General features: G+C 42.7%; 2 protein-coding genes and 1 non-coding gene across 6 annotated transcripts in view; 1 reads left to right on the top strand and 2 right to left on the bottom strand.

The window, feature by feature from the left end:
- Positions 1-761, bottom strand: part of PFN4 (profilin family member 4) — a 5018-nt gene extending 4257 nt beyond the window's left edge. For 2 of the 3 annotated variants that reach the window (XM_037165396.2, XM_053667096.1), the window contains exon 1: positions 472-761. The gene's annotated coding sequence lies outside the window, so the exon portion shown is untranslated. The remainder of the gene's footprint in view (positions 1-471) is intronic. The other variant, XM_053667097.1, reaches the window with a different exon arrangement.
- An 18825-nt stretch (positions 762-19586) lies between these two features.
- LOC119063863 (small nucleolar RNA SNORA74) lies at positions 19587-19790 on the bottom strand. Its single transcript, XR_005085258.2, has one exon. It is a non-coding gene; the product is annotated as a small nucleolar RNA SNORA74 (small nucleolar RNA).
- Positions 19791-56074: 36284 nt separating this feature from the next.
- On the top strand, positions 56075-110666 carry RMDN2 (regulator of microtubule dynamics 2). Of its 2 annotated transcripts, none has more exons than XM_037165415.2 (11): positions 56075-56154; positions 63034-63500; positions 82797-82971; positions 84309-84411; positions 88325-88385; positions 94706-94781; positions 95705-95782; positions 99181-99279; positions 103285-103338; positions 103427-103507; positions 110311-110666. In XM_037165415.2, exons 2-11 carry the CDS (start codon positions 63049-63051, stop codon positions 110362-110364), a joined length of 1233 nt encoding a protein of 410 aa, XP_037021310.2. In that variant the 5' UTR covers positions 56075-56154; positions 63034-63048; the 3' UTR covers positions 110365-110666. The 2 variants fall into 2 exon arrangements, with proteins under 2 accessions (XP_037021310.2, XP_037021309.2); XM_037165414.2 differs by lacking the exon at positions 56075-56154 and adding an exon at positions 56214-56390.
- The last annotated feature ends 20608 nt before the right edge of the window (positions 110667-131274 follow it).

Consider the following 131274-nt stretch of genomic DNA (forward strand, 5'->3'; position numbering starts at 1 on the left):
GGGAGGCACGGATCGAAGAAAAGGAGGCTGAGCGATGTGCTGGTCCTGAGTCCTCGCCTTCACTTCCCACTGACTAACATCAGGACACCGGCCCAGGGGACTAAAAACACTTCTAAGCTGCTTAAACGACCTTTTCTGCACAGTCACCGTCTTCCTGGACGGTCCTCATCAGGCCAACAACCTGCAAACACTCGTCCTTCCAAGAGATACTGAGGACAGGCCACAGGTCGGGGCAGGGGTGGGGTGGGGGGGGCGGCAGGGTTCCCCAGAACGGGATTGAGAGCGATGGTGGGGGGTTCATAGCAGTGCAGTTGGCTGGGGAGACGCACGGGGGGCACCAGGCACTGGGGGAAGCGCGGCGGGCCAGGCGGCAGCGGGGGCTCAGCTCGGGGCTGTTGGCGGAGCAACAGCCGGTCCACGGACAAGGGGAAGGCGAGGTGGCAGCTATTGGCTGCGACAGCTGCCGTTCACCGAGAAGCACTGCACTCGGTTCGCAAACCCGGACCTGCAAACCCGCACTTCGGGCCGAGGGGCCGCGGGACCCCGGCTGCACGGTGCTCAGGGAGGCAACCACGGCTGGGTCTCCCGAGCCGGCGGCCCCTGCGGAGCCCAGGGCCCTCCGTCCGCTTCCGCACCGCGTGGGCTTGTTGCCGTTGCTCCCACGTCCCGGGACACTGGACGCGAAACGTTCTTTACTCTGAGGCCGTGGGGTCGGGCAGGCGCACCCTCCCCCGCGGCCGACGCCTCCAGGCCGTGGCCGCCTGGCCAGGCCCGCGCGCGCTGCAGAGGCGCCCAAAGCGCTGCGGGTCACGGGAGGGCGGCCGGGGTGCGGGTGCGGCCAGCACCCTGCCCGCCAGGCCCGGGCGGAGGCCCCGCCTCGTGCCGACCCACTGGGAGGGAAGGGTCGCAGCCCTGGTGCCGTAAATTTACGACGCGGGAGCCCTGCTGATAGCTGTTCCCTTAGATACGGTCCTGGGCCGGGGCGGGGGTCCCCGGGGACAAGCAAAAGTGTGAAAGTCCCTCCAAGCAGCTCTGTCGGCCTGGACCTCAGCAGCCAGAAAGTTGCAACCTGCGGCCACCGGACAGAAAACTGCTGCAATGAGACTCCTACCAGCCGGGCTGGTCATTGCCACGCTGTCTCCAAAGGGCTCTGCTGCGGGAGGGCGTGGGAAGCCTGGAATTCAGGGGGGGCGCGGGTCAGCGCAGAGAGAACCCCCCAGCTCTAAGGAGGCTGGCTCCGAAGACCTTTTCGGAAGCTGCGGTGAAGGCCCCTTGTTGGGGGAAGTGCGGGCGGCCAATGTCCAGAATCCGTTCCACCTCCATTGGGGGGGCAAGTTCTGATTATGCATTAAACAGAAGAAAAGAAGGTGATGGTGAATCCTCATTACCAAAGGAGCTGATTTTTCAATTTTTCTAAAGGCTCTGTTATTTGGGACCACAGTGAAAATTTGGGACGTCGATGAACCTCAAGCTCAGGAGTCTACAGAACGGTTGGGGCCGCTGCCCCTCTCACGGAGGTTCAGTGGTGTGGCCTTTTGAAGTCTGCACTTGGGCAGTTGCACTGAGAGCTGGCTTGTGTGGAATAAAATATTTTTTCCTGGTTTCTGTTTCATTCTGTTCTTTATTAGTCCCTTCATTCCACTAACTTTGTGTTACTCTGCTCTTCATTTTCCACCTTCTTAAGTTGGAATCATGGGTCATTCATGATATGCCTTTTCTAATATAAGTTACAAAGTTTCTCCTGAAGCACATCACCCAAATTTATGCATGTTTTTTTTTTAAGATTGTAATTTCTTTCTTTTTTAAACATCTTTATTAAGGTATACCTGATAGACATACAGTAAACTACCCATATTTAAAGTGTACAGTTTGATACGTGTTGACTAGTAATCACACATGAAACCATCACCACAAGATAGTGAACATGGTCAACACCTGCCATGCTTCTTCACTGTGTCCCCAGTAACCCCTCCCTCCCTGCCAGCCAGCTAGGCTATCTCCAACGTGCTTTCTGTCACCGTAGTTTATTTTTCATTTAAAATGTCTATATAAATGTAATTTTACATTATGTGTTCTTTTTCTGGCATCTTTCACCTAGCATAATAATTTTACAATTCATCCATGCTGTTGCATGTACAATACTTAATTCCTTTTTTGTTATTGTTGAATGCTATAGACTGCCATTTGTCCATCTGATTGATGGTCATTTGGGTTGTTTGCAGATTTTGCAAATGAAGCTGCTAGCAACATTCATGTGCATCTCTTTGTATGGACATAGGCTTTCATTTCTCTCGGGTAAATAAATATCCAGTTGTGGAATGGCTGAGTTATCTGGTAGATGAATTTAGCTTTTTTCTGAAATTGACAAACTTTACCAAAGTGATTGTATTAATTTGCATTTGCACTAAGAGTGTATGAGAGGTCCAATTGTTTTGCATTCTAGCCAAAATTCTATACAGTCTTTCTAATTTGAGACATTCTAAAAGATGGATAATGGTATCTTATTGTGGCTTTAATTTTCATTTTCCTAATGACTATGGTGTTGAGCATATTTTCATATTTCACTTGCCATTTATATATTAGTGAAGTGTTTGTTCAAATATTTTGTTGATTTTAAATTATATTTTTTGATATCTTATTGTTGAGCTTTTATTATTGAGATATAATTCACATCCCATAAAATCCACTAGTTTAAGGGTGTGATTAAGTAGTTTTCAGTACATTCACGAGGCTGTGCAACCATCACCACTTCTAATTCCAGGACGTTTTTATCACCCCCAAAAGACACCTCGTACCCTGTAACAGTCACCGTCCATTCCCTTGTCCCCCTGGCCTCGGGGACACCACCGATTTACTTTCTCTCAGATTTGTCTATTCTGGACATTTTAGACAGGTGGAATCATTGCAGTACTGGGTGGTCCTTTGTAACTGGCCTCTTTCACTTAGCACACTGTCTCCGGGTTCGTCCATGTCCTAGCACGTGTCAGCAGTTTGTTCCCTGTTGTGGCTAAATAACATTCCACTATATGGATAGGCTGCATTTTGTATATCCATTCATCAGTGGGTGGGCATTTGGATTGTTTCTAGTTTGGGGCTATTATGGTAATACTGGTATGAACATTTGTATACAAGTTTTTGTGTGAATATATGTTTTCGATTCTCTTGGGGATATAACCTAAGAATGGAATTGCTAAGTCATACGATAACTCTGTTTACTTTCTGAGAAACTGCCCAGCTACTTCCCACAGTAGCTTTACCTTCTCATGGTCTTCTCAGTGATGTATGAGTGTTCCAGTTTCTCCACTGCTTGGATTTCACTGAACCTCTTACATCTGTGGGTTTGTAGTTGCCCCTCAAAATTGAAAAAAATTTCAATCATTATTTCTTCAAATATTTTTTCTATTTCCTCCCCCTTTGTGTGTAATAATTAGGTGTGTAATAGCCCACTTGAAATCATCCCATTGCCCACTTATACCCTTATTTTTTCCCCCTGCATTTTGTTTTGGGCAGCTTCTATTTTTTGTGATTTTAAGTTTACTATTTCTGTCACATTGGCTCTGCCGCTAAGCCTGTCTTGTGTATTTTTCACTTGAGACATTGTAATTTTCATCACTGGAAATTTTATTTGAGTCTTTTCTTGTATCGTCCTTGTCTCAAAATGTCTACTGTTTCTTTCAGCTTCCTGAACTTATGAACTACAGTTATAATACTTATTTTAATGTCCTGGTCTAATAAGTATATCATCTGTGTTATTTCTGGAGCAGTTTTGATTAATTTTCCTCTTCATTATTGGTCAAACTTTTCTGCTTCTTTGTATGCCTGGTGATTTCTTATTGAATGCTGGACATTGTGAATTTTACCTTATGAAATGCTGGATAGGTTTGATTTCCCATAACGATTCTTGAGCTTGGTTCTGAGATGCAGTTTAGTTACCTGGATATAACCTGATTCCTTCAGGCCTTGCCTCCAAGCTCTCCTAGGCAGGACCGTAGTGGCATCTAGTGTATGACCAGTTTTTCTCTAGTACTTACTTGTACAAAACTCCTCCAAGTACTCAACTCCATGATTTACAAACTAGGAGATTTTTCACTCTGGGTGATGTTAAGAGGAATAATGTCTGGGGTTGTGTGACCTCTAAAGACTGTTCCCCTAAATCCTATCAGGTACTTCTTTACCCAATGTTTCTTTGGGTAGTTTCCCCACGTGCATGTAGCGTTCAACATTCAGCTGAAGAGTCAAATAGGACCCTTTACAAATCTAACCCCCTGCAGAACCACAAAACTCTCTTTTCTGTGTAACTTTGCTCCTTCTGGTTCTCAGCCCTGTAAACCGTAGCTGCTCTGGCCTCCCCAGACTCCAGGGGTTCCACCCGATACCCACCTCTCTGTGCCGTTCAGGAGAGTCTTTCCAGGTGCTAAACTGAGCTAGTATAGGGCTTGCTTTGTTTTCTGTTTCTCAGGGACCACTGTCCTTCATTAACCGACACCCAATGTCTTGAAAACTGTTGTTTGGGTTATTTTTTTTTTAAAGGTGAATGTGTTCCTTGTTACTCTATCTGGTCTGAAAGTGGAAGTTCTCATCCCAGCCATTATTTTTCAAATCAATTTTTAGGCTCCACTCTTTTGTTTATCACTTCTAGGACCCTAGCTTCCCACTTGTGGAACCTTGCACTCTTGTCTCATAAGTCACTACGACTGTGTTCACTATTTTCCAGTCTTTTTTCTCTCCATTTTTCAGATTGGATAATTTCTAATGATCTGTGTAAAAGTTCACTGACTCTTGTTTATTTACTTATCTAGTTATTTATATTGAATTTATTGGAGTAACACTGGTAAATAAAATTTTAATCTATTATATATCACACTGACTTTTTTATTTATATCATCTCCAATCTACTATTGAGCCCATTGAAGTCTTTTTTTTAATTTAAGAATTGTATTTTCTACTTTTTTTAATAGTCTATATTTCTCTGCTTTCTATTCCTTCATTACAAGCATATTTCCTTTAACTTCTTAACCAAAGCTATAATAGTTAACCAAAATCCTTGTCTGCTAATTTCAACATATGGCCCATCTCATAGTTGGTCTTCATTGATTGCCTTCCTTTCTTAAGTATGGGCCACATTTTTCTGTTGTGTGTGTGCGTGTCTAATAATTCTACACTGTATTTTGGACATATATATATAAGGAGATATTCTGAAAACTCCAGAATTTATTCATAAAAATTTATGTATAAATTTATTAAAATTATTAATAAATGTTTATTTATAAATTTATAAAAAATTATTTATAAAAATTTATTCTTACATGTTTTAACTCGTCACCTTTAAAGCACTCTCCATTTGATGCAATACACTTATCAAGAAATTTTTTCCACTGCTTAAAACTGTTTTTGAACTAATCAATTTTTATGCCTTTTAGTGCTTCTGCTATTTTATTGTTTCACCTCTTCTACATGGGCAAAATATTTGCCTTTGCGGACTTTTTTCATGCAGGAAAATAAAAAAATGTCACTCATGGTGAGACCAGGTGAACAAAAAGGGTGGGGCACAAGGGTCATGCCATTTTTTGTTCAAAAATTGCTGAACACTCAGCGCAGAGTGGAAAGGTATGCTCATAAAATCACCCAACATGAAATGGGCAAATGCATTGAAAGAGTCTTAAAAAAAAACTTCACTGAAGCTGAACACAGCCTCTCCCAACATCACCAGCTGGTACACTGATACAGATGGGTTCCTAGAACACTCACCTAGTAAGGGAAGCCTGCACTACAAGGGGCCTGCCCTCCAGAAGATAATTCTGAGTGGGTTTTTTGGTTCCTCCTCATACATGATACATTGCAGAGCACAGGTGGCAAATACAAAGCCCGAGGTCCGAATCCCACCCTCCACCTTGTTTTTTCCTGACTGACGCCTTGTTTCTACCTGGCAGCAGTGCTGAGCTGCTTGCCCCTAGTTAAGGAGTAGTTACATTTATACAGTCCTAAAGTACATTCGGCCCGTTGAAGGCAACCGCAAGGCGGATGTCACCCGTGGTAAAAATGAGTTTGATACCGCTGTTGTAAGGGGTCTGGATTCTGTTATATTCCTCTGAAGAATATTGAGCTTTTGTTTCAGCAGGCAGTTAATTTGGTTGACCTCAAACTCCAAACTTTGTCTTTTCTGCACTTGACAGGAGATAAAAATCACTGTTTAGTCTTTTTTAGCTTTAGATGGGTTGCATGGAGTCTGCCTGGTATGTACGTAGTTCAAGGATCTGCCAGAGATTTGGTCAGTTTTTATTTTCACAATTTGTGGCATCCCCTCTACGGCTTTTTCTTTCAGGCATTTCTCCTCTCACTTTCCAGCTCACATGGTTGCCCTGAACTATCTTCTAATTCATGAATCTACAAAACTCAATGTGTCTATCTGAATTTGAGTCAACACTTTCAGCCCTGACTGAGGCCTGCTCCTAGACAAAAGTCCATAAAAACCAAAAAAATCTGTCCAGAGCTCAGTTTTGCTCCCCCCCCAAGTGATGACTACCCCTTAGTTTCTCCCTGCTTTGGGTCACTTAATTTTCTTGAGTGTCAATGGGAAAGGTTTTAGTTCTTGGATTGTGAGATTATATTCATTCATTCTAAAAGCAGGAGTAATGGAACTGAAGTCTACTGCCAATGATAGTGACTTTAAAAATATTTTTGTGTGTGTAATTATGAGAGGACTTCAAGGACCCATTCCAAATGTCTCCCTTTTGGAAATCTTTTTTTAAAGTCATTTTTCCATTGTGATGAAATACATATAGCATAACATTTGCTATTTTTAACCATTTTTAAATGTACAATTCAGTAATATTACATTCTCATGTAAGCTAGAAATCAACCTTTTGTATTTTCTGTTAGATACTTAATTGTGGAAGATTTGTTATGAAAGCAGAAAATATTAATGTTATGAACTATGTCCCGAAGATTATATTACTTTAAAAAATCTGAAAATGTGACTTGTACATAAAAATATTTATTATTAATATTTGACACCTATAACAACTAAATGAGTTCAAAAAGAATTCACTAACAACTAACTGAATTTAAATAGAGGCCTGACTATATCTATTTAACTCATAAAGGTAAAAGTACCCTATAGGATGTGAGAAAAGATGGGTTATACTTACCATGTGACTCTGGGCAAGTCATTTGGCCTGACCGTAACTCAAAATGTCTATTCTGAAGGGTTTTTGTCTCTGTTTTGTTTTGCTCTAGAATGAGCTTGGTTGAAAGCAGAAAGATTCAAATACTCTTTAAATAGTACTTTGTGATATGATATTAAATATAAAAACTGGATTTACAGAGAACTTTCCAGAGATAGGTCTGTTACATGAAATATAAACCCAGATAGTATTAATAATTTTATTTTTAAGATTTGACTTTCATAATTTCATTCTTTCGATTTTGATATTAGTTAAAGAAGATATTAATGTAGCTATTATATCAATATTATGCAGAGGAAATTATGTAATTATGGTAAGAATTGACTATAGAATGAGTTTCAATTAATTTTTTTTATTTCACATGTAGTTAATCATTATTATAAGAGTTTCAGGAAACATAGAAAATAGAATTAAAAACATTCATTGGCCAACAGCTCTGGGGATGTGGAGGATGGAGGGATTGAACCAAAAAAAAGAAAGAACTCATGGATGCTGACAACAGTGTGGCTTGATTGTGGGGGTAGGAGGGTTGGTAGAGGTGGAAGAAGGGGTGGGGGGATATATGATCATGAAAAAAATGTTAAAAAATAATAAATAAAACATAGGACTTCAAAGGGGTCAAAAAAAAAAACCCAACTATTCAGCCTCTAGGATTAACCTTAAGAGATCTCTGAGATTGTTTTAATTGACTTCCTCTTTTTCTGTACTTTGTGAGGATTCTTTCATAGACACCATATAGAAGTTTTTCCCTTGTCATTGTTCCTTCATCTTAGTGTGGCTTTGATGGAATCACTATGTATTCTTAAGAGCTTTAAGAGCTGTTGTTGGACTACACTGACCAATTACCACTCAGCTATACCTAGGTAAGAACAGGGTTTTAACTATAGCGGCGTGGGTTTAATTATTAAATAAGGCAAATGTCCATGTGCAGTATACCCAATACTGGAGAGGTAACCTGTTTTTGTTTACGAGAATTTTCTTTAGAGTTGTTTTAAAAGGAAAGGAACTATGCATTGAGAATGGTTGAAGTATGCTACGACCTGAAGGATAATCCTCACAAAGGAGGAAGGTCTTAAGGTTCTTTTAAAAAAAAAAAAGTTGATGCTAAAATTACATGATTTCATTGCTAGATGAAAGGTTGACTAGAGGAATGTTCCCCATTCCCCTTCTGGTTGATTCCTCTCATTTTGGGTGAGAATGATTTAGTTTATAGCCTAAATCAGGCATTTTCTTTGCAGGCTGCTTGGATGACATCATGCTGTACTTGTGTGTCTCTGCTTTTGCCTCTTTTTTTTTCTCATAGAATAGTCTTCCTCTACATTGTTTGTCACCTCTTCTCTTCCTAGATAACTCTTTGTTCTTTAAGGCCGACCTGAAATGTCTCCCATTTTGGGAAAAAATTGTTCAATTTAATCTTTTTTCCATTGTGATAAAATATTATATAACATAAAATTTGATATTTTAGCCATGTTAAGTGGACAATTCAGTGACATTAATTACACTTACATGTTGTACAATCATCACCATTATCTATTTCCAAAACTTTTTCATCACCTTAGCCTAAACTTTGTGTTCACTAAGTAATAACTCCCCATTCTTCCCTTCCCAAGTCTCTGGTAAGCTTTAATTTACTTTTTGTCTCTATCAATTTGTCTCTCCTTTTGAGGCTTACTTCACTTAGTATATTGTTTTCAAGGTTCATCCGTGTTGCAGTGTGTGTCAGAACGTCATTCTTGTTTTATAGCTGTGTATTATTCCCTTGCATGTTTAGGCCACATTTTGTTTACACAGTCCTCTGTTCACATTCCACCTTTTCACTATTGTGAATGATGCCGCAGTAAACATTGGTACACAAGTGTCTGTCTGAGTCCTTGTTTATATATATATGTCTGTGTTGTCCCTCCAATTGTTTTGTGAATTTGTTTTGCAGTCTGTCTCCCCAGGGAGAGCAGGCATATTGTCTACTTTATCCACATATTCCTTTTTATTCCAGTATAGTGTGTGCCACACACTAGAAGTCAAGTAAATGACTGAATGAACGAGTGTGTGTCTTATCATTATACACATAAGCTGCACCTTGCATTTCTCCCTTGAAAATATTTCCTGATGAAACACATTAGTCCACATTAGTTTATAGAGAACTTCCTCATTTTTTACAGTTGCCTAGTATTTCCTTTCTGGGACACACTATAATTGATGCAACCAGTTCCCTACTGATAAAACACTTGTGGCTTCCATTTTTCGCTATTACCACAGGTGCAGAATAGGAATTTCTATGCTGAACCCTGCAGTCTTGAAGTCTTTCTGCACGTAGTAGACTGTCAATAAACAACGGAGGAAAGAATGAATTAACCAACACTAACAGGTGAAGGAGGGCATAGTAGAAAGGAGCCCAGGGGTGTAGTAGAAAGGCGCTCCGGACGGCGCACTGACAGCGGTCCTGCGCGGGAGGCCCTCCAGGTGGCGCTGCGGCCGGTGGACTCACGGGGCCGGGCACTGCTGCTCTGGCGGAGCGTGGCAATCCCACCCAGTGTCGCCCCCCGGCGTCCTAGAGAGTCCGCTGCCCGAGCAGCCGCTGGGGGATCCGGCCCGAGGCCCAGCAGTGGGGAAGCGGCCACCGCCGCCTACGTGCTGCCCGGAGTCCTGGCCGCCGTCATCCCGGACCACGGGCACGTCTTGAAGAAGGAGATGGAGCCGACGCCCGTGGGGCTGCGGGACCCGACACCACCTCCTTCGTCACGGTCATCGCGGTGGGTGCCGTCCGCTCACCTGCTCGGGCGCGGACACCAGTTCCCGCCCCCACACGCACCCCGGCCGTCCGGACCCCTCCGCGCACCCGGGTCCGAGGGAGCGGGGCGAGCGTGCCGGTCCCCTCTCGGGGGACAGGACTCGGGGTGTCCCGCGTGTCGGTGGCAGCGGTCGGCCGCTGACGGGTTCACTCCACGCGGTCGTCCTGGACTCCGCCGGGGCTCGGGAAGGGTGAACGTGGGCTTGTCACGTATTTAAAGCATTCGGGGGTGGGTGTTTCTGGGGCTTCTCTCGGGGGCAGCCGGAGGGTTAACGCCAGCCGGTCGCTTTCCCGGAGGGTGGGGCTGGGCGAGCCGTCGGTCCGGTGAGAGCGGGAGGATCGAGGGACTTCTTCCTGAATTCTGCACGCAGCTCGTCCTCGCTCGTTCCCGGGGCCCGGGATCGGCGGTTGCGCCCGGCCGGTGGAAGGTGGGGACAGCTCCAGCCAGTGGGGACCACGCGGAACGCCGCCTTCCCCACACCCGCCTGCCGGGCTGCGCCGCACGCGTCCTGGAGGACGCAGGTCACGGCCGTCGGTGAGTCCTGGCGTCTGAGGAGCCCGTTGTGAGTGCAGAGCTGTGCGGGCAGCGGGCCGCGACCTGACACCGCAGAAGGGCTGGGCGGGAGGCCAGGAGAGGGGCGCGCCCGGCGCTGCGCGCCGCGTCTCCACCGGGCGGGGGCGCTTCTCTCCGGTTGTTGACGGAGTGGCCGGGTCGACCGCGCGCAGGTTCGGCGCCCGGGTGCCGGACGCGTGAACAGGAGCGCGTTCCCGCGTGGGTCCCAGGCACTCCCCTCCCCCCCAGCAACACGCACACAAAGCTGAGCGCTCTTCCCCGTGGCTTCGGTCACAGCCGGAGGTGGGGCGAGACCTGGGAGGTGGAAGCGGTCTCGGGTCTGAGCCGCTTACGAACGTGGATGTGAATTCATTTTTTGAAGCTCATAGCACCACAGAATATGAGTGTGGAAAGTTAAAGCGAGGCGGATTTTAGTTGAATGAGAAAGAAACCTCTGGTCATGAGACTGATGCGTGGTAGAAGGTACCCGGTGATGTGCGTGCACGTGGATGGGGCTGAGTCGCCGCGTCGGTGGGTTTGGTGTGGGGAGAGGGTTCCCAGCTCTGGATGCACCAATAGCGTGAGGAATGGGGGGGGGCGCGGTTCCCCTCGTGGTTTCACTGGTGTGTTCTCCCAGCATTTGCTCTGCACTGACCGCATCTGCATTGCCCTCTCCCCATCCCATTTGTCCTGGGAGGGACCCTCGGATCGGGACGCAGGGGCGCTGGCAGGCACTTAGGAGCGCATGGGCCAGCCCCTCACTGGGGAGGGGACACAATTCTCTATAAATGCCTCATATACAGTGGAATCTGGCAGGAAGTTCTGGTCTCTTCCCCAGCAAATTCTCAGTTATTCTGAGCTCCTGGGAAAGGCAGAGACCTCCCTATTTCTGTTTTTTACTCCTGCCCACTTCCGGGCATGTGAAGTGGCCTCTAGAACATGTTATAGCCCACAGTAGGGTCACTGGGAATAAGAGCAGCAAAGGGGCTGTGCAGATGAGCAGGTGTTAGCTCCCACATCCTAGTCATGAGTGTGACTTGGTGCCAAACCATCCCATGTTTGAGAGGACTCATGGGGCAATTCCCTGTGGAGGCCTGTTACTCATCCCCATCCCTCCCCCAGTAACAGCTGGCACAGAATCTCCCTTTAGTTGTGGAAATGTTGGATAAATTAAGTGAAGCCCACATGACATAAAAGCAGGGGGCCATAGCTTGATTGTATTGCAGGAGCGTGGATTTAGTCACAGCATCTCCACATTTACCATCTGAACCGGGAGGGTCGGTGGGCCATCAGCAAGGACAGGCAGACCTGTCTGACACACCCAGTTAAAGGCACAGAACTGAGCCCGGTCTCCCTGCTGGGGCACTGAGGTCGGGCTGGGCCTGTGCACTTGTTTGAACTCGGTGTGAATTAGCACCTCCCTCCCCGAGCCACACCCAGGGCAAAAAGTTGCCTTTCACTTATGTGTACCTTTCAGACCAGAAATTTAGTCTTTAACAGGAAATGTAGGAAAAAAAACTGAGAATGCAAAGAGAAACAGATTTATCCACAAAACCGAATTTGTTCTTGGAGCTAAAATCCAGGGTAGGGTGGGTCTGCAGGCTGGGGCTCCAGAGCTCCGGCCTTCTGCTCCACCTCTGTGCCTATTCAAACCCAAGTGTTTTCTTTCTCCAAAATTTGGATGAAGCTAGTGATGTGCTTCCCTTACCAGACAGGGTTCCACAGCCTGTCTTCCCACCACTGCAGGGTGGGGGTTAAGAGACCACTGTTTAAGTCTGTGAGAACATTAAGTTCAGAACACAGTTCCATCTCAGCATCTGTAGGGGTGACCTCGGCACCAGAGTGGCAGCGAGCCCGTGCTGGCCTCCAGGGTGCACCCCCAGTGGGCCCAGCTCACGGTCAGTGTGTCTTCTCCTGAAGTCTCTCCCACCTTCCTGATCCTCTGGCTAGAAGCTCTGCTCTTTCAGAATCTCAGGTTCCTCTCCCTGCATCCACTGTGTTGCAGCTTCCATGCTGGGTGGTTTTCAGGACAAACTGGCAAGAGAAAATAAAAAAAAGTAAGCAAAATTCCCCCAAATTCTTTGGAGAACAGGGGCCCATTTCTGCAGGTCCTTGCCAGGGACAGGCTGCCCTCAGCCTTTCAGGAGCTTACATCCTAGTGTGGCTGCAGCTTCAGGGTAGGAGCAAGGCCAGGAGAGGAGAGGAGAGGGAAGGGCCCCAGGCAGTCCCCCACTCTGGCTCCCACAGGCCCCTTGTCCAGTCCTCCTTATGCCCTTCCCTCCCTGCTCGTGGAGCAGTGCTGAGACTCACCACCTTCAGGACAAAGCTGAGATCAAGGAGGGAAAACCAATCAGGTCGCCATCATGCTGGTCATTGGTCAAGTTCTGACTTCTGTCTCCAATCTGCCCACTGCTGCTGTCTTTTCAGAGTCCACAGATACCGGCTATTCTGGTCTGTCCCGAGCTCGTGGCTGTCATCAGTGGGGTTACACTTGGCTGAGGACCTGCTCCATCTTGGCTGGCTCCAGAGTCATCTGTTCTCTTTTTTAAGAAGAAGAAAGGGAAGGAAGAAAGTGAGTCTGGACAGCAATCAAACTTTCTTTAGAAATAAGAGGACAGTGTTTTCTTTACTCACAGGCTGTTGAAGTGCTATGTCAGCTAGCAGAAGGTAGTTTTATTTTATTCTTCACTCTGGATATTCTTCCTGAAGGTGGACGAAGTTGGCTACACATATGTTGGGACAGGAAACTGGGCATGCTGTCCTGGGTTCTGAGATGCATGGTGTTCTCACTGTTCTGCATTTCTGAGCCTCTCTCGCCATGTGGCTAAGGCCTGGCTGGAGGTAGGACCAGGAGTGACTGGGTCCTTCAGGCACTTTCTGACACCATCTGTGCCTCCATCCTGTACGACGTTGGTCTGTGCTCATTGCCAGTCGAATGCAGAAGGTCAACAGGGTTCCAGGACACTCAGTGGATCCGCATGTCGGAGAAGCCCTGGGTCCCTGAGTCACTGCATGGAGAGAGGCTGCCTGGCTCACATCAGACTGGGATGTGAGGAACAGGCAGGATTTCACTGGGTTCAGACACTGAAAGATCTGTTATGACAGCTCCATGTTATTACCCCAATGGATACAGTCTTTGATGGGCAGTTAGCATCTCCATGGCTTGGCCACTTGTAAATGTCAATTCTGATGTCACTTTCTGTCACTCATCTGAGTTTAACCTCCTGCCCAATGGGGTGTGTTAGTTTCATCCACCAGCATTACTTTTCCCTTCTCTCAGGTATGCTGAAAGAGAAATTGGAGCTATCTCCGGAAGAAGAGAGCATATGAAGACAAGGCACTATTACCATAATTTTGAGCACCATTCTGCCAAGTACGGAGAAAAATTATTATTACTTACTTTTGACAGAGTGTATCCTTTCTGCAGTTGCTATCAGCAGATAATTCCAAAGCACGTGCTCCCAGTGACAGTGCCCCCTTCTCTCTGATTATCCCTTTGATCATCATGAGTCCTTGAGTAGTGTCACTCATGGGCACTGTGTCTGTGACAGAGACCAGGACCCAGACAAGGTGCCAGGAAGGTCCGTTACATCCTTGGTTAAATTTATTCCCAGGTATTTTTAAACATATGTATATCTTTATTTTTATATTTTGTACCATAGTGGCTCAATCAGAAGTTTAAAATTTCTGCACAGTCATATAATATACTTCCAATATGAAAATCCTTATTATGTTTTATTAATCTTCTTTATGATTTTCCTCTGGGTGTCCAATGACACCGTTGTCCCATATAATTTTGATGCAATTGTTAATGGGATTGTTCTCTTAGTTCCCCTTTCTGATAGTTTATTATTGGTGTACAAAAATGCAACTAATTTCTGGATATTTGTTTTGTGTTCTGCTACTTAATTCATTTATCAGATCTAGCAGTTTTTTGGTGAAATCTTTAGGGTTCTCTATAAACAATCATAAATTGATGCTGTGATTTTTATCCTTCATTTTGTTTACATAGTATATCTCATTTATTGATTTGTAGATATTTTACCAATTTTTGCATCCCCGAAATAAATTTCACTTGATGATGGTGGATGATCTTTTTCAAGTTTGCTGGATCTGGTTTGCTAATATTTTGCTAAAGATTTTACCATCTCTGTTTGTCAGGGATACTGGTCTAGAATTTTCTTTCTTTGTAGTGTCTTTGATTATGGGATTAAGATAGTGCCGGCCTCATAAAATGAGCTTCGGAGTCTTCTCTTCTCTTGAAGGTTTAAGAATACTTTGAGGAGGGTAGGTGTTAGTTCTTTGAATGTTTGGTAAAATTCACCTGAGAAGCTATCTGGTCCAAGACTTTTGTTTGGAGAGTTTTGTGTTTTTTTTTTTAAATCTTTACCTCAGGATATTTTTCATTGCTTTTAGAGAGAGGGACAGACAGTGTAGGGAGAAGAGAAGGAATGGAGAAAGAGAAGGCAAGAAACATTGATGTGAGAAACATCGCTCGGTTGCCTTTCATACATGCCCCCACTGGGGACAGAACCCACACAACCCAGGCATGTTCCCTGACTGGGAATTGGACCCACGACTTTTCAGTTTGCAAGAGGATTGCCTAGTCCACTGAGTCATGCTGGCCAGGGCTATTAGGAGTTTTTAAAATTACTGCTTCAATTTCCTTAGTTGGTCTGTTCAGATTTTCTGCCTCTTCCTGACTGAGTTTGGAAGATAGTGTTTCTAGGAATTTATCCACTCCTACCACATTGTCCCATTTGTTGGCATAGAGTTGTTCATAATATTTTCTTACAATTCTTTGTATTTCTGTGGAGTCAGTTGTTACTTATCTTTCATTTCTGATTTTATTTGGGCCCTCTCTCTCTTTTTCTTGATGAGTCTGGTTAAAGGTTTGTCAATCTTGTCTTTTCAAAGAACCAGCTCTTGGTTTCATCTATCTTGTGTATTGATTTTTTTAGAGACTATTTCCTAAATTTTTGCTCTGATCTTTTAAATTTTTTCCTACTTACTTTGGGCTTTATTTGTTGTTGTTTTTTCTCATTTTCTTTAAGTGTAAAGTTACACTTTTTATTTGATACTTTTCTTGTTTGTTGAGATTGGCCTGTAATGCTAGGACTCTCCCTCTTAGGACTGTGTCCCATAGATTTTGGTTGTTGTGTTCTCATTTTCATTTGTTTCAAGGTATCTGTTGATTTTTCCCTTAATCTCATTGTTAATCCATTCATCATTTAGTAACATGTTCTTTAGCTTCCATGTCTTTGTGTGTTTTTCAGCTTTTTTCTTGTGATGGATTTCTAGTTCCATACCATTATGTTCAGAGAAGATGCTTGGTATGATTTCAGTCTTCTTAAACTTACTGAGACTTGTTTTGTGTTCTAACATGTGGTCTTTCCTAGAAAATGTTCCATGTGCACTTGTAAAGTATGTATATTCTGCTGCTTTGGGGTAAAATGCTCTGCAGATATAAATTAAATCCATTTGATCTGTAGTGTGTTGTTTAAGGCCGCTGTTTATTAGTTTTCTTTTTGGAAGATCTACTCATTGATGTCGTTGGGTGTTAAAATCACCTGCTAAGACTGTGTTACTCTCCATGTCTCCCTTTAAAATTTGCTTTATATATTTAGGTGCTCCTGTGTTGGGTGCATACATGTTTACAAGGTTATGTCCTCTTGTTGGATTGTTCGTTTAATGTCATATAGTGTCCTCCTTTTTCTCTTACGATAGGCTTTGTTTAAAGTCTATTTTGTCAGATATAAATATTGCTGCCCAGCTTTTACAAAAATTTCCACTCGAACGAAATACCTTTTTCCACCCCTTTACTTTTAATGTGAGTGTGTCTTTTATTCTGAGGTGGGTCTTGTGGAGGCAGCATATATAGGTCTTGTTTTCTTACCCATTCAGCTACCCTCTTTCTTTTGTTTAAAGTGTTTAAGCAATTTACACTTAAAGTGAGTACTGATAGGGATGTTTTCATTGTCATTTTTATTCCTTGAACTATGTCTTTTTTCCTCTCTTCTTCTTAAAGAAGTCCCTTTAACAGTTCTTATAGTACTGGTTTGGCAATAACAAACTCCGTTAGCTTTTTTTTTTGGTCTGGGAAGCTCTCTCTCTTTCCGTTGTAAATGATAGCCTTGCTGGGTAGAGTAATCTTGGTTATAGGTCCTTGCTTTTCATAATTTTGAATATTTTTTGCCCATCCCTTCTCACTTGAAATGTTTCTGTTGAGAAATCAGTTGACAAACTTATGGGAGCTCTCTTGTAGGTAACTTGCTTTTGCTGCTTTTAAGATTCTCTTTGTCTTTAACCTTTGCCATTTTAATTATGACATATCTTGTTCTGGACCTTTGGGGGTTCATCTCATTTGGGGTTTCTGTGCTTCCTGGACTTCTGTGTCTTTTTCCTCCACCAAGTTAGAGAATTTTTCAGTCATTATTTCTTCCAATAGGTTCCCGATCTCTTGTTCTCTCTTTTCCTTCTGGTACCTCTATGACGAGGATGTTGTTATGTTTCATGGAGTTCCAAACTATTTTCATTTTCTTAATTCTTTTTTTCTGCACCGATTGTTTGCTGCTATCTTGTCTTTCAAATTACTGATTGAGTCCCCTGCTTCATCCAACTGACTGTTTATTTCTCCTAGTGTATTCTTTATTTCAGATACTATATTATTTATTTCTGACTGCTCTTCTTTTATGGTTTCTATGTCCCTTTTCATGTTTACTAGCTCTCTTTTTTTTTAAGTTCTCACTGATTTCTTCCATTCTTCCCCTAAGCTCCTTGAGCATCATTATAATCACTGCTTCAAGCTCTGTGTCTGGTAGACTACTTGCTTCTACTTCATTTAGCTTTTTTGTGTGGAGATTTTTTACTGTTTTGTTTTATTCTTCCATTTGGGGTATGTTTCTTTGTCTCCCCATTTTGACTGCCTCTTTGTCTTTGTTTCTTTGTATTAGGTAGATCTTCTGTGACTCCCAGTCTTGGCGGAGTCGCCTTATGTAGTATGTTCTTTCTGTTGAATCCAGTGGCACAGTCCTTGATCACCTGGCTGGTGCTCCAACAATGTCCCTTGCATAGGTCATGTGGGCACTCCTGTTGTAATTGAGTCTTGATTGCTATTGGCCCATTCATGACTGGAGTCGACCCTCAGGCTGGCTGGCTGTGAGGATCAACCCTGACCATAGTGTATGAGCTGTTGTGCAAGAGCTGACCACCCAAGGTAGATTTTGCCTTAGCAGGTTCTGTTGCCTGTTGAGATCTCTTTTTGGACATACCTCTTGTAAGGCAAATTGGATCCTGCTGTGATGTTTCTTGAAACTGGGCCACTGGATGCATTGTTTCTGGGGCCTTTGGGAAGAGACTCTGGTGCTGACCAATGTCAAATGTTGCCTGTGACTAATCCTGGGCAACCTATTTGTAGCTGCAAAGTGCTCCATAGTTTGTGACTGCCTCTGCTGGGCCTGGGTGAACATGGAAGGTCCCAGCAGCACACCCAGACTGGCTTTTACCAGCACTAGGCCCAGGGGCTAGTCAACAAAGGTCCCAAGGCACCTGCTCAGCCTTTCTCCACCTGCCAGCCACCTGTTGCTCTCCATCACTGAAAAAGCCTCTGGGAGCACTCAAGTTGCATGAGGTAGATTCTCAGTAAGTCACCAGGAAGGGACAAGTGGTGTTCACCAGACTGATACAGATTCAAACTCAATGTCAGGCTGGGTGTGAGGCCACTCAGCGAATGTCCCTGGGTACACCAAGTCTAGCTACCATTTGATGCATGCTCATAAATCTTTGCTGTAGGGTCTCAGGGAGGCATTACAGTAAGGCAGGCACAATTTATCAGGCCCAAACAGACCAAGATTTGGCTGTGTAAGGGGAGAGCTGTGCATGGGTTGGGCGTGTAAGGGAAAAACGGCTCCTGTCCTAAAGCCAGATGACTCAGTCTGTACAAGATTCTGCTGGGAGGTCAAGCTCAGCAGGGTGGTCGGCTGGGAGTCTAGAGGGTAGAGCTAGTGCATCTCCTGTGAGGGGGAGGTGCCTGTCAGGCTGGGCTAAGGTGCAGGCAGTGGCCTCTGCCTAAGAGCCACACAACTCAGTCTGTCCCCTTTCACTTCTCTGCCCTTCCTACCAGTCTCAGTGTGGCTTCTTCTGTAAGAAATCCTTGGTAGACTTTTCTTTAGCTAGTCTTCAGTTGCTCTGAATTTTCATTGTAATTCCAGTTTGGTCCTGGGAGGTGGTGAGTATAACATCTACCTACTCCTCTTCCATTTTGTATCTCTCACAGTGTCCTTCCTTTTTAGGAGGAATTATATCCCACTTTATAGACAGACCACATGGGGCTTGCCCATTTGCACATCAGTGGAATGCTTGAGTTGCTTCTGTGTTTTCACTATTGTGAATAACACTGCTGTGAACATGGGGGTGCACCTGTCTCCTCAAAACCCTCCTTCGGTTCTTTGAGTAAACACCCAGAGTGGGATGGCTGGAGCACGTGGCAGTTGGTTGGTTTGTTTTTTCAAGGAACCTCCGCACTGTTTTCCACAGCAGCTGCACCAGCAGTGAACGAGGCACCCAGACAAGGCTTTCTTTGTAAGAGTGAAATTAAAATGTTGAAAGAGACCACATCCCAGGACTTAAGATGTCCAGGATCCATAGTCTAGTATCAGCTGGGTGAGCTCAAGGGCTCCTCAGAGGGTCCGTGGGTTCTCAGAGGCCAGGGAGCCGCTTCCTGCTGTGGGCAATCCACAGTCCCCTGGGATGTGGCAATGGAGTGAGAGCATGGTGGGGTCACGCAGCTGCGATCCCGCCACTGTCACAAAAAGTTTGGTCTTCTCCTGTGTGGTTAATCCTAGCAGATGCCTCCTCCATTTCCTTCCTAAGAGAACTGCAGTTCTGTTTGTTCATCCGGCCAAATGCATGTTTATTGGGCAGCACCCTCCCAGCCTTCACCCCCAGGGTTGGGGGAGCCAGGATGACTGTGGTGCAGGAGAGAACTGGTGGGTGAATAACGTTTTCCTGGGTGGGTTTAACATGCTATGACAACCACTAAAACTTTAAAAAAGTGTGTGTGTGTGTCTTCTCCCATTCTAGAACTAAGCAGCCAAAGCAAATGCTTAGCACACACTCAAGGAAGCGCAGTTCTGCCTTGCACCAGCACCAGATGCCACCAGGACAGTGACAGAGGCACCTGGAGGAAGAAGACAGGACAGTCCTCTCCCAGCAGTGTGACACCGTCCCAGCGGTGAGTCTCTCTGCACAGCTGACTCCTGCTGGGGCCACTAAGGCTTTGGACATGAGACGAACATGATCGGATTTATACTCTTTAAAGATCATTCTGAGTTACATTTTTATGTTTATATTTTTACTTTTTATTTATCTTATTTTACTTATTTTTATATTTTTAATTTTTCTAAACTTTTCCACTAGAGTTGACATTCAATATCAACTTCAGTTGCACAGCATAGTAGTTAGATATTTATATAACTTACAAAGTGATCCCCCAATAAGTCTAGGGTGGGGTCTCCTTTAAAAGGGTGTTAATCCCATTCAGGAGGCCTCCACCCTCATGACCTAATCACTCTCAAAGGTCTGCATCTTTTATCTAGTTTTAATTTAATTTATTTGGGTGACTTTGGTTAATAAAATTGTTCAGGTTTCAGGTACGCACTTCTACAATGCACCACCTGTATAGTGTGTGTTCAGCACCCCAAGTTAAGTCTTCTGTCCCCACTTTTTCCTCCTAGACCCTCTTCTACCTGCCCCCACCCCACTCCCTCTCCGGAGGCCACTCCGTGATTTGACATTTGAAATGATATTTGAGATGTGTCTTGAGGGTAGGTGGGATTTAGACCAGCGATTTTCAACCGGTATGCCCCAAGAATTTTTAAAACACGCAACAGCTGACTGTTTAGTCAGGGGCACTGAGCTCTTTTCAAGGCTTTTATCATTTTTTCTTCTCTTTCTTTTATTCTCATTTCTCTTTTTTCTCTTTTTTACCTCTTTCCTTAGATGTTCCTAATGAATTGACCATTACATTTCCCAAGTTTTCTGAAATGGCCAACAGACCTAGAAAGACATTTCTTTAGGCTCCTGCTTGAAACCATGCTGTTATTTTTAAAATTTGACAATCTAAGGGAAAAGGGTCAGTGCCCCGACTAAATAGCGAGATATGCATATATAAAAATATGTGTGGCACACCGGATGAAAATCGCTCATTCAGACGGATGAAGAGGGCGCGGTGCGCCTCGGGTACAGAGAGTGGGAACGCGGCCAGGAGGCAGGAGAGATGGAGACAGCAGGCGGGAGCACCGCCCTCAGAGGCCCGAGAGTGAGGGGACAAGCGGGGGAACCGGAGACCCTCTATGAAGGGGGGGGGCAGGGAAAGGGGGCTCCACAGAAGAAGCAGGGCAGGGGAAACAGAAGGCCGGGAGAGGGGCAGAGCGGGGGTGGCAGAGGGACAGGGGACCCTGCGAGAGGCAGGGCAGAAAGTACAGGGAATCCTGGAAAGAGGCAGGGAACAGGAAAGAGGCCGCCCTCCACAGAGGGGGCAGTATCCCCTTCCACCTGTCCCTCATTCCCTGGCCTTCCTGCTCTTCCCCATCCATAAAAGGTCCCCTGTCCCTCTTCTCTGCCTGCTCCATGGAGGGTCCCCTACCGCCTCTGCCCTGCACCCTCCATGGAGGGTCCCCTACACCCTCCATGGAGGGTCCCCTACCCCCTCTCCCCTGCACCCTCCATGGAGGGTCCCCTACCCCCTCTGCCCTGCACCCTCCATGGAGAGTCCCCTGCCCCCTCTGCCCTGCACCCTCCATGGAGGGTCCCCTACCCCCTCTGCCCTGCACCCTCCATGGAGGGTCCCCTACCCCCTCTGCCCTGCACCCTCCATGGAGGGTCCCCACCCCCTCTGCCCTGCACCCTCCATGGAGGGTCCCCATCACCTCTGCCCTGCACCCTCCACGGAGGGTCCCCTACCCCCTCTGCCCTGCACCCTCCACGGAGGGTCCCCTACCCCCTCTGCCCTGCACCCTCCACGGAGGGTCCCCATCACCTCTGCCCTGCACCCTCCACGGAGGGTCCCCTACCCCCTCTGCCCTGCACCCTCCATGGAGGGTCCCCTACCCCCCTCTGCCCTGCACCCTCCACGGAGGGTCCCCTACCCCCTCTGCCCTGCACCCTCCACGGAGGGTCCCCTACCCCCCTCTGCCCTGCACCCTCCACTGGAGGGTCCCCACCCCCTCTGCCCTGCACCCTCCATGGAGGGTCCCCACCCCCTCTGCCCTGCACCCTCCATGGAGGGTCCCCTACCCCCTCTGCCCTGCACCCTCCATGGAGGGTCCCCATCACCTCTGCCCTGCACCCTCCATGGAGGGTCCCCATCCCCTCTGCCCTGCACCCTCCATGGAGGGTCCCCTACCCCCCTCTGCCCTGCACCCTCCATGGAGGGTCCCCTACCCCCTCTGCCCTGCACCCTCCATGGAGGGTCCCCTACCCCCTCTGCCCTGCACCCTCCATGGAGGGTCCCCTACCCCCCCTGCCCTGCACCCTCCACGGAGGGTCCCCTACCCCCCTCTGCCCTGCACCCTCCACGGAGGGTCCCCTACCCCCTCTGCCCTGCACCCTCCATGGAGGGTCCCCTACCCCTCTGCCCTGCACCCTCCACGGAGGGTCCCCTACCCCTCTGCCCTACACCCTCCATGGAGGGTCCCCTACCCCTCTGCCCTGCACCCTCCATGGAGGGTCCCCTATCCCCCTCTGCCCTGCACCCTCCCTGGAGGGTCCCCTACCCCCCTCTGCCCTGCACCCTCCATGGAGGGTCCCCCTACCCCCCTCTGCCCTGCACCCTCCACGGAGGGTCCCCTACCCCCTCTGCCCTGCACCCTCCATGGAGGGTCTCCTATCCCCCCTGTCCTGCTCCCTCCCTGGACGATCCCCCCACCCCTGCCCCGTCCCATTCATGGAGGGTCTTCGGTCCCCCTGCCCTGTCCTGTCACTCACGGGCCTCTTACTGACGTGCGCTCCAGTCTGTGGTCTCCGTGTCTCCTGCCTCCGGGCTGCGTCCCAGGTCTCTGTACCTGAAGCACATCTCTTCCCCTCTTCATCTGTCTAAATCCCACCTGTGCTCTCCAGTCACATCTCAAATTTAATTTCTAATGTCAAATCACTGTGTGACCGTTAAAAAGTATAAATGAGATTATGTCATTCTCATGCCTAAAAGCCTGATGGTGTGATAGCATTTTCAACCCACCCAAGGGCCCTTCATCCTCCCACCCACCCTGCCCTGCACCCCAGCCGGCCTCGCTCTCCCTGCCCTGGGGGAACTTGCTGTCGCTCTGGGGGTGGCTCCCCAGTTCTCCACGTGGGCAGCTCTGTCTCACAGCCAAGTCTGGGTTTGAATATGATGAGATGTTGGCGAGCCCTTCCCTGACCCTACGGCAGTCACCGCAGAGGTCCCAGCCCAGCACTGTGGGGTGTCACAGGGCAGCAGGTCACAGAATGAAGACAGGTCACAATGGTGAGACCCGGGTCACATAGGTATCCTGGCAACCGTCCCGGGTCAGCCTGGTGGGCCAATAACCAGTTGAGGCTCGATGAAGGGACCACGGGCCAAAGTTTCCAGGGCCCCTGGAAGCTGGGGTGGCTTTGGCAGGGACATGGAAGGGAACTGCCCTGTAAGATAGGATTCAGCCAGCGCCCCATGAGCAAGGGACGGGGCCTCCCAGAGCCTGTGGGGAGGAGCGCAGCCAATGAACCCGCCTCGGGTTTCTGACCCACAGCACCTGGGGTCCCACACTTTGTGGTGAGGGCCACTCCGTCCCAGGTCCTGTGTTCGGGCCATGGTGGCAAACCAGTATCGTCCCCATCACTCCCTGGTCATATCACCGAAGTCCGTTTTCTTCACGGCTGTTAGTATCTCCTGAAATAAGGTGGGGTTCTGGTTCACCTGTCTGCCTCTCGGCCCCTCAGCACCCGCAAGGTTCACCCAGCGACCCAGGCGCAGTGAGGAGTGGATGGCACACACGTTTCTGTTTCATAAAATTTTATTTTCTACTAAAACATTAACATGATGCCTTAAACCTCTTTAGGACATCCCCCCAAAATAAATTTACAAATTTTTAAAAATCTTTTTTTGGTCAAAACCTGCATCTCAATGTTTGGACAGCGATTCAGTTGCCGCTTTGTGAGCTGCCTCGTGGAGGTGGTGGGACCGACAGCAGACAGGTCACACCAGGATTTGCCTCCTGCCCCCCACAGGCCGGCCCTTTGGTCTCCGGTGGCCAGTGTCTGACCCTGGTGCCCTGCTCCCATCCCAGGCCGTGACAGGTCCTCGAGTTTGAGTTTCCGCTCATTTCTTTCTTAGGGACCAGGACTTGCAGCCATTGGAAGTGGGGGCAGCTCGGAGGCTGTGTGCTCTGTATGCTCATGGCTACCGGCCTGTAGGGGGCGCAAGTGGTGCCAGGGTGGGGGCCCTCATAAATCCCCCCACTAGCTGGCTTGCTGCCCGGCCACCCCTTCAATGGCAGCTCCCCTCCAGTCCCGTTTAAGGTTCCCAGGGACAGTGTCGGGGATTGAGTGGTGTCAGGCCATGACAGGACAGTCTGTGCCTCTGGCCACAGGGGTTACTGAGCTGGAACCTGAGTGGAGAGGACCTTCAGGCTGTGGTCTCGGTGGTAAGGGCTGAGCAGGGAGGTCAGAGGGCCTCCGAGCAGGCAGAACTTAGGGCCCTGGAGCTGGACTGAGACTCAGAGTCTTTGGGCGTGAGGGGCGGCTCCAGCAGGAGGGTTGTGTGCCCTGGCCCCCCTGGGTGGCCGGGAGCTGGCCCGTCCAGCTCCTGACCTGCCTCCGGGGCTGTGGAGGCTCAGCTCCATGGCTTGACATGTCAGGCTGCCAGATACAGCAAATCAAAAAAATTCTGCATGAGACACATGTATTCTGAAAGATTGTTGTTTATCTGAAATTCAAATTTAATTGGGGACCCTACTGACAAGGCCAATGAATCAGAAGTACCAGGAGCCCAGCCAGTAGGGGGCAGCAGCATTGAGTACTTGAGGCTCCTCTGCTGGTTGGGGCCCTGAGCCACTCCGTGAATGCTGACAGAGCAGACTGGGACAGGAGGGCTGTGGGCACAGGAGTGTGGCCGACCCGGAGAGACCCAGGGCCTGCCACATCAGGATATCCAGGGCTTTAAGGAAGGGGCTCCAGGCAGCCTTGTCCCCAAACCAGGCTGCTCCCCCCAACTGTTCCTGGGTCCCCAGAGCCCAGCCCTGGCCCTCCTGCCTCATGTCCAGTGAATAGCTGGTGGGTCTCTGCCTGTCTTCTGGCTGCCCCGTGACTGTGCGGGATGGGTGATGCCCTCCCTTTCCAGTCACCTCCTGAAGTGCCCACAGGGCCCCTGCAGCCCTGGGCTCTGCTCACAGTCTTTCCACGCCCTGGCTGTATAGAGGTGAGCGCTCTGAGAAGCAGAGGGTGCTGTCCTCACCCATCCTCCACCCACCGAGCCGGCCCCGAAGTCACCAGTACCCGTGTTGCCTCCTCCCCAAGTCTGCAAGGCTCCATCTGAGCTCTTCCCACAGGGGTGCTGCCCTGACGGGGTGCCTGCTTCTAGCCCTGGCTCTGGCCCCACATCTAGGGGAGCCAGCACCCACTCCCAGGACTTGCTCTGAGCCAGAGGGTCAGGGCAGATCCTGGCCTATGGGAGGAGATTCACATACCCCAGAGGTTTTTGCACATCCTTCACTCCTAGCACTGGCTGCTCAGCGTGGCTGTGATTGTGTAGGCCTGCCTGACTGCAGGAACCAGGAGGCTCTGACCTCCATCAGAACTCCCAGCATTTCTGGGTCCCAGAACAGGGAAGGCTGGGTGACCATGTGCACCTGCCATTCATTTGCCACCTTAGTCCAGCTGTTGAAGACATTCTTGCCTCTCAAACTGCAGTGCCCATGAATGACCTGAGCTCCTGCTGAAGTGCAGGTTCTGCTGCCTTGGATCTGGGGTGGGGCCTGAGAGTCTGCAGTGCCAGTCAGCTCCCTGGTGATGTCGATGCTGCTGGTTCAAGGATCACGCTCAGAGTAGTGAGGCTTGAGAGCTCCTCAGCTTCCAGAGAGACAGGTTCAGTAGATGTGTTGCCCATAGCCAATGCTTTAGGCAAAACTGGATGATGCAACTCTGAAACCAGACTGCAGCTGCCCCGCGGGTCGTGTGGGAGGGTCCTGAGCAAAGTCTTCACCGAGGGGAGAGTTCAGGGACTCAGGGACACACATCAGAGGGCTGGGAATCTGGGCTGCAGCGCTGTCCTTGGAGCGCCCAAGCCTGTACCCCACTCTCAGGCTCTTGGGCTCCAGGCTCATCCCAACCACGGCTCACAGTGCCCTTGGGTGACAAGACACCTTCTCTCTGGGCTCTGCCCTCACGTGGAAGTGTCTGCTATGGGAGAGACAGGTGACACTTCAAAAGGAAGAAGGGTGGCATAAGTAGCACTCGCCATGTGCTTTTCCTGTGCCGGTGTCTTTAATGCTCATGGCAACCCTCGGGCATGGGCACTAGGCCTCTTGTTACTGTCTCACTGGTGAAGAGCCTGAGCCCCCAGACAGGACGCGCCCACATCACCCAGTGTCGGAAGGCCCCAGGCGGCCTGGCTCCAAAGCCTAAGTCCTTACCCACCTCTTCCCTCAGCCTGTCCAGGGTGAGGCTGGGCGGAGACCATGAGGAGAGGGGTCCTATCCGCCCCCTGGCGACACAGCTGCATACCTGACGTCCCTCTGCTCTGGGGCTGTGTTTGTGGACTTGGGCGGGCGCGTGTGGGAGAACACCCTTGGGCCCCCCGCACCCCTGATTTGGGGCGGCCCTGCTTTAAACCAGCCCTAATATGTTACACCTGAGCCCCCCCAGCCAGGCCCCTACCTCGTTCCATTGTCCTGGTCTGTTTCCTCCTCCGTCCCGCCCCCTAAACTGCACACTCTCAGAAACAGAGGCATTTTCCTTCGTTTCGAATCGTCAACTCAGCCCCCGGTGCACAGTAGGCATCTAACTGACGTAATGCCCACAGGTTCCATTGCAAGTGTGGGAAGGAGAGAGGGTCCCCTGACAGGTGTGGCTCAGTTGGTTGGGCGTCATCCACCAAAGTGAAAGTTCACCCATTCGATTCCCAGTCGGGGCACATGCCTACGTTGCAGGTTTGGTCCCGCTGAGGGGCGTATGAGACATCTGATCCCTGTTTCTCTTCCTCTCTTTCTCCTACCCTTACTCTCTCTCTCAAAAGTAGGTAAATAAATATACATTTTAAAAAACTGCCAGGGTAGTGGGGGACGCTGGGGAGGGGTGCCATGGAAAAGCATTTCCAGATGTTGCCACCAGAGGGCAAGCGTGCACAGCAGCTGGAGCACTGGCCCGGCCTAGGAGAAGGTAGGTGGGTCCCTGGGAGCTCAACCTCCACGCTGGGAGACAGAGGAAGGCCGGACAGAGGCGCTTGGGCGTCGGCCCACTCCCGCAGATTCCAGCCTGAGCTCCAGAGTCCTCCGTTTCTCTTCCTTCCCTTTTCCTGCCATCTCTCCTCCCTTTCCTCTCCCCCCTTCCAGGTTCCTGGGTCAATCTTGACTTTATGTGACTTTGGACCAGGCACCTTTTTTCTGGAAGCCATAGTTTCCTCATCTTACAACAGGAAAATGATGATAATACCCTGCTTTGTGCGCTTCCCCTAGCTGGGGATTTGGCGCCCTCGATGTAGAGCTACACTTCCCTTAGCATAGACCCTTCTCTGCTCTCAGGAAGGAGGTCCAGGCTGTGGCACAGGCAGAATCAGGTGCCTGCTCCTCAGGTGTCCTGCTCCATCCCTGGTGGGCGGTATCTCAAGACAGGTCTGTGGTGCTGGGTGGTGCTGGGTGGCACTGGCTGGACCGGAATGGCCACTCCTCCGCCCGATGCTGCTGCAGCCACTTGTGCTAGGATATTTGTAGGACGTCACCTGGGCCGACTCCGTTCAGGAATAGATGAGCAAGAAGTAAGAAAAGCACCTAAAAGGTGGCCTGTTGGACGCCAAGACCCAGGTCCACCCAGGACCACAGAGGAGCAGACGACACACGTGTTGAATGAATTCGAGAGTGAGGGCCTATTTTCTGATTTTATAAAATTTTAGTTTGGGAATAAAAGATTCATTAACATATAAATACACATAATTTTTAAAAAAAACTTATTTATTGTTACAGAGAGGAGAAGTGAGTGAGAAAGAGAGGGAGAGAAACATCCATGTCTGAGAGATCACATTGATTGGTTGCCACTCACACGCCCCCAACTCCAAATGAGGACCTGGCCCGCAACCCAGGCATGAGCCCTGACTGGGAATCAAACTGGCGACCTTTCGGTTTGCAGGCTGGCACTCAATCTACTGAGCCACACCAGCCAGGGCTACATATGATTTCTTAAACCTCTTTAGGACATCCCAAATAAATAAATACATGCATAGAAAACTGAGGCCTTGTTTATGTGTGATGTATAAGAAAGTGTGACTCTTCCAAGGTCACGTAACTTGGTAGTAGTGTCAGAACGAACATCGGACTTGTCGTATCTGAATGTGTTTCTCAGATGAAGGAAGTCCGTTACCATTATCTGTACTTCTGCTCTGTACACACATTGATTTCAATTATGTGAAAATACTTGACCCAGCAGCAGCTGATTTTAGAGAATGATCTCTTTTATCATGCTTCCAAGGTTCTGTTTTCTTATTATGATTTTTAACATCTATTTTGGAAGAGCCACATGACTTGCAGGTACACAGACTTTTAGCTAAAACAACATCCCTGTTCCCTTTGTCCCTTGCCCAGCAGTGTTTCGTGACTTTAGAAATGTCTCCAAGTTTCAGGACTCACAGTGGCTCTTTCCCGCAGGAGATCCGGGGTCTAGACAGCTACTTAGAGGTGAGGACTCCAGGGTGGAGGTTTTACACCTGAACTTGGGAGCCCGTGGCAGATGTCCACCTTGAGCGTCCATGGAGACGTCCTTTCAGAGCACTTGCCCTTGAACTGGTCTGTGCCACTCTGATGTCTTCAACTTCCTGGGACAAGCGCAGCCCAGGTCTGGGTGTGAAGAAGTCTTAGTGCCTTTAACGAATCAGGGACAAATACATCTTTGTTTCCCTTTTTTTTTTTTTTTTTTTTTTTTAGAGATTATAAAGGAGAGAAAGTGGTGATTAACAAAACTTACTTACTCTGCTAGATTAAAACATAAATAAACTCACAGACACAGAGAACGGACAGATGGTTGCCAGGTGAGAGGGGGCTGGAGGGCTGGGCAAAAAGGGGAAGAAATGAAGTACAAATTGGTAGTTACAGAACAGTCATGGAATATAGTCAATAATATGGCGATAACAATGTGTGGTATCGGAAGAATACTAGCCTAATTGGGGCATCAGTTCAGAAGCTATATACACGTCTAATCACTGTGCTGTGCACCTGAATCTAATACTGTATCTCAGCTGTAATTAAAAATAAATTTAAAAACAGAAGCAAAGCCATTGCTTTTCAATAAGACCAATAATAAGTTTTACAAACTTAAGGAGAAATAGTTTCTTCTAAAGGCTGAGGGAGTACTTACTGTCAGGATCCAAATGGCACTAAAACCCTGGTTCCCGTGACTGGAAATACAAGAACAATCAAACCCCATCTGCATCCCACCGGGAGGTTATGTTTGGGACTCCGGGACCGTGTGGTGCCCAAGAGGTGGGGGAGGGGTCCGTAGACGTTACTCTGTGGGGCGACTCACGTGTGGTGTCTCCCACCTTCCTGCCACAGGGCTGTGGTGGTCACGGTGAGGGTTCCCTACAGACGGACCTGTTTCTGGTCGTTATCTCCGGACTGAACTTGATTTGCCGGGGTCGTCCCAGACATTCCAGGACTTTAGAGGCTCGGGAACAGGCCCCCTATTCCCTGAGGGGGATGAAGAGCCGGGAGATGCAGAGGGGTTGAAGGATCAAGGTGCTACCCAGGCCGGGGCCTCAGGACGGAGGGTGTCCAGAGGGCCGCTGGGCAGCCAGGGCAGCAGGGGACCCTGCGGGGCACAGAGCAGAGGGACCAGGAGGGGGGGACAGCGATGGGCGCCTTACACTTTGCTTTCTCAGCACCGTGTGTCTGGTGGAGCTGTTAAGGTTACCAGAGGGCTCTTCTAAAAGACTTTGCTTTTGAATGAATTGATGTGGCAAAAATGAACAGAATTTGGTTACACTAGCAAAGTAAAGAAAAGCAGCGGTCCAGGATGGTAGAAGGGGTACTTGTTCCCTCCTTTGAAAGGCGGACTCACGAAGTAGCTTGAGAGCCCCTTCCAGGGCCCCTCCGGTGTGGGCTGCTCCCCAGCCTGCCCAGCAGAACGCGCCCGTGCTTGGCCGGCGCACCTCCGTGCACCCGAGGAGCCGGGCCCTCGGCCTCTTTTTGTTGTTGGTCGACAGGCTCAAAGCTCCTGAGCAGCTTATTTGAAAAACAGTTGAGTAACTTAGTTCCTAATGGCTTCAGTCGGTTTGGTATTTCAAACATTAAATACATTATTTTAAAAATGAAAGAAAGGGAAAAATGTGTTTTCCCAGTGGTCATTCCATTAAACAATGTCCATTTCCTGCATGAAGAAACCAAATTAAAGAACACAACCTTCAATACAGGACAATGGTGTGTCTGAAAATGATTAACTTTATCTGAAAGCAAAAAAAAAAAATCCATAAGACCAAAATGACAGAAGAACTTGTATTTTCTAAAGACAGTCAGTTGGAGTCTATCTAACACTAACATTTCCCACGTGGCGAAGAGAGAGGCAGCTGTATAAGACCAGGGATTTCAAGAAGACCAGTATCGGGATAGGCCCCCTAAAGGGCCCCTACTGGCCTCAGCCCTGCAGGGACCAGCAGGGCTCAGCAGTCCTAGCGGGGCTGGGAGACGGGGAGCAAACCACACCAGAGTTTTCTTGACCGTGATGCCTGTACTCTAGAGGGGGAAGGGGCAGGCAGGCAGGAAGGAGGCTGGGCAAGGGAGTGGAGAGTAAATGGGGGCAACCAGCTAGCCAGGACACCTACAGCCCATTGCAGCCTGGACACCGTGGCCCCGACTCCTGCTCCAGAGCAGTAACGCTATGGCCAAGGCAAGTGACCTTGCACTTGTAGAATGCACCTGCTCGCCCCCTAACTCACCTAGAGCTGCAGCAGGGCAACCAAGCCAGCTGTTCCCATCCTTCCAGAGGATGCTCGTGTCTCCCAGGTAAAGGGATTGAGGCTCAGAGAGGCCGGGCCACTGCAATTCCCGCCTCCACACAAGCCTCCTCTGGGAGACGGGGCCCCAGGCTCCAGAACGCACCTTACTCCACGCGTGGTATCGGTGGTGTGGCCACGCACATGCCCACCCCCTTCCTCGCTGAAAAGCGCCCTTTGTAACTTCTTTAAACAGGAAATGCCTCTACCAGGGGAGGAACATTATTTGCTTCTTGTTAGAACAGACTTGTATTTAGGATCAAGCTTCGTGGGGGCCCATGCTCACAGGAAGCAGTGAAGGAAAGAGGAGGAAGAGGTACCCCAGGTGCATTTGTTGGGGCTGCTGTAGAAGGAAGACTGTGGAGGGCTCAGAGAAGGAGGGGGCTGCAGGCCCACGGACTCAGCTTCTCTCAACTAGAAACCCTGCTCTCCCCTTTCCAAGTCTGTCCTCTGGAAGGGCCCAAGAAGTAACAGAAAGGCAGTCATTCTGGGTGCTTAGTGGTTGGGCTGGTTTAACCCTTAGATGCTTGTCTGTCCTTCCAGGGACAATTAAAGTGAATCAGTGAATCATTCTTTCACTGACTGGGCAGCTCTTTGCTGAGCATCTACTTTGTGCTAGGCCCTGTGCCAGCGTGTGCACACAGCAGGGGAGCAAACAGACTTGCTCCACACCCCCCCCCCCGGACTTAGAGCTAGTGGAAGAAATTAAAAACAATCGCACAGACAGCTTTATAATCATCCACGGGATAAGTAAGGTTCCTGAGCACATATGGTGGTGGCCCTGATGAAGGCCGGGCAGGGATTTTCCTGCAGAAGTGAAAGAATCTGTAAAAGCAGGAGGGAAGGGTCGGGGGCGGGAATCTGAGCCCTGTACTTTTAGAAGTCACGGTTACATCATAGTAAGGATGCTTTAGGTGCCCAAAACCAAGATCAAATAGTGGATCATGGAAATGGGTCATGGATTCTTGGCAGGAATTGGGAAGCTGAATCTGTGGCCCCCGTCACCCATTGGCTGGTGTGGAGGGTGAGTTCTTCTCTTGGAGGGGCAGCTTGAGGCCCAGCAACTGTTGCCATGAGATGCCCAGGCCCTAAAGTGGAAATGACAATACCTACCAACATCAGCAATGTTTGTGAATCTTTTGTTAAAAGAAGAGCAGAGGATCGTATGGTGTGATTCTATTTTTAAATTTTTGAGGAGCCTCCACACTGTTTTCCACAGTGGCTGCACGAATCACATCCCCCCAACAGTGCCCCACAAACCTGTGGGGTGTAAACCTGTGGGGGATTTACATCCCACCCGCCAGGGTGGGTGTAAGGTGGAATCTCCTTCTGGTTTTGATTTGCGCTGACGTCATTAAAGATGTTCAGTACCTGATAACCAGACATTATAATTTCTTCTTTCAATTAGTGTCTATTCTTTTATGTCAGACATATTTCAAAAAAGCTCTTTTTAAAAAAAGAGTAGAGGGAATGTCTGTCCTTTTTGTGAAAGCCTAGGGAGGAATTCCAAGCAGACTTCTTTAGGACTATGGCCGTCTCTGCAGCTCGTCTGCCCAGTCCATTTAGTCTACACCCAAAGGACACGCACGCCCGCCGCCTCCGCTCTGGGCATGCGCTCTGCTGCAGAGGAGCCTTGGGAGGAGCGTAGAAGCTATACCTCAACTGACTCACACGCTGCAGATGCAAGTGTTCTTTTATTCAACTCTCTGGGGGGCTGAATAATAAGCTAAATATGCCTTTTATGGTTGAAAATATCTTAGTCTCTTCACTTTCATGATCCTAGTACACCAAACGTTATTATTAAATTATTCATGGACAAATGAGGACATTGAACACTCAAGTCTTTTATTCCGAATTTCAGTTTTCGTTGTATTATGAATTGTACCCATGGGTTGAGTCTTGGAAAAAAAATAAATAAAACCTTGTTTGGATATAGGGCATTATAATTCCCAAGGTGTTTGTACTGCATTATTGTATTTGATCCATGCAACTGTCCTGGGAATTAGGCAGGAAATAGTTCAGTACTACAGATGAGGAAACTTATGACCTAAGACATTTAAGTAACTTGACCAAAAGTCATATAATTAATTTGTTTTGTTTTCATCATATTCCTCTGTATTATCTGCATAACTCTGGAAAATTAAACTCATCGTTATCTTAATATTCATCTCTTCCTCAAATTATGGTGGAGAAAATAAAGCTGTCTATAAAAGAACTGTAAATTTAGTGTTTGTCTGGATAGTTAAATTTTACCATATTTTGTTCTAATAAAAATTTGCAAATAGCCCAGGAGATTTCCCCTAAAATCCAAATTAAACACAGATGGATCATATGAGATTTTTCGGAAGAAGTCCAGCCATTGTCAACCTAACGAGAACAGTTTGTGAGACATCAATGCCATCTGCATCAAATTTTGTGTTAAGCTTGAACATTCGTCCACAGAAACTATTCCATAAGTATACAAGGTCTGTTTAGAAGGTATCGGTCATGTGATATGAAAAGTAGAGACATTGAAGAAGATACAAGATACAAGAAACATTGTACTTAGGACAATGACACTTAGTCCCTTCAAAGTAGGTACCTTGGGACCTCACACAGTTCTCCCAATCGCCACCAGCTGCTCCATCGTATTTTCCTGAATCTCATCAGAGATCTGAAATCTCTTCCCTTTCAAAGGTGACTTTGGTTTTGGGAAGAGGCAGAAGTCACAGGGCACCAAGTCTGGGCTGTAGGAGGGCTGAGTCTCCTGGGTGATTTGATGTTGTTCTAAAATACTGCACTTGACTTGACGCATGAGCTGTGTGTGGTGGTGATGAAGCTGCCAATCACCAGTTGCCCACAGCTGCGACCTTCTAAATCATCCAAATAGTTTCCGCAGAGGAATGTTCCAGCTTAAGGCAAAATTTGATGCAGATTCGTTGCTCTACTCAGTCACTCATTTTTAATGTGAGCGCCACACTATACACATGCTCACTCAGTGGTATCTACTGACCCCAGTGACTAGTACAGTGAAGTCATCATTGTTCACGCATGCACATTCCAGTCCACTCTCCTTGGCTACCAGGTTACATTGATGCCGTGAAAACCATTCTCATTATATTAACAATGGCTGGACTTTTTCCAGACAGACCTCATATACACAGGGTTTGACAAAATAGGTTTACAGTTGTGAGTACATGAAACACAGTTTATTCCTGTATTATTATTTATTTATTAATTATTGTATTATTTATTGTACCACTGTAAACCTACTTTTGCCCATCCATTATATGCAGCTCATTTGCATGGCAGGCCCATATTTTTAATTCCAATCTTCCATTGGAATAAAAATCTTTATTTTCTTTCATCAGTTTTTTATTTTGTGGCAAAGGAAAGCAGTGGGAGCTGAGTTGCACATTGGCATCTTTGTCTCATTTGACAATCACCAGTGCCATCTACTGTCAAGAAATAAAATTATGAAGGGTTGCAATAATTTGTTAGTGCAAATCGGGGCTGAAGGAGGCAAAGAAAATTTTATAATGCTAGGACTTAACTGATATAGAGTTGTCTTCCCATTTTTGTTTTAGATTATGACTTCCTCAAGCCACTTACAAAGTCAGGTGAAAATAAAACACAATTATTTATGTAACGATTAAGAGGACTAACTTTGGATGAGGATAAAAACAGGGCGAGTCCCAGCTAAACCACTCAGTAGATATGGGACTTCTCTTACCTTTGGTCTTTTTACCTGCAAAATATGAATAATTATACTTACAAGGTTATTTTGTGGATTAAATGATACATGTAAAATCTACCCAAAACTAGCAGGACAACCTAGCCATTGTTATATGTCACTTACTGAGCACACGCTCCGTGTCAGTCTGTGCGGCAACTTTCTTTACAGCCGTGGTGAGGGATGGAGAGACTCTGAAAGATCAGGTACTGTGCCCAGGACTGCACAGCCAAGTGAGAGCCAGGTTTGAATCCAATTTACACCTGGTTCCAGAGTTTTTATCGTTCCTGCCAACTTCTGAGGGCGTTCACTTTGGGGCCTTCGGTGAGAATCTGCTTTTCATTTGCCGATGCGAGCTGGTGTGAGCCGCATCCACGGTGTTCTGATGCACGTATCTCATTGTGTGGAGGTGCCAGGTTTGCCTGAGACCATGTTATACACATCTGCTTAAGAAAGTAATTTCAGGAGGACTCTTAGTTTAATATGTGACCTTGACCATAACCAAGGCTGAAAAAAGTGATAGAGCTGTACTTCCATGAGTATAAATTTCTCTGTTGCTTTCACCTCACTATGTCATCAAAGTTTTTTCCCAAAGTGTCTTTCTTCCTGGAATGGAATTTCTCAAGGGCAGAATTCATGTTTGCTAAATAAATAAATGGTGGCATACTTCTCCCACGATGAAGAGGTGGTGCCTCTGGGGGTCTTTGAGGACAGGGACTTTCGTTCTCTGCACTCCAGCACATGGTATTTATCTGAGATTTACTGACTTGAATCAGGTCGGCTAAAAATTGCCCTCAAGGTATTTTCTTGCAGGTAAACCACTTTAGAGTGCCATTCTTTCCCCTTTGTAATTAGATCTAAGAAGAAAAAATTTTAATTCAAATTTCTTCTGTAGGGAATGTGAAAGGATTTCATCGAGGTCCAAAAATATCAATAATTATAAACGAATAAAATACATATGTGACCACCAAATTGTATTCCTAAAGTTGGTTCTAAAACCAGGGATGCTTTGGGAGGTGGGGAGTGGTCCCAAAGGGGGATAAATGATGATGGCAGGAGACTTGACTTTGGGCGATGAACACACAGTGCAATATATAGATGATATATTAAACAATTGTACTCTCGAGACCTATATAATTTTATTAACCAATGTCACCCCAATAAACTTAATAAAAATTTTAAGATAAAGAATTGCAAAACAACTAAGGGTGTTTTGGCACTCATCTGTTAAAAATAAAAAGAATAAAACCCAACCACACAGGAGCATTTTACGTATTAAGTGAAGTAACACGTGTCGACTGTCTAGCCAGTGCTTACTCAATTTCATTCTTTCACTTAAAAATGTATTTCCTGAGCTTCTACTGTGTGCTGGGTAGGCGGTGTTTTAGGCACTGGTGTGAGACAGTAAACCAAAGAGATAAAATCCTGCCCTCATGAAGCTCACAGGGGATGGAGGGGCGGGCAGTGAAACTGGCAAAGACTCAGATGAGAAGTGCTGTGGAAAAACACAAGGCAGGGGCAGGAGACCGGAGGGCCGGGAGGCGCTGGTTTAGATAGAGCAGTCACTGAGGGCCTCGCCGAGTAGTGGGTGATTCCCGAGCAAAGAGCTGATGAAGTGAGGGTGTGCGTCTGCGCCATGAGGATATGGGAGCAGAAGTGGGGGTAAGAGCCTCAGACCAAGAAGGCAGAAAAGAGAAGGGCCCCCTACCATGGAAGTATGCCTGGCCCTTTAAATAAATGCCAAGGGGTGCTCTTCCCACCTGCTCCCACTCCTCAGCCCTTTGGTTTTCCTGGTGATGGTTCCCGTGATTGTATTGATTTAAGGTGCATAAGGATTGGCCGCACCTGTCTACACAGATGTAGGGACATCATTGACAAAGACCTGGGCCTTGCAATGTGCCTTGAAGGATATAAAGAAAAGTAGCAGAGGCAAAGTTCTCTGTGGCAAGACCATTCCAGCTGTATGACTATTGGATTTACCGATTTGTTAGGGTGTCTGGGCTTCCAGCCTAGACCACAGGACTCCACTTACTATCTAATGTAGATGGAATATGTGGCATTGGTAATGGAATACAGTGGAAAACAACTCTGTTACACAGCATTCTAAATTCTGTTTCAGCTCTGACATTCTGTAATTCCATGATATATAAAAGGAGCAAAGGGGAAATTCATTACCAATACTGTGGGCTGAATGGGTCTTTGTGGGTTGACTCAGAGACCTGACAAACACTTAGAACATTCTCTTCACAGAAAAATGAGTTCTGGGTTTCACATGCTGCACACACAGACCATTCATGAATTGGAGGTTTCCTGTGGTGGGTGAGAGCGTCCCCGGTGGCCTTGGGCAGGATAGAGATTAAAGAGCAAAGCAAGGAACTGCTGTAGCTGGAGCATTATGGGGGAAACACTAATCATGACAGAGAGCCCAGACTGAGTCCTTAGAGAGCCACGCTGCAGCATTCATGACCAGCCGCTAAAACGTGAGGCAGGCAAACCGCGGTTTGCAGAACACACCGCACAGCCGCCTCTGGAAGTCCACCGATGCAGCTCCGTGAAGCCAGGCCTCAAAGTGTTAATGCGCTTTCTCCTTTCATTTGGGGAGCACTGGCCGTCTCTGTGTACAGCCTGAGGCATCGTCTGTCTCAAGGATGAGCATTGCTGCAGCAGGAATTCGAATGGGAAAAATATTCTGAATAATAGCTTTACTTATTTGAAATAGGACTTTTGTATCAGAACACTAAACTTAAAAACCAGGCTGAATTCATAGAGTTGTTCCAAATTCTTTTATTTCCTTCCTTTTCTGACTTATGAAAATCCACGTAGGGTGCAAAAAATTCATACAGGAAATAAAAAAAGAGGTGAGAGAAAAGTCTTTCCCTTTAGACCCAGGAAGTGAGCAAGGACCAGGGGCAAGGAAGCTCCCTGAGCGGCTGAGACAGGAAACTGCCTCTGGCTCCCGGGGAATGAAGAAGCTTGAGTCATGAGTGGGAATCAGCTCCTGCATCAAGAAAATCTTATTAAAAATCTTTTAAAAGCTGCCTAACCTACCACGGTGTGCTTAATGATGTAATAAAAACTGAATGTCATCAGGGCCTTTATGTTCGATTCAAATCCATTTCTCTGTTATGTATGTATTAATGTGGGTGCTAGTCCATAATAATAGTTGTCTCTTTTCAAAATATTTTATCTATTTTGAGAGACAGGGAAAGAGAGAGAGAAAGAGAGGAGAGAAACACTGATATGTGAGAGAAACATTGACTGGTTGCCTCTCACACTCCCCCAGGATGACACCAACCCACTGAGCCGCGCCGGTCAGCGCAACGGCTGTTTCCTGATGAGGCACAATTGCTGTTGAGGGGAAAGTTCTACCAAGTCAAGAATGTCTGAACTATGAAATGAGCTCATAGTGTTTTTTCATGTTAAGAAACCAGTTTAGTCCCAGCTCTTGTGGATGTGAACTGGACAGACTTGCTCATTGGTTCGATGTCTTCAATACCTTAAACTATCATAATACTCCATATGAGGAAGGGAGGCAGTATGCTCTTCAGTGATTGGTAAGATCAAAGGGCAACCACACACAAAAATGTCAGGAGCTTGGGAGCACAGCTTCCACATGTCAGGTGAGCGTAGTCACAGGTGAGGTCGGTGATGATGCTCGTGCAGCGCACCAGGGAAGAGTACACAGAACACCTAGGCATTTGGCAGAATGTTTTGAATTTTTCTACTGAGAGAAAAATTACATATAGGAAATCCATGGATATGGAATCTATCTCTTTCATTAAAAGAGTATTTAAGCCCTGGCGGATGTGGCTCAGTTGGTTGGAGCGTCAACTCGTACATCAAAAGGTTATGGGTTAGATCCCCGGTTGGGGCGCCTGTGGGAGGCAGCCAATCAGTGTTTCTCTCTCACACTGACGTTTCTCTCTCCTCTCCTCTCTCTCTAAAATCAATACACATATTTTTCAACTTTAAACATTATTTAAATATTCTACTGTAATGAGAGAAGGAAATACTAGAACTTCTACTTTTGTCTTAAATTAAAGTTGATTAATGTTTAATATCTGAGGTATCAGTAAAAGGTTCCATAATTCATAAATAACATATACACACACTGGGGGTGAGGGCTCCTCCAGTTTTTGCTGATTGGGGTGCACAGCCAATAAGGTGTAGAGTCCACTGGATTCGATGAGGGAACTGTCAGGATATTTCAGCCTGGTGCAATTAAAGATTTGATTTCTTTAATTCCCCCTTGTACGTATTCCCTCTGATAAAGTCCTGCCACATCTATACAGAAAGAGAATGTTGATGGTACAGACTTTGACTATTTCCAGACCCGTGACCACGATTTCTTACACTATAGTAATAAAATGGTTTCTGATTATGATTTAGTTTGTCATGCAGCTTAATTAACTACAGGGAACATACCTAAGTAGACCAGCCCATTTTTCTCATTGGGCATGTAGTTGACATTTTGGTGTTTAATTCAGTCTCCTGAAGTTCGACTGTAACCCGAGTTAACCTCTCAGGGTGTGAGGAGTCTGAGGCCTTCCTTACAGGCCTTGGGGAATGGGAATGCCCGTGGGGAAGGAGGTCTTGTGCAGGAGGTACCCAGCCAAGATCTGCAGCCACCGGGGGCCTTCTTTTTACCAGCGGTTTCCAAGCTGGAGCATTACCCTTCTGTGGAGGTCTCTGTCCCATTCCACCCCCACCTCACAGTTCCAATTTAATCCCTTTTATATGTTAAGCTTTGGCATCAGGTTCGCTTCCAAACAAAGTTGGAAAACTGCTGCCTTAGCTGACCACCACTGTTTGTTTCTGTTCTCCGTGCAGAGTTCTATGGGATCATCTCATTTTACCTGTCAGTCCCCAGACATGTCTCTTCTGGGATGAGCATTCTTCCCTGGGCTCCATCTGTGCGCCTCCACAGCAGTGGGAGCGCTTCCTGCTGTGCGTGGCCTTGCAGGGACACTCCCCCTCTCGGTGCAGCTCTTCGAAAAGTCCTGGACTCCCTCAGGCAGCACCTGTGACCACTTCTGCTTGTGGCCTCCTCAAAGCCAGAGGTCGTCTGGTTGTCTGTAGCTCCTGTGGAACCAAGCCCCTTCTACATGGTAGCTGCTTAATGAAGGTTTTCGTTGATATGAATTACTGATGAAGAAACAGAATAAAGTGTAAGAAAATCAAATTCAAGGAAGCAGTCACAAGACTTTAACTGATGAAATAAAGGCTTGTCCCATTATAGGATCTGTTTTATGGTTGCCATAGAAACCAGGCAGCTCTTCTGGCCTCGAAATTTGAAAGTCAGATAATTGAGGACAATTGCTGGAGAGAATGCAGCAAAGAGGCCATTCCTGGTAAAGAGTGACCTTGGCCCAATTATTCAAGTTCCTCATCTATGAAGCCAGACATCTCCACCCCTGCGCTGGCATTCAGCCCGTGCGTTCCCATAAAACCATTGCAGGTGTTAATCTATTGAAATACGGTAAACGGTTACTGGCCCACTTCCTCTAAGGGCTCCCCTCCAACCTCCTTCTCCCTACCCACACTGTCCAGACTGTTTCTGCCCTTCCCTGTTCCCCTTGGGTCTCCCCAGGATCTGGCAACTAGAGAGCTAATGCCTGACTCAGCAGAGATTTTTCAGATCCAATCCAACCCTGTGGCCTTGATAAATTACTAGTGTTCCCACCCTAATCAGGCCCCTACCAAATGTAGCAATCCAGCCTCCCTGAGTCCACAAAACAAAACAAAACAAAAAATTGGGGAGACCCCCACTTTGGAGGATTGGGTTAGATCAGGGAGATTAAGATTTGTTTGCACATGAATTACTCAGCCTGGCTGTCCCAGTCATATCTCAATCTGTATACATTAGAGTGTTGCTCAGGAGAGGCCTGGAGAGAAGGGAAAGGCATAGTCCGTAAGGAAAGGCTTTGAGCCTGCAACCAGGGGGAGGCAGACAGATCAGTTCCAAATAATCTGAGGCTCAACGGAGCCTTCCTTTATAAGCGTGGATTTTAAGAGGCTTGCTTGGAGTTATTAAGTTAATTCAGGCCACAGCTGATGCATCACACACTGAAGGCCATTGTTGAAGATAAAGGAAAGTTTTGTTTGAAAAACTGAGCTGGAGGAAGGGATTGGAGGCTCACATCCACAGAAATGCATCTGAAGACTGGAGAGAATTTCCTGGATTCACTTTTCCTGCCTTTCACATCTTATTTAGTGCTTGTATTGATGGCTAAACCCTGGCTTAATATCTCAATATTGTAAAGTGATTTGCAGTCTGCCCAGAAGTTTACCAGAAACAACTATGACGCCATGCTGAGAAGTAATTAATTTCACTCAGTTTACAAAGGAACTCAGAGAAGTTCAATAACCTTCCTCTACCCCGTGGGAGTCAGGCCCTCAGACTTTAAGTCCAACATTTCCTGTTACATCATGTTGCTACTTAAGTCCTCTGAATAAAGACAGTGCCCTCTTGTGTATGACCTAGTGGGAAAGAGCCCAGTGAAGCTCGGTGATGTCCATTCCTGAAGCCAGTTGGATCAGGTGGGGGCTGAAAAGAAACGTCTCCTGGAGCTTACAGCCTTGTTGGTAAAACAACACGTACACACACGAACCTCTTAAAGAGAAATAGGAGAATCCATCTTATTTTTGCCATAGGAACTGAACCGATTTCTCTACACAGGAAATATCAGATGAGTACTGTTCACTGCAGTGTTGCCTGTTCAACAGCAAGAGAAATAAATACAAAACCCAGCAGTGAAAGGTTTACTTTTCGGATGTATACCCATAAGTGAGAAGGAAGAGCATGACAAATTTAGTCATTGTGGAAGAAGAATTTCCCAGGATTTGGAAGAATGCAGAAGAAAGAAGAGCGAGCTACTCTGTAACGTTGGGAGAGGCATAAAATTCAGGTAAGGCTTGTTTGCTGATCCCCCCAAGCTTTCGGGGGGTCACACAGAAGGAGCACTGAGGAGCAGGCTTCACACATCCTCTCCTCCTCACCTGTCTGGTTTTTTCTGCATGGAGTTTTCTCTGTGGAGAAAGAGACTAAATAAGTTTGCATGACTTTTGTGATCTTTTTGTCTGCCATATATGTAAGGAGATGAAGATGCTTTTATCATTTCAGTGCCTGGTAGGTGAATTCCATTTCACAGGACTTCCATCCTTGTTAGGGAAATACTCAGTAGAGCAGGTCTGCCTCTGGGGGGGGGGATCGGGGTGCTGGTGCCAAAGCCTTGGGAGGAAAGGGCACAGAGTGCAAGGTGATGGGATGTCTGCTCCTCCCCTCCTTGTGGGGGGGGCGGAGCTAGGAAGTGGGGGAGAGAAGAGAGGGAAGGGAGGGTGCAGGAGACCGACAAAAATGGCATCACTTGATCACCTACAACAACTCCGTGACATGATTAACTTCTAGAAATGCTTGACATGACCCATTGCAGAGACCTCAAAGGGCTTGAATTTCCAGGTTGAAAGGAAGCAAAACACAGAGACATTTGTGAAGGCAGGAGGAGCCCAGCCTGGTTCCCTGAGAGGGCCTCCTAAATCCCCAAAGGGCAGGGTGGTCTCAGCAAAAACCTGGGCTCCATCATCACTGTAAGACACTTTTGGTATCTGAACCAGTACAAATTGCTTGGTTTCCTAGTTTTTGAATCTGGGGTCATACCAGGTATGTTTTGGGTCCTCCCCAACTCCACACACCGTGGTTCTTTCCATGCTGTAAATTATGTTTCTGAAAATCTGGGTTTTGGAGGCCCTAGAGGAGGCCTGTGGTTGCCCAAGGGTAAGAAGTACGTTTTAGTTGAAGTGCATTTTCTGTTAGAGATTTGGGTTCTCCATAAAGGGTGGGTACATGAATAGATGTTCAAAAAGTATAACCTGAAAGATAGTCATGTCCTAGACCAAACACTTCAAATGTCGCGGTGCTGGCAGTGGAGGTGGTGGTGGTGATGGTGGGGTGTGTGTGGTTGAAATGGAAGCTTTGAGGTAAGTGGTCCAGGGGATTCTCCTTCACTGTGGCTCACAGTCTGAAGTCTCATGTGGGAAACAGTGAAAGCACCTGAATGACACTAAGAAATCAAATGACTTTGTTTGTAACTGATTCTTCAAACGCAGGACGGCCTGACCCTACACCTTTGCAATTTCATTTCTGACCAGGGTGAAGGGTCACCGTGGCCGTGTTGCCCTTGTTCCCAGCCTTGTTTCTAGTGGATAAAACACTACTCAGCTTGGAAACTCAGTGCCGAATCCTGTTTGTAGGGGGCAGTGAGGGAAGAGATTGTCTAGGAAATCCATTCCCAGAAATGGTCTTTTGAAAACCTCCATTAATCATTACCATTGGAACTACTTTCTAATTTTGATATTTAGAAATGCTTTTCTATTCACTGCTTCAAAACCGTGGCAAGAGTGCAGATCATTCAGAGAGTAAGAATTTGGTGGCAGTATAGTTTTACTTAATCTCTCCAAATCTTAAAAAAAAAAAAAGAAACAGACAGAGCTAGTAGGACGATGAAAGAAAAACGCGAAGGACATCTTCACCAAAGCTAGTTGAAACGGAGTTCCCAGAACCCCAGAACATGGATGGGTGTGCCAAAACAGGAGACAGCCTCAGGCGTGAGAGAGAGGAAGTCCAGAAGGATCTTACGAGCCAGAGAATCAGCAAATTACCGGCAAAACGCTCACCCTGTGAGAACCTCAGTGAGTAAACTGAAAAACATCCAGTGAGAAAGGCTCACATGTGGGGGGCAAGGTGGCTGGATCGTGACATGGTGGTGGGCTGAATCACAGCCCCCAAACCTGTGCACTATCTCCCCAATCTTCAGAGGGAGTCCAGCACTGCCCACACTTTGATTTTAGAGGAGCAAAACCCATTTTAGACTTCTGACCTGCAGAACCATAAGCTGAAAAATTCGTGTCGTTTTAAGCCACTGAGACTGCAGTGATTTGTTACTATAATAGGAAACTAATGGAGATAGAAACTACATTTCCCAGAATCCCCTTTCCTGTATGTCCTGGTTAGAGTTGGCCAAAAGAATGTGGACAAGATTTGGGAGGGAGGAGTGAGTGGAGCAGGAGCTGTTCCTCTCTGAGGGTCTTTGGAATGAGATAAGGTGCTCTGCAGCGACCTCACTCTCCTCTGCCCAGTATCCAGCTCTTCTTCTAGGCTGCAGGTCCTGCAAACCCATCAGATGCTTGGCGTGAACCCACAGAGGTCATAGCTGCACTGAGGCCAGAGCTCCTGAAGACCCCCAACAGGCTTCCCTTCATCACCCCTCGTCAGTGTTAGACACTCGGCTTCTCGGAGTCCATTGCATTCTTGAACCCTCCCTCTGACACCAGAGCCTTGAGAAGGTTGGTTAGGAAACGTCAGCGTTTCTGGATGTGATCAAGCCATGAACTTTGCAGTGAGTGGAAGTTGCTCTTGTCCCATGACCTGAACAACACTTGATATTGGCTAATTCTTAAACTTTGACCAAACTAGGCTATGTGTCGATATGTCCTTGTGGCTTTCATCTGCATTTTCCTGATAACTCATGAGGTTGTGTATCTTTTATTATTTTTAGTGGTCTACTGGATTTGCTTGTTTATGAAGTGCATGTGGTTTCTGCCCATTTTTTCTACTAAGTTGCCTGCATTTTTCTTATTGATTCATGGTTCTTTATATATTCTGGATATTAGTCCTTTATCAAGTGTACATATTACAAATATCTTGTCCCAGGATGTGGCCTGCCTTTTCAGTTTTTAAAAAAATTTCCTGGTTTTGATGTGATCAAATTTACCAGTCTTTTTTAGTGTTTATTGTGCCTGAACTAAAACCCAGCAATCTAGGGCACTCCTAGATGTATGTGCCCTAGAAAAACTCTTGCAAAATTCTCCATGTGCAAGAATGTCCGCAGAAGCATTGTTCCTAAGAGGAACAAACAAACAAACAAACCTAGCAGCTCCTCAAATGCGCACAAGAGAGATAAAGCCATGTAAGCGAGGCCAAGGTAGCGTTCATTGGAGGTAATGAACTACAGCCATGTGAGCGAGTGCACAGGGATTTGGGTCACAAACATACTGTTAACCAAAGAAAAATCTAAAAATTCAAAATCAGCGAAAGTCAAACAATACATTATTTAATGGATAAGAACAGAGATGTTGAGCTTTAAAAAGAAGGAAGGGGGCAGTTCTCACAAACCTCAGGACTGTGGTCATCTCTGAGGAGGAGGGGACATGAGAGGAGAGGGGCCCAGGGGGGCTTCCAAAGTGCTGGTAACGTTCTGTTCTTTAACTTCAGGGGTTTGCCCATCTTTATTATCTTCTTTGACATGAGCACGCTTGAACTACTCATTGTTATGTGATCTATTTTCTCAATAAAGCATTTTAACAGATATCGTTCTCCTAACAATTGTGTCTGTTGCCCTGGATTAAGGGAGCTGAGTCCAAGGTTCTGGATACTTTCGGGGAACAGTGCCCCAAAGCCAGCTAGCTGTGTGCAGCTGCTGCCTCAGAAGTGTGGGGGCTGTGTATGAAAACTACAGACTGCCAGACACCCCCACCCCCAGGCTCCAGGATCAGAATGTCCAGGGTGGGGCTGAGGAATGGGTATCCTTTTGCCCAGGTAATTTTCTTCCTAGGTGTGTGGGGCCGCTCCACAGCACCCAGTCCTCTGCAGTAATCCTCCATGACGCATCAGTGGCTCCCTACTGCCCTCTCGTGGTCAGTTCTCCACCCAACCTGAGCAGAGTGAGCCAGCAAGAGGAGCAAGGGAGCAAGCAGATCCTGTCCCAGTATAAGTGGCCGGTCTGGTTTGGTGGCAGCACTGAGAACTTGCACAGTTGGGCTCACTGCCAAACACAGCACCTCGAAACCACTAGCTTGGCCTGTATTTTTGTTTCAAGTCCTCAGTGCTCTAGCCTGACTACCTTGCCTGAGACTTACCTGCGCTTCTCCAGAGAGGGGTGAATGAGTTCATGGGCCCATAGTCTCCTCTGTGCTCCAGGCCCTCCTGCTGCTGGGTCCCTGCCCACAAAGGTCCCCTGACTCTGGGTCCTACCTGCCCACCTGGACCCAGCACCCGCACACACCCACCCTCCTTTACCTGGTCTCCTTTTCTACCTGAACAAACTCTGCGGTCTAACTAGACCACATGACGCTACCCTGCCCTCTGACTTCCACAAGACCATGGCTGTTGAGAGGGAAAGAAGCAAGAGCTGCCGAGAAATGCAGCCCTGAGGCAGGTGCATAGTCTAAGGCTGCCTGGACGGTGCTCAGGGCTGCCACATCGTGGCCCCCGCCCTTCTCCTGAAATGGTCAGAGTTTTTGATTCCTGACATTGAGCTTGGGATGGACAAGTTCACTCTGAAAAATCAAAGGCAGAACCTAGACCAGACCCCAAGGGCAGATTCCGAGTGTGTAGAGTCCACACTCACCTCGCCCCATCTCGGTTCCAGCACAGACCCCATGAGAGTCCTGAACTTAGACCCTGTTATTGAATAATTGGCCACTGACCTCGAGAGAGAGAATAAGGCCCTGCTTCCTCCCCAGGAAGCCATAGCTCACCCAGTAGAAGGCAGGAAAGTGTAACAACTAAATATATAAGTTTAAAATAAGGATTGGATTGGAATCTCTGCTTATAAAGCTGAGTGATCTTTGGAATGTTATCTTAACATCTCTAAACCTCAATGTCCCCACTTGTAACATGAGGATAATAATGTTGAACTTAAAGTTTGTTGGGGTTATCAAATAAGACAAAGTATAAAATGCTTATCACACTTCATCCACATGGAAGTACTTAATAAGTACTATTTGTTATTATTTATTATGAATTCCAGACCTTTTAGGACGCAAAGGGCTCTATCTCAGGAGTGGAATCACTGCCCAAAGGCTCCTTCTGAAGCAGCTGGGCCCCCGGACTCTCTAGACGATGCTCCAGTTTGTTTCCATTCTGACCGGCTCTTCCAAACTCCACCACGGCCCTGGCCCCTCCGCTGGGATCTCACCCTCCAGCCCAGGGCTCGCACTGCCCTCCCTGTCATTTGAGGACAGTGAACCTCCTTTCCTGTCGTTTACTCTCCCACTGGCTCTCTCCCTCTCCTCCCTGGGCTTCCTCTCGGTCACACTTCCAGCTTGTCAGGACTGAGATACTGTCCTACCCACACCCATTCACTGTCACTCAGAGGCTGGGGACTGAGGCACCCAGTTCAGAGAACACTAGGTATGTGCTCCTAATGGAGGGTTGAACCCCCCAAAAAATTCCTCAGAGCACCCCAGGAAAACGAAACAAACTCACCAAGCAAACATAATGTGCTTGAACGTGCTCTGCTGTGAGCCCTGTGTCCACCGGTTCAGCACCCCCAGCAGACCTCTGCTCCTGCCCTGCAGCCTGCCTTGTTCACTCAGTGTTTGCTTCCTCCTGCTTACGTCTCTTTGGTAAGTAGCAGCTTATTGTGGATGGAAAGGGGGTTCTGTGGAGACTAACCCCACAGGGTGATCGGATCATAAATTCCTAAGTGGGCAGTCGCTCCTCAGACTTGTAACTTCTTTAGTAAAAGGCTTATCTTGGCCTTAAGTAAACCCTGTTCATTGTTTCTGTGTATTCAGGTTAACACACCTTTGAAATGCTCCCTTTCCAACCCCTCCTCCTAAAGCTTGCCCATCCTCGAGAGGCACGCAATCTTAACTAGCCTATAATCCAGCCCTGCCTCTGGTTCTCCCACCTCCATGTCATCTTCCTCACATTCCCTTCTCAATCTCAAATGCATAAAATGAACGGCAAATTGTTATACTCTGGACGATCTGAGATCTCGCTCCCCAGCAATTGTCATCAGCTTGGGCTAATAAACTCACAAACGCTTACGGTACCATAAATAAATAAAAACTTCACGGTAACCATAAGACCTGAGTTATGGGCCCACCATGCGCTCACTGGCTATGTGGCCTTGTGAAGCTAGTTTCCTCTCTCTGCGTTCCTCATCGGCAAAGGAGAGGCCGCCATCAGGTTCGCCAGTGCGCAAGGAAGGCACGTCCGCTCTTCCGCAGCACCGTCCTTCTGAGAAGCTCCAGATGTGCAATGTGTCTGTCTGCTTCATTCCCCAGTTCAACTTCAAGGCCAGGTCCTTGACTCATCTATGACAGAGATCCTGTAAGGTGACTTGCTAGAGGCCATGAAGTAAGTTAAGTTCGGAGCTCCAGACTGCAGCCCAGGTCTCCCTCCCAGCTTTCTTCCATCGAGACAGCCGAAGATAGCCCCACCTCCGCCACCGCCTTCCCCAGAAAAATTCTGACATTTACATCCATGTAAAACCTCTTTTTAATTTAAATCCGAACTTTCAAAAGGATGTGTAGGTGAAGTGATATCGGTGAGCTTTTTCTTGCCCTGTGTTGTAAAAACAAGAAACCTTAGTTTCTTTTTCTTTTTTTAAACCTCCTCTTTGTTGTTGGCTGGGACTTTTTTGAAACTTGAGTTTCTGTGCACAGTTCCCACGCCACTCAGGGGCTGGTGATGGTGCTTAGTATTCTTCAGCTCTTCATTTGATTGGCTAATGCTTTGCAGGCAGAGCAGCCAGGCTCCCTGGAGGGAAAATCATTGAAAGCAAACTCCCCCCCCCCTCCGGGGGCAACATTATCTTATCTCAGACTTTGTTCCCTCATCTAAGAAGAGAGGGTCAGATTCTCCCTGGTTTCCCAAAGCAGTACTCGCATTGCAGGGAGCAAGGCTGATTTCTTATTTTCTTTCCTCTATCGTAATCTCAGTTTTTATGCAACTATGTAAAAGGAAATTAAGGCTTTTGCAATAGATCATGGCCAGGAAGTCTCTTTTTAGATAGTTGTGCTTAATTGTGTCACCATTATTTTTATGAAAAGGTCCCTTCGTCTCCGAAAGTTCTGCTACTTTCCCCAGGTAGGAAAGCAGGCAAGAGAAGGAGAGGGGAGGGGGGGGAAGCAGAAATGGCCAGAGAGCCAGGAACCAGAGAGAGCTGGTGGTTGGGCCACAAAAGAAACAAAATCCTCAACCTTGAAACTAAAGGTCATGGACATGACTACAGCCACCAGCAGCTGGAGCTCAAAGGCAGGGGTGGAGGCCAGGGTTGGTGGTCAAGGGGAGAGAATGGGAACAGAGCACGGGGGGGGGGGGGGGGGTGCCAGGATGATGCAGGAGCCTCATCAAGAGTTTAATTCTTGCTAAAGAACTAAAAAAATTGGGAAGACCAAATACGAGATGAATTGGCTCCATAAAAGAAGACATGGACAGGACTCTACAGGAGCTGAGCGGGGGCTGTTGAGGACAGGACATTGTGGGCATCACTCACTCACAGGTTGCCAGGAGTCAGTGTGGCCTCGGTGACAGTAACACACACATCTTGCCTTTCTCTGAGCTCCCTGCCTGAGCTGAAGCTTGCTATCCCTGCTCAGACAACAGGCAACAGAAATGTGCACTAGCAACTAGTTGCTCTAGAAAAGCAAGAAGCTCTCAATTGAGAATGAAGTGCACTTTCTATTTACTGAGCGACCTGGGTACATCACGCTACCTCTCTAAGAGGCTGTTTCCTCATCTGAAAAATGGGAATGAAAATACGTCTCAGAGGTTGGGGTGACAATTGAACACAAATAGATTAATTATTTTTGAATACTCCCAAGTGCCCCCTAAGTGCAAAGCGTTATGTATCCGATAAAGGAGGCAGAAAGCATTCTCATACCTGTTACATCAAATATTCGGTTGTGTCCGCTGGATAGTCACAATCTTAGAATTAACTTGTGGAAGAAAAGTAATCTGGCCAACAGAGACAATCGTGACACAATGGATCAACCTAGATGGTGACAATAAACCTGTTAGCCAACTACCAAAGAGCAGGTGCTGCTCACATGATGATTGCCTCATTTCAGGCCATGAAGGCTTTCTAGAATCCGTGGGCTCAGAGAGCTGTCGAACAGGACCCAGAGCAGGGAGTGCCTCTGTTTGAAGAGGCTGAACAAGCAGGGCGGTTTCCTCTAACGTTGGGAGAGAGGGCATCATGTTCCGATGGCTCTCTCTCTTTGGCGGAGAAATTGGAAGGAGAATCCCTAATGAGGTGCCCAATTCCCAGAAACGGAATTTCATTTTTTTTCCAACATAGTCATGGAACCTCTTTTTGCATAATAGACCAAAAATAAATAGAGAACAGATTCAGCAGTAGTTCTAAAATAAAGCTTCCTGATCTCGTTTTACTTGAGAAGTTCGGCAGTAGATCATCACCTGCATTGCTGCACATATCATTTCTCAAAGGGTGGTCCATGCAACATCCATTCAGGATAACCTTTTGAGATGCAAATTTCTGGACCGCATCTCTGAACTAAGAACCTCAAAGGTTTGGTCGTCCAATAATCTACATAACCAGCAAGAAACCTAGCAGATTTATATACATGTGAAAATTCCAGCTCAGTTCACCATCTTAATTACAAATACTACCTAAAAGATTTAGGGGGCCTTGCAAAGCAGAAGCCGGTGACACTAACGCACTTTAAAGTACATATATATTTAGAAAAAATTCCAAACAGTGGATAGTCAAATTCTGATGAGAAAAGTAGTTTGATACACAGGGCTGGCTTTAGGCAAAATTTAGGTTTCCAAGGTGGAGTCAAAGGTTTCCACTGAATTTTGGAAACTTCACTTTTCCATTCTCAGCCTCCCTACAATTAATTCCGTGTCCCGTGACCCATGGTACTTCCTCCCCTATAAACTACCTTTCCTGTATTAGTCAAATTTAATTTAAAAAAATTAAAAGGCAATCACATAGGCATATGTGCAAACTTGCCAAAACTTCTGGTTGTAAATTGAAGATTTCAGATATCTAGATATTTTAAGTTATCCATTAACTTACTCATTTGTTTAAGGTATAGATTACTGAATATCAAGTACTGAGAGTAGAAAAATGAATGAGACATGGTCCATGTTTTTCAGAAAAATTATTCAAAACATAGGAATTAAGAATTTACAGCATATTCTTTCAATGTTGGGGCATTGCTTAACAAGCCTACCCAAGCATTATTTACAGTAATTCTCTAGGAAAATGTACTTGAGTTTGACTTTGCTATTTCCTATTAACTAAGGGCTAGAATTCAACTAGGTTACATGTTAATTTATACATCTACCAACAACTAGTGGGTGGAGGCCAGGGATGCTGCTGAACTTTTATGACGGAGAATTCTCCCTCCAACAAAAAATTCTCTAGTCCAAAAGTCAGTAGCACTGAGGTTGAGAAACTGTCCTACAGAGATGAAAAGCCACTCTTTTGGGGCAATTAGGAGACCTTTGTCCTCCTTGGGTAAAGCAGTTTCTGTGAGGTGTTTGTGGTTTCTGCAGTGGACTAACAAAGAGAGGGAAGTCAGGAAGTCTGCAAGTGCAAACTTTCTAACTCTTTGGTAGTGAAGAGTGTGAGATCAGTTAGTAAACAGGAATGGGGATGCGAGGTTATAGGAAGAATAATTCGTGGTACCAAAGTATTTTAAATTATGTGGATCGAATGAAATTTGCATTTTCATTTAGATGATGGATGATTTTGAAGCCATCGCCTAAGCTACAGTATATTATTTTAATGAAAGATATTTATAGATTCCACATCTTAAAAATGTGGGAAAATAATGATGCCTAATTATGGTCATAGCTGCATAATCAAACATTTAGTACAGGAAAATGATGTAAGTGCCTTTGCATCTAAAGTTGTAGCCTCACAGTTAAATACTCATTGGAAACCATGTAAGCTTTTGTCACTCTATAAAATCTTATTGCCTTTTGGTATGTGATATCTAAATTATTTAAGTAGTTTGTTAAGAATCTTTCATTAATCCAATACAGACACCCCTTCAGTGCTTCATGTACCATGAATGACTGGCTAATTGTTCCATTCAGAGGAAAAGCTCCTCTTGATGCCGTTCTGTTTGAGAAATCGAAGATTTTCATTACTGGGAGAGTAAATGTGATTATTATAAGAAATGTCTTTTTTAGGAGCATTGGAGAAGTTGTTTTGCCTTACATGGAAAAGTCAAAGAGCCCTTTGGCTAAATGAGTAGTTCTTTTACAAACTTCATGCATTTAATGGTTCACATATTGTAAAAACATTTTGTCCAACTGATGAACATTCAACTTCTTTTTAATCTGTCACAAACCATGAAACTGACCTTAACTTGTGAACCTGACATATATGTGGTCAAGGATATCCTTGAACATTCTCTCCAGAGATGAAGAAAGAATGCAGAAGGGAGGGGCAAAACTACTCTTTGCTTTTAATCTCTTGCTTTTCTTTAGTGTGCATCCAAGGCTGCACTTTGAACAAGCAAGCTCTGAACTATTCCTACCCTGAAGTGTCACAAAAAAACTGCTGATAATCACCGAAAAAGGTTAGTATCAACTGGGCAAGACATAAGCCTTGCTGAAAATGATTGTTTCTTCACTTATCAAAACCTTAATTTCTCCAACAAAACAGAAAGTTTCTGATAAGAATGCTGTATTTATAGGAAGAATAATTCGTGGTACCAAAGTATTTTAAATTATGTGGATCGAATGAAATTTGCATTTTCATTTAGATGATGGATGATTTTGAAGCCATCGCCTTTTTTTTAAAAATAAATTGATTCAACATTGAATTGCTAAGTAGCATTATTATATAAATATTGTCGCTAACTTTTCTTTCTTGCATATCTTTCTATATACTGTTTCTGATTTATTCAGTACAGGCATATTGGGTCAACTATTTTCTTATATTTAAGTGATTAATAATTAATTACATTATTCACTAGTCTTATGGAAATATTTAATAAACTTATCCTCATGCCTTTTCAAAGAAAGCATTTTTGCCTTGGAGGGTCCAATTTAGTCATAGTTATTTTTCAGAAATTTGCTGGGTGATTTTCTTGTGTTCTAGGGAAAATTTTTTCTAAATGTTTATTTTAGACATAGTGTTCCTTTTCCTCTTTTCCCTAGACTGTGTTCCTAGCCTAGTCTGAATTCGGTAGACCCACAATAATGGTACACCTGTGGCTTGGAGATCACGGTAAACACCACAGAAAAGCCCTTTGTAGGTAAGGGCTTCGGTCTGCGGATTGGTCCCTCCAGCGAGAGGAGCAGTGAAAGATAAACGTGAGAAGCTGTGAGGTGCTCATGAAAGGTGCTACGAAGAGCCCCCTTCCAACATGCTGTCACAGACTAAAGCCTGGCTCCCAGGGAGCGGTTCAGAGGGTTTCTAAAACCGATTGTGTAGCCAGAGACAAGTTTCTTCACCTCTCTAAGCCTCCGTTTCCTTGCCTGTAACTTTTCTTTTTTACCTCAGGGCATTGTTGGGAAGATAAGGGAATTCACGTAAAGAATGAAGCAGGAACCGAACATAAAACTCAGTCTGGTTTTTGCCGCAGCTGCCACGGTTTGCTCCCTGTGCAGTTCACAGGAGACCTTCCAGCGTCAGTGAGGCCTGGCCGGCTCCTTCCGCTGCCCCTGCTCTTGGTCGGCACAGGCAGACCCGGACCTCTCTCTCCTCGCTCTCTTCTGCCTCGTTCTCTTGATGTATTCTTAATTTTAAAATAATTTCTTCCGTTATTTAGCAGTAAAAGAAGAAATTCAGGTTGTAAATTAGAAGATGTAATGTAGTGTAAGTCGTAATATCTGACTATCACCATTTCCTGAGCTTAAAAGTAAAATCCAGATATAATTTCTAGAATGAAAAGAACATATATTTCCAAGGGATGGAGGCAAAACTCTTGATTGCCTTCTAAACAGTTCAATTTCTGTTTACATCCAAACCACACTGAATGCGCCCGATCTCACTGATCTCGGAAGCTAAAAGTTCAATTTCTTTTAATGGTCTCTTGACTAAGTTGATAAGTGATAAAAGGATCTGCAAATAATTACACAAGAAGGAACTATAAGAATAATTAACTATAGAGTTTTTTGGTAATTGCCATAAAGCTAAAACTAATTTTGTCATTTAATTGCTCCCTGGAAATAAAACCACTTGAACAAAATCCGAGAAATAAAACAAACAAAACCCTCAAACCCTTGACATACACTTATATGACTATTATGTGAATGCAATTTAAAAAATATCTTATTTTTAGAAAGAGGGGAAGGAAGGGAGGAAGGGAAAGAGAGAAACATTAACTAAGAAACATAGTACTCACCCTGATTGTGGACTGAAGCCACAACCCAGGCACATGCCCTGACCAGGAATCAAACCAGCGACCTTCTCCTTGCAGTAAGACACCCAACCAACTGAGCCACACTGGTCAGGGCAAGGACTGCAGATTTCTTAATGCTTTTCTCTTGAGTGTACATATTACTTTCGCAGAAATGTTTTCAAATATTTAATGGAAGCATGTGCAGTGCCAGACACTGAGGATACAAAGATAAATACATCCCCCTTTTGAAATGTTCGTCATTTCGTGGACACAATAGTCACTGACTAAGCAGTAGTATTGCAGTGTCCATGACAGAGGTGTGCTGAAAGCCAGCAGAGAGGAGTTTTATATCCACAAAAGTTTTGACTGGGCATGGATGAGCGAGTGCTTCTTCTGGGGAGGAGGAGAATGTGCACAGCAGCTTCTCCAGGGAAGCAGACTAGACTGGCTGGGTTTGACAGGTGGCCAAGAGGAGGGTATTCAGGCACAGAGAGCAGCCTGTAAAGGACAGAGACTAGACAAAGGGTGGCTTATGGAAAGATTTTAAGTAGTTTGGCTATAGCTGCCGTATAGGATGATGCCTGATGCAGTGGCAGGGGAACGCTACAGCACCAGGGGGCGACAAATTGTGAAGAGCCTGCAGGCCACTGGTGCCTGATGATCAGAAATGCTGTGCTACTTGTGATGAATTACAGTGCCTTATTCTGGGCTGCTGTGACAAATTACCAACGGGGCAGCTGCAATAACATTTTCCTGTCACAATTCTAGATGCTGGAAATCTCAGATCATAGTGACATTACAGTTGGGTTCTGCTGAGGATCCTGCTGCTGGTTGCAGGCGGCTGGCTTGTTATACCCGCACATGGTACTGGACAGAGCGAGCTCTGGTCCCTGACTCTTCTCATAAAGGCGTTACATTAACACCATGCATGCCGGTTCCAACCTCATGACCTAATTATTTCCCAAAGGCTGCACTTCTGAATACCATCACTAGGGATTAGGGTTTAAACATGAATTTGGGGGGAGCACATTCAGTGTATGACAGACAGCCACTTTGAGATTCCTCATTTTTTTTTTTCCCCTTCTGAAGTGCTTTTAAGAATACACTCCTACTAAAGGGGGGGGGGGGGATCTTCCCTTCTTTTGTACATAATCCCCACAACAGTGCCTGTAAAGGTAACTCCCCTCTTTGCTACTTAGCTTAAACTTCACTGAAGATCAATGGTTACCATGACCTGAGTTTCTTTTAGGTAATTTTACTGATCAAAGAACAGAATCAAAGGTATTGGAGAGCAGGGAGAAGAACTGGGGTTACACAGGGACATAGGAAAGAGTCCAGCTATTTTGCCCTACTTTCTGAACTTCAAGAACAAGTTAGTATCAGCTCACCAGTTACTTTCCTCTTGGAACAGAGCGTTGGTAAGGCCCTGTTCTCAGCCCACACCCCACATGTATACCAAAGACTTCTGTACTGTGTGCTGGGGATGCGGCAGTGAACGGCTCAGTGGGCTCCTTCTGGAGAAGCTTAAGTCTGAAGGTGCTTTAAGCTTCTTTTAAGTATTGGAGAAACAGCAAAGTTTCTTTTGTAATGAAATCCTGTTTTGTTTTGTTTTTTAACTATTATCATCATGCACGGCAGGTGTATATTATATTGTATTCTAATTAAGGCAAATTTTAGCATTATATCTTTGCAAACCATAATACAGTAATAGCATTGAAAAGTGGTTCCTAGAAGGGAGTGATTTACTAGTTTCAAATCTTAGAGGTTAAGGTCTGTGCTTTCCAAAACATAACTTAGTTTTAATAACATGACTATGGCCAGGCTTATTTATTCTTGAATGCGGCAGCTTCAAGCTAAAAAACCACCTTATTGTCTTAAAAATTCTATAGAATTCCCATCAATAAGGAGGTTTTTATAGACTGTAAAATTAACCTTATGATTTTTTTTTACGGAAGTTCTTGGTTTTTTGATAGAGTGTACCCATTTTCAATTCCACTCAGTACACTGGTGAGGAATTTAGTAATCAAGACTAAGTTCTCTGCAAGCCTGAATTTAAAGCTCCAAGTGAGGGATATACAGAAGAGCATGAATGTGCAAGTTGTTGAAAGTTTATTTGGGAGAATTTTATTTTCATTATACAAAGTTAAGTTTAACTCTGAAGTGCTAAGCGTCTGAGAAGGTGGCTTTCATCTGACAACTTCGAATGGTGGGGGGGACCAATTGGTTGTGCTTTTAAAAGGGCACGTGTGTTAAAATGAAGTTATGAAAACGTCGCTGTGGCCATTACTCATTAGTTGAAGACACCAGCTTTTGTCCCGGCCACGCAAAGGTTGTCCCTACTGAGCGGCACAAAAGGGTCATACTAGGGCAGGGGATGGGTTTGGGGAGCGGCAGCGATGGGCAGGACTGCACTGGGGTGGAAAGCAAGCGCTAAGCCTCCCCAGGGGCCGACCGTGCGTGGCCCTGAGCCAGGGCGCGGCGGGGGGGACAAGCTTCCAGGGGAGGAAGCATCCGGGCTACAATGTCCGGTACGGCCCGAGGGGCCAGACGGAGAACAGTTGTTCCCAGTGGTATAAAGAGCCCCCGCCCCAGGTGAGTTAACACCAAGCGCTTAGAGGCGGGACCCGAAGGGCGAGGGGCCGCGGGCTCCTCCCCCGGCGCCTCCACTATCTGGGGCAGGACGCGGCGGCCGTGGCGCCGGACCTCGGGACCTGCGGGCTGCAGGACTGCCGTCCGCTGGCCTCTTCTCTCCCACCGTCCTCTCCCGCGGGTTCCCGGTACCAGGCCCCCAGGCTCCGACAGCGGAGAAGCCCCCGCGGCGAGCACTGGTGAGTGCAGCAGTGGTCTCTGGGCTGCTCGTCTGGCCCAGACGGGACGCGCCCGGGGGCGGGCAGAGGGCTGAGGCAGCACTTCCGGTGGCAGGCACTGCACTTCCGGGTTTCGCGGAGCTGCAGTAGTTGCTGCCCGTTTTATCCTCTCGGCGGCGGTGGGAACCTTTCGGAAGCCCCTTCCCCGCGCTGCGCGGCGGGGAGTGGGCAGTGTTCCGTTTCGGCCTGGCGGGTCCCTACAAGCCCCGCTGATTTCTGTTGGGGATGCTTGGCTCGCCTCGCACCTCGGCTCCCTGGGTCTTAACTTTCAGCCGCAAACATGTTTTTGTTGTGTTCCCAACAAACTTGGATTTTCTGCTTTTACACGAAACGTGGGGCCGATTCAGTGGGACAAACATTTGCAAATAAGACAGATATCAGAGTCCTAAATTAAAAAGAAAATAGGAAATAAAAATTATGGAAACGATGAAATACGAGTGCTGGAATTTACTTAAAAGTTACCCTTATTCAGGTCTTTGTGGGGAATGCGGTCACTAATTACAGGTCCCAGCGATTCCTAGGGAAACTTAAACTTCAGGCTTTAATCCCTAATGTTTCTTTACCCCTGTTGTAAATCTATTTTCATAAGTCCCCTCATTTTTATCAGTTACATATTTTCTGTATCGCCTCCTAAGAATCTGATGAAGTAAGTGAATATATGATGGATATTGCTGAAAACTTTATAATTAACTTAATTCCCAACCCCCCCCCCCCCCTTCCTGTTTTTTTTTTTTTTTTTTTTTTTTAATTTTTTTTTATATGGGACCCCCTAAAGTTGGCCCCCATTGCACCCCCCACCCCCCTTCCCTTCATTTACAATTTCTTGTCCCCTAAAAACCAAGGTTTCTATCATCTTTCCCCCCTTTTTAAATTTATTTAAAGGACAAGTAAAACACAATTTTTAAATTGCTCTGTTTTTATAGTAAAGTGCAAGTGTGTACTAATTTGATAATTAAACATATAAAAGTTACATAAGTGATGTAATATAACCTTTGAAAGTATACTGCAGGCAAGCAATGTTCTGATTTATAAAGTTTCTACATTAGTATTTTTGAGTGGCATTTTTCAAATTATTTGCTCAGAAGCACATTTATTTTATACTGATAAAAAACTTAAACATAGCTTTAGCTACTAGTCTCTAATTGTGGTTATTAGTCTTTAATTATAGCTATTAGTCTCTATTGGTTATTAACCAATACCTGCTCCATTGATTCCAGTTTTTTTTCCAGTTGATTTTCATAGATCCAAAGTCAAATCTCACCTCTGAACATCTCTTGCACAGTCAACATTCTCCTTCATGACCTGGCTGTTGTGTCCTGAATCCTCATCATGCAGCAGTGCATTCAGTAATTAATCAACGGTGACAGGCCTCATTTCCTTCTTGGATGACTCCTAAGTGAATAACCTGACATGCCTCAGTTTACTTATCTGCAAAATAGAGAAAATGAAAGGACCTGCCTCCACCAGATAGTTTGGGGATGGTCCACATAATTCCTAAAAAGGTCAAACAAAATTTGATACTCTTTTCCACCTGTTTAAACCTGCTACCATCTCAGGGATAAGATCTTCCTAGATATATTTTGACTTCCATTTATTTAGTTATTAGTGAAAAAAATTTAAGCTAGACTATGTTATTTAATGTAAAGTTCAAGGAGGGCCCAGCAGGAGTGAGCCAAGGAAGCAATTAGAATAGAAATATTTCTTTACATAGACTTCTGCATCAGCCTATGAATATCCTGCGTTAGTGTTATTACCCCCCAAAAAGAGCCAAGATATCAAGCTTGATGAATGATTATTAGATGTATGCATATGTAAGGCAGGGGCATATAGTGGCTTTTTCCAGTACTATTGCCTTTTTGGAATGGTCTTTTAACATAATTTAGTGTTGTGATATGATTATTTTGTGGAGATAACATTGAATACCAATAATAACGACCTACAACTTTAGCTGAAGTTACAAATTGATCTGAATCTGCTGCTGACAAGTCTGGATGGGATGGGACTGGACTGATGATTAGACTTTCGGTTCCGTTATACCAATAAGGTAAAAACATTTTTTCCTTAAAAAGATTAGGCAGACTGGACCCTGAGGTCAGGAAAGCTAGATTAAGCACATAGACTTTATACTGAAACCCTTGGCTTCAGAATAGTTTCTTAACGCTCTTAGATATAATATTGACCAATATCTGGGGCAATTTCTAGCAGATGATTATTTTAAAATTGGTTGCCCTTCTCTTTTACTCTTAGACCTGTAATGAAATACGGTATCTGAATAGGACACTCCTTATGTTTAATGCATATGGTCTGATATATTAGGAATCTAAAGAAAGACCTTTTTTTAAAAAAAGATTTTATTTATTTATTCTTAGAGAGGGGGGTGGGGAGGAGAAAGAGAGGGAGAGAAACATGGATATGTGGTTGCCCCTCATGCAGCCTGCACTGGGGACCTGGCCCCCAACCTGGGCATGTGCCCTGACTGGGAATTGAACTGGTGCCCCTTTGGTTCACAGGCTTTCACTCAAACTACTGAGCCACACCAGCCAGGGACCAAAGAGAGGCATTCTTTTAGGCAGACTTCTTAAAAATAGATTCTTGCTGCTTATTCTTATTTTTTCATAGGGCATCACTGGAAGCACCACATTTACAGTAGTTGGCTGTGAGAAGTGCTAATGCTTTGCTTATGTGGGATTCTAGGATATAAATCAGAGGAAGACAAATTTGGGCATACAGTTGCATTCAGAATTTGCTTATTTCCAAAATTCCTTCCCCCATCCTCTCAGCTGTTTGTTTTCTTTGTTCATCTGGAACAATTAAGCAATCAAAGAGAACTTTTATAAGATCCCACTATATTTCCCCACCTTCCTGAATCTGCTTACGTTGTCTGCTTTGTCTTTCATTACTGTGAATGAATAATTTGTTTCCATCAAAGGTCAGCCTCTGTACTTGTGCGCTGGAGACCACTCATCACCTTTGCTTTCTCAAGTTCACTGCTGCAGCAATTCTCTAATGTTTCTTTTACTTCATTAATTTACCTTCCTTTAAAAAAATTGGTTCTTTTCTATTGGCCGACAGAATTATTGTTATATCCCCATCATTTGGTACCATTTTCCCCCATGTAGCCTTTTTTAAAATTGATTTTGAGAGAGAGAAACATCGATTCGGTGTTCCACTCATTTATGCACTTGTTAGTTGCTTCTCGTTTGTGCCCTGACTGGAGATGGAACCTGCGGCCTTGGTGTATCTGGACGATGTTCTAACGAACTGAGCCTCTGGCCAGTGCCCAAGTTTCTGTCTGTTATCATTTCCCTTCTGTTTGAAGGACCTCTGTTAGCATTTCTTATAGTACATATCTCTGACAATGAATTCTCTTATCTTTTCTTTGTCTGAGAATGTATTTTATCATTATGGAAAAATATTTCACTAGGTATAGAAATGTAAATCGATAGTTCCTTTTGGTACTTTAAACGTGTCCTGCCATTGTTTCCTGCTTGAATAGTTTCTGAGGTGAGTCTCTGAGACAAAGGTTGCTGTAATCTTTTTTTCCCTTTGGTCTGTATATAACAAATCCACCCCCCCCCCCACACTGTCTACTTTTAAGATTTCTTCTTTATCACTTGTTTCCAGCATTTTAATAATGTTGTGCCTTGCTTTGTTTTTCTTAATTTATTCTTCTTGGATTGTGTCATTGACCTTCTTGGATCTCTGGGTTTATAGGTTTTGTACAATTTGGAAAGTTTTAGCCATTTTTCCTTCAAATCTCACCTCTCCCTTCCCTGACTTTAATTATATATATTTGAAAGTGCTTGATATTGCCCCATAGGCTCTGCTTGAATTCTGTTTTGTTTTTAATCTGTGGGCTTCATTTTGGATGGTGTCTCAGTCTCTTGGGCAGCTGTAACAAAATGCCATAGACTAGGTGGCTTATAAACAGCAGAAATGTCTTACAGTTTGGGAGGCTAAGAAATCCAAGATGAAAGCGCAGGCAGAGTCAGTGTCTTTCGGAGGCTCACTTCCTGATTCGTGAACGGCACCTGCTATAACCTCAGAGGGTGGGACAGACAAGGGATCTCTCTGGGTGCCTTGTATAAGGTCCCTGATGCCATTCATGAGAGCTCTCCCTCTGAAAGGCCCCACCTCCTAATTCCATCACCTTGCAAACTAGGATTTGGACATGAGTTTTGAGGGGACACAGACATTTAGCTGCTAGCAGGTGGTTTCTATTGCCGTGTCTTTAGATTCACTGACTTTTCTAATGTGTTATCTTCTTCTGCTATTAATCTTATTCAGTAAAATTTTACTTCTGGTGTTTTATTTTTTTTTATCTTCAGAAGTTCTGTTTGGTTCTGCTCAGTACCGTCTATCTTCATATTTTAAATATATGAAATAGTAAACATATTTGTGACAGTAGTTTTAACATTTTTCTGCCTTTTTACATGTCTAGCAATTTTTAGTAAAAGGCAGAAGATTTATACGATCTGAAGAGAAAATAGTATACATATCTAGTAATTTCTGATTGGTGATCAACATTCATAACTTTGTGTTGTTGAGTTCTGGATTTTTTCTTATTTCTTTAAAAACTATTGGGCTTTCTTTTTCTCTCAAAGGCAGTTAAATTACTTGTGAATAAGTCATAAGAAATAAGTTTATGAATAAGTTTGTTCCTTCAGAAGCTCATTATAAAGCTCTTTTAGAGCAAGTCTAAATAGCCTTAACTCTAGGGTTAATTTAGCCTCATTACCAACGGTTACCAAGGCATTACATTACCTTTCTGAGTTCTCTGATGAAAGCCTCTTCTATTTCATAAGTACCGTGCACTCTGGCTAGTGGGAATTTGAACACTTCTTAATTCTGTGTAATCTTTAGGAATGGTTAAGCTTATAGCTAGCTCCCTGGTAACTGTTCTTTTTCTGGAAATGGCATGTGGTGAGTGGTATTCAATGAAAGACTCAAGGCGACTCCTGTACGTATTTCTGGAGCCGTTTCTCCGCACACCTCTGTCTTCAGTCCTATGCTGTACAAATTGTAGGTGCTTCAGTTTTTCTGAATTCTGATCTCTGCTCAACTCAGTGAGACTAGCAGGCCCTGTTGGGTTCCCCTTCCTGTGCCATAGTCCAGATGTCGCCTCCAATTGTACACCTGGGGAGATTAAAGAATTTACCTGCTTTTCTTTTGCTTGGGGGTCATAGGTGAGTAATGCTGTAATAATCTCCTTGAGAAAGTGTCCAAAAAAAACCCCAAATTATATAAATTAATATTCTTTAATAGACAGTTCGCCATTGTTTGTAGTATTTCTCTCAGGTTGCTAACAAAATTTAATACGGGTGTGTACCTTTTTACAAAATAGAGGAAATTGATGGGGAAGCAATTTTGGGAACTTCAGTCTGTAAAAAAAACTTACTATATTTTACTGTAATTACTTAAGTTCATTGTAGTTGTAAATACTTATTGACATTTTAAAGTCTCAATAGGAGAGGGAGCTTTATATTATTTCTGTTTTTCTTTAACAGCCTTCTGGCTTTAAGAACAGAGATAAACAATCAAACTGGTGAGGATGGGATATACTAAAGAAAGGTGAGGTGCATTCAGTCAAAGTACCTGGAGTTATGCTGTGGTCCTCATGAGGTGGGCTGGGGTTTGGGCCTTGAATGAGAAAAGGCAAAATTTCGGAAGGAGAAAAAGAGTCAAAGAAATGACATTTTGTTAATTCATTTTAAAGTGAAAATTTGAAAGAAAGGAAAACATTAAGAACTTAGGCAGAAATAGAAACGTTAGCAGCAGAAGAATTTGGGTCACAGGAAGAAAGGCCATGAAGGCTGCCCATTGGTTAGCATTTCTGCTTTTCACGTGGGAAAAACAGATGGGGGCTGGGTTACAGCCTTGCCAGAGCTCACTGATATAGTTTGCATCTCAGAGCCCTAGGTATTGAAATGTTGATCACTCCAAATATAAATAAAAAATGTGCTAAGAGAGAGCTTCTTTTAAGCCTTCACTAGTTACTTGTACACAAATAAAAAGTTCAGGCACAGTTAAGCATAATTTGAACTTTTTAAAAAAAGATTTTATTTATTTTTGAAGAGAGGGGAAGAGAGGGAGAAAAAGAGGGAGAGAAACATCAATGTGTAGTTGCCTCTCGTGTGCCCCGTACTGGGGACCTGGCCCACAACCCAGGCATGTGCTCTGACTGGGAATCTAACCTGAGACCCTTTGGTTCTCAGACCAGCACTCAGTCAACTGAGCCATACCAGCCAGGGCTCAATTCTTAAATAGTTTTTTTCAGAAGTTTATAATGATGCTTTCATGTTTATTTATCACACTTTTAAAAAGGTATAGGAAAGAGTAAATATCAAGTCAGTCATTTAGGATACAAACTCTGAATTAAAGTTGATACTTTATGATGACTTAAGTAATATCCTTAAAGTAAATATTTCCACCTGGCTACATACATGATAAAGGTAATATATTTTAGTTTATGATTTATGATTTATCAAGTTGTTTTGTGTATGTATATGTAGACTTGGCTTTCCTTGATTGAAAAGCTCTAATATTTTTGTTTTGGGCAAAGACAGAAACAACATTTATCTACATTTATGCTTTTTAATTTTAGAAACAAAACCCAAGAATGCCTCATTCCACAAACAAAGAACTGATACTTGGCATCATGGTGGGAACTACTGGAATCAGCTTGCTTCTTCTGTGGTACCATAAGGTTCGTAATCCAAGGACAGCAATGAATTTACCTAAATTTCTTTCTCTGGGTAATGCATTGGATCCAGTGACTTTGCAAGATGAAATGCATAATGGCCAAGGAACAGCAGCAATCTTTCAAGGAAGGCAACTTCAGATATTGGAGAAGTTAGACGAGTTACTGATAAATATGGAAGAACTCAAAGAGGAAATCAAAATTCTTAAAGAAACCATCCCAAAGCTGGAGGAATATGTACATGGTGAACTTCGAAGGAAGACAACTGCTCATAGGATTAGTCCTCAGCACAGAGCTAGGAAAAGAAGGCTTGCCACAGCTCAGAGTTCAGGAGCAAGTAATAGTTCAGAGGAAGCGGAAAGTGAAGGAGGGTAAGTTTCTTTAAGATGTTGCCCATATTGAGTTGATTATTTTGCTATTGCTATTATTTGATGCGGATCCTGGCTCCTGGGGTCCACGGTATTATGGGTGAGACGAGACAAATTCACACAGATTACCAAGTCCTGTGAAGGAAAAGGGACAGTGCAGCTTCTCTCTTAAGGGGAGAGCACCTGGGAGCACCTCAGCCACTCTTTCAAGAGGAAAGTGCCTTGACCCTTGCCTTAACAAGCTTTTATTGGATTCAATTTGCACAGGAATATAGGGTGTATATGTAAAGCTCATCAGTTATTGTTAGACAGAAATGATTAAACAATAGACAACATTTAAAGAACTCTGAGGGCTTATTCTGAGTCAGGGTGAGATAGTTAAAGGACCATAAAACTTTGGGGAACAAGCACACTTCCTGCTTGGACCCTTATCATTTAAATTGAGGGTATTGGCAAAGCAGATTTCATAGGATTTTAGTCATTCTTTCTTAGAGCTGATCGCCCCGGGGAGCCTGTTTTTTCCAGCACAGGGCAGCATCCACCTCCAGCATTGTTTCAGGCTTAAGGCATTGTTTCAGGCTTAAGTCAGGGGAAGTAAGGCAGCCAAGAGATTAGGAAACTTCTCAAAGACAGAATGAGGACTCAGGCTATGTCAAAGCCAAGGGGCTAGGGCCCATCACCCCCCTTTTCAGTAGCCCCCAAGTCCTTCCCTGATGGCCCTTTTGTGACTGTGCCTGTCTTAGGTAGGTTGTCCTTCTTTTGAGGAACCTTACCCGTCATTGGCTAATCGGTCACCCACCCGGGGCCAACCAGGATGAAGAAAAGGGGGCAGAGGTGGTGCCTCTACAAGGAAGATAAACTTTGTCTCCTAAGTAGCTTATGGTCCCCGGGTCCTTTACTCAGCCATAGCCACGGGGGATTACACCTTCTGAAACCAGGCAGAGCAGTTCCCAACAATTATTTAGGTATTTTTATTATGCATTCCCAGTCATACACAGGGGTGGGCAGAAGTAGGTTAGTAATAATACATAATATAATAATAAATGAATATTACAAGAATAAAATCCATTTCACATACTCACAACTGTAAACCTCCTTTTGCCAACCCCTGTATTCTGCTACAAACAAGACATAAAAAAGTGGTTATTGTGGCTCATATTACAATTAGAACCATATTCAATAGAGGTCAATATTTAACCCAGTATAGACTGTATTGACAAAGAGAATATAAGTAACTTACTAGAGCTAGGTGGCATCCTGTGCATCTTGAAGAAGACAATACTTGTTCGCCAAAGTCTGTCACCCTTTCTCATATGTGGCCACTGTGCGACCTGTTCTGTAAGAATGGCCCAATAAGTGGAGTCCAGTAGAACCTTGTGTGATGATGGACACGGTCTGAAGTTGTACTGCACAATGTAGCAGCCACTTGAAGTGTAGCTAGTATAACTGGGGAACTGGTTTCTAAAGTTTATCTAATTGTAATTAAGTGTAAATAGCTTTATGGCGCTGATGGCTGCTGGACTGGGCAGTGCAGACCTAAAAAGATTTGAGAATGTACAAGTGATTCGGTTTCATCCTTGCATGGGGTAATCCATTGAATTCTAAAACCAAGAACATACATAATGTTTTCTTAGAGGAAAAACAAAACAACTTATGAATAAAGAAATCGTGCCTGTCTAGTGTTTTTTTGAGGAGTAAAATAGGCAAGTAAATAAAGGGGCACTAGTGACTGTGACAGAGCCTGCCACTCTCACAGTGGGGACCCCATGCTTTCATTGCTCTGTGCTCGCATCCAGTGTTGCTGCAACACATCTGTGCTTGTTGACCTAACCTACATACCTTTTTGTTTTCTGTTGTATTTAAAACTACTTGCAGTATGTTACTGGATCAGTTCACGCCTTTGATCATGTACTGTTTCTTTCTGTTTACCAGACAGCATTTAGAAATGACCATCTAGTGAATTAAGTAACCTTTCCTTCTAAAGGAATAGTGGATAGGGAAAGTCTAGAGATAGCTTATTGAATCATTTGGTGATCCCCAAGAAGTACCATTTCTGCCTTTCAAGTCACCTAAGGATAACCATGCTGAGTAGCAAACTACCGGCAGTGAACCTGTATGGATAGAGTTTAATATTGTAATGAAAAAATAAAATAGAATAAAAGTTAACTGGCTACTAATTTAATGATGAACATTGCTGTTACTTTGCATAATTGGTTATATGTGGTAAGCTGTTTATACAAATAACTATAATTAGTGTAATGGATTACACAATTTACATTCACTACACTCAGATCAGCTAAAGATATAAATGTACATTCCTCTATAACTGAATTCAGCTCACTAGCTCTGTTTTGGATAATATGGGAAAACTTGAATTTGTCAATCAAAATTAACTCAGTTCAAGTTCAGAGCTAGTCTTTTTGTGTTAAAGACTCAGTCAAATTCAGGGTTCTCCCCTCTTCCCCCTTCCTCCTCCTCCCCAGGTATAATCTAGATTCCTTGGGGACTCATCATCTAGGAACCACGAGAAGAGGTACTCAGTCCTGATATTGTTTGGTGTCCTTCCTGGACCCCAGATCAGGTAGGAGGCTTCTGTGAGGTATCCTGAAAGGCCCTTTTAACTTTTACTCTGAGAGGTTATTCGTTACCCAGATGTTCTCGACAGAGCTACTCAAAGAGTGGTCTGTGGAACAGAAGCATCAGTGTCCCATCTAGTGTGAGAGCTTAATGGAAATGTACATTCTCAGATTCACCCCAGACCTGGTAAATCAAACCTCTGAGAGCAGTGCCCAGCAAACCGCATTTTAACATGTTCTCCTGGTGACCCTGATGTACCCTAAAGTTTGAGAAGCTTTGTTCTAAAAGACAAAAAGACATATCATGATGAAATTGTAGTTTTAATTAGTGGCAGTTATAGTTACAAGGAAACAAGATGTCCATGGGGCATAGTGAGCTATATCACCATGGAGTATTGGTCTCAGTGGGAGCAGAGTGGCTGAGGTGAAAAAGAAGGTTGAGGTGACCACAGGACATGATGAATGCAGAAGGTGCCTGGGGTCATGGAATGGGTAGAGCAAGCATTGGGGGTGGATTGAAGGAGAGGTTTCAGATGCACGCCCTTACGAGGGGTTAATAATTTGGGTGTGGGGCTCAATCTAATTAGTTTTCTTAAAAATAAGCAATGAGGGGGAACTTGGGCATAGAGATTTAGATAAATACTCCATCCAGAAAAATATTAAACAATGTCATATTACCCGTACTAGTAGGTGATTTCCTTTCAAATGCCTAGGCAGATCTGGATTCTTCTTCCCCATCCCCCAAATACATGCACCCAAACACTTTAAAAAAAAATTGATAATCATAGATTTACTTCCAGGGTGCAAGAGTGGAGTAATCTGACCTCGTTTACTGCCTCCTTTGGGCAGAAACACTTGTCAGCATTGGGATCTGCTCATGACTCTGTTTCCTTTGGGGTAGCTCAGTGGGCCCACACTTCTTCCAGAGAGGGGACTGTGCAATGGCAGGCTGGCCCGATTCTGGACAGAGCAGTTTCTTATAGAAACTTTCTGTGCATTACATAACCTACTGTTTTGATATGCAAAAGATGTCCTTTTGGAAAAGGTACTCATGGATCTTAGTGTGACTTAGCAACAGCCAACCATTGTGTCACCGCCCGGGGAAAACAGTGATAGATGGCTGTAGTGAGGGCCTAGCTACCGGGGCGTCTCACTCTCTTACACACCTTGCTAGGTGTCCCAGGAAAAGGCCCTGAGCACTTTTTTTCTTGATTTTTATAAAAAATGGAGACCTTAGATTGAGTTCTCATGAATTCTCCAAGGAGCTTCTGTTCTTCCTCTTCCCAAAAGCCACCAGAAATGACCTCTGAAAGTGGTTTGCTACTCACTTGACCCAGAAAACCAGACAAAATCATACAAATCAAGAGGTTCAAATCTTCATGTTTATTTTAAGAACACTCGTGAAACTTCCCAGGCCATCAAGAATGTGCATACTCGAAAAGCCACCAAGTATCTGAACAATGTCACTTTAAAGGAGCAGTGTGTCCCATTCCGTCATTACAATGGTGGAGTGGACAGGTGTGTCCTGGCCAAACAGTGTGGTTGGTTGGGCACACAGTTGGTGGCCGAAAAGAGTGCTGAGTTTTTGCTACATGTGCTTAAAAATGCAGAGAGTAATGCTGATCGTAAGGGTTTAGATGTAGACTCTCTGGTCATGGAGCACATCCAGGGGAACGAAGCTCCTGAGATGCAGTGTAGCATTCACAGAGCTCATGGGCAGGCTAACCCATCCCTGCCGCACTGATCCATACTGAAAAAGAGCAGGGTGTTCCTAACCCAGAAGAGGAAGTTGCACAGAAGAAGAAGATAGCCTAGAAGAAACTAAAGAAACAAAAGCTTATGGCCTGGGAGTGATTTCAGTGTAAAATAAATAATAATAAAAGTTAAAAAAATTGAGACTTTATTTTTTAGGGCAGTTTTAAATTCACAGAAAAATTGAGGAGACGGTACAGAGATTTCCCGTATAATCTCTAACCCCACACATGCATAGCCTCCCCATCATCCAGCACCGGACTAGTATGTTACAATTAACGAACATGCATTGACACATCATAATCGTTCAAAGTCCACAGTTTACATTATGGTCCACTCTTGGTGGTGTTTGTTCTATGGATTTGGACAATTGTTTAATGGTGTGAATCCACCATTATGGATTCACACAGGGTATCATACAGAGTATTTTCACTGCCCCAAATATCCTCTGCGCTCTGCCTATTTGTCCCTCCCTCCCCCCAACTCCTGGCAACAGCTGATCTTTGTGCTGTCCCCACAGTTTCACCTTTGTCAGAATGTCACATAGTTGGAATCATATCGCATGCAACCTTTTCCGATTGACTTCCTTTACTTTGTATTATGCATTTAAGTTTCCTCCATATCTTTTTGTGGCTTAACGGTTCATTTCCTTTTAGAGCTGAGTCAGATTCCATTGTCTGGATGGACCACACTTTATCTATTCACCTACTGAAGGACATCATGGTTGCTTCCAAATTTTGGCAAAAATGAAGACAGCTGCTATAAGCATTCATGGGCAGATTTTTGAGTGAACATAAATAAGTTCTCGTCTCATTTGGGTAAATACCAAAGAGCATGATTGCTGGATTGTATGGTAAGAGTATGTTTAGTTTTGTAAGAAACCCCTCAACTGTCTTCCAAAGTGCCTGTCCGCACCTCCAGGGTGAACCCATTTGCACTCCCACCAACAATGAACGAGCGCTCCTGGTGCTCCACATCCTCAGCAGCCCTTCAGTGCGGTCGGTGTTCTGGATTTTGGCCATTCTTGTTTTAGTTTGCATTTCTCTGATGACATATGATGTGGAGCATCTTCTCATATGCTTATTGGTCATCTCTGTGTCTTCTCTGGTGAGGTGACCATTAAAGTCTTTGGCTCATTTTTAAACCAGGTTGTTCATTTTCTTATTGTTGCGTTTTAAGGGTTCATTGTATATTTTGGATGAGTCCATTTTCAGATATTTGTTTTGCAAATACTTTCTCCCAGTCTATGGCTTTTCATTCTCTTGACATTGTCTTTCACAGAGTGGAAGCTTATCTATTATTTCTTTCATGAATTGTGCCTTTGGTGTTGCTTCTAAAAAGTCATAGCCATACCCAGATTGATCTAGGTTTTCTCTAATGTTGTCCTCTAGGAGTTTTATAGTTTTGCCTTTATATTTAGGACACATGTTCCACAGTCACATGATTGGAACTTTTCAGAAAGGTGAGCCACAGGACAGTTTTATTCTAAACTGATGTCATTAGATTCTAGAGTCTCCATCGTCACATTCTGTGTTATTGCCATGTTAACTCCACGTGCAACCTAAACATTCAGTCTTCTGACCGGTTCCACCTACACAGGGCATTTTATGGCCTCAAGGTGATGGCCTAGAAAGGAAGGGAGAGATTTATTTTTGATTAAAATATGGGAAAATGTTTAAGGTAAGCTTTTAAAAAGAAAAACAGAATTGCCGGTATGTTTCGAGTGTAAAGGGCATTGATATATTTATACACCAAGCTTTAATGCTCCCTTTAGTTTCCCACAACTAAATTGAATATCTTGAATATCTGGATAATCTGGGTATTTACCTGAAATACTCTTCAGAGAGGTTCTGTTTCATATGCTTAATATTTTTAAATGGGCGAGTCCACAGGGTATAAAGTCTTCTACTTAATTCCTTAAAATGGAGTAGTTTACTAGTCTCAAAGAGAGAGTATGGCTTATTACTTTTAAAACAGCAAGTTTTGCCTTTTCCTTCAGGGTGTGCTTGAGTTCTGGTGCCCTCTCATATGTTTCACCTGATCTCTCTTTCCGTCCGCTTCCCCGAGTCTTTCCACTTATCTTCCCAAGGGTTCACAGACTTGGCAGGTGTGTGGATGTAATAAGAGACAATTTTATATTTAGACTTAGGCGTTCTTTTGGGTCCCTCTGTTCTCTCCGTATAAGTGGAGGCTTGGTAGGTTTTCTCCTCTGCTCCCTCATTTGACACTGTTTTTTTCCCCTCATTTGACACTTTTCTCACTCCAGCTGCTGGAAGGAGAACCAGAGCTTCCACCCAGATTGTCCTGTGGATCAAGTTACTTCCGACGCCCTGCACCATGAAGCCTCTTCCTTAACTCAAGCAGCTGCAGCTGTAACTCTTGATCATGAAACAGGCCATCTTAAGATGCGTAGAGTCAGTTTACCTTCTCCGTGGATCACATCCTCTCGTCTGTCTTTCTGTGGAAGAAGACCTTCGTTGTTGGCTAAGCTGCAGGAAAGCAGTAGTTCCTTTCAGAGTCAACGGAGTAGAGTTAACTTTGACTCTCAAGAAAAAAGCAGCTCGGGTGATCTCAAATCTCCCTCAGAACATTTTCATTTTAGATCCCGAAGACTTTCCTCCACCCCTAAATTAAGTATCATTTCCTGTTACGAAAGTGCTCTGGGTTTTGATCTTCAACCAAGTTGTGGCAACATATTTAATCCAAGTGAAACCGAAATACTTTCTGATACTGAAAAATATGTATGCTCTTGTTCTTATGACAGTAACATTAAACATTTTGCGAATTTTGAAACACAAGTTCATTCCTCAGCCAGTCGGAACTCGGTTGCTAGAAACAACCATCAACAGAGCACGGCAACCTTCCTGTCCTTTCCAGCCCTCATCCCCTGTTCTTACCAAGAAAATGAAGTTGCCACTGATATTCAAGAAAGAAGCCAATTAAGGAAAGATTCTCTTCATTCTGGTTCTCCAAGTCACAGTAGAGATCACTCTCCAGCTGTGATTTAATAGCGTTCCTTTCAAAGTGTAACTTCTGTTCCTCATACTGTTTGTCTTTTCTTTGTTTTATAAGCTTACTAAAAGCTTTATCCCATTTTTAAGTGAAGCTATCTCAAATGCCAGTTCATTTGTCTCAAGATGAAGACAAATCTTCACCCACTGAAATTCTAAAATGAGGTCACCTCAGATTTAATTCTGTCTTGGAAGGGCAGCTCACATCACAGGCACACTCAAGTAGCCTGTAGAAGTCACTGCTCAGTTGTTATTAGACATCTTCTCCCTTACTAAGCTTCCCTGCATTTTTTGAAAAAGATTTCTATGTTGCAGTCTACATGGAATTTTAACTTCTGTGTTTTTGAAAGATAGTTCATTGACATTATTGGAATATGGAATTCAGTTTGCTCATATATTTCTTTAACGGATTTACTGCTTATAGATTGACTAGTCCCAAATTTCTGAGTGACTCATAATACATCTGTGGTCTGAAAATAACATCAAGCTTTGATATACAGGCCATCTACATGTAAAGCATTCTTTTACAGTTTAACATCTTTTATCCAAGTCTAATCCTCAGAGGTAGTGTTCCTATCTAGTCTACAGGATGGAGCAAAAGTAGGTTTACAGTTGTTCATATGGAAAACAATACAATAATTAATAAATAATAATCCAAGAATAAAGTGTTGTGCATCCTCGCAGCTGTAAACCTACTTTGCTCCTCCCTGTGTGTTGCTCTATGTACCAGTTGAGAAATTTTTATTTGTATGAGCTTGTTAGCTCTATTTCTCATGACATGCATTCCACTGCCAGTTTTTTCTAATACGAGGATCAAACCCTAAATGAAAACACTGTCATGGAATTATGTAGACTGTATTAAAACCAGATATTTTATTAAATACTTTTAAAAAATTATATTTTATTGGTTTTGCTATTGCAGTTGTCCCAGTTTTCCCCCCTTTGCTCTCCACCCGGCAGCCGCCGCTCCCTCAGGCCATCCCCATATCATCGTCCAAGTCTACAGGTCATGCATATATGTCGTCTGGCTATCCCACTTCCTGTGCTGTACTTTACATCCCCGTGGCTATTCTGTAACTACCAATTTGTACTTCTCAATCCCTTCACCTCTTTTACCCATCCCCCAAACCCCCTCTCATCTGGCAACCATCAAAACGTTCTCCATATCTGATTCTGTTTCAGTTCTACTTCTTTGCTTAGTTTGTGTTTTAGATTTAATTGTTGATAGATGTGTATTATTGCCATTTGCTTGTTCATACTGTTCTTAAATAATTCATTTTAACATTTCCTATAATACTGGTTTGGTGATGATGAACTCCTGTAGCTTTTTTCTTGTCTAGGAAGCTCTTTATCTGCCCTTCAATTCTAAAGGATAGCTTTGCTGGGTAGAGTAATCTAGGTTTTCATGACTCTGAATATTTCTTGTCAGTCCCTTCTAGCCTGCAAAGTTTCTTTTGAGTAATCAGCTGATGGTCTTACAGGAGCTCCCTTGTAGGTAACTAGCTATTTCTTTCTTAAGATTCTCTTTGTCTAACTTTTGGCATTTTAATTATGATGGGTCTTTGTGTGTATCTTTTTGGGTTCACCTTGTTTGGAACTCTCTGTGCTTCCTGTACTTGTATGTCTGTCTGTCACTAAGTTAGGGAAGTTTTCTCTCATACAGGTTTCCAATTTCTTCTTGTCTGTCTTCTCCTTCCAGCATCCCAGTGATGCAAATTTTGGAATGCTTGAAGTTGTCCTAGAGGCTCCTTACACTGTCCTCATTTTTTGGATTGTTTTTTCTTCTTGCTGTTTTGACTGGGTAGATTGTTTTTGTTTCTTTATATTCCAAATCACTGATTTGATCCTCAGTTTCATCCACTCTACTGTTGATTCCCTATAAACTGTTCTTCGTTTCAATTAGTGTATCCTTGATTTCTGACTGGTTCTTTTTTATGGTTTCCATGTCCTTTTTGTGCTGTTGAAGTTCTCTGAGTTCATTTGCTCTTCCCTTAGTTCATCAAGCATCCTTATATCCAGTGTTTTGAACACTGCATCTCCTCTCCTTTTAGTTTAGTTCTTCTTATGGAGTTTTGTTCTGTTCTTCCATTTGGGCCATGTTTTACTTATATATTTTTTAAGATTTTATTTGTTTATTTTTAGAGAGAGGGGAAAGAGAGGGAGAGAAACAACAATGTGTAAGAGAAACACTGATCAGTTGCCTTTGCACGCCCCCAACTGGAGACCTGGCCCTGACTGAGAATCAAACTAGCAACCTTTCTTTTCGCAGGCCGGCACTCAGTCCATGAGCCACAGCAGCCAGGGCTCATTTGGGCTATGTTTGAACTTTTTTTTTCCCTAGAGAAAATGATACTTTTAATGTTTGAGTGTATTTCTTCTCATTCTTTAAAACAAATTCTATTTTAAATAATATGTATTTAAAGAATTTAATCTTCACTGTATTTTTTACACTATCTTCATGTCCCCTCATACCCCCCACCCTGAGCAGTCACCAGTGTTCTGCATGTCCATGAGTCCTTTTCCCTTTTCCCAGTCCCTCTATCACCTCACCCGCCTCCACTACTGCTCTCCATCTATGAGTCTGAAAACTCTTTTTAATACACGTGTATGCATGTGTCTGGGAATTCACAGGACTCTAAAATCAGAGATAAAGATGTGTATATTAGTCATTTTAATTTTTTAAAGTTAATACTTTTCAGATTTTTTCCAAAATTTTTATTTTATACTTTTAAATAAAATTTTATTTTTTAAAGTATCTCTAAATTTTTTATTTTATTTTAATTTTATTTTAATTTTTTAAAGATTTTTATTTTTTTATCTTTAGAGGGGAAGGGAAGGGGAGAGGGAGAGAAATATCAATGTGTGGTTGCCTCTCACGCGTCCCCTGCTGGGAACTGGCCTGCAACCCAGGCATGTGCCCTGACTGGGAATCGAACTGCAATCCTTTGCTCTGCAGGCTTGTGCTGAATCCATGAAGCTACACCAGCCAGGGCTAAAATTTTTATTTTTAAGAGTGAAATGTTTTCAAATTTTTTTCATTATATTATATAATATTTATAAATATACTTATCAGAAAAACTAATGAGTGGACAATGCATATAGGCAGTTAAAAATAAGTTATAATGTAATTAATCTTTTAAAAAAGATATATTTATTTATTTATAGACAGAGGGGAAGGGAGGGAGAAAGAGATGGAGAGAAATATCAATGTGTGGTTGCCTCTCACATGCCTCACACCGGGGACCTGGCCCTCAGCCCAGACATGCACCTGACTGGGAATCGAACCAGCAACCCTTTGGTTTACAGACTGGTACTCAATCCACTGGACAGTACCAGCCAGGGCAGAATTGCATTATTTTTAATTACTTGTCAAAATTAAAATATCCCCTAAATTTGTCATGGGCTAAGATGTTATTTTTCTGTTTTGCCATTTCCCTACCTTCCAGTACTATTTGTTGGAGACTCTTTTTTTCCCCTTAAATAGTTTTGTCAAAAACCATTTGACCATATACCTTAGGGTTTACTTCTAGTATGTCTATTCTACCCCACTGATGTATATGTCTGATTTTATGCTCGTACACACTGTTTTCACTAGTATAGTTTTATAAGAAGTTTTTAAATCAGGAAGTGTGAGACCTCTAACTTTGTTGTTCTTTTTCAAGATTGTTTTGACTACCTAGGATTTTCATATGAATTTTAGGATGGATTTTTCTATCTTTATAAAAGACATTGTTAAGATTTTGAGCAGGATTGTACTGAATTTATAGATCACTATGGGTAATATTGCCATCTTGACAATATTAAGTCTTCAAACCCATGACATGAGATTTCCATTTGTGTCTTCTTTAATTTCATTTTTCTATGCTTTCAGGATACAAATCTTTCACCTCCTTGGTTAAGTTTATTTCTCTATATTTTATTCTTTTTGGTGGCATATAAGAGTCATTTTCTTTCTTTTTTTTTTGATTACTCATTATTAACATATAGAAACAACTGATTTTTGGAAGTTATTTTGTATCCTGCAACTTTGCTGATGTTATTAATCCTTAATTTTTTGTGAAATCTTTAGGGTTTTCTACAAACAAGGTCATGTCATCTGTTAAAATTAATTTTACCTTTTCCTTTTCAACTTAGATGCCCTTTATTTCTTGCTGTGGCTGGACTGTGTTGAATAGAAGTGGCAAAAACAAGCACTTTTGTCTCGTTCCTGATTTTAGAGGAAAAACTTTCAGTCTTTTGACCTTGAGTATAATGTTAACTGTGGGCTTTTCATATATGGTTATTGTTGTGTTGAGGTAGTTTCATTCTATTCCTTCCTAGTTTGCCCTACATTTTCATTATGAAAGGGTATGGAATTTTGTCTAAAGATTTTTCCCTGCAACAATTAAAATTATTATTGTTTTCCCCCCTTGATTCTATTATTGTGGTGCATTACACTGATTGGTTTTCATATATTGGCTAATCCTTGCATTCCTAGAATTAATCCCATTTGGCATATAAACATTTCAGTATGCTTTCAAACCTTTTTTGCTTGTGTTTTATTAAGGATTTTTGCATCAATATTTATCAAAAATATTGTTCAATTTTTTTTTTGTATTTGTTTGGCTTCGGTGTCAGGGTAATGATGGCCTTATAGAATGAGTTAAGGAATGTTCTTTCTCTTTAATTAACTTTTTGGAGGAGTTTGAGTAATACTCATTTTATTTTATTTTTTGTTGTTGTTAAAAGAATTTATTTATTTTTAGAGATAGGGGAAGAGAGGGAGAGAGAGAAATATCAATGTGTGGTTTCCCCTTGCACACCCTCTACTGGGGACCTGGCCTGCAATTGAACCGGCAACCTGTTGGTTCACAGGCCAGTGCTCAATACACTGGGCCACATGAGCCAAGGCATACTCATTTTAATTATTCTTTAAATGTTTGTGGAATTCAGCAGTGAAGTCTTGTGGTCCTGGGCTTTTCCTTGTAGTAGAAGGTTTTTGATTACTGATTCCATCTCACTTGTTATAAATCTGTTCAGATTTTCTATTTCTTCCTGATTCAGACTGGGTAGGTTGTATATTTTTAGGGATTTATCCATTTCATCTCGGTTTTCCAGTTTGTTGGTATACTGTCCTTCATAGAACTCTCATAATTCTTTTTATTTCTGTAAAATTGGTTGTGATGGTCTCTCATTTCTGAGTTCAGTTATTTCATTCTACCCTCCTTTTTTTCTTTAACTAAAGGTTTGTCTGTTTTGTTCATCTTTTGGAAAAACCAACTTTTGGTTTTGTTAATTTTCTCTATTGTTGTTTTTATTAAATTCTCTATTGTATTTATATCTGTTCTATTCTTTACTATTTTCTTACTTCTGCTAGCTTTGGGTTTAAGTTGCTTCCCCCCCGACCCTGATTCTCCAGGTGTGAATTTAGGTTGTGATTTGAGACCTTTCTTTTTAACATACACATTTTCAGCTACAAATTTTCTCCTTTGCACTACTTTTGCTACTTTTCCTAACATTTGGTATAGAGTGTATTTGTCTTCTTTTGACTCAATATATTTTCTAAATTCCCTTGTGATTTCTTCTTTGACCCATTGGATGTTTAAGAGTGTGTTGCTTAAATTTTAAATATTTGTGGATTTTCCAGTTTCTATTTTGTTGTTGATTTCTAATTTCATTTCACTGAAATTAGAAGGGATACTTTGTAAGATTTTAATCTTTTAAAAATCATTAAGACTTGTGTTGTGGCATAACATATCCACCCTGGAGAAAACTACATGTGCACTTGAGGAGAATGTGTGTTCCTCTGTTGTTGAGTGAAATGTTCTGGATAGGTCTGTTAGGTCAAATTGGTCACTAGTTATATTCAGTTCTTCTGTCCTGTTGATCATTTGTGCAGGTGAGGTATTGAAGTCTCTAGTAATATTACCTAGTTCTCTATTTCTCCCTTTAGTTGTCAGTGTTTACTTCATATATATTTAGGGACTCTAATGTTTAGTGAATATGTTTATTATTGTTATATATTCTCGGCAAATTGAGTCTTTTATAATTATATAATGTCCTTCTTTGTCTCTTGTAAGTTTTTAAGTTAAATTTATTTTCTCTGATGTTAGTGTAGTCAGCCCTGTTTTCTTCTCATTATTATTTACATGAAATACCTTTTATATCCTTTTACTTTCAACCCATTACCTGCCCTTAGTTCTAAAATGAGTCTCTTATAGACAACATATAGTTGATTATGATTTTTTTATCCATTCTACCAACCCATATCTTTTGATTGGGGAATTTAATTCATTTACTTTTATTTTATTTTCTTTTATTTTATTTTCTTTTATTTTATTTTCTTTTCTTTTATTTTATTTTATTTTATTTTATTTTTGGGTGTGATGAAAATGTTTTTTTAATTAATTTATTTAATTGTTGTTCAAGTACAGTTTTCTGTCTCTTACTCCCATCCCACCCCCCCCCCCCCCAGTGCTCCCCACCTCCCTCCCATTTCCACTTCATTTGGTTTTTGTCCATGTGTCCTTTATACTAATTCCTGGCCATGTGTCCTTTATACTAATTCCTTGCCCTTTTCCACTGAAATTCCCTCCCCTCTCTCCTCTGGTCACAGTCAGCCTATTCTAAACAACATAACAAATAAGCAAGCAAAATATAACCAAAGATACTCAAATAATTCATTTACTTTTAAAGTAATTGCTAATAGGGAAGGACTTACTATTGCCATTTGTTATTACTCTTCTATGTGTCTTATGTGGCTTTTTCCTTTCATTTCCTCCCTTAGTACATTCCTTTGTGTTTACTTGATTTCTAAATGTGTAAATTAGTTAAACTTACACTTTTTTTCTTCATATAAATGAAATAACATGCTCTGTACCCTTTTGTGTCTAGCTTCTCTCAGTTGACATTATTTTGGGGTAGTCATCCATTTTGTTGTGTATAGTTGTAGATTGTTCATTCTCATTACTAAGTATTCCTCTGTTGTGTAAATATACCACAGTATTTAAGCTTTCTATTTCTAATAGTCGTTTGATAGTTTCCTTTTGTGGAATATTATGACTGGATAAACATAGGTACACATTTCTATTGGGTATATTCCTAGATAGGAAATTGCTAGATCCATAGAGTGCACATATCCAGATTTCAAATGCATTGCCACACATATTTCCAAGTCACTTATACCTACTTACGCTCCCAGCAGCCATAGGCTAGAGCTCTGTTTTCCCCACATCCTCACCCACCCTTAGGATTTTCTCTTTTTCATTTTAGCCATTCTGGTAAGCATAGTTAGAAGTATGCTTTTTAAAATTATTTTTAAATGTTCAGTTTTTCTCCTCTACTTTTTAGTGGTGATTTCTAATATAGTTGCATTGTGAACAGAGAATATAGTCTACAAGAGAGATTGTTATCTTCTGTGGCTTGCTCTCTGGCCTTGGGCACATGGCATTTTCCCTAAATATTCCATATGTGCTAGAATAAAAAGTGGTCTCCAGATGTTCCATGTCTAGTTCTATATATGTTGGTTTGACCTGAGCTTGTTAACTTTGGTGTTTATATTGTATCCTTACTATTTTTTCATGTATTTTATCCATTACTTAGAATTTCATGTTAAAAATCTCCCATTCTGATTAGTGGATTTAATTACTCTTTGTATATCTTTTAATTTGTGCTTTTTATGTATTTGGAGCTTGTGTTTTTAGATGCATAGAAGTATTGTTTTATGTCTGTCTTTAAATTAATTGCTTTTTCTCCCTAAAGAATATTACATCTAATGTTAATATCATGACTTTCTTCTTATTATAACTTTTTAAATTATATCTCTGGTGCATAAAATTGAATTAAAAATTCTTTTCAGCTCATGCAGACCTGGATGATTGGTTCATGCATGTGTCACTCTTACCAATGTATATGCTTAGTTGTAAATAAGGTAATAAGTATCCATGAAGCCACCTCCTAAAATAAAAGATAGGACCCAAACAATAATCCTCGTTTGATCCCCTGCCAGCCCTTAATTCTGAATCTATATTGTTCGTTCCTGGCTTTCTTTTTTTGTATAATTTTATTGCATGTGTGTATTCCTTAAAAAACATTTAACTTCCTTGTTTTTATAGAAGGGGGATCATACTGTATAGAATTTTAGGAGCTTATTTTTCCACTGAATATGAGTTCGTTGAGACTCCTCTGTATTTGGCATGTGTACATCACTGCATTTCTCTCGTTTCGACTGTTGTTTAATACTCATCCACTCGCCTGTTGGGCGTGCAGGTTATTACCCGGCGTTTGCTACTGGGAAAGTGCTGTTGTCGCTGTCTGCACACAGCTGTCCTGTGGTGTGCATGTAGGGGACTTGGGCGCTGGGCCCTAGGTATGTGAAGGTTCAATATAATAGAAAGATAATGCCGAAGTGCCTTCCTGATTGGTTTTACCAATTCACATGCACATCAAACCCTATGGATGAACTTCCTCTCCAACACTTGGTGTTTTCAGACTTTCTAAATTTTGTAAATGAAAAGATGTAAAACAGTGGCTCTTCGTGGTCATTCTTTGCAATTCTCATCACCAGTGAATGTTTGGCATCTTTTCTTGGCTATATGTATTTACTCATTTGGGAAAGCCTATTTATTATATTTTTGAACATATTTCCATGGAGTTTACTGTGTTTGTTACTTAATTTGGGAAATATTTATGTATTCTTATAATTAATGTTGTCCAGTGAGGTGTGTTAAAAAACACCTGTTTCTAGTTTTTAAATTGTTTTTGTATTTTTGAAAGTATCTGTTGATTAGCAGCAGTTTTTCATTTTCATGCAGTCAAATTGATTACTCGTCTATAGTTAATAATTCTTTATATTTAATGATTTTTATCTTAGTTAAAATTTTTTTATCCTAAAGAATGAAAGATAATCACCTAAACAGTTTTAATTCTTTATACCATCTAGAGTTATTTTTAAATATTAAAAGGTAGAGATTCAATTTCATTTTGTTTTTGTAGAGATAACCACTTTTTTTAGCTCAATCCATACTGATGTGAGATTTGACATACCATCTCTGTTATGTTCTACATTTCCATGTATGAGGGGGGACCCCCAAAATGGGATTTATTTGTACAAAATCGTGTATGTATTCTTACATGTTTAAACTCAGTCACCTTCAAAGTGCTTTCCTTTCAATGCAATACACTTATCGAGATGTTTTTTTCCACTGCTCAAAACAGTTTTTGAACTCATTGATATTGGTGCCTTTTAGTGCTTCTGCCATTTTTTGTTTTCACCTCTCCCACATTGGCAGAATGTTTCCCTTTGAAGACTTTTTTTCATTTGGGGAAACCAAAAATGTCAGGAGCAAGATCAGGTGAATAGTGAGGGTGGGGCATAAGGTCAGGCCGTTTTGAGGTTAAAAACTGCTGAACAGAGCACAGTGTGGGCAGGTACACTCGTAAAATTGCCCATCAGGAAATGGGCAGAAAAAGTCTTCAAAAAAAATTCCCTGAGTCCAAACGTAGCCTCTCACAACACCAGCTGGTGCACTGATACAGATGGGTTCCTAGCACATTCACCTAGTTGGGGAAGCCTGTACTACAAGGGGCTGCCCTCCAGAAGATAATTCTGGTTTTGGGGGTCCCCTGTCATATGGATGGATTTGTTTCTGGGCTCCACTCTATTCTGTCACTCACCCATTTATTCTTGTACCAGTACACACTGTCTTTAATTATTGTAGCTCTAATTTGTCCTCATTTTTAGTGAAGTAAATCTTCTTTCCCTGTTCTCTTTCATCAAGAGTGCTCTGAATGTTCTAGGCTCTTTACTTTTCCATATCACTTTTAGAGTCATCTCATTAAATTTCATGTGAAAATTCCTGTTAGTTTCATGAAATTGGGATTACATTGAATCTGTAGATTAATCTGGAGAGAATTTACATATAATATTGTGTTTTTAACTATAGACTTTTTTCATGCATAATAGGTCTCTTTTAAACATCTTTTAATGCATCTTTTATAATGTTCTCCATTGAATTTTCCCATATTTTGTATTAGATTTATTCCTAGGTATTTGATATTCTCTGAGATCATTGTAAATTAAATATTTAATTATGCTTTTTAGGTTCTTTGCTCCTAATATATAAAAAAATGAAACTGACTTTTATATGTCAATCTCACATGTAGCCAACTTGCTAAGCTCTCCTGCTGGTGTTATAACTTGCAGATTTTTAAATGTTGTCTATGTAAATAACCATATCATTTGCAGTAAAAGAGGGTTGCATTACATTTGAACGAGTATGTGAAACAGGCAAGGAATTGAACTATGTGGCTCTTCAGGGAAGAACAGAACAGGCAGAAGGAACAGCAAGTACAAAGCTGTTGTATCAGGACTGTGACCGATGTGTTCAAGGACTCTCAAGGCAGCCAGAGCACCTGGAGGGCCGTGGGCAGGGAAGGAGCACCGTGGATGAGGTTGGGGCACTGGGGCAGATTGTGTAGGGCCTTGTGGGCCACTATAAGGACTCGGATTTTCATTCTGATCTGGACACCCATTGGAGGTTTTGAGCACAGGGTGACATAATTGGAATCAGGTTTTCCAAAGACCATCTGGCTGCTGGGTGGAGAATCAGCTATAAGGGTCAAGGACTGCAGCAGGAAGATGTGATTATAGTGATCCAGGTGGGAGGATGGTGGTTCAGACCAGGGCAGTAGTAGGCAGAGGTGGTGATACAGTGGCTGTCTTCTGGATCTGTTTTGAGGATAGAACCCAGAGGAATTTCTAACAGACTGGATATTGCCTAGGAGAGAAAAAGAATAGCCAAGGATGATTCTAAGTGTTTTGATAGGGCAACGGAAGAATGAAGTTTCCATTAATAATGTTGTTGAAGAAGTTGAATATCATTTCATATAGCGCCTTCTTTATGAGGGCTTTGAAATAAATTTATTTGGTATTGGAAACAGTTGCACTTCTCTCAAAAACTTGTTTCATTTGTATCTTTGTTAGTATTTGCTCAGGACTGTGGCTACATTGGCTACTGGAAGATTTGTGTCCCTTGTAGTATGGATATAGATATTTAACATATATGTATTTTTTTATTTACCTCACTCACATTTGGCCTTGTTTTTATCTTTTTTCACTACTTCTAATTAGTTCTCTTATATGTTATGCATCCTTACATACCTTCTTAAAATTTTTTAGAACAGGACAAGTTTTAAATAAATGAAAACAGATTGTTTTCTGTATGCCACATAAAAAAAGTGGAAAGTAGTGTGAATTTTTTAAAACTGAGAATTAGAACATCATCTGGAACTATAAATACATACGTATGCGCGTGTCTTTGAGTGCCTGCTGAGCATTCGCCAATGTTCAGTGCATACCTACTATGTGTCCGGTGCTGTTCTAGGCACTTGATACATCACTGAGAAAACAAAGAACCCTGTTGTCAGGGACCATGCAATCCAGTGGGGGTGATGCTGAATAAAAAGAAAAAGCATGTGGAGTAGACTGGTAAATTATATAGTATAGTAGAAGATGATACGTCCTACAGGGAAGAAATGCCAGCTGTGATAAGGGAAATTGGCCGTGGAGGGAATGGGTGGGTTGCAGGGTGGAGGTTGCAGTAACGGATAGAGTGGCCTGGGAGGGCCGCTTGGAGGTGACAACATTGGAGCTGAGACTGCAAAGAGGTGAGGATATGAGGGAAGAGCATTCCATCAGAGGGAAGAGCAAGCGAAGGTCCTGAGGTGGCAGTGTGACTAGCATGTTTAAGGCGCAGCTGGGCAGCCGGTGCGGAGCTGGGTGAGTGAGAAGAGGGGTAGGACCGGAGAGGTGGTGTGGGCTAGGAGAGAAATCACATAGGCCCTCCTGGACCGTGGTGAGGACTTGAGATTTTCTATGTGCAAAAGGGTTTCAGCATAAGAGTGGAATGATTTTTAAAGGGTTACTCTGGCCACTATCGTATCACTTTCAAGAGAGTTGATGATTATTTCTGCAATTTTAGGTATGTTACAGCTAATACTGACACAGAAGAACAGAGTTTCCCAGTCCTCCAAGCACTTAACACACACACTGAGGAATTAAAGTTGGATGTCCTTCTGCAGAAGGCAGATCACTTACGTATGAATGAGTCCAGCAAAATGGAGAGTTTTGAACTACTTTGGGACCACAAAGAAAAGGTAAGAGATATATGATAATAACATGCGTATAGTTTTGATTTTTTATTTAATCTACTATCCCATTCATAATTTAACCATAAGAGTTGTGTCAGAGTTCACAGGAGCTTAATGACTGATGCAAAGTGTTTCTGTAATATGATGAAAAATTGTATAATGTGTTTATAACAATTTATTAGGCTCCAAGATTCTGAAAGTGGGAATTAGAGATATGAGTATTCAGATTTACTATATTTTGCTGTGTATAATGCACACTTTTTGCCCAATTTTTTGAGGGAAAAATAAGGATGCTCATTATACTTGCATGGGTATTATGATTACATACCATGGGTATAGAATGGGCATAATAATCCATGTATAATATGCACAAAAACATGGGTGCACATTATACACAGCAAAATACAGTACTTTGATTTTTATTAATTTGTTATATTTAATATTTTATTACATAAATAATAAGACACATTGATACTCTTAAGGAGGAAGAAAAATTACATTTTAAGTTTTCTAACTTAGAGTTACTAACAGCAATTATTAATATAAATGTTTTAATCTTCTTCTATCAGTGGTTATTCTTCAGTGTTTAATGTTGGGATGAATTGGGGAAGCCCATTCCTGCCATTGTCACAGTCACCACCACTGCCACCATCACTACCAACATCAACGCCAGTATCATCACCACCACCACCAATACCGCCACCACCATCACCACTGTGACCACCTACACCAATACCAACATCAAAAATAAGAGTTTGCAAAATCCCAAAGGCAATAAATCTCTTTCCCATAAACAAATCTAACCTTTGAGAATTGAGTAACTCTAAACACATTGTCTAGAAGTTTTTAAATCTCCAGGATTATGTTTAGGTAATTTAGGTAAAAAAAAAAACAGCTGCTCTTTTGAGTCATTTGTGATCTGTAATAACTTACTGATACTATCTGAAACACTCATTGAAACTTTGCATTGATAGTAGATAACTTAGAAAATAAATAAGAGGATACTACAACCCAGGGAGAGTGTGTGGATTCTGGCATCTATCAAGTCTGTCTTCTACCTAGGTGTGGGGCTAATGTCTGCATAGTATTAATTGGCTTTAAGTTCCAAATGTAACACTATATTAAAGTTTCATTAAGTAGCCATGAATATTTAAGTCATTTTTGTAGCCATGAATATTTTTGTAGCCATGAATATTTTCATTTAAAATGTTACATGCACAGGAATAGATTCAGCCATCTATAAATACCAGCTTGCCTACCTAATCTGTTAAAGTTGCAGTGGAAAACATTTTTAGTTTGGTCGAGGTGCTGAGTTAGTCTGACTTGTGGTTCTATCTTTTCAGTTTAGAGATGAAATAGAATTTATTTGGCGGTTTGCTCGTGCTTATGGAGACATGTATGAGCTCTCTACAAATATGCAAGAAAAGAAACATTACGCTAATATTGGTAAGTATTTTGTAAAGATCAGTTATCCTCAAGTGGCAATTACTGCCTATAATAAAACACTAATGAATTTTAATTAAAGCTAAATTATCTTAGCTAAAATCAATATGTTTAATCTATTCCAGTATACCCTGGTACTGAAAAATACACGCAGTCTAAGGACAAAAAGGTTTTGTAGGACTAAGTGTAGGTTCTTTAAGAATGTTTGAATACATTAGAGTAAGCAACTGGAAAACTCAAATTGTAGCTTTTAAAACATTTTTTTTTTAAGATTTTATTTATTTATCTTTAGAGGGGAAGGGAAGGCGAGAGGGAGAGAAACATCAATGTATGGCTGCCTTTCATGCGTCCGCCGCTGGGAACTGGCCCGCAACCCAGGCATGTGCCCTGACTGGGAACTGAACTGCGAATGTCTTGTTCACAGGCCCGCGCTCAATTCACTGAGCCACACCAGCCAGGGCTGTAGCTTTTAATGTTTAATAATAAAGCCACAGAAAGATGAGACATGAAGTGCTAACGTTCGAGAAGCGATAATAGGCAGAAGACACTTATCCTCAAAAATTGTCTTTCACCACAACTAAAATAACCTTCCCGCTTCCTATAACATAGAACTCCAGGTACCACAAAAAAATAACTACTCAGACTTTAATTAGTTTTTTCAAAATTTATCTTGATAAAACAAGGTTAACCTTGAGTTGACCATTGTTGTAGCTGAGGGATAAGTACATGGTGGTTTATGATACTGTCCTCTATACTCTTCTGCTTATTTTTGAAATTTTCCATAATAAAAACAACAAAACAAAAAGAGCCAGAATATTAAGCTATTTATATATGTGTACTTCACCTTGACTCTCACTGGATAGCAAAACTCTTTCTTGCAAGAAGTCCCTTCACTGCCATTTCCATGAGCTTCAGGTTAATGATCTGACTAAAAACTTCTTTAATTCCAACGTCCTCTCTTTTGCAAGCTTTCCTTGTCTAAGATAACATGGGGAAGATACAGCAGGAAGACAATGATACTTCAGATTTCCTTCCAGTCTCTTTTTCTGTCCTTTTTATTTCCAAGAAGAAAGTATTTCCAAACTTCTGTAATTACGTTTCTTCCGCCAGTGATTTCCTTGCCAGTTGACCACTGTGCTTCGATTCTCTCTCAGTAGGGGGTGGATGAGAGGAATCCTCTTGTTCGTTAAAAATCCATCATCAGTTTGTGGGGCAGTTTTTCCACAGCAAGTCATCTCGCAGGCCATAGACAAAATGGAATTCTAGAGAAGAGATTTATTAACGTGAAGGTAAATAAAAATTTAACCAAAGAGAAAAAACTGACTTTTTATATCTACTAAGAAAATCAAAGTATATCAATATAAATTGTTCTAAAATTCATTATATTAAATACTTTAAAAAATTATTGCATTTTTTCCATTACCATTTAGCTCCCTTGTACCCCCCACACCCTGGCAGCCACCACCTTGTCATCCATACCCATGAGTCCTTTATCCTTTTTGCTTGATCCATCTGCTCTCTAACCCCACTGTTTTCTCCAGCTGTCGTCCTGCTCTCTATCTATAAGTCTGTCTCTATTTTGCCTGTTAGTTCAGTTTGTTCATTAGATTCCACATATGAGTGAAATCCTATGGTATTTGTCTTTCTTTGGCTTACTTCACGTAGCATAATGTTCTCTAGGTCCATTCATGCTACTGCAGAGGGTAAGATTTTCTTGTTCACGGCCATATAGTATTGCATTGTGTAAATGTCCCTTAATTATTTTATCCCTCATCTACTGATGGGCACTTGGGCTGCTTCCATATCTTGTTGATTGTAAATAATGCTACAATGAACATACAGGTTGCTTATGTTCTTCTGAGTTAGTGTTTTGGGTTCCTTCAGATATGTTCCCAGAAGTGAGATCATGGAGTCAAAAGGCAAATCCATTTTTAATTTTTTGAAGTATCTCCATACTGCTTTCCACAGTGGCTGCATCAACCTGCATTCCCACCACATCCTCACCAGCACTTGTTGTTTGTTGATTTATTGATGATGGCCAATGAAGGGTGAAAGGAAGGAGAAGAGGGAGCGGGGGAGAGAGGTAACTATGATCAAGACAGTGGGACACTAAGGAACTTACGGTGCAGGACAGTATGGAGACAGGCAATTTTCACTCAGTGTACAGGTAGTAAGTGCTTGGTGATGCCAAAGTAAATACATTGGAGCTGAGATCAGCCATGACAGGTGTGAGGTGATATCTCATTGAGGTTTTAATTTGCATTTCTCTGATGATTAGTGACACTGAGCATCTTTTGTCTACTGGCCATCTGTATGTCCTCTTTGGAGAAGTGCCTGTTCAGGTCCTTTGCCCATTTTTAAATTGGATTGTTTAGGGTTTTTTGTATTGAGTTTTGTAACCTCTTTATAAATTTTGGATATTAACCCCTTATCAGATGTATTGGCAAATATGTTCTCCCATTCCATGGGTTGTCCTTGTGTTTTGTTCATAGTTTTCTTTGCTGTGCAAAAACTTTTTAGTTTGATGTAATTTTGTTTATTTTTTCTTTTGTTTCCCTTGCCTGGGGAGATATATCAGATAAAATATTGCTATAAGCAGAGTCTAAGATTTTACTGCCTATACTTTATTCTATAATTTTTATGGTTTGGGATCTAACATTTAAGTTTTTAATCCATTTTGAATTTATTCTTGTGTGTGGTGCAAAAAGGTGGTCTAGTTTCATTTTTCTGCTCATATGTTGTCCACTTTCCCCAGCACCATTTATTGAACTATTTTTAGCCCATTATATGTATTTGCTTCCTCTGTCAAATATTAATTGACTGTAAATATGTGGGTTTATTTCTGGGCTCTCTACTCTGTTCCATTGATTTGTATGTCTGTGTTTATGCTAGTACCATGCTGGTTTGATTACTATGGCATTATAGTATAGTTTGATATTAGGTGGCATGATTCCTCCAACTTCGTCCTTCTTTCGCAGGATTGCTATTGCTATGCGGGGCCATTTGTGGTTACATATAAGTTTTTGAAATATTTGTCTAGTTCTGTGAAATACGTCATTAGAATCTTGATAGGAATTGGGTTGTTATTGGATTATTGGGTATTCTTTCCAAGGCAAAAAAAAAAAAAAAAAAATGGTGCTGGGAAAAAGGAGATGGTATAAAATAAAATCGGCACATTTTGAGAAAATTTTTCAGAATGTGGTACAGGTTTGTTGCAAGCGTTAGGACTTTTCAAACCAATAAACAAACCTCTATTCAAAGTAATTACTACATTACTAAACATTATTCTAAACTAAGCAAAACAATGTGGGAGACTTATTTACGTACTGAGCCTGTTCTTTACTCTGAGTGACATGGTGTGAACTTCTCTGGGCTGCCTTCCCTTGCTCTTTTAGTGAAGTTAGTTGCTCACTCTGTTCTCTGCTGTGCTTTTTTTTTACGTTTTATTTTTTGTATGTAATTTGTTTGTTTATAGGCCTATTTATATATCTACTGTGAGCCCTTGGAACTCAAGAACTATGTCTTATTTGACTTTTTGTTCCCAGAAGTACACATAATCTGGCACTTAGAAGGCGCTCAACAAATGTTAGTTGAGTCAGTTACAAAACAATTTCTATTAATCCTTTTAAACAATAATTGAATGACTTTTCTTGCACGTGGTTAAATCACTTAGTCCAATGGGTCTCAAACTTGAGCATACATCAGAATCACTGGCGATTTGTTAAAACACATGGCTGAGTCCCAGAGTTTGTGATCAGGTAAGTCTCCCACGGGACCAAAAATTTGCTTTCTAACAAGTTTCCAAGTGATGCTCTTGGTCTTGGGACCACACTTTGGAAACCACTCATTTAAATCAATAATCTACCCTTTACCAACTCAAATCGAGGAACTAAGTGTAAGTACATTTATCTTTCAGGAAAGACATTAGGTGAAAAAGCTATAACTAGAGCACCCATGAATGGACACTGTCATCTGTGGTAAGTACATAAAATGTATGCAGTCTTTAAAAATTCTAATATGCCTCTATAATTACAGTGAAATTTAAAAATATTACTGACCATGTAACCTGTCACATTCACTGAAAAATACATCTAGTAAATAACACTAACTGTTCTTGTTCTGTTTATTTTCATGTATTTGTTAATATGTATACTTTAAATATATTTAAGGTAAACTTTCATTAAACATTTCATAAGTGAATATCAAGTTCATTGACTTTGAATTTGATGAATTCTGATTAAAAGTAACTTAATATAACATTTTATTTAAAAACAAATACTAAAATGATTCTGTGGTTCTGATTGAAATGTAGAAAGAATGCTTCACAGAATAAATGCCTATTGGCCATTTCTCATACCTTGATGAGTAAAGGTATGCAAATTCCACAGGTCAAAGAAAAGCTGCTTATAATATAAGCAAACTCAGACAAAGAATATTTAATTGGTGGGATGGGTGTAGGTGAATATCCTCGGAGCAAAAACAAAGTTTATTCTTGAGTATATTTTATTTTGAATTCTTCATACGTATAGAATTATAAAGCACAAATAAGAACATTTTAATCAATATTTTTTTTTACTTTTAGTTGCAGTTTTGCAACATTTTTTAGTTTCCTAGGTTTTTTTTTCCTCCCTAGCAATACAAGTACTTTAGGTACTAGGAAGCTATAGTGATAAATTAATTATGAGCCTTCTCTCAGACCTAGGTTTCCAGAAATCCATCCTTCTTTGAGATTAATTTATTCTTCTGGGGCACTCTGAGGCAAAATCTCTCTCAAAATGTGCCCCTTTCCACAGGTTGATGTCTGTCCCGCAGGAAATTCATTTTTGCCCCACCAACCCTGGAAATGTACACAGTTTTCCCAAAGCAGACCTGCTTCTCGACTCTGCCACCAGGAGGGGGAGCTCCACCCACAAACTTTCATCTCGAAACTTCCCTGGGCAGAAGTCAACATTTTTTTATGGCCCCTAAACTGCAAGGGACACATGCAAAATAAGAAGAGGTCTTTTGAAGCTGCCCTCACTTGCCTTATACGAGATGTAAGCCTACCCCCTGCCCTCTCCCATAAGAAAGTGAGAGATGGAACCCACAGTACCTACCACTTCTCTTCATAGAACTCTCACTCCATGTGGCTGTCGCCCACAGCGAATTCTTTGCTGATAGCCTTCTCTTAGATAGCCTGGAGAGAGGTGAAGGGCTAAGCCTGGGAGTACCTGTGAATCATTTTCTTAGCATGTCATGCATGGATAGTAGAGTGTCTTGCTTTAGGAAGACCTAGTAGATCAATATTGTCCTGTGTCCTTGGTGGTACCTCTGCCAGAACTCGAGGACAAAGGTAATTTTGCAGTCAACATCCTGGTACATATCTTTACAATAATGGCCCCAGTATATAAGGTTCTTGGCTATTATTTCTATAGCCAACTATACCTTTCTTCTCTAATTCGTATAATAATATTAATAAATTACCATGTATGCATTTGGTACTTATGTTCTTCTACTTTTTATAGTAATAGTAATGAATTTGTACTGACCTAGCCACACTCTTCATCTCCTTCAGTGTTGGGGGTGTGTGGGAGCTGGTTAGCTAGATTTAAATCCAGAAGAACACCCCGGTTCTTCTCTTCACTAAGCCGTTCCTCCTGATTTCCCTCCTCTTCCTTCTCCCCCTGCTGGGCTGCTTTTCCTCTGCTCTCCTCTCCCACTGCCCTTACTGCATCTGCATCCAAGAAGAATCACATTCCAAACCTACATTTGATGTTCATTCGCAACTTGAGGGCACTTATCAGTGTGAGCTTCCAAATTTTCACAGGGGAAAATGTTGATTCTTCTTTGAGGGCTTCATAAGTACCATGAGATCCATCTTCCGAGGAGAGATTACGCTGAACTCTTCCTGAGTGGGTTGCCCAGTCTCTCGTGCATTAACCTGGCTTCTTCTCCTTTGTTCATCAGGATTTTCTACACTTTTTGTTGTGAACAAACTGTTATTTTAATAACCATGGGATTTAACCCCAAAGTTAAATCTTATCAACACATACCCATAGTAATGATCCAATTGTGTTTCACATATTTCTTATTCAATATCAGCTTTTAGAATAGTAAAAAATATTAAAATCTAATCGGTTGATTAAAATGTAACAAATTCTAATGTCAATTTTGTCTAAATTCTTGGAATGTATATAATGTATTTACTATATACAAGAGTTCATATTCATGTAAATAATAGAGGCTTAGGGTGATGAAAAAAGAGAAATTAAAACTTGAGAAGCAATGGGTAAAATTTAGGTTTGCCAATTCCATTATTAAAATAAAATGTAGTGAAAGGGTCGTATTCTGCTGGAATCTCTGTTAGTATGTTAAGACATTTTCTTATTCATTCAGCATAAACAACCAGCTATGGCTTACAGACCAAATCTAACTACCTTCCGTTGTAAGTAAAGTTTTCTTAGAGCACAGCCTCACCCTGCACTTGTACCTAGCCATGAACTTGAATAGTTGCAACAGAGACTCTGTCCCAACGTCTAACATGTTTGCTAGCTGACCTGGCAACACAACTTTGCCGACCCACAGTTTACAGGGTTCTGTGATGGTTTATGAGCCTTCGTTCTGAAATAAAAGATGCAGTCTTTAGGAATAATTATCGTAAAAGGTTAACATCAAGGGAATAAGTGAAAAACAGTATTATTTAAAAGACTTGTTTTTCATCTTCATCTTTTCCAGAGTGAAATTGCTTTGTAACTTTAAGGGTGAATGAGCTTTCTGTTCTGGAATCAAGAGACTAAAACCACCAATGAATTTACAGTTTGTTAGCCAAAGTGGCCTGACCTTAATTATAAATAATGTCTTACATATTTTGTGCTCTACTGTGCACAAATTATATCCATATGCCTCATAGCATGTGATTCACAGAACAACTTCTTTTCATTTTACGGATAGGGTAAGCAAGGCAGTGTGTGTGTGTGTGTGTGTGTGTGTGTGTGTGTGTGGTGTGATATGTAGATTAGTAACCAGTGTTCATACAATAAGTGGAAACACAAAGGCAGACCTTATATTCTTAAATACTCATATTCTCTTACATTATTCTTCCTCTGCTTTCTGAATGTATAGATGGCATTCATGCTTGATCAGAAGTGCTGCAGGGAAGCTAATGGAGTTGTTCTAGTAGTTATTGAAATGAGAATGTTTGTGGATTATTCAAGATATATTCTACATCAATGCCAGTAAAGATTTTTTGTCAAAATGCGTGTGGTTAGAATGACCTCTAGATGGAGGTAATAGACCATATTGTGAACTAACTTCCTTCAGAGTTCCCATCAGTATAAGAGTTTAGGAAATGAAACTTTAAATTACCATTTTAAAGATGAATACTAGAAAAAGCCACTGCACACGCCCAGAGACACAGGTGGAACTGCTCACTGGAAAAGGAGTAATGACCCTTCGGGGTCAAGGGCGCAGGTGAACTTTGAATCTGTGATATGTAGAGAAATAAGTACTATTTTAGACTTTAAAGAAGCAGACTTCAAAAGGATTCTGAAAAACATAGGACTCTAGTGACAGGTTGTTTAAGGGAAAATTGTGCCTGTTTCATATGATGATGTTCATAAGTCACGGTGTTTTTCTCTCTCAGGGGAACTCAGAGAAGGTGGTGAGAACACTGTAAAAGCCTAGAATGGGCGTGAGTAGATGTCATTTTCAGAAACAGAAGATTAATTCCACTGCTGTGCATCAGGGAATGTAGAATCTTTCCCTTTGATTCCAGCATTGATAGTCAGGTTATTCTGCGAATCTGTGGATAAGGACATTCAAGCAGATGCAACATAGATTTTTCTAAAGATGTGACATGATATTTTTTGAAATTTATTTCTTTGCTAGAAGGCATTAAGGCAGGTTCACTCCTTAAACTCTTATGAACAAGATGTAGAAATGCGGGCAAGCTTCTCGGCTGTCCATGCTGACAGGAGGGTTTGGGCCTTAGTTATTCAACAGAATAACTACGGACAATGTCATGGTCAGTCCGAAGATGGTTCTAGAGTTCCAGGTCTATGTCTTAGTCCTTTGGTCCATGGGTGAAGATACAGAAGGCATGCTTATAAAAGTTTCAAAATAACACAAATTAAAATGGACAGGGAGTATGATGGGTGACAGAAGTAACCCCAAAGATTTTCACATATGAAGCAGCCCAAGTGCCCATCAGTAGATGAAGGGATGAAACAACTATGGGACATTCACACAATGGGATACTACTCAGCCGTAGAAAAGAAGAAAATTTTACTCTCTGAGACAGTTTGGATGGACCTGGAAAATATTATGCTAAGTGAAATAAGCCAGTCAGAGAGGACAAAAACCATATGATTTTACTCATATGTGGAATCTAATGAATAAACCAAACCAACAAGCAAAATGGAGACAGACTCAAAGAGCAGGATGACAGCTCGGGGGGTGGGGAGGTTGGGGATGGAGGAGTCGAGCCAGAAGGAAAAAGGACTTGTGGGCATGGACAACAGTGTGGTGATTGCAGGGGGCGGGAGGTGAAAGGAGGGTAAATGGTAATGAAAAAAATACAATAAAAATAAATTTTAAAAAGACACTGAATAAGGTGTTAATAGGAGTAAATGTGGAAGGAGGGATGGAAAAACAATGTCAAAGTTTAAGGACATTAGATAAAAACAGGTAGAAATTTAAATAAAGTGGAGTTTAGTTAATTTTTTGATGAAAATGCTGTATCAGTTTTGTATGTCAGTATTGGTGCACTTGTGATAAATACACTATAGTAAAGTAAGATGTAAAAAGTAGAGAAAACCAGATATGGGTATATGGGAGCCTTATACTATCTTTGCAACTCTCTTGTGAATCACAAGCTATTTTAAAATAAAAGTTTATTTTTGGAAAGTGGCCTAAGGTATTCAGTGCAAATAGGTTGTGATACCCATGGCAAAAACAGAGAGTTTGGAGATGCAGTCCTGTGGGATTTTGCTCCATGTTCTCTGGAACTCTTTGAGAGGAGTGACAGAACTGAATGACAGAGCATTTCAAAAAACACGGGGAGGCTGGAGGTGACGATAGCAGTTGTTATGAGTGAGCTCAAGAGTCTTTTTCTGTCGTCTTCCCTTAAATTCTCTGGTGGCTGCAGAGAGATGTACGTGAAGTGCCATCTGATTTTACAATTTGCGAGTAGTAGTATCTCCTCATCTGTTTAGGTTCTCGGATCACTGTTAGTGGGTTGATTTAGCCATCACTCTTGCTTTTGCTGTCACAGGTTCCACTGATTGTGTAGAAACTGAAAATTCAAGAGATGAAAAAGAATAACTGAGAAGCAGCCATTTCATTGGTTGTGCATAAGTTACGTGAATTATGTGATCTATTCCAAAAGGAGAAAATTGTTTGCTTCCTATTTACACTTGAAAGTTATGCTTACCCACAGAAGCAACAGAGATAAATAAATACCACCCAAAGTCACCTTCGTCATTTCAGTTATGACAGTGCAAGTAAAAGTGAACACCTGCTTTTGAAATACTTAAGTAAATGAACATTCTGCCTCAGACAGAAACACTCCGAAATAAAGAATCCAAAGACTTTTGAACAGACAGAAACACTCTGAATGTGAAAAGTAATATATCCCCCATTTTTACTGTAAGCAAATAGCTGAACAAATATCACACCCAATTTATAATCAAATAATTATTTATGTAAATTTTGTATTCCCAGTGGAGAAAAATAAATAATCCATGGGCCACTCTGCTCTAGTAATGCAGGTTTCCAAGGAAGGATTGAAGGACACGGGGAATTTCTTGGAAAAGCATATTCTCAAATTATCTTTGACTCTATTTAGTTTTTAGTCATGATATTTACTTTTGTTTCGAAATGACTTTAAAGGAGGCCATGACATTTTTATTTTTATTGAAGAAGCAAGGATTTGTGGATACTGTATATTTTTCAATTTAATGCTTATATGATTAGATTTTTCTGAGAGCCTCTCTGTGACTTCATCGTTGGTGATGGTGATAGTAGCAGCCTGCACTTCTCGAAACTCACTGTAGGCCAGGCAGTATTCTAAGTAATCACATGTTTTAGGTACTTGCCCTCACAGCCTATACACGAGACAGATGGTGGTGGCATCCCCAGTTATAGATGAGGAAGCTGGCCTCACATTAATGTCAAGTAGTCATTATTTTTCGGGCCTTTTCATCTACGCGAATACTGTTGTTAAATATTAAAGAATGCTTCAGAGACACTTTTTAACTGTTAAGTTTGGTGGCATTTGGTTAAAAGTTCAGACAATGTCCATTGTCTGTGTCTTTTTCAGGTATGCGATTTTGTGTGGCTATGTATCTGAGTTCGAGGGTTTACGAAACAAAATCAACTGTGGACATCGCTTCAAGGTATTTCTTGATATTAAAAATGCTTTAATGTAGCCATATGTTCTACTGATAGGTCCAAATCAATTTATTCAACAAATTAATCTGTAGAGATTTATCTTTTTTATTTGAATGAAATGGCATTCTTCAAATAGTACTATGCCAAAAGGAACCAAACTCTTGGAGCAATTGAAGATTACTATTATGCTAGATTCGGAAATCTAGATGTAATAATTCAAAAATCTAGATGTAATCTAGATGTAATAATAATAATACATCTGGTAGATGAGTATAATATTTTCAAAGATAAAGGATTAGCCTGTTGGTCACAAGCCCACCAGTACTGTAAACATGACCGGGACTAATTAGCTAACATTTCCTACACATTGACTCTCAAGAGGAGTAGAATCCAATCTAGGGCTTATATTTACCATGACGGATGAATGAAATAAGTAAGGTAATACATATCATTTATAATATGCCTGTATTTGTAATAGCTCAATAAAGAACCCCTCAGGGCCAATAATTACAGTGATGGGCAGGGTTGCTTCCCACCTCCCTGTAACTGTTTGACGGCGTCAGTGGAGGAGAGCCCTCTGCCATCCAGTTCTGCTGTTTTTTCCTCCATTATACTCTAATTGGGTGATATTTGTGTGTCGTGAGCAGACAGTAATGTGACTGGGTGTTTTCTGTTTGTATAGTGACATTTTGGCTTTAAATTACCTGTGGCCTTATTAAATCATAGTCACAGTTCCAGTTCTTGTTCTGAGCATCCATTTTTCATGACAAATTCATTGATAATGATGAATCATATTAATTGTCAGTGGTAGGGACTGAGGAAGAGGGCGGACAACACTGTAAAGCTCCTCTGAGTTTACTGGGTGAGGTTCCATTCAGCCCTTCCTTGCGATCTTGGGAGATGATACTTCTTTGGGATTTTCTTTCAGGAACATCTAGATAAAGCAATCCAATTATTACCCGAAGAACCCTTTTTGTATTACCTCAAGGGAAGATACTGTTACACTGTAAGTCGATTGCTTTTATCTATAAATCTTATTTGAATATACTCTGATCATATGATATATTTTCAGTGACTAATTTATTCTTTTATTGTTTTCCCTAGCACCTACTATATGGAAATAGAGTAAAAAACATATTTTATAAGTTTACATATTTATATTTTATAACTTATATATTACATTACATATAACATATGATTTTATATAAATATGTATGTTTTCTCCCTTTACTGCCTTTCCATTTCTGCACAGAGCAGTCACACCGTCTCTCTCCCTTTGTGCTCTTTCATGGGGGCATCTGCCACCAACACACAGGTGGCCTGTCCTGGTGCACTGGCTCCTTGTTTTGTGGGAGGACTTTCCTCATTCAGAGTTAACTGAGTATAAATTATGTGCTCACTGGCCAGAAGATAAATAAAACACTGTCCTTGTCTTCAAGAAACTTAATTTAGAAAAGGACATGAGATATGTAGAAATAAATGTGGCTAGTGAGTCTAAGACCTTTAAGTGTCTTGAATGACATTAGTTTATTAAAAATTAACAGAATATGAAAATATGTCTTAAGAGATGCATGAAAAAATTACCATGGAGAGAAATACTATTTGTGGATGAGAAAATTGGGGTAAGTGAAAAAGGAAACTTTTAGGATGAGGCTTGAAGAGGATTGGGGATGAAGTAGGAAGCTTGCTTTTATTGAATGCCTGCTATGGATCAGATGTGCATTTCCTGGTTTACATTCCTTATCTCAAACACTCCATCCAGCTCTAATTATAATTATCTCGAAAGATCTCTTATAAGCAGTTTTTATCATGCCAGTTTTAATAATCTGAGTCTTCCTGAAGGTTGGAGACTTCGCTAAGCTTTGAAAACCATTGACCCAGTCTTACATGAGTCTGGAACTTCCAGGTATATTATTTGTTTAGGCTTCAAAACCCAAGAAGGAAATTTTAATGCAAAATGGAACCAGATCTTCATGCCATAGACAAATGGCAGAAGCTGATGTTAGTCCTCTCTGAGGGAAGGAAGCTTCACTTTATGGAACTCTCGCAGAGTGGCCCAACACTATCAAAAACCATGGAATATACAAGAAATAAGCCATCAGGAAAGAAGATCAACAAAAACAACAAAAAACCCAGAACAGATCTAAAAGGACTTTAGATTTTGGAAACACAGAACACAGGACATTAAATAGCTACCTATCTGTGTTGCTTTTTTTCAAATAAGAGGAATTAGATGGGAGGGAATGGATGAGGAACATAGTAAGACTATAAAAATTACCAGGTACAGTTGAAAAAGATGAAACAATTTTTTGTTATAAAAAAGGATATTATTTGGCATTAAAAGAAAACTCAATAGAAAATTGTAACAGTACATAGGTACCCTTAGAGGGGGAATTAGCAAACTTTAAAATAAATCTGAAAATGTTACTTGGAATGCAGCACAGAGGAACAAAGGGATGGAAGATGTGGAGGAGACATAAAAACACCTGGAAGGTAAGGACACTGCGCAGTGGTAAACTTTCACCCACCTCTTTTGGTAATGAAAGGAACAAGAAGACAAAAAAGTGTCTTACGTTTGTAAACATTAGAGCCTTGCATTTAATAACTTTGATCTAATACACACATATGAAAATATGTACCTAACTAATGGAGGATACACACTTTCAAGCATACATAGAATGTTTATAAAATTGACCATATACGAGGTCACGAAGCAAGTCTTAATAAATTTTAAAGACTTGCTACCAGACAAGTTTTCTGATCATAATACAGTTAAGTTAGAACTTAAAAGACCAAACAACTTAAACAAATCTCTTTTTAAAAAAGATTTTAGTTATTTATATTTAGAGAGATGAGAAGGGAGGGAGAAAGAGATGGAGAGAAACCTCGATGCGCAAGAGATACATCATTCAGTTGACTGGCCTGAGCCCCAGGCATGTGGCCTGACTGGGAATCAAACCAGCAACCTTTCTGTTCACAGGCCGGTGCTCAATCCACTGAGCCACACCAGCCAGAGCTAAAAAAACAAAGCTTGACATTAGAAATAATGAGAAATAATAATTAAAACCACAAAAATGACATGCCAGTTTTACTTTCTCACTCATCTGATAAAATTTTAAAATACAGTGTGAGATGTTACAAGGCTATGGAACAACAGGAATTCTTGCACTGCTGTAGGAGCAGACATTGGCACAGCCATCTTGGAAACCAGGGGGTAGCATCTTTTAAGTTTGATTACTTGCCTACCACATGAGCCACGCTGGTGCCTGTCCTGGAGAACCTCTTGCAAATACCTTCAAAAGGTATGTAAAAGAATGCCTCTAGCAGCCTTGTTCCTAGGAGCAAAAAATAGAAGAGACCCAAATGTCCATTGACAAAAGAGTGGATGAAGATTTGTTGATGTGTGTTTAAATGATGGAATATTTCAGTTACTTAAGTGACTGAACTTCAGTTATACTTAACCAGGATAAAAATCTTAAAACTATAATATTTAAGTAAAAAAGTACAGCTGAAACTGTCAATAATATAATATGGTATGTCAACTGCAATTGAAATATAAAAAATTAAAAAACATAAGTAAAAGAAATCTCATCAAAGGAAATAACACAACATTTTCATCAAGTTGGTTTTTTTTTTAAAGCAAAAATAAATGTAGCAATCCATAACACTGTGTTCAAAAGCAAGGGAACAGTTTTCTTGAACAGAGGTCAGTGGCTGCCTAGGAACCTAGAAGATGGAATTGGGAAGGAAGGCACTTGACGGGGTCGGGAAGAGCATCGGCACCCTTTTAACTATTCATTTCTGAATCTTTTATGAGAAACACCTAATATTCATATTTGGAGGAAATGAAAAACTTTTTAAAGAAAACAAAAAATAATTTCCTCCTGGATCTTAAGTAGGTATATTGGGCCCTCACTCCACATTCCCTCTCGGTTGGGAATCCTCGTTCTGTTTAAATTCCTGAAGAGCTGCCCTCTGGGGCAGGCTGGCAGATGGAGTAGGCAGGAGGAGAGCAGAGGCAGGGTCCTGTAACTCGCACACTCACACCAAGAAATATTTTGCGGTCATCTGAGAATGGCCAATCAGATGAACAGGCAAGGTCAGCGTTATTCCTCACCCCCATCCCCTTTCCCTCACTGAACACATATCATGTTATGAATATTTCACATTGGTTTTGTAACCAATGCATTCAGAATTCATAGTTTGTTAGAATTATTAAAAAGGAAGGTAAAATATTCATACCATAAGGCTGGCATCTCTCTTATACATCATTTATGGATATGTATTTACATGTTTTATATGCATCTGCGTACATAGGTACATACACAAACGTGTAACTGGGGAAAGATTATTCATCAACAGATGACAACTTTCTAAAAGTCATGTCGCTCTCTGTATTTGCAGGTCTCCAAACTGAGCTGGATTGAGAAAAAAATGGCTGCTACTCTATTTGGAGAAATACCATCCTCAACTGTACAAGAAGCTTTACAAAATTTCCGAAAGGTATATGTTATCTCTCCATTTTTTGAGGGTCAAACCAGCTACTGTCTGCCCCCGGCCTTCCTACCATTCATTGTCAAGGAAATCTTTCTCTCCTCCACATGTAATCTCTAATGGCTTGAATCCTGGTTCTGTTTTGAGCATCTCATAATGTGAGTTATGTTTTAAATCCAAAGTGCTTCTTAGAACGGCTAGTGATGCCCTGGGTTTCAGGTACAACAGGCCTTACTACCAAATCCAAGAGCAACTCTCTGGGCCAGGTGAATTTATTTAAAAGAACTTATGCTCTGACTATGAGCCTTGGTCCCAAATACTCCTGATTAGCCTAATATAGGAACAGTTTAATCTTAAAGAACTAAAAGGTGCTAAAAGGAAGAGTTATTTTAAAAGCCATTCCATAAGTTGCGAGCAGTTCTATGAAACATTTTGGAGGCATTAAACCAAATCAGTATTTTCATTTGTGTCTTAAAATGTATACTTGCTATACGAACAAACTCTGAGCAGAAATATGTGTGTGTGCACGCATGTAAGTCTGCAGTATACCACCCAAACAACCAGCTTTCTGTTGTGTTAATTCCTTCACCTTTGTCTGGAGCCAATTACAGAATTTTATAGATACTAAGGTATTTTTCCCCCACCTACAATTTCAGATTTGTAACAATATAGACAAAAGTCAAACTTTGACCTGTATTGTCCAACTTCTCGTACACGCTGATTGGTTTTTGTTGTATTTTAAGGATCTATCTTGTAGAACTGAGAGGGAATTCAGAGGTCACATAATCTTAAATGACAAACAGGCTTCATTGCACTTTCCATCTCTGAGCGGTGGCTGGTGGCTGACTAGAATGTGTGGGAGAAAAGTGAGTCTTCTGACACCCGAGACAGGTGGCTCAGTTGGTTGGAGCATCGTTCTGTACACCAGAAGTTTGCAGGTTTGATTCCAGGTCAGGGCACATACCTGCATTGTGGGTTTGATCCCGGTTGGAGCACATATGGGAGGCAACTGACCAATGTCTCTCTCACATTGATGTTTCTCTCTCTCTACCCCCTGCCCCCACCTTCCTCTGTCTCTAAAATCAATAAATATAACCTCGAGTGAGGATTAAAAAGAAAAAATTTTTAAAGTGTCCCAAGATTAAGCACAAGCCCATTGGAAAAGAGTGTTGGGAATAAAAAGTACTAGGGCCGCACGTTTTTTATTTTTTATTTAACGAGATCTTTTTTGTTCATAAGGAGGGAATCAAGGCGTCAGGAACTTAATTTCTTCCAGCGGCACACCATGGTAAATCAAAGATAAGAGTGACGCCTAAGGCTGTGCCGTCCCCATCTCTTCCCCCTTTTTCCTGCCACTGAGAATGAGTTCTCCCCTTTTACATTTTATAAGACTGTAGATCATGGTATGTTTCAGATAAATGATTTACGTAAGTTTAGAAAAAGTGTCATTGGAACTTAACTCTTTTTTGCATAGTAGCAAATTTATAATTGGAGTTCAGGTTGTCAGGACACTGTACAAAAGTTCTTAAGGTGCTAATGTACCTTGGATCTTATATGAATAAAATTGAAAGTGGTAAGAGGCCCACTAATGCACAGGTAAGTACGAAAACTCTGGAACCAGCCCACCTGCTTGATTTCCAGTTCCACCACTCACTAGCTGATTAACATCAGGCAAGTAACGTAACCTCTCTGTCTCAATTTAAACAATAACGTGGAGGTAATAGGACCATCCTCAGCATTGTTCTAAAGATTAAGTAACTTAATACAAGTGAATTGCTTAGAGAGTGCCCAGCACCTGTAAAAGCTCACAGAATTTTTACTTCATTAAAATGTGAACACCTTGACAAACCAGCTTGGGGACCTCACCATGCGGTCACTACTTAGTTTCTGACTGAAAATGCATTCCATGGTATGTGTCGAGACAGTGACACGTACCATGTGGACTGCTCTGTCCCATATTTACTGCAGCAGCTGAGGGTGCTGAGGAGCTCAAGGTGCCAAGGGCTGAAGCAGTGTGGGGGCTATGGAATCTGGGAGGTGGAGAGGAGGGGCAGGAAACACACATCTTGGATCCCACACACCTGAGGAGAGTCACCCCGGAGGTCATGTTGTTGGAGCCCAGACAGAAGACTCCTGCCCCGGCCCCCTTTACTCTGTCCCTCCAAAGAGGTATTTGGTAGGTATTCAGATAGAATTTGGACAGAGCTTGGTATAGTTACTGAACATGAAAGAACTTCAATTGAAGCAAGCTCAGTTTGTTCAATTGTTCAGTAGGTTTCTCTTATTAGAATACCTCAAGAAATGCACTTAATAAACTCAAAGAGCTGAAATGGAAATAACTGGACAGGCCAGGAGAAGCCGGAGAACCAGAATCCATCGGCGCTCCAGATGGCTCTACATGACGTCCAAAGTTCTGGCTAGGACTGAACTGCAACTTCCTTCAGTCTGTCGGCAGCCTTGCAGGTTCAAAGCCAGATCCACAGTTTATCTACTGGATGGTAAAGAGTTACACCCAGTCTGGCTCCTAAGAGATTTTGTCCTTCCCCTTTCAAGACCCCCGCTTTTCAGATTCTGCAGGGAGTAACTGTCCTTTACAAGAGATAGACTTGCTTAAGCTGTCAGAATGCTCCTCTGCACCCTGGGTCTTGGATTCCCCTCCACTGATGTCCATCTTTAAAATACATATAGCTTTGACTCAGAATTCAACTTTAGGAGTCTCTCCTACAGACATAATCACACATGCACGCAAACATGTGGGAGTAAGTATGTTCACTCAGCCTTATTAGTAAGTGAATAATAAGTCTAAATAAATGTCTAAGAGAATGCTTAATTTAGTTATGTATAGTATGAAATACAGCTCTAAGAAACAATGGAATAGATCTGTGTATGCTAACTTGAAGATGTGTCTGTAATGTGTTATGGTAAAGTGTTTTGGACCAATATGTAGAAAATGATCCCATTTTATTTTTTTTAAACCAATTATCTTTATTTTGGGGGGGTCTATTTTGGGGCGGTTCTTGGTAAAGGCGTGGTAGGATGCACATTAAAACTGTTGGTAGTGGTTACCACTTGGGGAATAAGATTGAAATTCAAAATAAAAGTACAACAGGGAAAGTTTTAGTTTTTTATATTAGAACTGTCTGGAATGCTTGTATCTTGTAAAACAGACACTTTGGTAAATTTTTAAAAGTATTCTCTTGGGCTCTGCATCCCTCTGGGGTGGCGACCAGGTTGGGAGCTTATGTGCATAGGCCCTTATAAACCACAAAAGCTGGCTCAGGCAAAGACTGCCTTAGGCTCTATGAAGAGCTCTCTGACAGCTGCATCCACAAGAATTCCTATTTACCAGAGATGAAGAGAAGGAGCTGGTACCTAGGGGATTAGCAGATGAGGGGTAAAAGCACCCTCATAACTCCTACTTCTTTGACTCTGCAAGTAGGTCTACTACTTGGGCTGGTTGTGTCAAGGATCTGTCTTCTCTTTAGCAGTACTGGAGGTGGTGGACCTCAGATACTATTCAACTCAGACAGAAGATGTTGAAATTGAAGAAATTGAATGTGAATGTGGTGGGAGATGCTGCCGTGGGAGAGCGGTCATGCTGTACTCGCTTCCTGAATAGTTGTGACGCGTACAGGACCTGTCTGGGCGGGGGCGCGGTGGGCAGTGTATCACCAGTTTTTTTTCATTGTTGTTGTTCTCTAAAGGAAAGTAGAGGAAGGATACAGAAGAGGAAGTGAGAAGATGGTTACACAAAAGAACCCCCAAACCTTAAAGTATCTCATTGCTTCGTAAGCTTTATGACCATAGTAATAATTTCATTTTATTGGTCAAACTAAAAAGCTGTATTTGCATGCAAAAGCTACTTTGATAAAAAGGATTCAGCTGTGACACAAGCATCCTAAATTCTAGGTCAATTTGGTTAATATTAGATTTATTGAAACATGTCCTCTTCACTGATGATTGTGGCTTTAATATCACCCTGTTTTTCTGTGTTCTGTTTTCCCTTAAAATCAGGTTGAAGATCTGAACCCTGGTTTTTCTAAGTGCAATTACCTGTTCCTTGCCAAGGTAACGAAGATGGCTGTTTTAAGGCATTGAGTCTATTACATTACCTAAAATGAGATTACCTTTAATGTTGGTTATTTCCCATTTCTAGTGTTCTGTGGATCTTAAGAAAAGAGAGGATGCCATGAAGTTCTGTAACATGGCGATGCTGCTTCCCTGTGTCACCAGAGAGGTGAGTAAGCCCAGGCGGTGCGGATGGGGCCATTGTCTCACCGGTACCACTCCAGCTTCACATGTGCACAGTGGCTTACACACACCTGGAGTGCTCTTCCGGACTAAAGCATCTCGACTTGGATTCCACGTATACTATGAAATTGTAAAGATCGCTGTTGATCACACTTCACCAGGAGACCACTTGGATCTTTAAGAGGCTCACTCACACACCATGCAAGTTAAAACATCCTGATGTCTACCAGGTGTTAGACAGCGGATTATGGGACAAGCCCCACTCGGAAGGAGGAGGGACAGGAAACGAGCTTGATAGGCCGCCTACCTTAGAACCAGAGGAGTGTCCATGGAGTGGCCACCATCAGTCCCCAGCTCACAGCAGGGTGTCACTATCCAAGGCCATGTAGAAGACTGAAGATGGGAATTTACGTTTTCTTGGTCTTTGAACACCTACCATTAATGAAAAAGAAACTATCGCATTGATCCTTCCCTTTTGTTCACTAATTCAGAATTCTGGATGCACTCTGAGTTTTAGGAATTTCACAGCATTAACAGCTCAGTCCATGTTCTCATGAGCCATTCGCTTGTATCGTGGGAACAAAAGGAAATACATCAGTCGCTGAACATCATCATCTTCTGAATCACAGTCAAAAAGAAGTGCCTCAGAAATAAGCGTTTCTCTTCCTCTCTGCTGGAGTGATGCCGGCTCAGGCATTTGCTGGGATCTGGGGGAGAAACATGTGAGGCATTGCCTGTTGCCCTCTGGGCGCTTACCGCCTAGAAGAGAATATGGGCATATGTTCAAATAACTAAGCTCAGAGTGGAAAGCATGAGTGCCTAGGAGATACAAGTAATTGGTTAGGGAATATTGAAAAGGGAGAAATTTCGGTTACCTAGAAGACATCAGGTAGCATCAGAGATGGAAAGATGTCGTGGGAAGGTGTGGGGGGAGGCACATTGTCTGTCATGAACAAAGGCCCAGAGGTGGGAAAGCAAAGATTTGTTGCAGGAGTGTTGAGGGCAGTCGTGGGAAATCAGGCTGACGGGGAAGAGAAGCAAGGCCTGCCCGGGAACTGCAGGGTTCAGGGACGCCTGTGGTTTTGAACATGGCTGATCAGGCTCCACTGGGCTCTTCAGCAGCTACCGCTGCAGGTCTTGGGCTGCTTACAGGTTTGGGATTCCTCCAGGGCTGACTGTCCTTCTAACTAGAACCCCTTAGTTGGTTCCGTCGGTTAACAGTGAGAAGCAGCAGTCTCAGTAGCAACGCTCCTTCTCCAGAAGACAAACTGTGTGATTTTTTTGAGCAAAATGCAGATTCTTGTCCTGTTGGTTGCTTGCTCCATGTTGTTGATGGGACCCTACTGTCTTTGGAATGATGTCGGTTTGAATTGTGTGCAGTCATTTAAAAACGAGTGCCCGCATTCCTGTTGAAATGTGAGATTAGCATACAGTATGATTATGAGGTACAGTGCCTCGTTTGACATGCCAATGTTTATTTGTGACATGTGGAGCTCTCACAGGGCAAGGTACTGACTAGCCTCAGGTTTTGATCCTTGGTACCTACCTAAGTCTCTTCTTTCCCCTTTCCTCCTGCCTGACCTCCAAACCTACCTCCGTGGCTTCAAATGCCTTCCACCTGCTAGGGGCCCTCCAATTTCCGTCTATAGACCCATCTTCTGAGCTATAGGCTTGATTCTCTAATGCCTTACTCGGCATCTCCACGTAAAGGCCTTGCAGATGTCTCCAGCTTGTCTCATCATCAGGTCTTTGCATCTGCTCTCCTTCCATCTTCTCCTTTCAGTAAATGGCTCCCCCATCTATTCACCTGGGAAGGTTGGGAATCATCCTGGACACCTCCTTCCTCCTTTCCACTCAACCTAGACCTCTACCCAGTCACGACATTCTTGGAATTCCTCTTTTAAAGCATGCCCCGAGCCATCCGACTGCCACCACCCCTCACAGCCCACCACGTGGATCCTCCCATGGGTCTCCTCACAGCTTTTGCCTCCTGCCCTGTCGTTCTTGGTTTTCAATAGCAGCCAAAGCAACAGATTAAACCAGAACGTCAACATGTCACTTCCCTGCTTTAAAATCTTTTGCTTTTAGGATGAAGTTCAAACATTTTAACAAGCCCTTCAAGGGTCTGATCTAGCTCCTCCCAATCTCTGGAGTTTCTGATGTCCTCTGTGATGTCCCCTCCTCTGCACACGTCTGTCCCTCAGCACCTACTGTTCCCTTTTCCGGAAACACCCCCACCCGCCCGTGCTGCTTCCTTCACCAGCCGTGACCCTACTCCTCCTGCCGACCCTACCGGAAGCATCCTTTCCTCAGGAGAGACTTCTTTGACACTCCCAGGCAAGCAAGTACCTGTACTTTTCCTTCATTTAGCACAGTTGTGATTATATAGTTATTTGTGTGATTGTGTGGTAACCAGGTGTGCTTCATTCACCAGGCCAAGTTTAGTGCCTGGGATCTAAGTAGGACTCAGTAAGTACTGGTAGGAAGAATTGAAAAACTAATACCATACAAATATAATAGTGCTAATAGCAATAATACATGGACTAGTAATAAAGGTCACTAAGAAAGCTGGACACTGTGGAAATATTTATGTAATACGCAAAATAGCATTAACATATTTCTCACATTACTTTTTATTCCCCAGTGATGTTTCCATTTGTATTCCTAGCAGTTCTTTTTTGTCCCCCAAGTAGTAAATGTACTGCCAGGAGTATGTCAACTCCTTAAAATAAAAAAATAGGATGAGGTGAGTCGTAGTACCCCTGTCTCTATAAAGTTTCTCCAGATCGATCCACACCCCACTGGTGATTCGGCTGACCAGTTTATTCATTTCCAACATGTCTAGCCGTGCCACTAATTAAAACGCAGGAAACACGGCCATTTAGTTTCCTCTGCCTCGTGAGCTTGCAGAACATATTTGCTTCTGTCCTGTGGCACTTGCAACTCCTTCTGGCGTTGTGGTGCTCATCACAGTGCACAGCGTATTGGGAGTGTCAGCCCTTGGGCACTAGCGTGAGACACGTGTATCTGAGCAGCTTTCCATTCTCAGAACTTGAAACTATAGTGTTCATGTGGCGTTTTCCTGACCCTAGGAAGGTAAACTCGGGTCCTGGGAAATATTCCTTTTCTTAAATTAAAAAGGACTCCTGTGTCAAAGGCAGCGTGAGAGTGACTGCCGAGTGACACAGTGATTACACCAGCAGCTCAAAAATTGTTTGCCCAGAGGGAGCAGTCGGGTTATGGACTTGGAGCACTCTGAGAGAGCTCAGCTCTACGAAGCATGGTACGACACACACATATACACTTACAGCAAGGGGTGTGCTGACCCAGTAAAGAAAAAACCGTTTAAAACTTGTAGGATTTTGAAGTGACGCTAATTGCTTTTCTAAGATAAACTCTTAGAGGGCAGATAGTAAAGACAATGTTCCAGATAGAAGCACAGGAAGAAGTAGTCTGTGGGAATGCTACAAGTGAAGAATACTTGTTCATATGAGCAGGTGACACAGTTGTCTTTGCAGTTACATGTTGTTTAAAGTCCCAGACTACATTTCCAACCTTTGAAAGAGACTGAGAATCTTCCTTATCATTAGGAACTCCTTCGTAATAAAATCCTAATCCTGCTTTCAGCCTGTCTAAATTATGTGTCATAAATACGGGGCTATCCCTTCTGCTGGCGGCTTGGTATACAATGAAAAAGACTGCAGCCTGTGGCGGGGTGGGGGCTAGGGCTTTGCTGTGTAACCTGAGATTCTAAGGAAATGAGAAAGTTACCCCTGGGGTTTACATCATTCAGATTTGCTTGGGAGTGGAGGGCTTGTTAAAAGTACAGATTCCTGGCCTTTTGCTGGAGAGAGAGAGAGAGAGAGAGAGAGAGAGAGAGAGAGAGAGAAGCCCTGCAGAGTGTGGGGGCACCAACCTCAATGTCGTGTGAGGCTGGAGAACATCCTAGGGGTATAAGCTCTGAACATCAGATGAAACTTCCTAGCTGGTTCAAGGGGGAGATCTGCGGGACAAGGAAGATTTCCCCAGGACCAGAGTCCAAGCAGGAAAGTCTTAAAAACCAAGGTCGGACTTCCATGTAGACATGTAGGAAGGAGCCACCTAAGGTCATAAGGTCCACGAGGGTGAACCTGCTGCTCCGTGTCGGCATTGTCCTGTGAATCAGACGGGTAAGGCAAGATTCAGTTTGAGGGTGGAGAATGTGTGCCGACTCAGCAGAAAGTTTTCAATAGTTTGAATCTGGGGAAGAAACTAATAACCTGAGCTCCAAGCCATAGCTGAGTTCTTACAAGAGGACATTTGCATAAATATTGTCACGATCTGAAGTGCCTGAAACATAATGAAGACCTCATGGGTACGTGGATAGCTGACACGCTGCACCAGAGAGAAACACACCTGGCGAGTGCCACCACTGTGGCAAAGACTCTATAACTAGAGGTGATCACCGAATGGTCTTCTTCGAGTCAATATGTAGAAAAATGAATAGATGCGTGGACATGGAAAACCTGTACCAGCTTTCACCTCCTCCCCACTAGCAGAGATTTCTCGCTGGAGGGGAGTTCTTTGAATAGGTGGGAAGTGGGGGGATACTCACTCACAGCTCAGCAGTGACTGAGCACGAGCTCACTCACACTGCAGAGAACCTTACAGTGAATCAGTGTGGGAAGCACTTCAGCCAGGGAGCTGCCCCCCGTTTGTATCAGGGAGCCCGCACAGGAGGGGAACACTGCGGAAGTGCCTCCAGTAACGATTCATCCTTCTAGTGGGGTGAGTGAATTCGCTCTGCAGAGAAACCCCACGAATGTCATCCCATGGGAAATAGCTGTTAGTGATGCCGTCCCCTCAGCCCTCTTGACATGGGGCCCACTGGGGAGAAACCGTGTGACTGTGATGTTTGTAGAAGAACCTCAGCCTCAGCTGGAACCACCAGAGACACCAGGTAGTGCTCACAGGGAGAGCCCGGCAGCCTTCAGCCAAAGCTCACACCTGGCTGTGCGCAGAAAACTTCAGGTAAGCCGGGAAGGAAGGTCTTTACCAGGTGGAGGAAGCCACTTGGGAAATACAGAGTAATTCATGCTGGAGAAGCAATTCGGTGGAATAGACATGGGAGCCCTTCACTCACAGAGCATCAGTCCAGGACGTGGGAGGGTGTTCACCCCACAAATCTCTCGTCGTGTCATGGCTGAAGGGAAGTCTTCAGAAACGCACATGCCTTAGTCGACCTGAGAGTTTGCATGCCTGGCAGTTCCTCCGGCCTCATGTCAGCAAAAAAACATCTTCATCTTGAGTTTATATAAGAAAACTCAGATTGGAAAAAATACTCTATCGGGAACCCTTTAGTACACAATTCAACCTATAATTTATACTTTGGCCAAATGACATGTTACTGAAAATACTGTAAAGATACAGAACTGTGATACATTCTTAGAAATGTTGAATCAGAATTCAGTAAGACATAATAAGCAATGAGATAACCTCTCTTCAGTAGATTAATCATGTTGTTGGTTACAAATCTAGTACATTGGTGTTTGCCCTCAACACCACGGAAAAGATCAAGAAACATGCTGAGTAGAACATTTCTCCTTTACTGTTTCACTATTCCTCAGTTGATTAGTTTATATTTTTATGCAACTTTAAGCATATTTACAAAGACTTTGTTTAATCAGGAAACAGCATTTAATGTAACTGAAAGAATGCAGAACACATAATGAGTCCTAATTATTATATCACTTTTGAAATGCGTATCTGGAATGGCAAGGAGGTATGGAAACGTGGACAAATACAGCCTGCGTTGTAAGTGACTCAGGTATCTTAGGTAATGCTCTTGTGCGTTAGGGTTCACCTTTGTGTGTTTCCTGGTGCTCCTGTGTGCCAGCGTCTAACCACTAATTTAGCAGACATTTAGGGCTTCTAGGTGCCAGACACTGAGCTAACCCTAGGGTGACCAAGATAAACATGAATTGTGGCTTTTTATAAGTTCTTTTAATGAATGTAGTAACACCTTAGACTCATTTGTTGCAATTTATTACAACCTTCAAAAAATACTGATTTGACAGAAGGTAAATTTCTGGCTGATCCAACACTACCATTGAGTCAGTGTATTAATGTTTATGATTAAAGCTATTAGAGAACTTCTAGTTTTTAAAACAAATCTAGCTAGCAGCTACTTCAAATATCTATTTGGTCCATTTTTTCTCATCTGTTTATTTTAAACTTATTACATTCCTTAAGTTCTTTCTGATAGGTTCTCAGTAAATGTTTGTTAACTTCAAAAATGCATAAGATACCCTACCACCTGAATTTATTGCCACTCCTTCTAACTTAACACACTTGTTTTTTTTAAAAAAATAACAGTACGTGTAGAGTCCTATAAACCATACTATAGGACTGAATCTTAACTATGAAGCCCTGATAAAGTCAGTAGTTGAAATGCGTATTTGTCTGTCTGGACCTTACAGTGGAATCTCGGGTTTCTTCACATCCTCTGCAGCCAGGGCCAGGACTTGCCCCACATCTCATAGTTGAAGAAGAAAACGGTGTTTTTGTTGACACAGTCTCCTTCCTGTCTCCTGCCACTCCGCACCTGGTGGGGGAAAAGCCCGGACAGAGCTCTCCACGTGGCTCCTGTTCTCAGAGACCCAAATCACTCCCGTCCTAAGAGAGCCATGGTTTCTGTGTAACGGTCTTTCAAAAAAGTCTCCCCTCACTCAACAAGAGTCTACTCCAAAGTACCTTGAGTATCAGGATGAATGTGTGAATTTTCATTGTCTGTTTGTGTTTTCTTTCTAGGATAAAGATGCAGAGGATGAGGTGAAAAAAATAAGCACTACCTTGAAGAGGTAAATGAAAGAACATACTCGTCAACAAATCAGATGTGGCTACTAAATTTTAAACTCATTAAAGCTGTGATTTTTATTATCCTTTTCTTGCTGTATTGGGTAATGTGCTCAGTTTTGAAGGTAAAACCCTATTTCTGCAGAGTGCGTTCACTTAGCACACCACAAAACTAATCATGCACTTTGGAGGAGTCTTTTTCCTGTAATGTCAGTACAAAATGTTCTTTAAACGTGTATGCTTTATATTTTTCCTATCGATAAACTACCATACTCTTCAGAATATTTCTTTAAATAAAATACTTAAATCAATCCAATAAAATGAGCTCAAGTGAGTGTTTTATTGTTGTTTCGATGGAAACTTTACAAAACAAAATAATTTCATTCAGGTGGAGGAAAAATAGAAAAATGTACAAAGGATATGAACCAGTTGTTGGTAAAAGAGGAAAAGCAAAAGGGGAAATATACTGTAACTAGTAGTCACAGAAACAAGAATAAAATTGAGAAGATATTGTTTCACCTTCAAATTAGCAAGGATTTGTTGTCTTTCAAGGAACCTTCAAGGCTGGCAATGATGCCGTGAAGCGGGACTTTCTCATACGCTGTCGGTAGGAGGGTATTTTGATGCAAACATTTGGTAAAATGTATCCAGAGCCTTAAATATGTATTTTTAATCTTGTAATTTCATTTCATAGAAATAATCCTAAAGAGAAAAAGTAGATTTATCCACAGATGTTCATAACAGCATTATTTATTACAGCAGCATTATTTATTACAGCAAAACACTGTCCCATAGTAAGAAAACAGTTAACCATATTAAAACAATGATAATAGAATATTATTATTATTATTATTATTATTATTATTTTATCCTCACCCAAGGACATATTTTCATTGCTTTTAGAAGAGAGGGAGGGAGCGAGAGAGAGAAACATTGACTGGTAGCCTTCTCTTACATTCTCTGACCGGGGATCAAACCTGCGACCTGGGTATGTGTCCTGCCTGGGAATTGAACTCGTGGCTCATCAGTCTATGGAATGATGCTCCAACCAACTGAGCCACACCGGCCAGGCCAATAGACATTATTTTGACATTAAAAATAATTACAAAAGTGATGTAGCTCACGCTTCAGTATTATTTTGTCTGGTCCTTGAACATACAATGCTCTGTGCATTTGTCTGTGTCACTCCAGCTTTGTTCTTTGTCAGACTAGTTTTGTTTTGAGTTTCCATATGAATTTTAGCATCAGGTATTCTTTTTTAAATTTCTACTGAAAAAGTTAGCTTGGAGACTAATTGGGCTTGTGTTGATCAATTTGTCTCCTCAATTCAAAGAGATCGTGGGACTCCTGCGAGGACCCGTCTCTGCCCGTGGCTGTCCAGTATCTGGAAGACCATCAGTTGATGTATTTTGTCTGTGTTTTGAATTTCAAAAGACAGAAATTGTAACTCTGGGCGGGTTGTAATCCTGCAACATTTTCAGTCCTATAAATCATTACTTCATATACACAGCAAACTCAAACATATTAAATTTCTTTTTTAAAGTTTCTATAATGTTCAAATGTATTCACCCTATAAAATAAAGCAGGTTGAGCAAATGTACCATGAAATTAATTATTCAATCGGACTTCGGTTAGTACTGAAGACAATTTTTGTTTCCTTTCAGCATTATTCTTAAGCTTTGGCAAATAAAGTTTGCATGTGAAGAAGTAAATTGAACCTTTCTGCCTTCTTGAATATTTCATATTTGCACACCCAGCTAATTAACAATTGGGAGACCTGATTGGGAAAATAATCTGCTGGAAATTACAAGTGAAAATGGATGGCATTGGCATTAGAAATTACTAATTTTTTAATAAAGATTTCATTTACTTATTTTTAGAGAGGGGAAGGAAGGGAGAAAGAGATGGAGAGAAACATCAATGTGCCATTGCCTCTGATGCACCCCCCACTGGGGACCTGGCCCACAACCCAGGCATGTGCCCTGATGGGGAATTGAACTGGTGACCTGTTACTTCTCAGTCTGGTGCTCAATCCACTGAGCCATGCCAGCCAGGGCATTAGAAATGATTAATGCCACATAACTGTGTGTCCAGCAGAGCCCACGGGACAGCCACTCCCACTTATGCAGTCTGGTCCCTTCATGGGGTAGTGTGGTGTCCAGAGCCCAACACTATCCTAATTTTTAAAAGGTCCCAGTCCTAAAGATTTTCCAATCAAGTTACTAATTCAATTATTTATTTTTGTCTCTGTTTGAAATGCATTTTATTTCCTTAGTGTTCTTCAGTCCTAGAAACTCAGCATACTTAGCAGCTGTAATTAATGTTTACTGAGCTGATATTATGGAATCATCCAAGGGCTAATCCAAATTTGAGGGGCCTCAAGCTTAAGTAATTGGAGGATTGTTAAGAAAAAGAATAGCCCTGACTAGTGTGGCTCAGTTGGTTGAACATCACCCCACAAAGAAAAGGTCACTTGGTTTGATTCCCAGTCAGGGCACATGCCTGGGTTTCGAGCCAGGTTCCTGGGTGAGGGTGTTTGAGAGGCAGCCTATTGATGTTTCTCTTCCGCATCAAGGTTTCCCTCCATCTCTTTCTCCCTCCCTTACCCTCTCTCTAAAAATCAATAAAATCTTTTAAAAAAACCCAAAAATGTTAATTACAAACTTAGGTATGAAAGGAACTATTTAGAATTAAAAAATCACAACAAATCATAAAATACAAAAGATGTTAAATGCCACAAACATTACAAAAATTTAAAAAGTAATATATTATCCCTTTTTAATTATGTGGCACACTTCCAGGATGCTTTCCTCCTACATTTTGCCACACACTTTTTGTTTACTTTGTCATATTGCTTTAATTTTTTAACATTTTCTGTAGTGAGCATAGAGGATAGAAAAGTTGGTCTTTCCTCTAGCATGATGGATCGACGTTTATTTTTTTATTCCTGATGGTTCTTGTTGGTAATGCTGCGGTGCCTGAGCTCTGGAGAACTCTCGGCCCTTCGAGCACACTGAGCAGGCCCCTATGGCCCTGCCCCAGCTGGTCCGGCCCTGCCCAGCTTTGGCGCCCACCCAGCCTGGAAGCCTGGGTCTTAGCCTTGAGCAGGGAGTCAGGCAACGCCTCGTTCGTACTTTCTCCTTGGAGTCAGTCAGGGCCTGAAGCCTGATGCAGGACCCGGGACTAAGCTGTCACTGGGGCCAGTGGAGGTGGAGGTTAGAAGGTACTTGCTGAACCCACCGTAGGGTTCACAGGGGACCCTCAAGCTGGGCTGCTCCCCACGCCTCTTCCTGGGTCTAGGGATGTTCTTGTGTAGGGTAGGGGCAAGGAGCAGGAGAGGGATGGGCACAAACCCATGCCAGTGAGGTTCCCTGAGGAAGAGCAGACAATACCAGTATCTCACCATCTTCTTCCAACTAACTACAGCCCAGAGGCCGAAGTCTTCAGCAGGGCTTTCAGGACACCCCACACTCTGTGCCCCTACCAGGTTGTCTTTCCAGAGTAGTTTCTTCCATCTTCCCCTTATACACACACATCCTCACGCACTGTCTGCATTCCTGACAGACGGGAGTGGTGGTTGCTCAAGGCCTGCCTGGTGCTCTGCCTCTGGCTTGGGCCTTTTTGTGGCATAGGCCCACCTTCCCCTTCCTGGGACCTGCTTGTGGACTCCCCTACCCACGACAGGCCTGGCTCAAGTGATGGAATTCTGCCCCAAACCTTCCTGATGCACATGACTAGACGCCCTCTCTCCCTCCTAAAATAGCAGGTACCTTCAGATCTTCAGCAAGGCGAGGACGACAACGGCCATCTGTTATCCCCTTTCTCCAGTCTAGCCACATAGACTCAATCAGCATGTTCATTTGAGTAAACCCACTCAAGAAAGGGACACTCATTTCATCTAGTCCCAAGGTTCCTGAAAGAGAAAACTGAGAGTCACTTCTGTCCTCAGATGTGATGTACCAGGGAGAGAGCAGAGGGGAAGGGGACCGGAAATGGAGAAGCCCAGTATATCAGGGACCAGGCAAGAGACAGTAAGTCTGAGGCGATGCCAAGACCAGCCCTTAAGCCTTCAAATTCATGATACTCTCTTACTCCCTAAAAACATTACAGACCTGGTTACATTCTATTTCTTCCTTTTTTTCTTGTTACTGCTACAGCCTTCATTAAATAGAATGCAGACCACCTACTAGGCCTTGTGGCACTTCTATGACCCAGTTGCATTTTTTTTCTCTTTGAAATTTTAATTTTTACTCCATTTCTAGGCTTCAGTTTTCAGTCTGTTGTTTTGGCAATAAAGTAACTCCTACAATACCCCACTGTGAAATTTAAAACTGTTCAGAGCACTCTCAGCGTACCCTTCCCAACACCCTGGCAAGAGTGAGAGCTGGTCTTAGGAGATTAACACCCTGTGCTCGTCAGGAAAGGAAAGGACGACGGAGCATGGTTATTGCTGTAGAGTCCAGGTCCTCCAACAAGCACATACACTGTGCTTCTAGCATCTACAAAATTTTCTTCTAACTGAAAAATAAGCCCTGATTCATATTGATATTAAACTTCTAATTTTTCAAAATGTTATCACATCTAATATTTCCATGAAAACCTTTTACATGCCGAGGCAGGTTAAGAAAGGGGTGCCATCCTCATTTCCTGGTGGAGGACACGGGACTAAAGGTTAGGTTTGCTGGAGGTCAAGGTCACATACCTAGTTAATGAGGGAACCAGAACTGGGCCCAGCTGTCCTGACTCAGGGCCAGGGCTGACACAGCGAGCGAAGATCTGTCGGAGCAGTGCACCGGTCTTAAACCGTTTAAGATTTAATGTCCTTGGGAACTCTGTTTCCTTTGTTGCCATTTACCTAAAAAAAAAAAATGCTTAAGGCAGCTAAAAAAGATCGATGCCTAAGAACAAAGAAAGACTTGTTGAAATTTGTGTGATCGTTAACTTCGCCAAGAACATACTAGTGTCTCCCACAGAGGGGGAAAAGGTTCACTGGAGGGAAAACAGTAATTTAAGATGGACTGTGGATAGGGAGCTTACTGTCCATATAAGATAAATTCGTAGGATTCGCCTGGAAAGGTGCCTTATTCTACTTAGGGAACAATTTTCTTCCATCTGGTTGTGGTAATTTCCCCTCAAGATGTTGCTCAGAGTCCTCCTTTGTTTCCCTTTTCATTTCGATGTAATTATGTGAATTTGCACTGTTCCATAGCTATAATTTCCGTTTCATAACATACTTAGTTGAGATTATGACCTATCGCACAGCTTCAAATGCCCCCAATCAGCACTGTTCCCTCCGCTCACTGAGCTGGCCGCAGAAACCTGGGGGAGCGGGAGAAGTTTGTGTGCATTTTCCCAAACCCAGCTAGTATTACCAACGCCCAGCTTCTCTACACAAAGACCAGCTTGCGGCGCGGCGGAATGAAAAGCTGCATGTTCTCCTGACCGCCCACGTCGGTCTCCGGCTGGAAGTGCTCTCCGGGCTGGGGGTCTCCTCCCGGGAGGCTCAAGGCCCGTGAGGAATGCTTCTGAACACAGTTAGCTGGACCCTAACTTCAGTTTCTAGTTCAAGAGAGAAGCCAGTGATCTGAAGAATCGTGTAACGAGGCGGGCTGTGCGCACGGCTCACAGCCCGGGACTCGGCCTCGGTCCTGGCGCAGCTGTTAGCAGATTGGGCCCCAGCCGCTCACCTTTCCATCACCAGCAAGGGGTTCTCTCAGAAGTGACTGTCCTCTCGCATTGGTTTTCTTGACGTTGAAGTCTGTTCATTAGAAGAGGTCTCGGCTTCTTTCGCATCAGCTTGATTGAGATATAAATTGCATTTAATAAAATGTAAGTGTACAGATTGGTGAGTTCAGACAAATTCAGGTCACAGTGTCAAGATATAATATATGTGCATAATTCCAGAACGTTCCCTTCCCACTCAGTCTCCCACCTGCACCCCAGTATCAGGCAACCACAGATCTGCTTTCTGTCACTGTAGTTAGTTTATTTATTTACTTAGAATACCATGTAAATGGTATTTTTTCCACCAAGCACACCTGTGAGATTTATCTCTCATTTGGTTTGTCAATAGTTCATTTTATTTTGTGGCTCGGTAACACTGCACAACTTGAATAAACCACAAGTTATTTATCATGTCACCTTTTGGGGGTTGTTTACAGTTTGAAGTTGTCATGCAGTAGGCTCGTATGAACATCCATGCACACATCTTTCTGAGGATATGGAGAGGGGAAATAAACACCTAGGCACGGGGCGGTTGTGTTGCTTGTTAAGTGTCTGTGACCTTCACGAAAAACGGCCCTGCTGCCTTGCAGGCGGCTGAACCGTGTGCATCCCCCTCAGAAATGCATGGGAGCTCCAATTTCACAGCCTTGCCGACACTTGACGTGGTCACTCCCGGTCTCTAATTTCAGGTTTTAATTTGCCCTTCCCTAACTAGTCATCCGAGCCTCTTCTCCTGAGCCCATGGGTCCACCTTCCATGACTCAGTTGCTCTGACTAGCCCAATGACACTACATCCAATAACCCTCCAGCCCCAAACATCCTTGTCAGTTGCGGGTCAATTATTTCCTTTTTCTTTTTTTGCCTTAACAGCAGCAGTACAGAAAAAAAGCAGACAGAAGCTCTAATTTCTCTCCTTCCCCAGGGTCAGGTCATCAAAACAGACCTTCCGAAATCCCTTGCATCAAAAGCTGAGCAGGTACCAAACACGGCTGGGAGAAGGCAGGTATCAATGGTACGGGCCTCTCCCTGCCTTGCTCTTCTGCACTCACAGGAAGGCTTGTTTCCCAACATCCAGCCCTGAGTCCTCTGACCTCTCGCAGCACAGTGTGTGCTTCTAATTTATTCAATTCTGTATTCCTTCAAGTTGTTTTCCACCCCATAGGCCCATGTATTCATTCCCTAAGTAGATTAAAAGACAATGCTTCTTATCTTACTTCAGTGTTCCGGTAATGCTCAAAAAACATTCTAAAAGTTGAATTAAATTTGCAATTTTACACATACACACACCCACAGAGAAAGAGAAAGACTGAGACTGAATTTTATTCTGCATGTGAACCGAAACTTTTCCTCTCCGGGACTTTTGGAGATCTCTCCCACCCCCAACACACACACGCACTCCCTGCTCTCGTTGGAAATGTGAAAGAAACCACAGTTAGCCTGGAAATTATCTTCGTGGAATAAATCAGCATGTTGTTTTGAGTTTTTCACTGTATGTATTAATTTGAAAAGAACACATGTCTTGGTTCAGTAAAATTTGCAGAAAGCCAGACATCCCATAAAAAGAATTTGTTGGTTGAGATGTTTATCCCTCCAGCTATCTTTCCCCTTTTTATGACTACAAAGAACGCGGGTGTTTCTTCACGTTTCAGAACCCTCCACTCAGGAAGACTCTGGCAGCGGTCACAGGAAGTCCCACTGTGCTGAAGCAAAGGGTCTTTGTGAGTCTGGTTCCCTCCCCACCCTTTGACTGCTCTGCCCACAGGTGTGTCAGCTGTCACACTGCCTCCACCGGAAAGTGCCTCTCTCAGCCGGGACATTCTACTTGTGCAAGGCATGATCCAGAGAGGCCGGGCCCAGCCACACCGGCTCACCCTGTCTCCCTGCCTCTGTTGTGTTGTAGAGCTTAGGTGATGGGGCGTGAGAGGTGAGGGGCTGGGGGAGGCCAGGGCATCGCTGCTTCACTGGAACTGGCCAGTATAGAGGAAGACATTCAGAGGGCCACAAAAATCAGACTTCTTCCTAGGAGAACTAAGGCCTTCCAATAACTGGTCCTCAGGTAACCCACCTTCCACCGATGGATAAGTTAACCAATATCCATAATGGTGATCCTACAGTATTCAAGATCCTGAGGTGCCTTCCACATTAAAAAAGAGAGACTAAAATGTATGTGGTAAATGTTAATACTTTAAGTAATTTTCCTCCAATCTTCTAAGCCCATTATTCCCCAATTTTTTGATAGCCTGATTGAAAGAGTTTTTTTTAATTGGCATTCTACCAAAATATTTGTTTATTTATAAATTACACATATCAGTACTCTACTAAATTGTTCATAATAAAACACACATGCAGAGTCCATTTTAAGGGTAAGATTACCTCCTTTGTTGATTAAAATTAAAACGATTACTTCTTAGCAAAGTAGAACTAATGGGACACTTTCTTCACATAATAAAAGATGTGTATCTGATCCCATCATGCTTATTGACACAGAATGTAGAAGCATTTGGACTGAAGTCAGGGATGGGACAAGGTGACATGATCACAACCCTTACTTAATATTGTTCTGGAAGTACTAGCTCTAACTAGAAAAGACAAGTAAATCACAGTATAATATTTGAAAGTAATATATCAATGGAGTATAATAAATATCATTATTTGTTGGGTTGGCCGAAAAGTCCACTTAGTGTTTTCTGTAAAGTAAAATACATTTTTCATTTTCACCAATAACTTTATTGATTTGGATGTTTTGAGTATGTCACCTGTCTCCCACATAGTATAACGTTGATTGTTCTCAATTAATGCCTCAATTTGATCGCTATCAACTCCAACTGGTCTACCTGACCCTGGAGCATCGTTCAGGGGGAAATCTCCAGCACAAAACTTCACAAACCACTTTTGACACGTTCAACCAGTCACAGCACCTTTTCCTACAATGCACAAATCTCTTTTTGCATGTTTTAACTTTCTTTAAGTAATAAAGCATAGTATGGCAAAAAATCTTGCATATTTTCCTCCATCTTCAATACTAAATGGCTACACAAAAATTCACCAATTTTGATAAGTTTTTTTAAATGCACACTGATGTAGCAACTGTCACAATACAATCTAACAAAATTGTTTTGAATGATGTTAGACAACTGAGCACTACTAGAGCCATTTTACAGGGAAAAAAACAAATGAACTTTTTGGCCTACCCAATATATAGATAAATAAACTTATATACATGAAAAACCTGAGAGAATTAACTTCAAAACTATTGTGAACAACAAGAGAATTTACTGAGGTAATGCAGTAAAAAACTAATGTGTAGAAAAAAATCAGCAATATAAACAACCACCAGTTGGAAGATGTAATAAAAGGTAACACCCCATTTATCATAACCACACAACAAAATCAAATGGCTAGGAATAAGTCTAAGAATCATGCCTGATAGGTAAGCAGAAATCGAAGTACCCAAGGGCTTGAACAAATAGAGAGACATACTATATTTTGACAAAGAAGACATCATTCTAAAATTATCAAAAATCCCTTAATCTATAACTTTAGTGCAATTCCAATTAAAATACCAACAAAATTCTTTTTGTGTTCTAAGATTCCACTAGAAAAACAAACAACAAGACTACTTGTAGAAATTCTGAAAAAGTTGAGTAAGGAAGGGAAACCATGTTTATCGGTTATTGGAAAAAAAAGGAATCTATAATATGTAAAGCAATATTGTGAATGAAAAGATCAGTGAAACTGAATAGAAAGGCCATGGACACACAAAATACACACACCAATGTAATATGATGGATAAAAGTGGCATATGAAATGAATCGTTCAAAAAATGAGCCTTCTTCCAAAAATGGAGAAAAAGAGTGAGAACGATGGGATATGTCAAATTAAGCAGCAGGTTTAGATCCAATTTAACCAGCAGGAGGCGGCAGTATCCTGAGATCCCTCTCCCATCGCACCCTGGTGGCCACAGACCCTTAAAGGGCCAGCGGTGTTACACAAATCACCATATTCCAAGCGTGCACCGCTGCCTCTGGAGCTACACACAGCCCAAATGTCCTCACAATCTTAGCCTGGAGTACCAGAACAGGGAAAAGTACGCCGACTAGGAAGGAAACTAGGCTCAGAATGAAAGAGGACAAGTAGACACGGAGGAAAGGGGACAGAGAGAATAACTCAGCTGGGCACACAGCCAGGGGACCCTGGTTGATGGGCCCAACTTAGAGATTAAGCGGGACCCAGGACAGAGGACCATGGGGCTCTCCTCACAGAGGGATCTGCTGTGTCATCTGGGAACACCCATCACCCACATACCATCCATACCGGGAGCCCAGAGGCATGGCTCTGTGTGATCTTGAGCAAGCCAAGTACCTGTTGCTGGGACACTTCCTCCTGCTGTGTCCAGCTCACAGGGCTCACCTAAGAAGGATGTGACGTGACAAGTGTGAGTAGACTTTGCAAAATCTACAATTTGCGGTAGCCATTCACTTTAAATTGAGCCTTGCTTAAAATATGCACGCACCTCACCGTCACCGTCTTTTATTGCCCGAGGAGCCATAGTGTCCATGGACTGTGTAGACCCAGCAAGGGCCCACATACCCTCCTCCAAAGGAAGTTAAGGGTGAGAGCCATGAAATCATCGGCGTCTTCTTGCAGCCCTGTTTCAATGCAGGTCCTGGGGAAGGCGCTATTACCCTGGGAGCCTCCTGCTTCATCTGCCTCCATCCTGCAGGAAGTGAGGCATCTTGTGGAACCAGATGAAAGATGCAGAGCTCGGGCCGGAGCACGGCAGCAGCAGGGCTTTCCTAGATGCGGGGCTCACATCAAAGCTCTCTTCTTCCGTGTTGACATATGTAAGTCTTTAGCTGGTCTGATAACACATACAGAGACAGGTTCTCAGCTTCCTGTGGGGGAAGCAGAGCCAGGGAAATGCTGAACTGAGCTGGCAGGTACACTGTTTTTTTCAGCAAAAGTCTGATGGGAAAGCAACCAGGCCATGAATCCGCTGTGTTCACTAAAGCGCAAAGGTGACCGAGGCTGTCCCAGTCATCCTCCAGGCCTTGTTATCGATTTCCAGGGAAAGAGGGGAGGGGTCAGGAGCAAAGATCCTGGGAAAATACGCTGCTTCATCACTGGAGTTCCTTTATTTCCCAGAAATGCTGGCTTGGAGGGAAAGGTGACATGATATAGAAGAGAAAAAACTACTGGATCCCCAACTGAGTTCAAATCCAGACTCAGCCCTTGCTCCATGTATGAACTTGGGCAAGTGACTTACACTCTCCCAGCCTTATTTCCTCATCTTTAAAATGGTAATACAAATTCCTACTGTGAAGAATTTTGTAGGAAGATCAAATAATGTACGTAAAATAATTGGCACATAGAAATGGAGAATTTCTCTGCTTCCCTCCTGAGAGACAGAGTGTTTCCTGGCTGTTTATATCTTCTCTAAAGAGTTTCACATTGCTTTTTATCTGCAGACCCCTGCAGAGCCACTGAAGTTGCTCACATGTAAGAATCTGGTGGGTGCTCGTTGACTATTCCCCTAGATTCTGGCGTTTAATAAATTTCTGCAGAAACAGGCTCAGCAATGAGCTCACTGAAATCAGACCCCCTGAAGAAGCCCATGGCGGCATCAAAGGAACTTCACACAGATCGTGGGAGAGAAGCCGTGCATTTCATTCCATCACACACTAGATTGCACTCACACGGATGGGAAGCCAGTGCTGGGTTTTGTGACTTAACTGGGTCCCCAAACATAGTGCAGAACCCTGGTGAGACTTTGTTGAATTCAGATTTTTTTTTTGTTGGTGGTTCCAGTGGCCCATTGGCTATGGAGAGCTCAGAAGAAATGCAAGGAAGGAAACCCACAAGCTGTTTGTGGATGAGACTGTTTCATGCTTCATACCATTGGGCTCCTTGAATGCTCCCCACTGGACCGCTGTGCTCATTTCACAGGAGCTGAAACACAGGGTCCCTTAGCATCAATAACTCACACAGAGGGACAGAGCTAGTGACCCTGAACTGACAGTCACACCCAGCCCTTTCAGAGTGAGATGGTGACAGGCTGGGAATTTTAAGAAAAGATTAAAATGCCACATGTTCAGGTATTTTATAAGCCTGTAGATGCCTCTAGGGCCTGGTAGTTGTTGACTTCACTTACAAGCCCTGACATCCAGGACTCTTGCTACCCTCCTTCCCCCTCCTCTCATCTCTGTTCTCCTTCATCCCCTTCTCTGCTTTGTCCATTTCTTCCACCATTTAGACTATCGAAAAGCACAGTCTGGCTCCATTTTAGCCCACAGAAACTTCCCAAGCCCAAGGGAAGGACTTTGGGGACTTTCCACAGGAGAATGTCTGCCTTGGTCTCCAGACCCTCCACGGAAGCCAGTGCCCCATCCCCAGGCACGAGGAGCATCTGGGCCAGGCAGGATCGACCACTAACTGTGAGTCTCCCTTGCACAAAACACGCTACTCTTTCTTCCCTTGGGGTGTTTTCGGTTTTTTCCAACAATCAGATGAGCTGTGTTCTCTGTTACTGGTTCCGTTATCTCAGTACATGGGGGTAAGAGCCAAGGAGAAAACCGATACCCGGTGTTGTGTAAGCTGTTTTCTGGGAAAACAGTTTACAGTTTGTCTCCTGCATTGTCAGGGCTGCTCATCGCCGTCTGCATCCCTCACCCCAAGCATCTGCGCTTTCCATGAAGGAGCCTAAGCGTGGAGGGGGGAGGGGCGCGGCATGGTCTGTATGCTCCTTCCATCTTCCTGAGCTAGGGGGCAGCCAAACAGAAACCACGTATCTTCAATCTTTGTGTCTCAGCATCTGGAATAAAACCTGCCACACAGCAGGCACCCAGTAAAAGTCTTTTAGAATCGGAACCAAGAGGGAGTGGGTCACACAGGGTGCTTCTCACTAGCCCACGCGGCTGGTACTGCAGGTACATTGTGGACAGAGGCAGAGACCTGGTTCTGGAGTCCGCCTGGTTCCCGTGGAGGTGTGCCCCCTGGAGGTCGAGCAGGGCGTGGAGTTCCTTTGTGTCCAGCTTTGAGTTTGATAAGTGATGATGAAAATAATGATATTTTTGAGCAATGGTTACAAAGTTAGATATTATCTGACCTCATTTTAATTCATATGGTTGTTTTACAAAGGTCAATGTTCACTTTAGGACTCTCCTCTAGGATTTTGGTCATTCGGGATTGTCCTCATCTCGAGGACACGCAGACCCAGAGGAGAGCACGGAGACTGATAAGTCTGCCTCCGTAAGCGCAGGGCAGAGAGGAGGAAGAAAGAGGCTGCCCACCCAATCTGGCAGTGAACAGAGATGGAGAGAAGCTCACATTAGAGGCACGTCTCGGGCAGCGGCAAGACAGAGCGTGCTGCATGCTGCTTGGCAGACACCAAACAATTACATGGGGCAGAAGGGGAGCCAGGCATGGGTGCTAGCGGGGCGTGCTGCCAGGTGCGGGAGACCACTTTATATGCTTGACCAGGTCAAGGCCACGATCTGCTCCAGCACCCAGCGCGCAGTAAGGGGCAAGGCAGGGGTGCTCCCGTGTGTCACGGGAAAACACCCATTTCGATCAGACAGCCTCTGGGTGGCCATGGGACATAATCTGCCCCTCTGGCTCAGGTCCAGCTCACAGGTCTGGGTCACATCATGGAAGTCTCTCTGCTGCATTGATTTTACAGATGAGATAACTGTTGCCTGGAGAAAGTAAGTAATTTGCTTAAGCTCACACAACTAGTAAGTCACAGAAGTGTGATTCTGACTCGGGCCTGTTTTCAAAGCCCATTGATTGGCTACGAGTGGAGGCAGTTTTTCTTGAGTCCCCAGGCCCTCTGTTTTCTCACTACTTCCTTGGAAGGCACAACTTCCTTCACTCGAGGGGCACGGGCCCTCCTACCTACACTCCCTGCTCCTCTCTAATATACCATTTCGGCTTTGATGAGAACATCCATCCTCCCGTTCACTCCTGTTGCTAAGAAAAAGGCCCTACCTCCACTCAGAGAGGAATTACTTTTGAGCACAATGAAAGAAGGCCTCTCTCCCTCTCTGGCCAGAAAATCGCCCAGCGACTGAGGCTGAACCACGGGTTTCCCAAGGGGTCAGGATAACAGGGTAAGATGCTGTGATCCTGACCTCCCACGGCCCTAACATCTCCATCTCACCATCTCACCACCAGGTACATTGTGGACAGTTTTACACTCGGCCCCCAGGATGCCAAGGACCAGGCCTTGCTGTGAAGATTAAATGAGGAACGTAAAGGTGCCCAGCCCAATGTCAGAAAACACACTGAAACCCCTACTTGCCCTTCCTCCCACTTCTTAGCATCTCCTCCTCTGCTCTGGGGGCTCTGCCATCCCCCTCAGTGTGGCTACCCAATGCACTGCAGAGTCATGTCCTGAGCAGGAGGAAGACCTCTGCCTTCTGGCACCAGGAGACAAGCAGCAAAACCCATTTTCAAGATGGGGCAAGGACAATGTGGGGTGGGGGGATGGAGTGCCAGCCCTCGAAGCCCAGTGCTGTTAGAAAGATCAGGAGGGATTGAATTTTTGTCACCATATATGAATAATTCGGGGGGGGGGAGGGCGGAGGGAAGAGAAAAGAGATGGTGAATGGGGGGAGAGAAAGAATAGCTATAATTAACAGCGACCATTTTTTGAACACTATAATCTGTGTCTGAGCTTGAGTCCTGGTCCATTCATAACCATTCATGCTACTTTGAACAATTCATTTAAATTCACTAGGCCTCTCTGATCTTAGGCTGTACTATTCTGAGAAAGGTACTATTCCCATTTATTTTACCAATGAACAGACTGGCTCAAGTCACAGGGCTAGCAAAACTCCTATGATTACATATTATATCCCAAGCTTCATAATAAGCATGTGCTCTCTTAATTAATTTTTATAAAAATGCAAGAAATGTCAATAGTCTTGTTTTATTATTTAAAAAAATAAAAAGTCTTACCGGTAATAACTAATTTGTCCAAGATCTTATATGAAATGAGAAGATTTAAGGTGAAAACTGGACTACATATAGTCCTAGAGGATAATAACAGTAAAATAATGACAGCCTTCGTTACACGCCATGTGTTCTTGACCTTGCACAAAGCACTTCACATGCATTTTTTCACTTTGATGACTTTGAATAAAGTTGCTGTAAACGTTTTGTGTGCAGGTTTTTACATAGACAAGTTTTTAGATCATTTGGATAAATACCCAGGAGTGTGATTGCTGGATTACATGATAAAAGTAAACTTACTTTTGTAAGAAACTACCGATCTGTCTTCCAAAGTGGCTGCACCACTTTGCATTCCCACCGGCAATGAATGAGAGTTCCTATTGCTCTGCATCATCATCAGCATTTGGGGTTATCAGTGTTTTGCATTTTAGCCACTGGAATTGGTGGGTAGTGGTTTCTCACAGTTTTACTTTGTAATTCCCTATGACATATGATGTTGAACATCTTTTTGTATGCCTTCTTGCCACATGTATATTTTATCTGGTGAGGCATTTATTCAGATATTTTGCCCATTTTTTTTACTGGGTTGTTGGCCTTCTTATTGTAGAGTTTTCAGAATTATTTTTATAATACAAATACAAGTCCTTCATCAGATAGGTATTTTGCAAATGTTTTCTCTTGGTCTGTGGTTTGTCTCTTCAATTTCTTTACAGTGACTTCCACAGAGCAGAATTCCTAATTTCAGTAAAGTCCAAATTATCAATTTTTTTCACTGATTATGTTTTGTTGTTGTATCTAAAAACTTATTATCAAACACAAAGTCACTTCAGTTTTCTTTTAGAGGTTTTAAATAGTTTTGTGCACATAGTCCATAATGCATTTTGAGTTAATTTTTGTAAAAAGTTTAAGACCTGTATCTAGATTTCTTCGCCCCCCCTTTTTTTTGCATACGGACATCCAATCGTTCCAGCACCCTATATTGAAAAGACTGTTTTTTTTCCTTCGCCTTTATTTCCAGATGTCCTCTGCTGTTCCTCTGTGCTATGTGTCCGTCTTCTTCATTGTCATGCTCTCATGATAACTTCATAGTTAGTCTGCAAATCAAATAGTGTCAGTCATCCGCTTTGTTCTTCTCAATATTGTATTGGCTATTCAGGGACTCTTGCCTTTCCATACAAAATTCATTATTTTCCTTTGTGCTTTTTAAAAAATTATATTTTATTGGCTATGCTATTACACTTGTCTTTATTTTTCCCCCTTTGCAGCCCCTCCATACCCTCAGGCAATCCCCACAGTATTGTTCAGTTCCATGGGTCATGTGTATAACTTCTTTGGCTACTCCATGTCCTGTGCTTTGCTTTACACCCCATGGCTATTCTATAATACCCACTTGTACTTCTTAATCCTCTCACCTCTTCATCCATCCCTCCCAAATCCCCTCCCATCTGGCAACTATCAAAATGCTCTCTCTCCCCACGATTCTGTCTCTGTTCTTCATGTTTGTTTAGTTTGTTTTTAGAATCAATTGTTGATAGATTTGTATTTTTTGCTATTTTACTGTTCATAGTTTTGATCTTCTTTTTCTTAAATAAGTCCCTTTAACATTTCATATAACAATGGTTTGGTGATAATGAACTCCTTTAATATTCTCTGGTCTGGGAAGCTCTTTATCTTCCCTTAGATTCTAAATGATATCTTTGCTGGGTAAAGAAATGATGGCTCAATGTCCTGTTCTTCATGACTTTGAATATTTCTTGCCAATCTCTTCTTGCCTGCAAAGTTTCTTTAGAGAAATCAGCTGACAGTCTTATGGGAACTCCCCTGTAGGTAACTAACTTCTTTTCTCTTGCTGCTTTTAAGATTCTCTCTTTATCTTTAACCTTAGACATTTTAATTATGATGTGTCTTGGGGTGGTCCTCTTTGTATCCATTTTGTTTGGGACTTTCTGTGCTTCTTAGACTTGCATGTCTACTTTTTTTTCACCAGATTAGGGGAGTTTTCTCTCATCATTTTTTTCAAATAGATTTCCAATTTCTTGCTCTTTCTCTTCTCCTTCTGCAACCCTTAGAAGATGACTGTTGGAATGCTTCAAATTGTCCCAGAAGCTGCTTACACTATCCTCATTTTTAAAAATTTTTTCTACCTGTTGTTCTGATCGGTGTTTTTTTGCTTCCTTATAGTTCAAATCATTGATTTGATTCTCAGCTTCATCCACTCTACTATGGTTTCCCTGTAAATTGTTTTTTATTTCAATTAGTGAATAGATTTGTGACTAGATATTTTTTATGCTATTGAGATCCTCACTAAGTTCCTTGAGCATCTTTCTAACCAGTGTTTTGAACTCTGCATCTGATAGATTGCTTATCTCCAATTATTTAGTTCTTCTGGAGTTTTGATCTGTTCTTTCATTTGGGCCATATTTCTTTGTCTCTTTATTTCAGCAGCCTCCCTGTGCTTGTTTGTATGTATTAGGTAGAGCTACTATAACTGTATGTCTTGGTAGTGTGGCCTAATGTAGTAGGTGTTCTGTAGGGTCCAGTGGCACAGCCTCCTCAATCACCCAAGCTGGGTACTGGATGTGCACCCTTTGCGTAAGCTGAGTACACCCTCCTCGTGTAGTTGAGCTTTCACTGCTGCTGGCAGGTCAATCAGAGAGATTTATCCAAGTCAGTAAGGTGCAAAGGATTGGCTGTGACCACTTACCACAAACCTCCAACCTCTGTGGAGGATCAGCTTTGCAGGGGCAAGGTGGTGGTGCTCTGACCTGGTCTGTAGCTATCCACTGGTTTTGCTGGCTGTGGGGTTATCCAGGTGGTGCTGGCCAAGGTCAGCCCTTTGTTTTGCCTGGGGTTACCCTGCCTGAGCTATAAAGCAATCTGAGTTGGCTGCTGCTTGTGCTGGGCTTAGAGATTCCAAGGCAAAGCCAAGCTATGAATCTCAGCTGGCTGCTGCTAGTGCTGGGCCTGGGGCTCACTGAGGCCAGCTGTTTCTTATTTGAGAGGATTTAGGAAGTTGTGCAGCATGAGCCAAGACCAGCCATTCATATAGAAAAGCAATTTGTCTGGGCCCAGAAGTTGGGTGGGGCAGAGTTTCTGGAGATCTCTAAGGCAGGTCAACTGTGTTAGCCAGGTTGATGAGTCTCAGATATGGCTTGCCAGCTCAGATACAGAGCCTTGGCAGCTCTGTAAGGGGAGTGTTTAGGAAAGAAAAAATGGCCTCTGCTCACCTTGGTGCCAGACACTTCAGTTTCTCCCTGTATACCACTGGTACCTTTCAAGGTACTACCTCAGTGCTGGAGTTCAGAGGGAGTGAGTCTGCATAGGGAGTGAGTCTATGTGAGTGTTCTTTAAGAGGAACTGCTTGGAGTTCTGGGAGATTCATCCACTGACTGGGTGCCTGCTGGTTTTTGCAGCCAGAAGTTGTAGGGAACCCTGGCCTATGGGGACTGGTGTGGGGCTAGGACTCCTCACTCCTGAGATATCCCTCCCAAATTTTTATCCACCACACATGGGTGAGGGACCAGCCTGTTCTGCTTCTGTGCACTTCCTACCAGTCTGGATGTGTGTGGTTTCTTTAAGTCCGTAGTTGTCAGATTTCAACTGAACTCGATTTTTGATGGTTCTAAGTGATGGTTGTTCTATATTTTAGTTGTAATTTTGATGTGGTTGTGCAAAGAAGCGAGCGATGTCTGCCTACACTGCCACCTTGACCCAGAAGTCCCACATAAACTTCAGATCAGTTTTTCACATTCTAAAAAATCATTTGATTTTGATCAGAACCACACTAAATTGTACAGATTAAGTTGGGGAGAATTGACTTTTTTATATATTGAGACTTTTGACTCATGACATATCTCACTATTTATTTAGATATTCTTTGATTTCCTTTATCAAAATTTTGTAGTTTTTCCCTTATAAATTGTGTCCATATTTTGTTAGCCTTATACCTAGCTACTTCCTTTCTTGTGTACTATTATAAATGGTATTGTTTTTATCTTAAATCCCCATTGTTCATAACAGATACATAAGCAAGCAATTGATTGATTAAAATTAATTTTGTATTCTGTGATCTTGCTCTAATTATTTAATAATTTAAGGAGTTTTTGTTCATTCTTTGGGATTTGCTACATGAACTATTACATTATCTGCAAACAAAGGCAGTTTTACTTATATCTTTATAATTTGTATACCTTTATTTTCCTTTTAAAAACCTTATTGTATTAACCAGGACTTCTAGGACAATGTGAACTGGAGTGTTGAGAAGAGACATGCATGCCTTGTTCCTGATCTTTGGAAGCAAGTGTCCAGTTCCTTACCATTAACTATAATGTTAACCATGGGCTTTTTGTAAGTCTTCTTTATCCAGTTAAGAAACAATCTCTCTATTTCTACTTTTCTGAGTGTCTTTTAATCATGAATGGGTGTTGGATTTTGTGAAATGCTTTTTCTGCAACAATTAATTTGATCATTGATTTTTATCCTTTAACTTCTTGATGGGGTGGATTATATTAATTAACTTATAGATGTAAGGCCAGCCTTGCATACCTGGAATAAATCCCACTTGTTCATGGTGCATAATTCTTTTTATACATTTATTATTTAACTTGTTAATATTTTAAGAATTTTTGCATCTGTTAATGAGTGGTATTGGCCTGTACTTTTCCTTTCTTATACTCTCTTCATCTGATTTTGATGTTAGAGTAATTAATTCTGACTTATAAAATGAGTGAAGAAGTGTCCTTTCTGGTTTATAAAAGAGATTATAGAAAATTAGTATAATTTCTTCCATAAATGTTTTGTAGAGTTCCCTAGAGAAACTATCTGAATCTATTGTTCTCTTTTTTGGGAGGTTACTAACTACTTATTCTGATTTCTTAGTAGATACAGGTTTATTCAGATTATTTCTTGTGTGAATTATGGTAGTTTGCACCTTTCAAGGAATTAGTCTATTTCATTTAAGTTATCAAATTTGTGGTCATTGTTTTTCTTTTTCTTTGTATCCCTTGGGAAGGGTATTAGTAGGGGGTTTTCAAGAACTGAACCAAGTTCTGTATTTCTATGAGGATGAGAAGGAATGATACCTGCAACACACTTAGTAACAGGATTGACAAAAAGAAAGTGCTGACTGCTCTTATGTGTATTATATTCAGTGCTTACTACATTCACAAATTTTATACATGTGTGTTTGAGCTTGATGTTTTGCTTCTCACCTGCCCTGATTTTTTTTTAAAAAGGAGGGCAACAGATTCCTCAGGAGGCATTTGTTTCTGCAATGATGTAACAGAGGCAGGATTTCTGCAATGGTGGAACAAGAAGCTTGGAAACTCTTTCTACAAAATTATGGTGAAAACTACACAAAATTTTTCAAACTCTTTTGGGACTCTGGAAATTGATCAAAGACATATAACAAATTAAGAGTATTCATTAAAGAAAAATCGCCGAGCCTTAGCTAAAAACAGTGGGAATCTGTAGCATTTTTGCCTGGAATTGTCCTTATTACTGCCTTCTCCTAACTCAATTTGTATGGTAGTTATTCTAGGGTGGGGCATGCAATAAAATCTTGTAGCTGCTTTGCCAAGGCTGCTGACTTGATTGGAACAAAGGATGGAAAAACTCGATGCCAGTGGGTGTGGTAATGAACAGTAGCAATCTTGGTAAGAAACAAATAGGGAAGGCCAACATCACAGCTAGCCTGAAGCTGTGGTCCTGGTTGAGGCAAGCAATAAGGAGACAGATTAGCTAGAAACTTAACAGTATCATCCAGGAAATGAGGTAGAAGTGGTGAATTCCCACACATTCTGAGAGTCTGAAAGGCTGCACACATGCCCACAGCCACATACCCACTCAGAAGAGACCAGAGATGTCCCTAATTACTCACATATCCTTGGCTGAACGTGAGCTATTGCACATGTAAAACACAGAAGAGCTTCAAAAAAAGTGAACATCTGGGGTAGACTCATAAACTGTCTGAACTTTGAGTGCATTTTCCAACCCACACAAAGATTCATTGGCAAAGGATATAAAACTATCTGACTCAAAGTATCTAAGCACAACCTCTAACCTATCATTCCTAGGCTGACCGCTAAGCTATGCTGTAACAGGGAAAACCCTCAGGGAAACAGGCTTAAGAATAAAAATATGAATAATAGGTTTTTTAAAACTAAGCAGAGATATCAGCAATAGAGAAAAGGATAGAAAAAATATTTTAAGGAATAATGGCAAAAAAACTTTCAAAATTTAATA

Source organism: Artibeus jamaicensis, unplaced genomic scaffold (assembly GCF_021234435.1).
Source record: "Artibeus jamaicensis isolate MK-2021 breed Jamaican fruit bat unplaced genomic scaffold, CSHL_Jam_final contig_465, whole genome shotgun sequence".
Classification (NCBI taxonomy): Eukaryota; Metazoa; Chordata; class Mammalia; order Chiroptera; family Phyllostomidae; genus Artibeus; species Artibeus jamaicensis.

What these genes read in the sequence shown, in the direction of transcription:
- RMDN2 (XM_037165415.2), top strand. Translation starts at nt 63,049, where the DNA reads ATGCCTCATTCCACAAACAAAGAACTGATACTTGGCATCATGGTGGGA. An exon ending in AGGGAAGATACTGTTACACT is followed by an intron (nt 95,783 to 99,180) that starts GTAAGTCGATTG and finishes CTGTATTTGCAG; the next exon opens with GTCTCCAAACTGAGCTGGAT. An exon ending in TTCCCTGTGTCACCAGAGAG is followed by an intron (nt 103,508 to 110,310) that starts GTGAGTAAGCCC and finishes TTTTCTTTCTAG; the next exon opens with GATAAAGATGCAGAGGATGA.